The 121,896-nt window shown below is 44.2% G+C and overlaps 1 protein-coding gene across 2 annotated transcripts; it reads right to left on the bottom strand.

Moving 5' to 3' along the window:
- Positions 1-2,027: 2,027 nt before the first annotated feature.
- On the bottom strand, positions 2,028-65,286 carry TTC25 (tetratricopeptide repeat domain 25). 2 transcript variants are annotated; one of them, XR_003943996.1, is made up of 13 exons: positions 65,008-65,286; positions 53,346-53,477; positions 52,060-52,213; positions 50,405-50,466; positions 46,044-46,209; positions 44,235-44,459; positions 42,601-42,808; positions 30,627-30,713; positions 27,818-28,014; positions 20,561-20,661; positions 6,048-6,150; positions 2,601-3,019; positions 2,028-2,570 (listed from the first exon to the last, which is right to left on the bottom strand). XR_003943996.1 is itself a non-coding variant. In XM_030221119.1 (12 exons), the coding sequence occupies exons 1-12, from the start codon at positions 65,125-65,127 to the stop codon at positions 2,955-2,957; spliced, it is 1,620 nt and encodes a 539-aa protein (XP_030076979.1). In that variant the 5' UTR covers positions 65,128-65,286; the 3' UTR covers positions 2,028-2,954. The 2 variants fall into 2 exon arrangements, 1 of the variants encoding a protein (XP_030076979.1); XM_030221119.1 differs by having other exon boundaries at positions 2,028-3,019.
- Between the last annotated feature and the right edge of the window lie 56,610 nt (positions 65,287-121,896).

Genomic DNA, 121,896 nt, shown 5'->3' with positions numbered 1-121,896 from the left:
AACGCCACTGCCTAACACCATTATTTCCTTTCAGTCTTCAAAGGGCCACCTAACTGCAGGATTTGTACTGGGGAGGGGGCAGGGAATGGGTTACTTTTGCATATGCAAGTAATCCACAAGGGTGGAAAGAACAGCAGAATCCCATGGAACAAACAGAACAAAAATCAGGAGTGGGAAACGGATAGCAGCACTTCAGAATCAGACCATGGAACACCAGAAATGGAATATAAAACTTTTATTGATGACTCTTAATGCTGACTCGACACGGCACCGCGTTTCGGCTCAATTGTTCCTGCCTCAGGAGTCTCTTGATAATATATGATGTAAATATAAACAATCACTATTAAGTCAGACATAAAAGACTGTATCGCAAAAAAAAGGGGTCTTAAAAAAGACTGTTTTAAAGTTCCAGAAATGTCAAAATTGTGCAGTCAGGTTTGTCAGCAACACAAGGTTTTGAGCAAGCTGACAACGTACGGGTTTGAGATTTCTGGAACTTTAATACGGTTTTTTAAAGACCTCCTCTTTTTTTGTAATGCAATCTTTTATGACTGACTTAATAGTGATTGTTTATACTTTCATTATACATTATGAAGAGACTCCTGAGGTAGGCACGTTTGAGCCGAAACGTGCTGCCGTGTTAAGTCAACATTGAGTCATCAATAAAAGTGTTGTATTCCATCATTGGTGTTCCACGGTCTGATTCTGAAGTGTATCAGTTTCCCACTCCTGTTTTTTGTTTTTAGTTTTGCACATTCCATGATAGTAAAGAACCTCATTCTTAAACCAGGGTATGGAGAGTATGATCTCAATCTCTCAAATTTACTACTACTGCTTGCAGTAGTATCTGCATTGTACCAAGAGACCTTCCACCTGGAGTTCGCAGGATGTAAAATGTATATGGTGCAAAATAGAGGCAAAGTTACCCAAGCAGTGATCAGCTCAATGGCCTAGTGTAAAGAACCAGGGGCAGCAGAAGGATACCAGAAGAAACCAAAACACTAGTATGGTGGACAAAGAAATTTATTGGACAGACATTTAGACATTGTACCCCTGATGCAGATGTTTGCTGAAACATGTCAGCATCAGGTATGTCCCAACTGACTTCTCTTGGCCCACCATACTGGTGTTTGGTTTTCTTCTGGTATCCTTCTGCTGCCCCTGGTTTTTCATCACTGTAAAATGTATAGATAACCTATCAAAATGTGCCTGGAAGTTGCTTTTAATTGACCTATGGCACCCAATATTCCAAGAAATATGTCTGTATCTTTCCATTGTGTTTTCTTGGTCTTTGACTGCATTTCTCGATACCTGAGGATCTTATCTTGTAGAGTTTGGGGGGTAGGGTTGTGAAGTGTGGTAGGGGGTTATTCCTATGGGATTTGTACTCCTTTTGGCAATGGGGGGGGGGGGGGGGGGGTTCTGCAGGGTCTGTACTTTAATGTGCCTTGACTTCCAATCAGCTGTCACCTTTGTTACCTTTGACTTTTGTGAACAGTAAGGGGGAGGAGGAAATAAAGCCCAAAATATCAGAAACCAAAAGACCCAGAAAAGGTCTGAATTATAGGGGATTTGTTTCGGCTAGGGAATTATCTATTTTAAATCCAGCCCTTCCACGTATAGCACTGCCAGTGGGGGGGGGGGGGGGGGGGGGTGCTGTTTCACTATCACATTTTCAATAGTAAGGGACAGCCAAGCTCTGCAGGATTCCAGCGAACCTACACAATATTGAAGCACCTCTTCCCACCCCCCACCCCCACCCACTGGCACCAATGCAGTTGGAGGATTCCCACTCAGTTTCGATAGAACAGTACATATGAGGCCATCTAGGCTTTCATTTCAATCCCCACACCAGGTTCCCTCCCTAATTTTTCCAATTTCTTATTGTCAAGGATCTTCATTTCCATTTCTCCAGAGTACATTTCAGTGTGTATTAAGAAAACTTCAGAAATGGGAAAGAATCGCTGTAAGAAACAATGCCTCATTGTTTTTTGGGTAAATATCAGGGTTTATTTTGGTGGACAGATAAAAAGCCACCCAGCCTCTCGACCTGTCAAGGGAGAGAAAATGAGGACTGAGAATCACAGAGGGGGTGTGTAGGTGGACAGCTGAGGGGTAGAGAGAAAACCAGGCCAACTACAAATTCTGTGGGATTAAAGTAAAATACTATGTGTAGAATGTTACAAACTGAGGGTGAATAGTCAGCAAAAAGTCTATCATCGTTCTTGTAAAACCAGGCATTTTTTTCCCCTCCAGTAAAATCAGTTTAAAGTGAAAATGTAGGGCCCGTCAATTCACATTACCAAATCCATTCCAACAGTTTAACTGTAGTGTTTATGGGGCAGAGTCTGTGAGAGATTCTGACTTCAGAAACATAGCGGGAAATGTTCAAGAAGGACTGCACAGAGTACCCAATATCCCCCCTTCCCAGTCTGCCCCAAAGAAAACATTTTGATACTGTTTTATCTCTGGAGTTATATGGGAAAGAGCCTTACTGCCAAACAAGAACATTCTTGTGGTGTGCCATCTGTATGAAGGGCTTGCTACCTTTCATGGTGATCCTTCCGGAACTGTCTTGGTGATTGTAAGTGTTCTGATACCTGTCCTTTGCCTTTTTCCCCCCTCCCCCCTCCTTTAGCAACCAGGTTCCAGGTGATGTCTGTGTGGAAGTTTGTAGCTAGCGAAGACCAAACAGCGTGTGCAATGGTTACCAATATCTGAGCCATTTGCTTAAGGGTGCCTGGGCAATGAATGGAGAACTGAATCGGCAAGCGCACGTCCAGGTTCTGCCACGTGAAGTAAATCTGCCGACTGCAAAGGCTTTGTGGGAGATTTAATAGAAACATTGCCTAGTTGCCAATTAAACCAGCTTGTACCCAGGAAATCCTAACTCTAAGGGTGTGTTTGATGTGAAGCTATGCCAAAGGCTGAAATGACATATCCAAGGTTTTGGGTTACTCTTCTTCCTTATTTGATTCTGCATATGACTGGATGCTTGGGTCGGCCTGGTCTTCTTCATCTGCAAAACAAGCAAAAGAACAGTAGAAGGGGAAGAGTTAACAGACAAGAAACCCATGATCACTGGCACTGTAAATAGCTGAGGGAGAACTGATCAGTGGTCAAGGAAACTGGAAAGCAGCATCGCCCTTTACTGTACTCAGAAAAGCTGGCAAGTCCCCAGGATCCCTCTCCAGCTCTGCTCAGTTGATGGGGAAAAGACACCTGTTCAGTTAGCTAAACAGCTGTGTTGCAGGCTGAAGCTTTCCTGGCTTTACCCCATTTCATTCATAGGCTTGTGGTTCCACCACACCTAGCAGTGTGATAGCAATTCAGGTTCTAGCAGCTGCCTGGGATCATATCTTCCTTAGGGCCTCCAGTCATCGGGTCGGACAATCTGCCAGGGGAGTTGCTGCCTAGCTGCCATTGGTGGACCATCCTACACAGGGCGATTTACCAACCCAAAAAGGGCAGGGCCGGCGGAACGCGGTAAGCAGGGTATGCATGGTAGGGGGCGCCAACATTCAAGGGGTGCCAGACACTGCCATGCTTACCCATGCGCTACGCTCCACTGGCCACTGCCGCTGCACACTACAGCCCTCCCAATACCTACCTCGATCCTTGACGGCCGCCCTGGTGTAGTGGCCTCTGCGGCTGCAGGGGCAGGAAAGAATCCCACTCTTTCCCACCCTCTGCCTCTACTCCGTTCCTGCTTTGCTCTTCTGTGCCACGGGTGACGACGCTGTATTTTTAAAATGGCTGCAGAGGCTTCCAGCGGCAGTCTCGCACAACTGCCGCCGAAGTCTCGGCAGCCATTTTGAAAATATGGTGGTGCCACCTGCAGCACAGAAGAGCAAAGCAGGGACGGAGTAGAGGCAGAGGGCAGGAAAGAGTGGGATTCTTTCCTGCCGCACAGAAGAGCACAGAAGAGCAAAGCAGCAAAGCAAAGTCTGATGTAAGTAACCTACGTAGGTTACTTATGTCAGATGAGGGCGGGCCAGGAGCAAAGGAAGGGACCGTCCTTCTTTGTTTATTTTGTACAGCGCTGCGTAACCCTAGTAGTGCTCTAGAAATGTTAAGTAGTAGTAGTAGTAAGTCCGAAGAGGCGTTCAGCTGTTGTTGCCGGTGCAGCGCCTTCACTCGGAGGTGAGAGGCGCTGCGAGGGCCCTGTGGCAGACGGAGGGGGGCAGGTGGAGCGGCGGCGGCGACGACCTCAGGGGGGGTGGCAGGGGTGGGGCCACAGGGGCGGAGGATGGCGGGGAAGCTGTCATTTCAAGGAAGGGAGGAGGAAGGGAGGGAGGGGGGCCGGAGCTGCATAAAAGTTCTGATTTCAATGCAGGGGGGAGCGGCGGCGACCTCGGGCTGGGGGGGGCAAGGCTGTCAATAAAGGACGTGTTTGGTTTTTTTTTTAAACGTCTTTGGCATGCGCAGAGCAGCCAGCATAATGCTTGGCTGCTCTGCGCATGCTCTACTGGCCGATTATTCGACGGTTTTACGAAGTGTTAGAGAATGCAAGTGAGCTGCAACGAGCAGCCCATTTGCATTCCCTTTCCTTCATGCATAGCTGTTCCCTACCGATTCGCTATGGAATTCGGTAGGGAAAGGCTCTAACGATGAATTTAGTGCATCCCCCCCTCAGTGGCTAAAGTGTGTACATAGTTTTTACAAGATATGCACTTTCAACTCCAGGAAAAAGAAACAGGAGGAGGATGGGGGCAAAGCATGCGAGAAGATGTGTTCATTTTTCTTCCTACTGATAGGGCTACCTGTTTCTTCTGTTCTTAGCTCCCCTCTCATGAAAGCAGTGCACTGGCACTGAAGCAAATTACCAACTCCGCTGTTTTCCCGCACAATTGGGCTGCTTTAATAAGCTGCATGTGGGTGCTTTTGAACAGTGTGGCGACTTTTTGGCCTGTTTCCGTCTCCATCTCCTATTAGTCAAATTTGGTGTTGGAATGAGGCTTGGTGCATCTCAAGCCTCATTCTGGCTCCAAATTTGACCAATAGGAGGGTGAGGTAGGTGATGAGGTCATCAGCTGATGACTCATCATCAGCCCTGCGAGAGACAGCAGCACCGGCGAGCAGTGACCATATGGGATTGGAGCAGGAGAAGAGCAATGAGCAAGCATAGCTTGTCGCAGCAGTGACCACGGTGAAGTTCCAGTGAGTAAGAGAAGAGCCTCAAAGAGCATAAGAGTGAGAGAGCCTTCAAATGAGAATGATGCACTTCCTATTACAGTTCACCCAAGGGTATGTGCCCTAGATGAATCATCAGCCTTATGCCCCCACCTCATGCTGTTCATAGTCCAGTATCTATCTTTCCCTTTCCTAATCCCCAACATGTCTCCAGCATTCCTCTCCGATGTTCTTCCCTTCCCCTTAAGTGTCCAGCATCCCCCCTTCTCCCCCATAATCGGTCAACTCTTCTCCCCAGGTGTCCAGCATCTCCCCTCTGTTCCCTTGCCCCTGCTAGCACTGCTGACAAAACTCTGTCACAACCCTACCTGAACCGAAACTGGAATGGAGCTTACATATTAAGAGAAAGGAAACTGCAGCGGTGGACCTTTGACCGTCCGCATGTGCGTGGGTTCAAGGCTTGCTGCACTCTGCCTCCTCCAGCATCCTGTTGGAAGGGGCAGGATTTGGCAGGCCTCAAGCACATGTAGATGGTCAAAGTCCAATTGCTAACAACAACTTTAAAAGGCTGATTTTCCAGCTGTGCTGACACTGCTCTCCCCCTCCCCCCTTCAAAGCCTACCACCCTAGGTGGAAGCCTAGTCTGCCTAGGGGTAGGGCTGGCCCTGCTTCTAACAAGTGAGACTTGGCATCTCTTGTTGCTCTTGAATTACTCTCATTCCCCCCTTCCCCCTTCCAATTAGCATGACAGCACTCATTTCTAACACCTCTTACAGCAGTGATGAGAAGGTATTCTGGTGACATTCCATTTATCCAGTGTGTTTGGGGGCGGGGAAAGGTCTTTGCTAAACCAATCACTTTGTCAGGTGTTGAGCGTTTGCTCTTTACGCCTCCAGGCCAGTGTGGATACCTACAGTGCCCTTCCTCTTCTGTTTCCAGCTCATTGTCATCATGCAAAGATGGTTCCTGTTCTGCTTTTAGCTGTTGAATGATTCCTCTGTTAGCATCTTCCAGGGCCTGAGGATAATAATAAAAAACTGTGAGACCTCCACGGTTATATTGTTACAACATTTTGTTCCCCCACACAGAAGTCAAGGACAACTGGCAAACTGAGGCTTCTGGTGCGGTGCCCACCCAATTCAGAATTGCTAGTCTTAGATACAACTCTGCAAAAATGCATGAAAGGGGCAGGCTTGAATAATCTCAGGTTTGTCCCCTGCTGAGAAAAGACTATTTTTTAAGGCAGGGGCATAGCCAGACACACAGTTTTGTGCGGGTCTGAGCCCAAAGCGAGCGGGTACGAGAACCCCACCCCCTGTCCAGCATCTCTCCCTCCTTTCCACCCCCCCAGGTGATTGGGGGTCTCAATCCCCACCCCGCTACCTTTTAAGTCCTTTAGTTCCTTACTGGCAGTGAGCAGTGACTCATATCTGCTGCTTGCATCAGCCCTGAGACTTCCCCCTGATACAACTGGTGTCAGAAACAGGAAGTTGCATCAGAGGAAAGGCGTGGGGCTAGCGCGAGCAGCGGGTATGAGTCACTAATCGCTGCTGGCGAAGAACTGAAGGATTTAAAAGGTAGCAGTGGGTTGGGGGAGAGGATGTAAGATACCCCTGATCACCTGGGGAGAAGGGGAGGGAGAAATGCCAGGAGTCTTCAGCTGGTGGGGTTTGAGGATTGAAGAAATAGCAGCATGGTTATGGATCAAGGGATGTTGTTAAAGGTGAAGGCCGACCAAACTAACAGACATGACTGTACTTAGAATGGTATGTTCACATGAGTTCAGGAAACAGAACATGAGGTAATAGATAAAGTAGCAGGGAGTTTTTGGCTGAAGAACATAAGAGAGAAAGATGATAAGCGAAAAGAATGAAGTAATGTAGGCTTTGTGTAGAAACAGTATATAAGTAGCAGCATGATTAGTAAATGTTTGAGACAGTCTCAGCCAATACTTTTGTATAGCAGAACTGTACTCCTATGAGAAAATGTATTTTAATTCTGTATACTCTATTGGTAAGTTAATAAATTACTTTTCACATACGTGGCCTGGTCTTTTATCATTCCAATCTTTTCTCGAGGTATGTATGATTATTGGGATGGTGGTAAAAAGTCCTAAATGGACCTAAAACTCCTAAATGGAGTGGAGGAGTGGCCTAGTGGTTAGAGCACCAGTCTTGCAATCCAGAGGTGGTCGGTTCAAATCCCACTGCTGCTCCTTGTGATCTTGGGCAAGTCACTTAACCCTCCATTGCCTCGGGTACAAACTTAGATTGTCAGCCCTCCTGGGACAGAGAAATATCCAGAGAGTACTACTGAAAAAGGTGGGAGCAAAATCCAAATGAGATTCTGTTGCTACTATTTGAGATTCTACATGGAATGTTGCTATTCCACTAGCAACATTCCATGTAGAAGCCTGCCCTTGCAGATCAGCCGCACAGGCTTCTGTTTCTGTGAGTCTGACGTCCTGCACTTAGGGCAGGCCTCTACATGGAATGTTGCTAGTGGAGGAGTAGCCTAGTTAGTGCAGTGGAACATTGAACGTTGCTACTATTTGAGATTCTACATGGAATGTTGCTAGTGGAGGAGTGGCCTAGTGGTTAGAACACTGGTCTTGCAATCCAGAGGTGGCCAGTTCAAATCCCACTGCTGCTCCTTGTGATCTTGGGCAAGTCACTTAACCCTCCATTGCCTCAGGTACAAACTTAGATTGTGAGCCCTCCTGGGACAGAGAAATATCCAGAGTACCTGAACATAACTCACCTTGAGCTATTACTGAAAAAGGTGTGAGCAAAATCTAATTAAATAAATCTTAATTACAGGATCCCTGCCAACCACACCACAGTTGTGCCACTGCTAGGTGGGCCTGAGTTTAGCCCCATCCATGGCTACGCCACTATTTTAAGGGTGGCTTTAGTCTATTCTAGATTTATTCCACTAATGAGATTAATTTAAAACAAACATGCAACAGCATTCTCAGGCAGGGATGACAGACACTTTTATTAAATTACTGGTAGTTCATGGTCAGAGCTGTGAGGTTTTTGGGCTGCTGCAGTCCCTTTCTCTAACACAAACACCAATCAACAGTTAAATGTTTGGAAAAATTGGAAATCTGGGTATTAGGCATGAAATTTCCATGAATTCTGTATCTCCAATTCCCATCTGTTTTGGGGCATAGGTTGTATGTGAGGAAAAGTGAGAACTAAACTGGGTTCCTTGCCCCACTAGAGCCGCTGTTGTGAAAAAGGAAGTGTTATTGGAGGGGAACACAGTTCTGGATTTATCAAAATCTTTGTGGAACCTAGAAACTGACAGTAGACAAAGACCCTGAAGTCTGTCTAACCCAGCCAGTCTCATTCCTGATGCAGTGCATAGAACCCAGTGGAACTTCTGTGACACTGCTTATTACACAATGAGTCTTGGGACTGCCAGCTGCCCTGGGGAGAAAGAAGGCAAGGGAGGAAGTGACCAGCAGTAGGTTAGAAGTCAATTGCTCACTGTCTTACAAACCCAGCAAAGCTCTACCTCAATCTCATCTTTCACACCTGCTTGACTGGGAAGGGGGGCACCTTTGCCCACTATCCACAGTATTGTTAATAAGTATAGCCTTGGCCTCATTTGCCCCAAAGACTGGTTTTGTCCTTCTTCTCTAGAAAGGTCAGAGGTCCTAGAAAAGGCACCCGATAACAAAACAACCTGAGGGAGCTTCATTAAAAAGTCAAAACACACTTCACTCCAGCACATCAACCAGCTAATTCCTGACATATTCTGCAGATAGATGGTTTGTGGGGATTTCTTTTCGCTATGGTTCATTGGTTTCAGTAGAAGGTTTAAATACCACTAAGCATTTTTGTAGTACTACTAAATATACACAGCACTGTACAGAGAGAGAGAGAGAGAGAGAGAGATCTTGCATTGTAAAGCCTTATCATCTAGTTAAGATAGATACAGAGACAAGAGAAATTATTACTTTGTGAGCCCCACGACCCATCTGTATCTCTTTTGTCTAAATTAATTTACCAGTAAAGTGTGTTCTCTGTAGCCAAGCAAGGGGGATATAAGCACACTATGGGGCAATTCTATAACTAGGCACCTCCACTGAGGTGCCCCAAACATGCATGGTAAGAGCTTATTCTAAAATGGTGCCCAGATCCATTATAGAATACTAGTGTTGGGGTCATGTGATAACCAGCATGCGAGCATGACCTGTTCTGCTGAAGCTCCTTACCCTTTCCCTGCTAATTTGCTATTTTAAAGTATCCAATCATCAATTTTTTTTAACCTGTACTGAGTAGAAAGTGCATCAGAGGGTACAGGGCAAAGGTTGGAGCTGTTTCTTGGAGGCACGGAGGGTTTATTTTGTATTATTTTATTCTCCCTATTGTATGTTCTAGTTCTCTTCTAATCTGGTGTGAATACTTATCTTTCCTGTCATTATTGGAGTTCCTTTCTTTTCTTAACAAATTTTAGATTATACACTGCTCTGTTCTGCCTCTGCAGCTACAGTGGTCTAGAAAATTTTAATAATAATAATATGTCAAGTAAGTCAAGGAAAGGCTTGTGTTGCCAAGACGATGATGGTGGCAGACAAAGGACAACTGGTACTCCAGACTGCCCCAATTTGACTGCCCCTATCGGACCGACCGTTCACTTGTCTATTAGATTGTAAGCTCTTTGAGCAGGGACTGTCTCTCTATGTTAAATTGTACAGCACTGTTTAACCCTAGTAGCGCTCTAGAAATGTTAAGTAGTAGTAGTAGTAGTAGTACTCATAATGTCGGAGGAGATGGCTCATCATCTTACCCAGTGTGTGAAAGCAATTTTAGAGGACAAAATGTCTCAACTCTAGTACACATTGCATGAGATGAAAGAAACAATGACGGTGCAGGCAGGCAGAATTAGTGAAGCTGACAGGCAGGCAGAATTAGTGAAGTGAAGCTGAACACCGACTTACTGCTCAGTAAATGGAACTGAGCAGCCTAAGTGAGCAGATGCAAACATTGAGAGCACATCATACCAAGCTGGAAGAAAGACTGAATGAACAACAAGATTGTAGCTGTAGGAATAATATACGGCTGGTGGGTCTCTCAGAAGATATTGTAGATAAAGATCTACTTTCCATATGTGATAAAGAGCTTCCAAGCAGCCTCGGTCTGTCAGCTAGCAGATCTCATTATCAGGTGGAGTGCACACATCGCCTTGGCCTGAGAGCTCAAGAGAATGGAAGGCTCAGAGTGGAAGCTAGAAGAATGGTCTAAGGTTTGGCAATTAAAATTCAATGCGAAGAAATGCAAAGTGATGCACTTAGGAAGTAGAAATTCATGGGAGACGTATGTGTTAGGCGGGGAGAGTCTGATAGGTACGGACGGAGAGAGGGATCTTGGGGTGATAGTATCTGAGGATTTGAAGGCGAAGAAACAGTGTGACAAGGCGGTGGCCGTAGCTAGAAGGTTGTTAGGCTGTATAAAGAGAGGTGTGACCAGCAGAAGAAAGGGGGTGTTGATGCCCCTGTATAAGTCGTTGGTGAGGCCCCACCTGGAGTATTGTGTTCAGTTTTGGAGGCCGTATCTTGTTAAGGATGTAAAAAGAATTGAAGCGGTGCAAAGAAAAGCTACGAGAATGGTATGGGATTTGCGTTACAAGATGTATGAGGAGAGACTTGCTGAACTAAACATGTATACTCTGGAGGAAAGGAGAAACAGGGGTGATATGATACAGATGTTCAAATATTTGAAAGGTATTAATCCGCAAACGAACCTTTTCCGGAGATGGGAAGGTGGTAGAACGAGAGGACATGAAATGAGATTGAAGGGGGGCAGACTCAAGAAAAATGTCAGGAAGTATTTTTTCACGGAGAGAGTAGTGGATGCTTGGAATGCCCTCCCGCGGGAGGTGGTGGAAATGAAAACGGTAACGGAATTCAAACATGCGTGGGATAAGCATAAAGGAATCCTTTGCCGAAGGAATGGATCCTCAGGAGCTTAGTCAAGATCGGGAGGCGGGGCTGGTGGTTGGGAGGCAGGGATAGGGCTGGGCAAACTTATACGGTCTGTACCAGAGCTGGTGGTGGGAAGCGGGACTGGTGGTTGGGAGGCGGGGATAGTGCTGGACAGACTTGTACGGTCTGTGCCAGAGCCGGTGGTTGGGAGGCAGGGCTGGTGGTGGGGAGGTGAGGATAGTGCTGGGCAGACTTATACGGTCTGTGCCTGTGCCAGAGCCGGTGGTTGGGAGGTGGGGCTGGTGGTTGGGAGGCGGGGATAGTGCGGGGCAGACTTATACGGTCTGTGCCCTGAAGAGCACAGGTACAAATCAAAGTAGGGTATACACAAAAAGCAGCAAATATGAGTTATCTTGTTGGGCAGACTGGATGGACCGTGCAGGTCTTTTTCTGCCGTCATCTACTATGTTACTATGTTACTATGATAGCGTGTTTTATTAACTACGTGGACAAAGCCCTTGTCTTGCGTGCATATCAGGCAGTGCAACAGATAGAGCTCGTAGGTCACAAAATTATGATATTTGAGGACTTTTCAGATCAAGTATCAGCACGCTGATGAGTTGTGGTACCATATTGCTTGCAACTGGTGAATCGAGGTATCTGTTTTGTATGCAGCCTGAGTCAAGACATTCCATAATGGCTCGGTGAAGCAATATGATTCAGTACAAGCATTGAAGGACTTCATACAGTCTCTTGGGGATGGTAATGTGCAGCCGAATCCTGGGCAGTGAATGTTTTCAAAGTGAGAGTTTTGCTTTAGCCCTCTGGTCACCTTGGATTGTTGTCTACAGTCTTGCTACATAGGACATGCCTGGAAGGCTCAATGGACTACAGTTAGTGTTTTCTAGTGAACCAGCCCACTTTCCTGCTACAGGGGCCATTCTACCACTTTGTCTATAAGAGGGTGGCTATCACATAGCAATTAGTGCCTCGTTTTTCTTCTATATCAACTGATAAGGGGCATTCCAACCTCTTGTGGTAAGGACCACATATTGGACACGATCACAACAGTTGATGACTGAAACTGTGAATGCAATGTAGTTCATCTTGGGGTTGATGCATGTCTTTATGAGTGTAGGTGAGATTTGTTACCATAAATGTTTGGGAGTATTCCTCAAACTGCTCTCACCTGCGGTGCTCCCGCCCTCTACATGGACCTGGGTCATAGAATGACCAGGGCGGCTGAAAGCTCCACAGCTGGAAGATGAGCTATTGCATGTGAGATTATGTACATCTTGGACCAGATGCCTTACAGTGTTGCTGTAAGGCAGTTTTTGTGTCCCTCTGTATCTCTGGGGCTGCAGGGCATATTGCCAATTGGATTTCAGAGCTTTATATATTGTGTTTCACTGATGGACATGATCAATGAAACATATGTGTTTGATGCAATTCTCCTCATTGCGTTACTATGTCTGCTGATGAGAAATGTATTATCTTCTTTTCCTTATCAGTCTTAGTCGATATCATTATGCATGCTACTTTTATGCGCATATGAAGAGCGTGCTTGTCAACATTATTGATGGTTGTATGGTTTGCTATTGTAATGGTGGTTGGGGGAGTTATGTGGTAATCAGTGATGTATATATGGTGAGGGGGTTTTCTATTAGTGGGGTGGTTCTGCTATGAATGGATATTGTGTGTGTGTAAAAGGGGGTTAAGAGGAGAATACATGAAGGTTGGGGATGGGTAGGTGGGGACTTTATTCTGGCAAGGGATTGATGATAGTTTTTTGGGAATGGATATTCAGGGGGCTATTTATATGGCAGTGTGGGGGACAGGTTGGCAAAGGACAAGGTTGGGGATGAGGCTGGGGCCCTACATCCTCTATTACAATTGATAGGTGGGTGCAGGCGGAGGAGTCTTCTTAGGGTCTATGGGTTAAAATATAATACTATCTTTGAATGTCAATGGTATCATTCACTGATTAAGAGTACAAAAATCCTCAATTATCTTAAGCAGAGGAAAACTGATATAGCACTGCTACAAGAAGCTCACCTATCTGAAGTGGAACATCTGAAACTGTGTAGGAACTGGGTAGGGGACGTAATAGCTTCCATATTTTAATGGCCATCAACCAGCAGTGGCTATCTTAATTGGGAAGGGGTTAGAATGGAAATTATATAGAGCGATAAAAGATCCCCAGGATAGAACGGTGGTGGCTTTGGGGAAGGTCTTGGGTACAACATATCTCTTTTGTAGTTTATATGCCCCTAATGTATACAATCACAAGTTTTTTTTCTCAAGTTGTGGTCACAGTAGTCCAATATCAGGAATATCAGCCGATTATAGGTGGGAATTTTAACATCACTGTGGATCAGCTGATTGAAGCCTCCAAGAGCCTCTATGTCAGATCATGAGCACAAGGGAGTTAATTTTGTGATAAAACATCTAGGTTTGATAGATGCTTGGAGGTCCCTCCATCAAACATGATTTTACTTATTTTTCCCATGTACACCAAGGATATATGAGATTAGATTATATGTTGCTTCCACTGCAGTGTTTCTCAAATGTACACCAAGTGGATATTGAGCCCTTAGTGGTGTCCGATCATGCGGCAGTGGAGGTTGCATTGTAACTTTTGAATAAGTGGCATACAGAATTTGGAAATGTAATCCTCTATTATATCAGAATCCCTAATTTTGGGCTGTTTTGTGGAAGGAGTGGCAAGACGTCATGGCCTTAAACGATAAAATGCCTATTAGTATGACTACACTTTGGGAGACAGCTAAGTCAGTGTTACAGGGCCATATATTAGTCATGACTGTAAAACATGAGATAGGGAATTACTAGGATTAATAAACCAACTTAAAATTGCTCAGCGCAGACATGAGGTATCCCTGTCTTGAGTGGACAGGGAAGAGTATACAAGAATTAGGACCCAACTGGATCAGTTATTGGCTCAGTGAGCTGCCTCTAATATCTTACTGTATAAATACAAACTCCACAGATGGGATCATAAATCAGGTAAATTGGTGAACCTGGTTCACCTTAGTCAACATAACTAACAATAACAAAGGCAGGAATTAAGAGATCATCAGGGTATAATGCAAGCTTTATTGAATTATTATAAACAACTGTATGCTAGAGCACCAATGGATGAAGCGGCTTCACTGACCGAGGCAGAAAGAAGGTTTTTGGGTGCACTCATTATGGTGGGAAACATCAGGGAAGGAAAGGGAAGGGGAATGGGACTTGTTTTTTGCAACTACATTCAAAGCGGTACCAGGGGCAATGGAGGATTAAGTAACTTGCTTAGAGTCACAAGGAGCTACAGTGGGAATCAAAAGCAGTTCCTCAAGATCAAAGTCTGCTGCACTAACCACTAGGCTACTATTGGCGAAAGCATCCAGGCCTGATGAATACGGGGCCGAATTGTATAAAATGCTGGCAGATTTGGTGTCCCCAGTGTTGCAGAGGGTGTACCATGAACAGCTCCATTTGGAGGAGCTGGGAAGTTACCAAAATAGAGCTCATATGCTCTTATTTCCAAAACCTGGGAAAGACTTGGAATGGGTGAAGTCCTATTGCCCTCTCTCTCTCTAATTAATCAAGATTTTAAGTTGTTAACAAAAATTTTGCCAAAGTGGTTGAACTGGTTTTTGCCTCACCTGATACAAAACCTGTTTGGTTAGAGTGTATCGGGGAGGTACACTTCAGTGAACATCATCCGGGCCATATTGGCTCTTTGTACCTTTGGATCTGGGAAAGCTGCATTGCTGAGTTTAGACATAGAAAAAGGCCTTTGACAGGGTCGATTGGTGTTATTTGCATTAGTGTTTGGAGAGATACAAGATGGGACCTTCATTCTGTGCCTGGATTCGAATCTTATATGACCAACCGGAGGCACAGTTGTTGATCAATGGGACATTGACAGAGGCTTTTCTACTACAACGGGGGGGGGGGGGGGGGGGGGGGGGGACACAGCAGGGGTGTCCCTTGTCTCCCCTGCTGTTTATCTTAATGCTGTAACCTGATGGTCTCATGAACATTGTAGACATCTCTTCGCAGATGAAATGCTGCTTTTCTTGGGACGACCAGACTTGGATATAGAAAATGCTATTGACTTAATAACCTTGTTTGGTAGTTTTTTGGGATTAAAGATAAATTATGATAAGTCTGTGCTCCTGAGTGGGAAGGGACTAAGACGGGCCCTACTTTCAGTAAATATTCGTATAGCCTTAGGCAGCATAAAGCATTTTTAAGTATACAACTGGCACTGCATCTATGACTAACATATCAGCTTAATGTACATAAGAAGTTGGAGATGGTCAAAACACTGTGATAGATGGAAAGATCTTCCTCTTTCTTTGATGGGTAGGTGTACCCTTTTTTATTTTTAATTATTCAGTTTTTATTGAAAACTCATGAAGGAATAATCATACAAATATAGAATCTAAAACTTACATAACATCAAGCATGTCAAATACATCCAATCCAACACAAGTTCACGTTGTTTTTATGTATTAGTACTCATTCCCACCACCCCCTGTCCTCCACACCCTTTCAACCTCCTCCCCCCTCCCACACTGAGTGACAGAAAACCCAAAAAGAGAACAGTGATAAATAATTCAGCATCCTTTTTAGAGGCATGATTAGGATACATGAGCCACCTGTATATAATACCCTGAGCACCTCCATATGTACTTTCAAGCCACAATCACAGAAATACTTGCATTCCCAAAAGGGTGATATTATGTCCTGAGATATTAACATTTAGCAGAAGTACTAAAATTTTATAATGGCACCTCAGCCCATTTAGTATCAAATAGATCCCTCTGACCTGTGAGAGCAGCAGTTATCTTTTCATGGTTTCTAATTTCCAGACATATCTGGCGCCACCTAGTGACCACAAGCCCTTCTGCATCTCTCCACACTTACAAATGTCATTCTGACAGCCAATAATCAGGATGCCACGTTTTTCATTAGGAGAACCCAAGAGCCCACATGGTGGCAAACCTAATAAACATATCACTGAATTTAGTGGCCATACAATACCACTCCACTCTCTCATATTTCTCCAGACCTGAGTCAAAAAAATTTGACTTTTAGGACATTTGGCAAACAACCTCATGAAAGACTCCAGAGGAAACTGGAGAGCCATGGGATAGGAGGTAGTGTCCTATTGTGGTTTAAAAACGGGTTAAAAGATAGAAAACAGAGAGTAGAGTTAAATGATCAGTATTCTCAATGGAGAAGGGTAGATAGTGGGGCTCCTCGGGGGTCTGTGCTGGGACCGCTGCTTTTTAACATATTTATACAATGACCTAGAGATGGGAGTAACTAGTGAGGTAATTACATTTGCTGACGACACAAAGTTACTCAAAGTTGTTAAATCGCAAGAAAATTGGGCATCCAAAAGGCAGATGACGTTTAGTGTGAGCAAGTGCAAAGTGATGCATGTGGGAAAGAGGAACCCAAACTATAGCTAAGTAATACAATAATACATTATTAATTTTTTTTTTTTGGGGGGGGGGGTTGCCGGGTTCTTGAAGCCTGGATTGGCCACTGTCGGAGACAGGATGCTGGGCTTGATGGACCCTTGGTCTTTTCCCAGTATGGCAGTGCTTATGTACTAATGTACTTATGACCAGGAAAGGGTTCTAGGCGTCATCGTTGATGATACATTGAAACCCTCTGCTCAGTGTGCGGCAGTGGCTAAGAAAGCAAATAGCATGTTAGGTATTGTTAGGAAAGGAATGGAAAACAAAATAAAGAGGACGTTATAATGCCTTTCTATCGCTCCATAGTGCGACTGCACCTCGAATACTGTTTGCAATTCTGGTGACAGCATCTCAAAAAAGATATAATGGAATTAGAAAAGGTACAGAGAAGGGCGACGAAAATGATAAAGGGGATGGGACGACTTCCCTATGAGAAAAGGCTAAAGTGGCTAGGGCTCTTCAGTTTGGAGAAAAAACGGCTGAGGGGAGATATGATAGAGGTCTATAAAATAATGAGTGGAGTGGAACGGGTAGACGTGAATCACTTGTTTACTCTTTCCAAAAATACTAGGACTAGGGGGCACACAATGAAGTTACAAAGTAGTAAATTTAAAACAAATCGGAGAAAATATTTCTTCACTCAACGTGTAATTAAAACTCTGGAATTTGTTGCCAGAGAATGTAGTAAAATCAGCTAGTTTATGGAATCTAAAAAAGGTTTGGATAGCTTCCTAAAAGAAAAGTCCATAAATCATTATTGAAATGGACTTGGGGAAACTCCATTGCTTATTTCTAGGATAAGCAGCATAACATGTATTGTACTGTTTTGGGATCTTGCCAGGTACTTGCAACCTGGATTGGCCACTGTTGGAAACAGGATACTGGGCTTGATGGACCTTTGGTCTGTCCCAGTATGGTAATACTTGTGTACTTATGTTACTATATGTTATTATATTTTAACAATGGCAATTCTGCCTCCCCATATTAACATTAACATTTCCCTTGATTCTAATAGTGCTTTAATAGATTGGTCAAGGGGGAGTAATTTAACTTATAAAGATCTTGCACCTGATCAGAGATGGTGACTCCTAAGTATTGAAATCTTTTTATTGATTTGAAAAGGGAAATTCAAAAACTCCTTTACCAAATTTACATTAAACAGAAAAGCTTCTCTTTTGTCTTTGTTCTGGGGTGCCCTATGTCTCACTCCTCTACCCAGTTGAAAATGATTAGATTTTACTCCATTAACCATGATTTAACTTGAGGGAGTGGCATATAAAGCTTGCATCCACCTTCCAAAATTCCCCCTAATCCCGTTTTTTCCAGAACTCCATCAAACTCTTTCTCCGCGTCAATAGCAACACACTTGGCCTTGATTTTATCTTGTTGAATTTTTGTCTATGAGATTAGCTGCTCTTCAGATATTATCCCCCAACACCCTCCCTTTAACAAAACCTGACTGATCCCACCACACAATTTTTGGGAGCAAGAGCTCCAGTCATGCAGCTAATATTTTAGCAAAAAGTTTCATATCAGTATTTAGCAATGCTATAGGCCTATAACTAGCACATTTGGAGGGGTCTTTTCCTGGTTTTGGAAGGATAACAACTTGTGCCTTATACATACTTCTAGGGTGGGGATCCCCCAGCAAGATTCCATTAAATAAGCAAATTGAAAATGGAACCAAGTTTTCATTCAGTCCCTTATAAAACTTTGCAGGGAATCTGTTTTTTCCAGCTGTTTTCCCTATTTTAAGCTCTTTGATAGCCGCTATTACCTCTTGTATCTCCTGCCACAGAAGAATATAAGAACATAAGAATAGCCATTCTGGGTCAGACCAATGGCCCATCTAGTCCAGGCCAATTCAGGTCACAAGTTACCTCAAAGAATCCCAAATAGTAGCAAGATTCATGCTACTAATCCCAGGGACAAGCAGTGGCTTTCTCCATGTCTATCTCAATAGCAGGCTATGGACTTTTCCTCCAGGAACTTGTCCAAACCTTCTTTAAACCCAGATACACTAACTGTGGTACCATGACCTCCTCCACTCCTGGGGTTGATCTTCTGGAGGAGTATTTCCTTGTCTATTCTTTTCTATTTGGTTGTATGTATTTCTCTTCTTGTTTTTCTACTCTATTTGTTAACTGTAAACTGCTTTGTTGAGTCAGATGACTGCAAGGCCAGTATTATCAAGAAGTGAACTAAACTAAAACAGGTGTAAATGCCCACAGGAACATTTTTAGGATGTACATTCGGGACCGGTGCAACAGAGTAAGTATAGCGGGGGGGGGGGGGGGGGGGGGGGGGGCAGGGGGAGCCGACATTTTCAGGGGCACCAAAGACTGCCGCAAGTATCTCTCTACCATCTCTGTTGCGCTAACCCACTCTGCGTGTGTAACTCGGCTCTTCAGCTTTAAGCCACACGGTGCAGGAATGAATCTCTTTGCAAAACTTGCAAGACCAGAAACTGTGAGACTTGCCCCAGAGTTCCTTTCTGCACTGTGCCGTAGCAGAAGTAGAGCACCAGAAACCCTGGCTCTGTCCTGGAATGCATCCTAAGATATGGAATATATATATATACATAAGTACATAAGCACCGTCATACTGGGAAAAGACCAAGGGTCCATCAAGCCCAGCATCCTGTCTCCAACAGCGGCCAATCCAGGCTTCAAGAACCCGGTACCCCCCCCCCCCCCCAATTTTTTTAAAAATAATGTTCAATGGACTTTTTCCTCAGGAATCTGAGTACTTTGAAGGACTGCCCAAACCATGCCCAGGACTTGCAGCTGCATATACGACACTTTCACCTTTTCTAAAACCTCTGCTTGTTCATACAGGGGCCCTTTTACTAAGCCACATAAGCGTCTCCGTGCGCCCAACGCATGCCAAAATGGAGTTACCGCATGGCTCTTGCAGTGATTTCATTTTTGGCGGGCATCTGATACGGGCGGCCGAAAAATAATTTTTATTTTCTGCCACTTGTATCGGACGCGTGCCAAGTGGCATTTAGCTCACGTAGGTCATTACCGCCCGGTTACCGCGTGAGACTTTACTGCTAGGTCAATGGCTGGTGGTAAGGTCTCAGACCCAAAATGGACGCGCGGCAATTTTCATTTTGCTGCATGTCCATTTTCAGCAAAAATATAAAAAAGGCATTTTTTCACCCAAAACACGCGTCTACAATACCGCAGGACATTTTTCAGCGCACCTTTGTAAAAGGCCCCACAGTGCCTGCAGGCCAATCTCTACTAGACCCACTGCCTAGACATGTAAATGGCACAAAACATACCTTTTATGAAACTGCTTCCCATACGTTAAAATATATAATAGAAATACAGCTAGGTTAAGGGCAATGTGCTGGTTTATCGGAGGCTGGAAGGAGGGGATTGAGTGCTTGTTGGGAATGGGTTGGGATTCCTGGGAAAAGTAGGATCTAAAATATGAATAAATACAATACAATACAACAGAATTTATATTCCACTATATACTAATTAAAGATCAATGTGGATTACAATTTAAATAAAAACTAGGCCATCACTAGGGGTGATACAAAAAAAAAAGCAAAATTATATATAAACCAATTAATAAAATTTAATTTAAAATGGCACAAGTAGGTTTGTGTGGGTGCAGTTGAGGGCTTCTGGGTGATGTCTAGGAGCAGCTTAAGATCCCCAAGTGCAGCTGGGTCTTAGTGTGGGGATGCAGCTAGGGGTCCTGAGTAGTGCATGGATGGAGTTGGGAGGTGGCTGAGTGTAACTGGGGGAGGAGAGCATAGGCACAGCTGGATTCCCTGGCTGCAGCTTAGGGGCCTCTGAGTGAGGGACTTTCCCCTGGTAATGGCCCCTGTGCAAAAGTGGACTGAATGCAGTTCTTCTCATTAAAAGCTTTGCAGTAAAAGCAGAAGTCAGTCTAAAGAAGTGCTTAATTAAGACAATGTGAGAAATCCTATTTGTAACACATCCTTCCTGTCCATCCACCTGGTGTTACTTACATTCATTATGGCTTGTTCCGCTGCCTTGTTGTGCAGGAGTTTTGCTCGTTCGAGGGCTTTCTCAAAGTTTGTGACAGCGGACTGGTAGTTCTGAAGCTTGACTGAAATTAAAAAGAGAGTAAGAGAAAAAATAATCTACAGCTTCCAGGTAACCCGGTTCCTGGAGGGAGCCTGTAATCCAGCCCCGGTTTCCTACCCTGGTGCATTCTGATGTCAAATAAGGAACCTATAGAAGAATGAGACCCACAATGCACTTGGGTACAAATTTTAAACCCAAGAATGGCCTAAACTTTTCCCTCCAAAAACTGGATCATTTTTGTTGAATTGCCTTTAAGTTTTGTTTTTTCATTTTTCTTTTTAACTCTGTAGGTGTCCCATCCACCAACCCAATTTAGAGCCAGGGTAGGATCCCAGGACACGTCAATGGCTAAAACCAAAACCACTCTCAATACACTGCTCAACTCTTTTTCAATTGCTTCAACATTATTTATTTATTTATTGCATTTGTATGATCCCACCTTTTTGCATAACAAGCTTGAATTTTCAACTGAGATCTCAAACCGGGATCCAGGTTTCACTATATTAATGGTTTCATCAGGGGGGTCTTCAAGGCAAAATGGGTCAGGAAAAACCACCCAACTCCATCTTGGTAGATCCCCATTGGGGTGCTTTATATATATATATATATATATATATATATATATATATAATTTTCTTGTGGACACGCTCTCATCACGCCTTGAATCTGCTGAGATACACCGGTTATAAGCTAAATAATTTGGGAAGATCTGCAATTTTGTATCTTTTATTACAAGCCTTTCCAGCTGTTACTATATGAACATTTTCAGCAGTGTGATGATTGAGATAAGGGTGCCATATATGTGTTTAATAAAATCATTTTGGGGCACTGTATTGTTTCTGAGCACTATATGTACATTTTTATATGATTAGTTAGAATCCTAGATTGTTGTCTATTGCTTACTATTGTCTATCCAGGCGATAAATATATTTAAAGATGTACTATCTCCCATATATTTTTCTGTGGTGTGAATCCATCTTGAGTATTGTGTGCAATTGGAACTGGAAAAGGTTCAGAAAATGACAACAAAAACAATAAAGGAGATAGAAATGTTCTCTTTTGAAGAAAGGTTGAACAGGTTAGGATTCTTTAGCTCGGAGAAGAGATGACTGGCAGGAGATGTGAGTAACTCATTTTCAAAGCACTTAGATTTACAAAGTTACTATGAAGAGCATTTTCAAAAATGCTTCTAAATCCAACTGTGGACATTTTGCCGAAAACTTCCAAAAATCAAGTAGTGAAAATTACCATTTTCAAACCAGAAAAAAAAGTCTACCTTTTTTCTTTGAAAATTGCCATTTTCTAGATGTTGTTGTACTTAGTATGTCTATCTTTTTGGACCATTTCCCCCCCCCCCCCCCCCAAAAAAACCAAAAGTTCAAGTGAGAAATACACAAAATGAAGCCACTGGGACATAGGAGGAGCCAGCTTTTCTAGTAGACTGGCCATACAGACATCCCAGCAGAGCAGTGGAGCACCCTAGGGGGCACAGCAGTGGACTTTAGAGACCTGCATGGGAATGGGGTTTGTGGGAATCCCGCGGAACCTGTGGGGTTCCTGAAGGAATGGAAGCAGTTTCTGCGGGGTTCCCGTGGGGATGGAAACAATTCCTGCAGGGTTCCCATGGAAGTGTAAGCTACACTTGCGCCAGCCTCTCATCTACCAAGTACCAAGCTCTTTGAGAGCTGTCTCTTCCTCCCCCTTGCTTTAACAGCACAAATGTGGAAAGTCTTCCATTAAGGAGGTGGTAGAGACACAAATGATGAAGGAATTCAAAAGGCATGGGATAACACAGAAGATCTCTAATTAGAAAATGGAAGTTATAAAAAAACCTAAACTTAAATGGCTGCATGTGTGTGGATGTGTCGAGTGATGCTTAGATGGCGACTCTGGCTGTGATTAACTAGGGCCAATACTAGGCAGACTTGTATGGTCTGTGTCTCATATATGGCAATCTGGTTTAAGATGGGCTGGAAAGGGCTTAGACAGCACTTCAGTGACTGGAACATGAGGACAGTGCTGGACAGACTTTTACGGTCTGTGTCCCACAAATAAGACAAATAGACTGGAGTGGGCTTCGACGGCAGCTCCAGCAGTTGGAAGATAAGGAAGGATAGGGCCAGATAGACTTCTATGGTCTATGTCCCAGAAACACCAAAGAACATAATTAAGTATATAATATCACACTCATTGATTTAATCATAAATAGATAATAAGTGTAACTACTGGGCAGACATCAGCTCTGACACAAGCACGAGCATCAGATGTCACCTGACTACTGGCGCGTGCATGTGGCGACATCTCAGCACACAGTGCCAGTGAATCAGAGACAAATCTTACATGTGTGCACAAGATGTTCCAAGTTCCAACTTCCATTCCTTCCTTGCCTGCAGTGCTGTGGCTCAAATCCAGAGAGAGACTGAGAGAGCTGACCAGAATGGGTTTTGCGGGGATGGGTGGGGATGGATTAAATTCTTGCGGAGATGGGTGGGGATGGATTTTGACGGGTTAAATTCTAGCGGGAATGGGTGGGGATGGGTAAGATTCCAGTGGGGGGCGGGTGGGGATGGGTAAGATTTCTGTCCCCGTGCAACTCTCTAGTGGACTTCACATAAAAGGTCCTAAGTACACATCTTACCATTACTCCCTTATATTGTATGGTGAGACCGTCAAAACCCACAAAAAACTACTGTACCCAAGTATACACCACTACGATAGTCCTTATAAGTGCATGTATCACCTATATGTGGGTACAGTAGGTTTTGGGAGGTTTTGGTGGGTCTGGGTCTGGGTCACCTTCTCTACAATGCACTGCACCGACCACTAGGCTATTCCAGGAACCTGGTTGCTGCTCTAATAGGACTGGTCAAACATCTGAAGCTGTCATAGAAGCTGCTATGTACTGTTTCATTTATATCTTTGCAGGGTGGAAGGGGATCAGTGACCACTGAAGGAGTAAAAGGGTGTCATTCCTTTATTCCTGCAGTGGTCATCTAGTCATTTAGAGCACTTTTTTGTGGCTTATTCGTTAATAAAACAGGTCTAGACCAAAACGCCCAACTTATAGCCCTGGATGTTTTTGTTTTGTTCCATTATGGCAGAAAAACGTCAAAGTGTTAGGAACACCCAGATCCCACCCTTAACATGCCCCTGACACCCCCCCACCCCCCCTTGTGATTTGAACGCACTTCTGACGGACTTCATAGAAAAATGCCTAAAAACTGGTTTTGAAAATACCAATTAGGATGTTATTGTGAAAAACAAAGATCTAAATGCAGATTTATGCCACTTTTTGGACGTTTTTCTCTTTTGAAAATGAGCCCCTATGTAACTTTGTAAGTCTAAGTGCTTTGAAAATATACCTCTACGTATAATAGAGACCTGTCAAATCATGAGTTGGGTGGAATGAGCAAATAGTGGAACTTTGGTTTTCCTTTCAAAAAGTACTAAGACAAGAAAATACTTCATGAAACAAATCAGAGAAAGTTTTTTTTTTCCACTCAATGTAAAATTAAGCTGTGGAATGTATTGCCAGAAAACAGGGCCGGTCTTAGCAATTGCGGGGCCCTGTGCAGACCAGCTCAATGGGCCCCCCCCCTCCGGTGCCTGCCTCGGCCCCCCCACCTGCCCTTGCTCCCCCCGACCTGCACCCATACCCCCCCCCCCCGCCTGCGCCCACCATCATAAACCATAATTTACCAGAGCTTAAAAGGAGTTTAGAGCTCTCAGAACCCCACCTCACCCCATACCTTGATGTACATCCACCACGTTTCAGTAGCGAGTGGCAGACAGCAGCAGCAATTTGTATATCCCATTAGCTGCCGAGGAGGTTCTGGGCTCGGCAGCTGAAGGGATATGAAAATCACTGCCTGATGCTCTCTACTGAAATGTGGATGCACATTAAGGTACAGAGCAGGGAGGTGTTCTTAAACAGGAGGACAGATGTGCCAGAGATGCGGGGCCCCTAGAAGCGTAGGGCCCTGTGTGACCCCCCCGTGGCCCCTGCCTAAGACTGGCCCAATTCTTCTCTAGAGTCAGCAGTGGTCCCAGAGGATTGGAGAAGGGCAGATGTGGTTCCTCTCCACAAAAGCAGAAGCAAGGATGAGGTTGGGAACTACAGGCCAATTATTCTTACCTCTGTGGTAAGTAAATTAATGGAAACACTTCTAAAACAGAGAAAAGTGAAGTTTCTGGAATCCAATGGATTGTAGGATTCAAGGCAGTATGGTTTCACAAGAGGCAGGTCTTGTCAGACAAATCTTGTTAATTTATTTGATCGAGTGGCCAAAGAGTTGGATTGAGGGAGAGCACTAGATGTAGTGTACTTAGATTTCAGCAAAGCCTTTGGCACAGTTCCACATAGAATACATGACTTATAAATAAACTTGAGCCCCCTTGATATGGGCCCTAAAGTGACTAACTGGGTTGAGTTGAAGGTAGGGTTACCATATGTCCGGATTTACCCGGACATGTCCTCTTTTTGAGGACATGTCCGGGCAACCGGCCGGGTTTTGCCAATCTGCCCATTTGTCCGGATTTCTGGACAAACGAGCAGGCTGGTGGGCGGACAAACAGGCAGATTGCTAGCCTCCCCTCCCCTTACTTACTACTGCCCTGGTGGTCTAGTGACCTCTTCCGCATTCGGGGCAGGAAAGAGCCCCCTCTTTCCTGCCCGGAGCACTGCCCTGCATGCATCCTTCCTGTTGCTGATCTCGGCGTCGATTCAAAATGGCTGCCGAGAGTTGAAGTGACCTCGCGAGACTGCAACTCTTGGCGGCCATTTTGAATCAGCGCCGAGATCAGCAACAGGAAGGATGCATGCAGGGCAGCGCTCTGGGCAGGAAAGAGGGGGCTCTTTCCTGCCCTGAAGAGGTCACTAGACCACCAGGGCAGTAATAAGGTAAGGGGAGGGGGGTGATGGGGTGTGTGACAGGGGGGAGGGGAAAATGTGACGGGGCAGAGCGAGGGCGTGAAAGGGGTGGGTGGGTGTGAAAGGGGGCGGGTGGGGTGTGTGGTGGGGGTGGCGCATGTGTCCTCCTTTTTGGGGGACAAAATATGGTAACCCTAGTTGAAGGTGACTGAGGGTACTTGTAATTGAAGCTCACTCAGAAAAAGGATGGTGCCAGTGGTGTGCCGCAAGATTCAGTTTCTGGTCCGATTCTTTTAAACATTTTTGTAAGCAGTATTGCTGAAGGGCTGCCTGGTAAGATTGTGGATGATACCAAAATCTGCAATACAGTAGACACCCCTGATGGTGTGGATAACATGAGGAAGGTCTTAGCACAGCTTGAAGAATGGTCCAGAATTTGACAGCTAAGTTGTAATGCTAAAAAATGCAGGGTCATGCATTTGGGCTGCAAAAACCCAAGGGAGTGGTACAGCTTAGGGGGTGAAGTACTTTTGTGCATGAAAGTGGAGGGGGACTTGGGTGTGATCGTACATAATGATCTTAAAGTAGTCAAGGAAAAGGCGATGGTACAAGCTAGAAGGAATTTTGGGTGCATAAGGAGAGGAATAGCCAGCAGGAAAAAGGAGGTGATAATGCCTCTGTTTAAATGTGGTGAAACCTCATTTAGAATACTATGTACAATTCTGGAGACCTCACCTTCAAAAAGATATAAACAGGAGGGAGTTAGTGTAGAGGGCAGCTACTAAAATGGACAGTGATATTCATCATAAAGTGTATGGGAACAGACTCAGGAAAAGCTTAAGGAAATACTTCTTCACAGAAAGGGTGGTGGATGTGTGGAACGGCCTTCTAGTGGAGGTGGTGGAGATGAAGACTATCTGATTTCAAGAAAGCTTGAGACAAGTACATAGGATCTCTAAGGGAAAGGAAGGGATAGAAGATGGCATTTATAGGCAGACTGGATAACCATAAGGTCTTTGTCTGCCTTCATTTTTTTATGTTTCAGTTGTGTGGTCAACTTTAAGGGTGAGGCATTTTGTGAGATGACAGGACAGTTGCCAGGTTTTAGGATTTGAGGTGGGTCATTTTGCAGGGAGGTAGTTTTTGAAAATGGGGCAGTTTGCAGGGTGGTAGGGCAGTTGTCTGAGGGTATTTTTTTAGGGATGGGTGGTTTACACATTTTAGGTTAGAAGAAGTAGGGAAGTACAATTTGGTTGAAGAGGTAGAGAATTACATTATAGGTGAAATGTAGGGGGAAATACGTACAAAAGAATTAGTTTTTCGAAGAGTTTTGAGCAAGTCATATCTGAAGTTGTGGAGGGTCAGTTAGAGGGTTTGTTTTTGTTGTGTGTGGGTAGGAACTTGGTGGGGCAGTTGTGGATATAGGTTTTGGGAGGAAAGACTATTTGGGAGCGGTGAGAAAGATGCTGGGAGGTAATTTGGGGGTTGGGGCAGTTTGGGGGGCTCAGTGAGGAAGTTTGACAGGAGGAATTCCCTAACTGCTATATTTTACTATAGAAAGAATGTAAAGGGTTTAGACAAGTTCCTTTTGGAAAAGTCCATAAGCCATTATTAAGGTAGACTTGAAGAAATCCACCGCTTAGCCAGCGATGTACCAAGGGTGGGGTGGTGGGGACAGTCAGCCCTGGGTGCATGCTGCAGGGGGGTGTAGGGAGCAGCCGCATGGCTGTCGGCTCCACCAGTTCCCTCTGATGTTACTTCCTGTTCCGTGGGACTTCTTGAGTTCTCCACGTATGTGGATTCTCTTTGGACTTCCTGTTGGAAACGGGATACTGGGCTTGATGGATCTCCGGTCGGACCTAGTTTGGAACACATTTCCAATTTTGGAATTTCTCACACCATGCTCAGCTCTCGTATATACTCTGATCATCCACTGAAGCCTCCTTGGAGCAATCAGGACAGGACAGCAGTACCAAATAAACTGTCTAACACAAACAATTCTGTCTAACACTAAGGACTGGCATCTGCTCTGTTTCTTCTCGGGCACTGCACAACAACCTTGCATGGCTAGGAGCAGAGGTGTAGCCACGGATGGGCCTGGGTGGGCTGTGGCCCCACCACTTTAAAGTCAGGCTCCACCCTTTCATCATCAGCAGCACAGGCCAATGAGGAAAGCACTGGAGGCTGTGTCAACATTTACACTAGCTACTGCCCACCCATGTTAACCTCAGGACCCACCAAAAAATCAGTCTTGACTATGCCACTGGCTAGTAGGTGCAGCAGAGCAACAGCACTTAGATATCGCTACCTTCCGACTGGGCCACCAGCACGCTGGCGTTCAGCTGCCACTCCACGTCGCCTGCCTCCTCAGCTGCTGCCTGGGACTTCTCTCCATAGTCCAGGGCCTCTCCTAAGTTGTGAAGCTCAAGGTAGCAGCGACCGATCTCATGGAAGAGCCATGTCTTCTCCAGACTGGACCTCGTTAGGGAGATCTTCGTCACCCACCTTCAAAGGAAACCAGAAAATGCAAAGAAATACACAGCTAAGTGCTTTTCAGGTCTAGTTCCCTGAGCTTCAAAACAGGTTGCTGGATATTCACAATGAAAGTGCATGACATACACTGGCACACATTTGGTCTAGAACCAGGTTGGTCTGGTCAATCAGAGCAATCTGATTCTGCCAACCCTCTGGTTGTCAAATCTTGTTAATGTTGCTTGAATAGCATTTCTTTCACAAAGGAGCTGGCAGGGTGGATAGGAGATAAGGGAAGTGGAAAAACTGTGGACTAAATAGAAAAGGGCTTTGAAAGATCTTTAAATAAATTAAAACAAGAAGAAAAGGAAACCAAAGTGGTTTTCCAAAGAAATTGCTGCAAAAATAAAGACAAAAAGGTAGAGTTTACAAAGTAGAGAAGATCAGAAGAAGAACTACTTAGAAAAGAATACCAGACAAAGCTGAAAGAGAGAAATCGGGATGGCAAAAGCACAAGCAGAAGAAAAATAGCTAAAATGTAAAAGCAAGGTGACAAGACTTTTTTTTTCAGGTATATTGGGCTGAAGAGGAAGGCCAGAGGTGGGACTGCAAGATTCAAAGATTCTGAGAAACGATGTGTAGAGAATGATGAGGAAAGAGTCAAAATGCTAAACAAATACTTCTGTTTGGTGTTCACAGAAGAAAATCCTGGAGAAGAGCCACAAACGATTGACAAATGCACATGTGGGAATGGATTAGATACCACACGATTCTTAGAAGAAAGTATATATGATCAACTTACAAAACTAAAAGTAGATAAAGCTATAGTGTCAGATGGGATATATCTTAGAATACCGAGAGAGCTCTGAGTAGTTCTGGTGGGTCCTCTAAAGGATGTATTTAACAGATCATTAGAGATGGGAGAGGTTCCACAGGACTGGAGAAGGGCTGATGTGGTCCCTCTTCATAAAAGTGGTAACAAGAAAGAGATGGGAAGCCTCACCTCAGTGGTGGGAAAAGTCATGGAGATGCTCCTGAAGGAAAGAAAAGTGACCTTTCTGGAATCCAATGGATTGCAAGATCTGAGGCAATATGGTTTTACCAAAGGAAGATTGTGCCAAACACATCTGATTGATTTCTTTGACTGAGTGACTAGAGAACTAGATCAAAGGCAAGCATTGGGTGTGATCCACTTAAGATTTCAGCAAAAGCCTTTGAAACTGTTCCTTATAAGAGGCTTATAAGTAAACTGAGTACAACTGGGGATAATTCAGAAATTGGTTGACCAATAGATGATAGAGGGCAGGGATAAATAGAATTCACTCAGAAGAAAGAAAGGTGAGTAGTGTTGTGCTGCAGGACTCAGTCCTGGGACCAATTCTATTCAATGCCTTTGTGAGCAATATTGCTTAAGGGTTAGGAGGAAAAATTTGCCTTTTTCCAGATGATACAAAAATTTGCAACACAGTAGACACTCCAGAGGGAGTAGACAACATGAAAACCGATCTACAAAAATTAGAAGCATGGGCTAAAAGCTTGGCAGTTAAGCTTGAATGCAGAAATGCAGAGTGATCATTTGAGGTGCAGAAATCCAAGGGAGCTGTATACAACAGGAGGAGAGAGGCTAATGTGCATGGACCAGGAAAAGGATTACGGGGTGAAAGTGTCCGAGGATCTCAACCTGTCTTTATTGTGACACACCTGACAGAAACATTCATGTATGTGACACATTGAACACTAAAACTCATAGCTGAACAAAGCACCTACATATTTCATTGTTTAAAAGTGAGTTTAGTATGCATTTGCCTATCCCATATCAAAAAGCTGTATGCAATGCATCAGTCCCAGATTTTTCACTTACCATACAACAAATATCGGTATATCTTCAAATTCTAGTGTCACCTCAGTAATGGCAACACAAAGTCCCTCCTCTGCTAGATACTGTGAAGCAACACATAGTAAACAGAACCTATGGGCAGTAGACCTGCAACATTTTGAGTTGGGGCTGGAGAGAATTTCAAGAACCTGAGTCTCAAGATTGCTGGTCTTCCCAGCTTGCAGGCACTGATGATTGTAAAGGGCACACAGGCTTGCTGTCTACATCAAATTGTTTGTGACACAACTCCCATCTCAAAACACTGGTTGAGAACCACTGCCCTAGAGGAGAGCAGAAATAAGGGTGATACGATACACATGTGTATATACTTGAAAGGTATTAATGAGCAAACAAATCTTTTTCAGAGATGAGGAAGCTGTAGGACATGAAATGAAGCTGCAAAGAGGTAAGTTAAAAGCAACATCAGGAAATACTTTTTCGTGGAAAGAGTGGTGGATGCCTGGAATGCTCTTCTGTGGGAGGTGGTGGGGAGAAAAACAGTGACAGAGTTCAAAAAGGAGGGGGGTAAGCACAGAGAATCTCTATACAGCAAGAGGATAAGCTCAAGTAAATCAAAAGACTTTCATACTTAAAAAAAGACAGAGGGGTGTAACTTGCATGGAGTGGCAGGTGCAATCCTAAAAAAAGGCATAGAGATGGTAATCTGCATGTTTGGCACAGAGTGGCAGATACAGCTGTATCTACCTTACTGGGCAGACACTAGATGGACCATGTCTGTTACTAGACCAGTATGTATTTGTCTACTTACACATCAATGGCTTTCTGAAATTCCCCGATTCTAGCGTAGACCCGGCCAATGTTGTCCATTGCTCGTGATTTGGCATCTAGCAGGTTACTGTTGGGAAAAAAAGTTCCCAGTTTACAGGGTCTGTTTCGATTGAAAGATTCACAGAAATTGTTATATTGGCCCTGTGTGATTTAGCAAGACTATGGCCTTATGCCCCATGTTACCATAACAGCTTATTTATTTATTTTAAAAATTTTATATCCCGCCTAGCACTAGGCAGCTTGCAATATAAAAAACATACATAAAATATTTAAAAATGCATAACATTCTAGATACAACTAATACATCAAATCATGTACAAAACTATATCAAAACATTGATATGTGTAAGTTCTTGTCTGATTGTGTTAGGTCTTTCCTGTCAATTTTATGAAGTTCCTTTAATTTCCTTGTATAATTATTATTTCATTGTAAACCACTGTGTTCTGAGAAAGCCTAGTGGTATATCAAATGTTAATAATAAATATAAGCATTTCACAGCAGAGGTTCAGTCGGGTATTTTTTCTGGGTTTTTCTGTGTCACTGTTCAAGGGGGATGAATGAGAGTGAGGCAGACCTCTCACAGATTATCCTTTTATAGGAAAATATATTCAGGGCATCACCGTCATGTGCTGTGAGGATGCTGTGCAGCTCAGGGGGAGAGAAGACATCTTGACTGGTAAGTTGAACACTGTTAGCAATACTTGGGGATGATATTTGGTTATAACCAAGACTCCATCATGTTTGGCTGTCTATACAGTTGGCATGGTGGAGACTTGACAACAAGTGTTTAAGCAAGGGTGGCTGGCCCTGCACAGAATGGTGGGAGCGGCTCTGCCCACCTTGTTGGGCAGGCTGGATGGATCGTGCAGGTCTTTATCTGTCGTCATTTACTGTGTTTCTGGACAAAATGGTCCCTCAGACAAGGGTTAGTTTTGGCACCCTCATTCTTTTTAGTGCTTACAGATTGATTCAAATGGGTGGGATAATGCCACTGCTCCTCTTGTTCCAGCTTGCTACCCACCCTTTGTGATAGTCCTAGGTAAATTCTTCACCCTCATTTTATACTTTTGCATACACATTTTCATTGACTAACATGTAAAATTGCATGTGCAGATTATAGAATAGTGCCAGTTTTGTGCATATGTGAATTGGCAAATTAGCCAGTAATTGGCACTACTAACGATCACTGATAACTGGAGTTAATTGCCACTAATTAGCACTACCACCTACGTCCATGAAGAAGATCCTCTCCTGTGCTGTGTCAAATAGAATGCCCAGATACTCCAGTATCTGCAATGGAATTAGTCTGCTCTTCTTGAAATTGATCACCCAACCAAACAACTGCAGAAGATGGACAACTTTGTCCATCACCGCCATGCAGTCCAAATATGACAACACACGACTGAGCCAGTTGTTGAGATATGGGTGAACTCTGATTTCCTGGCACTGAAGGAAGGCCACCACCACCTCCATAGCCTTCGTAAATGTTCTTGGAGCCATGGCGAGACTGAAGGACAAAGTCCTGAGCTGGAAGTGAAGGCCCAGTACCACAAAATGTAGAAACCTCTGATGCGGCGGCCATATGGGTATATGCAAGTACACCCTCTTGAGATCGAGGGCAGTGAGAAATTGTCCCATTTGAACCAAGGCTATGACTGTTCTTAGTGTCTCCATGCAAAAGGGGCACTCGGAGGCAGCAGTTTAGACCTTTGAGAGCTAAAACCGGATGAAAGATGCCTTCCTTCTTTGGGACAATGAAGTAGATAGAGTATCTGCCTTGTCTCTGTTCGGCTTGAGGAACTGGAATGATGGCACGGAGCACCAGCAAGGAATCTATGGTGGCCTGCACTTTGACTGCCTTGGTCCCCTTTCCACAAAGAGACTGCAAGAAAAGGAGTGACTGGGCAGGAGAACTCCAACTTGTAACCTTCTGTAAGAATATCCAGAATCCATTGGTCTGACATGATTTTGGCCCACTTCTCCCGAAACTCCTGACGACATCCTCCCACCAGAGGAAGAGAAGAATGGACCAGCCTCTCATCATTGAAAAGCTCGGGAGGCATTGGGCACTCTAGCTGTCTGAGAGGAGGACTTCCTGTCCACATGAAAGGAAATTTGGCGTGACTAAAAGCGGAACTTCTGACCACATTGCTGATGACCAGACCACTAGCGTTTGCTGTCTCGAAATCAAGATCAAGAGCCCTCTGAAGACAGACAACCAGAGGCTTTTGGCTTATTCTCTATCAACTGCTGTGGCTTAGTTGCCCCAGTTCTGTCACCAAGTTATTGAGATCTTCTCCAAATAACCACTTACCCCGAAAGGGTATCATGTCCCCTACCTCAACGCAAGCAGCGTCCTCATGTACACGTGAACGGCACAACCCTGAGCCATGTGTGTGTCGTTCTTCTCTGGCTGCAGGCTCCTTGATTGCTTTGCTTCCATGCACCTGGGTCTGCTCTCTCTCTGCCTGGCTTCCCTTGCTTCTCTCCTATTGGTTTTCCGGTTCCTCCTTCCCCTGCTCTTCTCCTATGGCTGTGCTCCTTCTCCTGCCTGTCCCCGCTGATGTCAGACGCCAGCACTTTATCAGCTGAGCTCTTCCTGGACTCCATGCTTCGGCTTCTACTTTGGTAGGTGTTACTTGCTCAGTAGTTTGCTTTTTCTCTACTTTGTCCCTTGTTGCTGACTTTACCTGTATCTGGATTACTCTCTTGCCTGCTGCTTGCCTATTGACTTTACCTGTGCCTGGATTACTCTCTTGCCTGCTGCCTGCCTACTGACTTTGCCTGTGCCTGGATTACTCTCTTGACCGGCAGCCTGCCTACTGACTTTGCCTGTACCTGGATTACTCTCTTGACCGGCTGCCTGCCTATTGACTTTACCTGTGCCTGGATTACTCTCTTGCCGCTGCCTGGCTACTGACTTTGCCTGTACCTGGATTACTCTCTTGACCTGCTGCCTGCCTGGCCGATACGTTCACCACCCTGCTTCCAGCTCCATCTCGTAAGTCCTGCAGGCCGCCCGCACCTAGGGGCTCAACCTCTGGGGAACGGCGGTCAGCGCAGATGAAACCCGGGGTTGTATGGCTGCCAAGCAGAACCTGGTCTGAGTACCGGGCTCAGCAGCGCTCTACTTGGTACAAGAACTCACAAGTCTGACAAAGGGCAGTTTATCGTGACTTTGACACTGCATCCGCTGCCCAATGCTGCAACCAGAGTTGCCGATGTGCCACGACAGCCAAAGACATACTGAGGGCCGTAACCCGTAACATGTGTCATGGATTCTGGGGCAACTGAACAAAGCAGAGGCAAGACAGAAACTGGATTCAGCAGGGCCGTGCCTAGGGTCTCTGGCGCCCCCCTGCAGACTATCAGTTGGCGCCCCTACCCCCCGTGAAAATGATCACGCCCCCCCCCCCCCCCGGTGAAAATGATCGCTCACCACTTGCCACACTGACAGGAATTGTCAGCAATATTCTTAGAAACAAATTGCTATACATTGCAAAATAAGATAGCAGATGTAAATTCTCAAAGTGGACATATTCCAAACGCTAGACAAAAATTTAACTGAACCCCCAAGATGCCAGACTCTGCATACAATGCAACACCACAGAAACAGAAAATGTCCCCTAGTACTGTGCAAAATATAAAGACTGCAGATGTAAATTTGAAAAAAACTAACAAGAACCAATCACCACTTTACAAATTAACAAATAGAAATAAAACAAATATAGAAAATAAAATAATACCATTTTATTGGACTAATACATTTAGCTTTCAGAGGCCAAAACATCCTTCCTCAGGTCAATACAGTATAGTGCTGTTACAGTATCCTATCCTGACCTGAGGAAGGGGGTTTTATTCTCCGAAAGTTAGTCAAAATGTATTAAAATTAGTCCAATAAAAAGATTACCTATTATAAACATTTATTAACACAGCTACAATACTACTATATCCTAAAGCAAAAAAATAAAAGTAAATATTTTATTTACAGTTTGTTGTCTCTGGTTTCTGCTTTCCTCATCTTCTTTTCACTGTCTTCCTTCCTTCCATCCAGCATCTGTCTTTGTTCTCTCTCTGCCATCCAGTGTCTGCCCTCTCTGCTGTCCCCTTCATCCAATGTCTGCCCTCTCTCCCTGCCCCTTCCATCTACATCTGCCCTCTATCTCAGCACCTTCCATCCACCATCTGCCCCTGTCTGCCCTCTCTCTCCCCCTTCCATTCACTGTCTGCCCTTTCTATCGCTTCCATCCACTGTCTGCCCTTTCTCTCTGTCCGCTCAATCCACCATTTGCCCTCCCTCTCCCATCCATCTAAGGTCTGCCCTCCCTCTGACTCCCCCTTCCATCTAGGATCTGTCCCCTCTCTCTGCCCCTTTTTTTCAGCCCCCAGTTCCAGCCCCACTATCCCACCAGTCCCCAGTTTCAGCCCTAGCCCTTTTCTCCCACCAGTCTTGAGCTTCGGCCCCCAGCCACTTCTCCCTGTCCCCTTTTCAGCCCCCAGTTTCAAACCCAGCCCTTTTCTCTCACTAGTCCCAAGCTTCAGCCCCAGCCACTTCTCCCTGTCTTCTTTTCAGCCCCCAGTCCCCACAGTTTCAGCTCTTGTCCCTTTTCAGCCCCCAGTCCCAGTACTAGCCCCCTTATCCCACCTACCCTCCTTTTCAGCCCCCAGTTCCAGCTCCAGCTCCCTTCATCCACATGCCTTGCATTAGGGCCTCCCCTTTCAGCCCCAGACCCCATCTGGGCTCCCCTCCCCATCCCCTTCTCCCATCTGGGCACCCCATCCCCTTCTCCCATCTGGGCACCCCAACCCCTTCTCCCATCTGGGCTCCCCACCCCATCCCCTTCTGTCATCTGGGCACCCCACCCCATCCCCTTCTGCCATCTGGGCTCCCCTCCCCTTCTGTCATCTGGGCACCCCACCCAATCCCCTTCTGTCATCTGGGATCCCCACCCCATCCCCTTCTGCCATCTGGGCTCCCCTCCCCTTCTGTCATCTGGGCACCCCACCCAATCCCCTTCTGTCATCTGGGCTCCCCACCCCATCCCCTTCTGCCATCTGGGCTCCCCTCCCCTTCTGTCATCTGGGCACCCCATCCCCTTCTGCCATCTGGGCTCCCCACCCCATCCCCTTCTGCCATCTGGGCTCCCCTCCCCTTCTGTCATCTGGGCACCCCACCCAATCCCCTTCTGTCATCTGGGCTCCCCTCCCTATCCCCTTTTCCCATCTGGGCTCCCCACCCCATCCCCTTCTCCCATCTGGGCTCCCCTCCCCATCTGCCATCTGGGCACTCCTGATCCGACCCCACTACCAGCTCTGTCCAGATGACAGCGGGTGGGGGGGGGGGGGTGCTCCGCTCCCGCTGCTCCCACCCTACCTTCTTTTAAAAAAGAAATCAGTAAAGCGGCGTGGCAGGCAGCACAGCTTCGCGTCTGCCCTGCTTGTAAAACAAGTAGATCTCCTTGTCGGGCCTTCGCTCACTGGGTCCCGCCCTCCTCTGAGGTAACTTCCTATTTCCTCGAGGGCGGGACCCAGTGAGCGAAGGCCCGACAAGGAGATCTACTTGTTTTACAAGCAGGGCAGACGCGAAGCTGTGCTGCCTGCCACGCCGCTTTACTGATTTCTTTTTTAAAAGAAGGTAGGGTGGGAGCCGCGGGAGCGGCGCACCCCCCACCCGCTGACACCCGGGGCGCATCGCCCCACCGCGCTCTTGGTTCCCTCAGTGTCCGCCTTCTTCTGACGTCAGAAGAAGGCGGGACACTGAGGGAACCAATGAGTGCAAGGGAAGGGAGACGTCGGCAGCGCTTTCACCGACGCTGCTGCAGCGGCTGCGACCGAGGTAATTTAAAGTCCTCGGGGGCGCGGGGCGAGGGTAAGCACCGCGGTGGTGCCCTCCAGAGGTGGGCACCCCCCTGCGGCGCTTACCTCGCTTACCGCATCGGCACGGCCCTGGGATTCAGACAAGACAAGGAAGCAAAGCAAAGAGCTAGAACAGAACACAGACAGAAACACTGCCAGACATAGGACAAGACTACAACTGGGATCAGACATGGCAAGACAAGGCACAAAACACGGCAAATAAAGCAGTGCAAACTAAAGACAACGCAGGAACAGAGCTTGGATGTAGCAGGAACCAGGAATGGAGCTTGGCTATAGCAGGAACCAGGAACGAAAGATAGAACACTCATATGGGCCACAAGGCTGAATCCAAGTGTAACAGAGTCCAAGTGCATGGGCCGCATGGCCGAATTGGAACCCAAACAAACAGGAAGAAAGGGGAAAGGAACAGAACAAGATCCCCTAACAAAATACTAAAAAGGCAACACATGCTGTGCAGAACACAACCACAAACAAAAGGTCAAAAGACACTTACACACGGGCACAAACAGTACCTGAAGGATAAAAGGCAAACCCACACAAAGAGAAAGCTCACACTGTGTCAGTAAGCACAGTCAAACAAAAGAGCAGCTCACACAGGCTCAAACAAGTAAAGGGATAAAGGGTAACCACACAGAAAGACAACTCAGAGCTGTGATAGAAAGCACAGCTAAATGGAAGAGCAGCTCACACAGACTCAAACAACAGATTCAGCAATTAAAGGGTTAAAGGGAAACCACACAGAGTAGAGAGCTGCACGGCTTCCGTCCCCGCGGGAATCCCGCGGAACCCGCAGGAATCCCGCGGAACCCGCAGGATTCCCGCAGGGACGGAGGCAGTTCCTGCGGGGTTCCCGCGGGGATGGAAGCAGTTCTACGGGGTTCCCGCGGGGACGGAGGCAGTTCCTGCGGGGTTCCCGCGGGGATGGAACCAGTTCTGTGGGCTTCCCGTGGAAGTGTAAGCTGCACCTGCACCAGCCTCTCATCTACCGAATACCAATTTATTTGAGTGCTGTCTCCTCCTCCTCCTCCTCTTCTTCCTTGCTTTAACAGCATAAATGTGGAAAGTCTTCCATTAAGGAGGTGGTAGAGTCACAAATGATGACGGAATTCAAAAAGGCGTGGGATGAACACAGAGGATCTCTAATTAGAAAATGGAAGTTATATAAAAGCTAACCTTAAATGGCTGCATGTGTGTGGATGTGTCAAGTGACGCTTAGATGGCGACTCTGGCTGTGATGAACTAGGGCTGATACCTGGCAGACTTGTATGGTCTGTGTCTCATACATGGCAATCTGGTGTAGGATGGGCTGGAAAGGGCTTAGACAGCAACTTCAGTGGCTGGAACATGAGGACAGTGCTGGACAGACTTTTACGGTCTGTGTCCCACAAATGAGAACATGAATAGGCTGGAGAGGGCTTCGATGGCAACTCCAGCAGTTGGAACATAAGGATGGGGCCAGATAGACTTCTGTGGTCTTTGTTCCAGAAACACGAAAGAAAGACCATAATCAAGTATATAATATCGCACTCATTGATTTAATGATGAATTGATCATGAGTGTGACTATTGGGCAGAGTGGATGGACCGTTCAGGTCTATTTGCTGTCACTTACTATGTTACTATTAATCCTCTTTGCTCCCAGGCTGGTGCACAGACCTCAGCTCTGACACAGGCACGAGAATCAGATGTCACCTGACCTACTGGCGCGTGCATGTGGCGACCTCTCAGCACACACTGCCAGTGAATCAGAGACAAATCTTACATGTGCACACCAGAGTGTTCCACGTTTCAGCTTCCATTCCTTCCTTGCCTACAGTGCTGTGGCTCAAATCCAGAGAGAGACTGAGGGAGCTGACTGGAACTTTCTTTTATGTACTATTAAATTCTTACGGGGATGGGTGGGGATGGGTTAAATTCTTACGGGGACGGGTGGGGACGGGTTGGGTGGTTTAAATTTTTGCGGGGATGGGCGGGGACGGGTAAGATTCCAGTGGGGATGGGTGGGGACGGGTAAGATTCCAGCAGGGACGGGCGGGGATGGGTAAGATTTCTGTCCCCGTGCAACTCTCTAACACAGAGAGACAGCTCAGGGCTATGCTAGAAAGCACAGCTAAACAGAAGAGCAGCTCACACAGACTCAAACAACAGATTCAGCAAGTAAAGGGATAAAGGGAAACCACAAGGAGAGATAGCTCAGGGCTGTTCTAGAAAGCACAGCAAAATGGAAGAGCAACTCACACAGACTCAAAAATCAGATTTAGCAAGTAAAGTGTTAAAGGGAACCCACTGTCACGGTTGTGGCCATGCCCTTATGTTCAGACCTACTGTTTCTCCTTATCTAGCTCTGTGACCTCTCCAGTCTGCTTCATTTCCTATTGTTGTTCTACCTGTAAGCCAAGCCTCGCTTTGGTCTCCCTGCTTCTGCTTCATTTCCTGTTGTTGTTCTTCCCGTTAGCCAAGCCTTGCTTTGGTCTCCCTGCTTCTGCTTCATTTCCTACTTGTGACATCATCAGCCTACTCCTTTATAAGGACCCAAGGAGCTTTCCTACATTGCCTTTGCAAGAGGTCTCTTAATCTTGTGCTACCTGTTTAGAGCATTTCCCTGCCTGGCTTGGTTCCTGAGAGGCTTGCTCCCGAAGGTCTGTGCTGTGTTTCTCTGAGTCTTGTGTTTCAATGCTTTCCTTTGTTTCTGTGAGTTTGCTTTTGAATCTTGCTTCCTGAAAGCCTGTCTGTAGAGCCACACCCTGCCCTTGGTGTCTGTATCTGTTTGATTCTACCCTTGGCTCCTGCTTTTAGTCTAGCCCTGCTTTTGACTCTTGCTATAGTTAAGCTCTGTGTTTAGTTACCACTGTCCTGCCTTGTTGAGTCTGTTAGTTTATCTTAGTCCAGTCTGTTCTGATTCCTGCCTGTGCCAGCCCAGGTGATTTGTCTGCCAAAGTTCCGGCTTTGGTTCAAGGGCTCACCATTCCTGACAGTTGTGACACCCACACAGAAGTAAAGCTTCAGGAACAAAGCTAGGCAGGAATCAAGCCAAGCAGGAATTGGATCCAAACAGGGAACACAAAGACAAGGTTAAGAGACCTGTTGCAAAGGCAAAGCATGAAAGTTCCAAGGTGCATTATAAAGGACTTTGGTGATGATGTCACGACTAGGAATGAGGCTTGGATGCAGGAACACCAGAGCGAGGCTTGGATAACAGGGAAACAGGCAGCAGAAGCAGCCATGCAGGAAAAAGGCAGTCCAGAGATGTCACAGAGCCAGATTACTGGAAAAAAAGTGAATCTGGATGTGGGGCACGGCCATAGCTGTGATAGTGCCAATCAAGTAGGCCAACCCTGCTTCCAGCTGGGTGTTACGGCGCCTGTCTTGTGTTGCCAACTGCTGATGCCACTTCACGCATATTCTTGCACCGAATGAGCTGCACACTTTTGCTTGAAGGCCCAAAGAGGCCACTTCAAAGGCTTGTTTTAGCAAGCCTTCTAGCTTCTTATCCCGTAGGTCTTTCAGGGCAATTCCCCCCTCCACCGGCAAGGTGGTCTTCTTAGTCATCGTCTTAACCAGGGAGCCCACCCTGGGAAGCTGCAATTTATCTCTCTTCTCTGGAACTAACGGGTAGAGGCGAGTCATGGCTCTTCCCTCTCTCAGCCCCACGCCCGGTGGCAACCCATTCTGTTGTAATCAGGAAAGGCCTTAGAAGGACCTGTAAGCCCCCTCATGATCGATGAAGATGGAACTCCTGACGCTGAAGCAGAAGGCTCCTCAATGGAAAGCATCACCAGTGCCTCAGAAATAAGAGTACCAAGCTCCTCTTTATGAAACAACCTCAGAACTTTTAAATCCTCCTTCTCCTCCTCCTCAGTATAGAGCTCTCTCTCCTCTAACAGCTCCTAGGATGGCTCCTCTGAGGTCACATCAGATCAGGAGGGAGAAGCAGAAATAGACTCATCTGCCCACTCCTGGAGGTCTAAATGATATCTCTTAGGAGCTGGAGGGGCAGCAGGGTGTGAAACTGAAGCACCTTGTAGCAACTCTGACTATCCCTGCTTCAGTAAATAGGCCTGGTGTAAGAGCAATAGAAACTCCAGAGAAAACAAAGATCTCAATTCAGTTGAATGCTCTGTTGGGCCATGAAGCTATAAAATGATGGCTGTGCTCTGTATGTAATCAGCCATAGGCTGCTCCTCATTGCCAGTCAGCCCTGACAAAAAGGTGCCCAATCCCACACTCTCCTGCATCAAACTGCGCACCGACCCTGCTGGAGAGCCCTAAGACCCCAGCATATGCCGATGCTTCACTGAATCCAAAGATGTGCTGCTGCTGCCCACCGGTTCCTCCAAGGCCCGTGAAACTCCCAGCTTGCACGCGTTGTAACACCCTGACGCCAGCTGGTGGGTCCCACAGCAGGAACACCGTTTAACTGCCAGTGCATGGTCGCCGAGAGGGGGGGGGGGGGGGCAAAATTCCCCGGGCCCGGGCCTCCAAGGGGGGCGGCAGCGGCGGGGGGAGGTGGAGGCGGGGCAGTGGGGGTCAGAGGCGGGGCGACCTTGCCCCGGGCCCGCCCTTGCCCTGGGCCCGGTCTAGTCTCTCGGTGGCCCTGCCTCCGTGGGAGTTGCTATTCACCCTGTCACCAGCGCAGCACATCATGTCCCAAGCGGTGAGTCAGGATCCCTCCCCTGCACCAAGTAGAACTTGCAGCCCTTCAAGCGGTTCTGAATCAAACTTTATACAGACTTACTACTGGCAGCTGCTCCCCCCAAGCTCACAGTCTTACTACAGATGAGAAAGGCTCAGGACTGATACTCTGTCCCATATTCTTCAGCAAACCTTTTTCTTTCTCCTTTTTTTTTTTTTTAAGATTATTGTGCTGGAAAAGGAGAGCTCCACAGGAAACAGGGGAGAGGTGATGGGAGGGAAGAAGTAAATTCACAGTGTACCACAGACAGGGATCTGAAGACCTACAGATATGACTCTGCAGACTCAAGACACCTGCAAAGCTGAACTGGGGACCAGTTGACCAACTGGATCAGGAGCAAATCACCCAGAACTACAGGCTGAAAAGTCTGTCCATCCACCAGCTGGAGATATAAAACTGAAAACTGAGCTGAGACATATCTCTCTTTGCATCTAGTCCAGCTCCTCAGCAGTGCCGTAGCGAGGGTGCCTGACACCTGGGGCGGGTCGCCGCTGCGCACCCCCCCGGGTGCAGGGCACAGCGCCCCCCCTCCGGAGCGCCCCCCTCCCCGAAACGCACCCTACCTTTCAGCGGGGGGGGGGGGGGGGGGCAGGCGGGAAGGCCGATCCGCCCCCAGTGCACGTCACTGGGAGCTGCATCAGCTCTGCTGCTTCCCTGCTTTCTCTGCCCCGGAACAGGAAGTAACCTGTTCCGGGGCAGAAAGAGCAGGGAACCAGCGAGCCGACACCCCCCCCAGCGCATGCACCCGGGGCGGACCGCCCCACCGCCCCCCCCCCCCTTCCTATGCCACTGCTCCTCAGTATTTTCTATCCCTGCCTGCAGGTTGATGGACACAACTATCCCACAGGTCCTGGAATAGTGGGAAGATATGTAATGGAAGTTCTGTTACTGCACCTATTCCCAGAATAAGGTCAGCCTTCCTCCTTCATCCTTTCATTGTTTGGTGTCAGTGAACCTGTATTTCCTCCTCTCAGGACCCAGTTTCCCTGTGGCCATCTCCTGAGTCCTCCAGTCCAAGAGGTGGCAGGTTCTGTATCCCTATGCCCATCCTCTGAACCCTAGAGTCCAAGTGTTGACAGGCTCTGTATCCCTATGCCCATCCTCTGAACCCTAGATTCCAAGAGGTGGCAGGTTCTGTATCCCTGTGCACATTCCCTGTATCCCCTAGTACTAGAGGGGATAAGCTCTGTTACTGCACCCATTTCCAGAATGAGGTCAGTCTTGTCCCTTCGGCCTTTCTGTTGCTCGTTTGGTGTCAGCAAACCTGTGTTCCCTCCTCTCAAGATCCAGTTCAACCCTCTGCATCTGTGTGTGCGTATGAAGGAAGCGAATGTGCTGCCAGTGATGCCCCCGAGTAAACATGCAAGCCAAAGGGACGTACTCACTGTTTCTCTGCAATCTCGAGGTCTTTCTTCTGGCTCTGCAGGGCTGCCTCCATCTGCCCCATCTCGATCTGAGCATTCCCGATGCAGCTGTGCAGGTTCCCGATCAGTTCATGCCGGTTGGGCACGTCCTCATCTGTCCACTGCTCCACCCGCTTCAGCACATGCTGGGCCTTCTTGCAGCTTCCCTCGGGGTTGCTGTGGGTCAGCACTGCAAAAGAACACAAAGCGAGAGGTCCAAGAGGGCCCCATTAGTGCTGGTGGAGTGCTGAATATGCACAGAAGCATCTGCCTCCGTTTAGTTTTTCCAGTCTGACTTAATTCGATTCTTGCTTAACCCCATTGTATATATGGCAATATAATTCTGATGCCCCTAACAACACAGGAGTACGCCATATCCCATTGTACAATGGAGTGAAACCAGGACTGGCTCAGCACGGACTGGGAAACATATTGTGTGACATCACTTCCTGGTGAGGCCAGACTGGTGTTGTACAGAGTTCCAAGTATGACATGCACCAATCGGCCCCATCATTTTCCATCCACAGTGCTCAGGACACATCCCAGCAGCCAGCCATAGAGTGTGACTGTCTGTAGGCTATTTCCTCATCCAGGACTGGATTTATATATTCCTCTCTAATTCTCTACCATCCTAGGAAAATCAGTATGCAAAATCCTATACTGCAGGGTATATTCTGCCCAAGGGGGCACATTTACAGCCACTCCCCAATCTTCAGTGGACTCTCCCCCTCAGCCTCGCACTCTAGAGGTTTTTCTAAACCAGTCATTTGGGGGCACATCATTTGAACCTATGCCGCTAGTCCTATATGTAATCCAATACCCAGTCTCTCTTGCCCTACTCAGGTATCTGTTCACAGAACTGCCAAGTTACCCATTCCAGGAGGGAGACTTTTTGACCAGTCCTGGTTTTAAACTTACTTCCTTCCCAAAGCAGTGTAGTATTTGTTGTCCATGATGCTATCCATTGAACTGCAGGTCCCATAATGCACCAGGATGAGGTTGGCAGAAATCCAGGACTGGCCAAAAAGTCTCCCTCCTGGAATTGGTAACTTGGCAGCTCTGTACATATGTATATCCTTAATAGCTTTCCCATCAGCACACGTGTGCCTAGCCTTTCTCCATTATCTTCTGCCCCAGTGGCATAGGCCAAACCAAGTTTTTGGTGGGGCCTTAGGTTAACTTGTTTGGGCACAAGGTAGTGCAGATGTTTACATCACTTCCTGTTCTCCTCTAATTGGCCTGGGGAGCTGCCACTGACTGGCAGGGCCTGATTTCAAAGTAGAGAGGCAATGGCCTACCCAGGCCCACCTGTTGCTATGCTCTTGTGCCCTCATATCATCATATCTAGCACTCGGGGGTCACTCAGTCACAGGGGTTTTTCCCCCCTTTTCTGTTAATTAATTTATTTTTTCATCACCATAAGTTCATTGGAACAACCGGGCCTAATCAAGTTCATTTCACATGAGCCTGGGACAGTCAGTGTCAGGTACCCCTAGCTACAGACCTGTTTCATGTCAGCTTCCCACCCAGAGACATGCTCTCTTCTTAGTCTGAACGGTTCATAGGGTGCTCAGTAGAGGAAGCATTGCTTTATACCCATGTAGGCCTACACTTACACATGTCGATCTCCTCCAGGCTCTTCAGGATGTAGCGTGTGGGATCAGAGGGCTTTGTCTTCTTGTTCCTGCTCCACTTCTGTTGCACGAACCTGCGATCCCTCTCCCGTGCGTAAATAGGCTTCTGCTGCCTCCAGAACTCTGTGCGGGTATCCAGATAGGTGATGCCACCTATGATCAAGTCTCGGAGCTTCAGCCCTGTTTTGCTGTTACTGTTCACCAGGTCTGCACAAATACGGATGGTTGCAGTCAGGAGGGAGGGAGAGAGAGAGAGAGAAAGAGAGACAGAGTATCATGACATCAGCAGCAAAAACCCCAAAATGCCCATGAAAGGGCTTAGCAACAGCATTAAAACATCCTATCCCCAGAAATTTTTTAGGGCGTCATAGGTGAGGGCATCGCTCCTTTCTGCTTAAATCTCTTTTGGATACTGCAAAGTGAAACAATCATTGGAAGAGCAAGCTGTGTTTTTTAATGGAACTGGTATCATTAGGTTAATAGCTGACAGCAGCACAGGGTGGTAATTCCTCTCGTTATACAGTAACCAAATGTGCATAGAAGTTAACTTTTAGCCAACAAACACTATAGAGGTCTGAGCAGTCACATATGGACTCAATATTCTGGCATTTGTCACCACTGAGATACTGTAGACATTGGGCTGTTTTATCAAGGATGGTAGAATCCCAGGGAAAGATGAGACCTGGGCTGAGATGCTGTATGGGTGTTCAGCATATAAATCACTTATACAGGCAAAATGATTTTCTACAGTCGAATGTGGTGTGGGTCACTTGGAGATGTTGCAGGCCATCTTTGAACCCTACTGGGGAGGTAGCTGAGAATATGGAGCCCAGGCACCACCCTGACATTTAAGAAGCACATGACAGATAAAATCACAAGTTCAGGGTAGGGAATGGCAGAACACTCTCATTCCATGAGGTCCTTTTACTAAGGCATGCTAATGATTAGTGCAGGCTACATTGCCATGCAGCTCATTATATTCCTACTAGCCGTTAAGCCCGTTAAAACAGGCGAGATTTGTGTTTTGCAAAATGCAATAATTCTCACCTCCATCCATCCATGTCCAGCAAACCTCCTCTCTCCCCTGCCCTGCCCTCCCCCGATCCATGTCCAGCAACCCTGCTCTCTCCCCTACCCTCCCCCACCATGTCCAGCAGCCCTTCTGTATCCCCTGGCCACCCCCACGTCCACCAACCATCCTCTCTCCCCTGCCCTCCCCCCATATCCAGCAACCCTCCTCTCTCCACTGCCCTCCCCCCATGTCCTGCAACCCTGCTCTCTCTCCCCTGCCCTCCCCCCCATGTCCAGCAGCCCTCCTGTCTCCCCTGGCCTCACTCCGTCCACCGACCCTCCTCTCTCCCCTGCCCTCCCCCCATATCCAGCAACCCTCCTCTTTCCCTTGGCCTCCCCCCCTGCTCTCTCCCCTGCCCTCCCCTCATGTCCAGCAACCCTTCTCTCTGTCCTGCTCTCTCCCCATGTCCAGCAACCCTCCTCTCTCCCCCCTGCCCTCCCCCCATGTCCAGCTACCCTCCTCGCTGCCGCTCCCGCCCCCTCCGTATTGGGCCCCCTGCACTAACATGAGAGCGCTTCTCACCTCCGTGTGAAATCGCTGCAGGCAGCAGCAGATCACTCTGCTGCTGCCTGCAGCGCTTCCACACGGAGGTGAGAGGCGCTGTCATGTCAGTGCAGGGGGCCCGATACATTTGAATATTGAGATGGCTGAAGTGGAATGGCAAGATAGTTGTGACAAGTGCCAAAAATATTTCAAGCCAAAGAACGCAGAGTGAAAACCTTCATCCTTGAGCAAAGTTGTCAGGTAAGCCCTGTCCGTGTACAGGCGACCGAGGAGTTTGCGGACTGTTTTCTCGCTTCTTGCCACAGTCTCATCTTTTTCCTTCTGCTGTCTCAGATCCCTCTTGGAAAGCAGGACATGAACTTTCTGCTTGGATTTTTTAGTCTGGCATACAGAAACACAAAGGGCATGGTTAAGAACATCACAGACACATGCAACCCTGTCAGCATGCATGCATCAGCTGGGGTCTATCTAGGCTGCTCATTCAGGGGTCATTTTCTAGTCAGGGTACTAGGTGGGGCAAGTGGCAGCCTCCATCTTCAAGCTGTAATAGGACAAACGGAAGTCAGTTCAAAAAGGTTCCAGGTCAGCGATCTGGCTTAGCCCAGTGCAAAATCACCACTGATTTTGACTATTCAAGGCTTCTGTTGATCTTGGTTTCCTATGATTTCTGCTATGCTGTGTGTGGAGCTATCCTCAAAATTGCACGACTAGAAATGGATGAGGTTATCTTATAAATACATGTTACAATCTTTAATACTCAAAATGAGCAGTTAAAACACCCCAAACCCTAAAGCTCAGTTTTGTCTCTGCCTTTTTCATCTGAACTCTCAATCACTACCTTTTGGTTTTTATAAACAAGCACAAATAACATTTATAAACTGTGACAAATAAGATTACATTACCTTATAACCAGGGTTCTGAACCCAGTCCTCAGGACACAGCCAGACAGTCAGATTTTCAGGATACTCACCATGGATATGCATGAGATAGTTTTGCATACAATTGAGGTACTGCATACACCCTTATCTCATGCAAAGTCATGGGATAGGAGGCCATGTCCTTCTATGGATTAGGAATTGGTTACTGGAGAGAAAACTGAGGGTAGGGTTAAATGGCCATTTTTCTCAATGGAGGAGGGTGAATAGTGGAGTGCCACAGGGATCTATACTGGGACTGGAGCTATTTAACATATTTATAAATGATCTCGAAAACAGAACCATGAGTGAGGTGATTAAATTCGCAGATGACACAAAACTATTTAAAGTTGTAAAAACACATTTGCATTGTGAAAAATTGCAGAAAGACCTTAGGAAACTGGAAAACTGGACATCCAAATGGCAGATGAAATTTACTGTGGACAAATGCAAAGTGATGCACATTGATAAAAATAACCTGAATCATAGTTACCTGATGGTCTACCTTAGGAGGTAGCACTCAAGAAAAAGATTTAGGTGTCATTTCAGACAATATGCTGAAATCTTCTGCCCAGTGTGCAGTGGTGGCCAAAAAAGCCAACAGGATACTAGGAATTATTAGGAAAGGTATGCAAAATAAGACCAAGAATATTATAATGTCTCTGTATCGCTCCATGGTGCAACCTCACCTTGAGTATTACATTCAATTCTGGTCGCCGTATCTCAAAAAAGACATAGCGGAATTAGAAAAGGTTCAAAGAAGAGCGACCAAAATGATAAAGGGATGGATCTCCTCCCCTATGAGGAAAGGCTGAAGAGGTTAGGGCTCTTTAGCTTGGAAAAGATGGCTGAGGGGGGATATGATTGAGGTCTATAAAATCCAGAGTGGTGTAGAATGGGTAACAGTGAATCGATTTTTCACTCTTTCAAAAAGTACAAAGACTAGGGGACACTCAATGAAATTACATGAAAATACTTTTAAAACAAATAGGAATAAATATTTTTTTCAATCAAAGAATAGTTAAGCTCTGGAACTCGCTGCCTGCCAGAGGATTTGGTAACTGCAGTTAACACATCTGGGTTTAAAAAAAGGTTTGGACAAGTTCCTGGAGGAAAAGTCAATAATCTGCTATTGAGATAGACATGGAGGAAGCCACTGATTGCCCTGGGATTGGTAGCATGGAATGTTGCTAATATTTTGGTTTCTGCCAGGTACTTGTGACCTAGATTAGCCACTACTGGAAGTAGGATACTGGGCAAGATGGACCAATGGTCTGACCCAGTATAGCTATTTTTATGTTCTTATGGGTAACTGAAAACCTGGTTGGCTGGGTGAGTTCTGAGGACTGGGTTGAGAACCCTTGCTTTATACAGAGGCGCCACTATTCAACTGCGATATATCCAGTTATAGTTAACTTAAAAACTTATGTGGTTGAGTTCATGCTGTAAAACATACACAGAGTGGAGGAACAGCCTAATGGTTAGAGCACTGGCTGAGAACCAGGGGAGCCCGATTAATGCCACTGCAGCTCCTTATGACCTTGGGTAAGTCACTTATCCCCCTGCTTACAAAGCTACTGGTGCGCTAATGGGCTGTGTCGGCATTGGCGCACGGCTTTGTAAACAGGGAGGTTAACCCTTCATTGCCTCAGGTACAAACTCAGAACAATACCTGAATGTACACTGCTGCAATAGTGTTTGAGCTTGCAGAAACTTTATAAAGTAAAATATTCCACGGGTGAGGAGCCACTTACTGAACCTTTAATACTGTTACCTTTAAGAGGGATGTGGTCTCAAGGGCTCCTTTTCTTGTTTTCTTCCTGGCCTACTTTGTGGATGCTCCTTGGGGAGGGTGGGGTGGGCGAGTAATGTTTTTTGGTTGTTGAGGTTACTAAGTTTTGTCCTTTTATCTTTGCATTTAATAAAAAAATGATTTAAACATAAAAAGTAAAATATACCACCCAATATTTAAAACAATTTAACTAACCAGAAATGGCTCCTGGCCAGTTAAATGGCACTTAACTGCCTATCTGGCAATATTCAATGGGACACAGCCGGTTATCTCCTGCTGAACATTGCCGTTTAGCACTTAACAGATAGCCGGTTATATCACGCAATATAACCGGCTATCCATCAATATTCAGTGTATTGCCAGCCACGTTTGGCAGCCAAATTAGGCCACCAAAATAGCTGGAATATCTTTGCCCAAAAACCGGCCAAAAAACACCCAGATATTCAATGCCGGTCAACGGAAACATCCTGGCATCGAATATTGGGGCTCAGCTCCGACCGCAGTCTGAATATTGGCCCCATAGTGGTTAAACTAAAATTGGTCATCTATATCAGAGGTATTTCAGTGGCTCCTCCAACTCCTGCCAAAGATAACTATTGTTTGGGCGACTTGAGTTAATTGGTTTATTGGGTGGAAATTTTAAAATGTACGATTTGTATAGTTAACTCCTGAAATTGCCCAGACAATTGTTTTGAACATCATCATCTCTGTTTTTGTCCCTGTGTCTTTGTGTTTTAGGGGGAAGGAGTGGGAATGCCTGGGCTTTATAGGCCTGCTGTCCAATGGACTCCATTTTGGATTTTTGGTCCCAGCTTTGCCCCATTGCATGTATGAACTTGTAGTTCACATTTTCAGAAGACAAGTAGGAAGTACAAGGGATTAAAACCAGGATCATGTAGAGCGCACGCGTGTTGGACAGACCTGAAATAAGCCAGAATACTGGGAAGCTGCTTATAAGTGGCAGGATTTAAGTACTAACCATGTCTGCATTACCTTTAAAGCGGTGCACTTCAAACTTTTATCCAATATGACCTCATTTTAACATGTAAAACTTCATGTAACCCCACATGGTGGTGAAAACAAAAAATCAGACACACCTCCGAGTCCCCCCCAAACTTAACCAAAACATGAAGGCAGCAGCAGCAAAGGTGGTGGCAGTATCAGCAGTCAGCACAGGACCCTGTGTGTCAGTGTGCCCTCACAGACCCCAGTACTCTGCACGGGTTTCCAGTCTAACAGGAAGCTGGTGCAGGAGAATGGGGCAGGGCTGGTGAATAGTTCACTGGCTTGCAGGCCACATTCTGACTGCCACTACTGGGCATAGGTTACCATAGAGGTCCAGATGAAAGGAGAGCAGTCCGGTTTCAGTGACTGTATCTACTGGATAATGTGACCCTATGTGGGGACCCAACCACAGTTTGAGAACCACTCCTCCAAAGGGCTTCACAATCCCCAGCAAACATCCACTGTCAAGAAGCTTCTAACCCAGAGGTTCCCAATCCTGGTCCTGGAGGCACCCAAGCCAGTCAGGTTATCCACAATGAATATTTATGATAAGAGATTTTCATGCACTGCCTCGACTACATGCAAATGTCTCTCATGAATATTAATTGTGGCTATCTTGAAAGTCTGACTGGCTGGGGTGCCTCCAGGACCAGGTTTGGGAACCACTATTCTAACCTACCCTTTTTCCAGCCATGCCCAAGCTACCTGTCTCAAGATGCCATAAAAAGAACATCTCTGCCTGGAGTCAAGCAGAATGGGTTTGTTGTATGGACTCAGGATGAGAGAAGGCTTAACAGTGATTCCCCTCTCCCCTCCCCACCCACAGCCCTCATTCCAGTTTTGAGAGTCAACACCATTGCCTCACCTCTTCTTGCCTTTTAAAGTAGGACAAGTCACCTTTGTTCTCCAGCTTCACAGAGGAAGGGCCTGCAGATGTAAAACTGACTCTCGGTTAATATGTCAAGGACGATGACGTAGGAGTTCCCAGCGGGCATCAGAAGGTGACAACGTACTGAAAAGGAGTAAATCAGGGCTACCTTCTTCTGCTCCAACCCATGAGAGGTCCACAGAGCAAGTCCTGGGGAGGGAAGGGAGAGGGGGTGGCAGGTACCATAGTGGAAATGTCTTCAATGCCCCTTCCACAACCCAAGTTTAGATTATGTTTCCTAAGACTAGTATTCTGCTGCTCATCTTTTACCCCTGGATTCAGAATCACCCAGGATATCCTATCCCCATCAGGGAAAACCCATACCTGGTCTCACAACGGGAAAAAAAAAACATTTAATACATCGCTGAACCCTATCTCCACAACATGTGGCTAAAACCGATGTTCCCTCAAGTTGTGTGGGAGTCCTCCAGCCTTATTCCTACCAGTGGGGATGATGCTTCAACATCACGTTTTCAATCACAAATCTCAAAAAAGATATAGCAGAATTAGAAAAGGTTCAAAAAAGAGCGACCAAAATGATAAAGGGGATGGAACTCCTCTCGTATGAGGAAAGGCTAAAGAGGTTAGGGCTCTTCAGCTTGAAAAGAGACGGATGCGAGGAAATATGATTGAGGTCTATATAATCCTGAGTGGTGTAGAACAAGTATAAGTAAATTGAATTTTTACTCGTTCCAAAAGTACAAAGACTAGGGGACACTCAAGGAAGTTACATGGAAATACTTTTAAAACAAACATGAGGAAATATTTTTTCACTTAATGAATAGTTAAGTTCTGGAACTCTTTGCCGGAGGATGTGGTAACGTCAGTTAGCGTATCTGGGTTTAAAAAAGGTTTGGACAAGTTCCTGGAGGAAAAGTCGATGGTCTACTATTGAGACAGACATGGGGAAGCAACCGCTTGCTGTGGGATTTGTAGCATGGAATGTTACCATGATTTGGGTTTCTGCCAGGTACTTGTGACCAGGCTTGGCCACTGTTGGAATCAGGATGCGATGGACCATTGGTCTGATCCAGTATGGCTACTCTTATGTTCTAATAACTAAGGACAGACAGGTCCTTTGGAGTACTGCAGAACCTGCCTGTTCCTTGCTATTAAAAATGTGATGTTGAAACAGCTCCGCTACTGGTAGGAATGTAGGTGGAGGACTCCTGCACAGCTTAGAGGGAACACTGGTTAAAACCCATGTGCTGGGTCTAGAATCCTTATTTTCCAAACTGAAAATGAAATGCTACTTTGGGGGGGGGGGGTCTTAGTCTTCCTCCAGTTCTTCACCAGGATGAATCCCCACCCTCCACACAAGCACATATTATACACAGGATAAGAGGATTTGTTCAGTAAATGTAACAAGCTCAGCTGCTGAGCGCCTTCTGCTGTTTTATACTGACCGTTCGAGCCCCTACATCAAAGCATCGGGTGGCAGGACTGTGCCCATGGGGGCATCTGATGCCCTTGCGCACTCTCTCCTGCATGAGGAACTGATCAACGGACTGCCAGGAGCGGACCTAGGACCGGATGGCATGATCACCTTAACACGTAGTCCACAAATGCCCGTAAGTTCCTTTCCAACTTACTTCCCACTGAGTTGTCAATGGCCTCCTGGGCTTTCTGGATGCCCAACCGGAACTCCTGCAGCTCTGGCCGCTGTCTGTACCCTCGGTGGTAGTAAACGAGAGCAAATTCAAAGTCTCCCATGGCATAGAGGGTTTCTGCTTTTTGGTAGAGTCCCTACAATGAAAAGATAGTGTGATATTGGGGTGTAAAAGGTGGTATATCCTTATTTGTTTATTTATCTGAGATACCATAGACTGCTATTCAAATCAAAAACATCAGAGTGGTTTACAGAGCCAGAAGATTATTATAATAGAGGGACGATATGTGTAGTACCACATAATAAAATCCAGTAAGACTGAAAACGTGTAAGTGTGGAATGAAATAAAACAATAAAAAAATAATAAAACTATAGCTGTTTATTAGAAAGGAACAGAACTAAAAGATCAAATCAGCAAGATGTAAATGAATAAATCTATGACACTTGCCCAAATGTTTCATTAAAAAGCATATCTTCACCCCCATATTAAATGTACGAACTCTCCAATTGAAGTGAGAGGACCAAGAAGCTGAAAACATGAGGCCTGTAATCTTCATTTAGCAACAGAGGGAATATTCAAGCAATTAGGCTGAGAAGAGCTCAAAGATCAAACTGGACAGTAGAGAATTAGAAAACAGGATGGGTAAGATACATTTCAGTAAGCAAACAAACAAACAAACAAACAAACAGCCATAGGACACTGCAGCCAGGTTTTGATGTATCTTTAGGCAGTGGAAACTGGGCAGGCTAATAGGATCAAATGGTCCTTATATGCCAACATTGAGGGGGGAAGTTATTAACGTGGACTATCATTAAGACGGGTTATTTTACTGTTATCCCCAGTTATTAACTAGGTCTCATTGAGTAATGGAGAAGTAGAGGAGTAGCATAATGGTTAGTGCAGCAGGTTTTAATCCTGGTACTCTGGGTTCAATTCCCACTGCAGCTCCTTGTGACCTCAGACAAATTACTAACCCTCCATTGCCTCAGGTAGAAAGAGAAACTACCTGCTTAAATGTTCTCTGCCTTGAACTTGATGGTTAAGTGGATTATGAATGCCAGAATTAAATTAAATTACACCTGTGCTAACCCAGCACAAGTTAGTGGTAAAATAGATAACAGTAGCCCAAGTTGATAACTAAGCCCCTAAATACATTTTGCAAAAAAAGCAATATATTATTTTTCAGTATCCCATCTTGTAGACAACAATGAATGTATTTATTCACAAAGGAGTGAGAGTGAGCAGAAAAATAGGTGGGGCTTAATTACCCGGAAGAATTCCTTGTCCAGCTTTAGAGACGACTCCGCATCCTGCAGGGCCAGTTGCAGCTTCCCGAGCTTCAGGTAACATTTCGATCGGGCCACCAGGCAGTTCTTGTCAGCTGGCTGATGCTGCAGGCTCTGCAGAGGAAGACAAAGAAAAGCTTTTTCCTGATGGGTTGTCTTTACCCTGTCCTGCTCGCTTTTCTAATACTTTGAGAACATGGTGAAATCCAAAAAGAAGAATGGCGATATTCAGCAAGGGACCAGTTCATAAAATAGTGAAACGGCTAATTATCTTCACTAAGGAATCAATATACTTTTATTAAATTTAGATCTGTTTTGGGAAAAATTCTTAGTAGAATAGGGAATTCAGTTCACCCAGGACTTCTTTTACAAAGCCACGCTACTGATTCCTGCTGCAGCAAATGAGAGGAAGCCCATTCAATTTCTATGTGCTTCCTCTCATTTGTCGTGCAGGACTTGCTAGCACAGGGTTGTAAAAGAAGTCCTCAATATCCCCAACTACATCCAGCATTTTTCTATCATTGGCTGCAAAAACACCTCCAAACAATGATCTCTTCATTAAATTTTTATCTTTTTATCATTCATATGTGCAATATATATTCAGCAAGGGGACATGGCTTCAAGTGTAGCAGGTAGTTGTCAATCGGACAGTTCCCCTTCACCGATTCCCACCTGTACAATTCCCTCCTAGGACTCCCCCCCCCCCCCCTGGCTATTTCTTACTGGCATGTAGTATTTGTTGTCTTTTCTTGTGTCAGTGTTCTGTTTTTTTTTTTCTTATACATTATGGAGGTCTTTTATCTTTTTATCTAGAGTGACATGTCTTATATAACCTCCCTATCAACCCACTCATTACTTTACCTCACCCATTTCTATTCTTCTATCACCTTCTCCCACTACTCCAACCAGAGTTACACCTAATCACACTGACCACCCTTCAACATCTTCAGTCCTTCTGTGACTGTTCTCTTGTGCTTGACTGCTTAAATATTTTAAATTTAAATGCTTTACTTTTTGTCTATTAGATTGTAAGCTCTTTGAGCAGGGACTGTCTTTCTTCTGTGTTTGTACAGCGCTGCGTACACTTTGTAGCGCTCTAGAAATGTTAAATAGTAGTAGTAGTAGTAAAAGCTCCCTGTACTTTTTTATGAGGTGATTTGCATGGCCTGGATATATTTGTAATATTTCATGTAAGTTTTTTATATGCATTATATTTTATGCTCTTTATTAATCTGGGTTTTGGTTTATTTTAAATTTTTGGGGGTGTGACGTGTTAATGGTAATGTTTCGGGGGGCATTGCCGCCCCCCCAAATGATCTGGAAGGGGAAAGGGAAGGAGTTAAATTTCAGACTATGATTATTAAGGGTGGGAATCGTCCTCCCTAGAGCGGTGGGAATTGGTTAGGTAGTAATTATCCTTGGTGGCAATTTTCCAGATGGGAATTGGTGAGTGGGAACTGACCTAGAACCGGCTTCAAGATAGCCAGAAAAGTTATGGACTCCTGGGCAAACTCATTCCAATTGAAACTGAACACTGAAAAAACACACTGCCTCATCCTCTCATCACAACACAACAAGTACAAACCTGCAACTATAAGCACCCCAGGACACACACTCCCTACTTCAGATAGCTTAAAAATACTCGGCGTCACACTCGATTGCAACCTTACACTCGAGAACCAAATATATACCGTAATAAAGAAAATGTTCTATGCAATGTGGAAACTCAAACGAATAAAACCTTTCTTCCTGAGGGAAACCTTTTCGAAACCTAATACAATCAATGGTCCTAAGCCATGCAGATTACTATAACGGAATCTACGCGGGATGTAAAGTACAACTCACAAAAAAACTCCAGACCGCCCAAAATACAGCAGCCAGATTGATATATGGTAAAACATGATTCAAAAGTGCTAAACCCCTACAAGAAATTTGCATTGGCTCCCAATCAATGAAACGGATCATCTTCAAAATCTGCACTTTGGTACACAAAATTATCTACGGTGTAGTACCAGGATACATGACAGACCTAATAGATTTACCAACCAGACACAGAATCAGATCATCACGATCATACCTAAACATACATTATCCAAATTGTAAAGGACTAAGATACAAAACAATTTACGCATCCAGCTTCTACATAAGCGCACAACAATGGAACGGACTCCCAAATGCTGTGAAAACAATCCGTGACCACTTAAACTTCAGGAAATCACTCAAAACTCACCTCTTCATGGGAAATCCCCCCCGTAATAGGGGAGGGAATGAATCTTACCTCATTCCTAGAAAGCTCATTAGAAATAGTTACTCAGAGGTTAACTCTGCTTGCCACTTTCGCCTTGGAGCCTGATAGGAATGCCGTACTACGGCTTTCTTGAGACACTTAGAAAATCTGTTTTTGGGCTCAAAGGTCCGTATCTTTCCAGATCTCTCACGGCCTACACAGATGAGACGAAGGGCCTTTTTGGAACTTCGCCCCAGGGTGGTGGCATTGGGAGCAAATTTTGTTTTGCTATTTCCTTGTTTTTGTAATGTGGTGCTTGAGGGTAAACATTTTCAGCTTGTAGATACAAAACAGTTGAAAGAGTTTATTGATGCAAGAGTTGATGTGAATATAGTAAACCTTCCCTAATTTAGCAGGCTGGGGTCTGAACCAGAGGAAACATCTACTGATTATTAATTTTTATATCTTTTTTTAATTTCCTTAATCTTGGAATCAAATTTCTTTAACTTGTGGACAAATGGGCTGTAAAGATATATACTTATCATTTTTGTTTCCTAATGTTAAATAATGCCGATTGCATATTCACTTTATGTGGTGATATATTGGAAAATTTAAATAATAAAAATTAAAAAAAAACTCACCTCTTCAAAAAGGCCTATCCTACCGATCCAACATAAATCCCAGCACCCAGCAACATAGCATAACTAATGATCATACTGGACAATTTATAATCTTCACTTCCTTCGACCCCATGATGCCTGATCCACACCTACCTCATCTGACCACAATATAATTTTGTATCTGCAATCAACCGAATTGGCAAACGCCTCTACGATACTATGTAAGCCACATAGAGCCTGCAAATAGGTGGGAAAATATGGGGTACAAATGTAACAAATAAATATAAATAAATTATCTTCATAATTTTCAATGGATTATCAGCTGTGCTATCCATTTAGTGTTTATTATACGTGGAGGTGTATTTTCAAAGCACTTAGACTTGCAAAGTTACATAGGGGTCCTTTTACTAAGCCATGATAAAAAATGTCCTGTGGCAGTGTAGGCACATGTATTGGGTGCGTGCTGGGCCAGTTTTTACCGTATCTGCAAAAAACGGCTTTTAGTAATGGGATGGGAAAAGGGCATGTGGTAAAACTGAAACCAGTGTGCGTCCAAAACTGGCCACCCATTAACACCACCCATTGATCTAGCAGTAAGGGCTCAAGCGCTACACGCACGATAACCCATTGGTGTACGCCAACTGCTGATTACCACCAGAAACGGAGTGCATGGGAGGAAATAAATAAATAACTCATCCAGGTATTACGGGCATGTGGCAGATTTGAAATTACTGCCAGGGGGGGCGTGGTAGCCTGGCGGTACTCTTATTTTGGTACATGCTGCACGTTCATAGAGCCTAACGTGCCTTTGTAAAAGGGCCCCATAGTAACCTATAGAACTTTGTAAGTCTAAAGTGCTTTGTGCTTTGAATATAAGTGGTCCTAGATTTTATTGGATAAGATTATCTGTTCAATTTAGGTTGATCCTTCTCAAATGGTTAGACCAAAGCTCATAACAGCTTAATATCACCACGATCCAGGGTATCCAACAATCCCTCTCTCTGCTATTCACTATGGCGACAATTCTATAAATTGGTATGGTGGTTAGGTGCCGAAGGCGACATTGAAGAGGTGGGCTTTGAGCAAAGGTTTTGAAGATGGGCAGGGAGGGGGCCTGGCGTATGGGCTCAGGGAGTTTATTCCAGGCATGGGGTGAGGCGAGGCAGAAAGGGCGGAGCCTGGAGTTGGCGGTGGTGGTGAAGGGTACTGAAAGAAGGGATTTGTCTTGAGAGCGGAGGTTATGGGTAGGGACGTAAGGGGAGATGAGGGTAGAGAGGTAAGGAGGGGCTGCAGATCGAGTGCATTTGTAGGGTAATAGGAGAAGCTTGAACTGTATGCGGTACCTAATCGGAAGCCAGTGAAGTGACTTGAGGAGAGGGGTGATATGAGTGTGTCAGTCCAGGCAGAAGATAAGACGTGCAGCAGAGTTCTGAACGGACTGAAGGGGGGATAGATGGCAAAGTGGGAGGCCAGTGAGGAGCAGGTTGCAGTAGTCAAGGCGAGAGGTAATGAGAGAGTGGATGAGAGTTCGGGTGCTGTGCTCAGAGAGGAAAGGGCAAATTTTGCTAATGTTATAGAGGAAGAAGCGACAGGTCTTGGCAATCTGCTGGATATGCGCAGAGAAGGAGAGGGAGAAGTCAAAGATGACTCCGAGGTTGCGGGCGGATGAGACGGGAACGATGAGGGTGTTATCAACTGAGATAGAGAGTGGAGGGAGAGGAGAAGTGGGTTTGGGAGGGAAGACAATAAGCTCGGTCTTGGCCAATGATTAGCACTAATTGGCTCGTTATTCACTTAAAATGTGCTCACAATATTTGGCAAAGTTTATAGAATGAGGGGGTTAGTGACAATTCTATAATGGTTTAAAGGTGCACCTAAGACGTTATAGGATATGCAAAGATGCATTGGTGTGCCAAAAGGGGCCCATTTACTACTCTGCAGTAAAAAAAATGGCCTGCGGTAGTCTAGACGTGTGAATTTGGTGCACACTGGGCCATTTTTTACCATGGCTGGGAAAAAGGGCTTTTTTTTAGTGGAGTGGTAAATGGCCATGCGCTAAAATTAAAAGTAGCATGCGGCTATTCACCGCCTGAGCACTTACCGCCACCCACTGAACTAGCAGTATGGACTGAAACGCTACTCATGCGGTAATCAGTTATCATGCACTAATGTGGTCACGCTGCTGATTGCTGCCAGGAACGCCCCCTTGTGGTAGAAAACAGACAAATATTTTCTACCATGGGAAATAGCATGCGCCAACTTAAAAATTACCGCTGGGTACCTGCGCTAGCCCGGTGGCAGTGTTGATTTGGCACGTGCTACCCGTGTGTTAGACCCTCCGCAGCTTAGTAAAAGGGCCCCAAAGCTGGGATAAGTGGGTGTGTCTAAGTACACAACTGACAGTATTCTATAAGTGGCGCACATCACCTGGCTCGGTGAGAGTACGCTGAGGCGGAGGGGCGCCAAGATCCCATGACGAAACAACAGAAATAAAAAAGAAGTGGGAAATAGACTGGGCTGACCAGAGACAAACGAGGAGACTTCAGTCGATTGTAGACAATTTATTGGTGAAGACTTGACACAGTACCATGTTTTGGCTGGCAGCCTGCATCAGGAGTCTTTAGGATAAAATACATGAGCAACATCAAATCAAATAGTCAATAAAATAAACACAGCTCATTTTCGGAGCCCACATTTTCTTATTTAAAAGTCTTTTTAAAGACCACATTCTTCCATCCTCTTCTGTTTACGTCTATTGACCATTTGATATTGCTCATATATTTTATCCTAACAACTTCTGATGCAGGCTACCAGCCGAAACACGGTACTGTGTCGAGTCTTCACCAATAAATTGTCTACAATCGACTGAAGTCTCCTCGTTTGTCTCTGGTCAGCCCGGTCTATATCTCACTCCTTTTTTTATTTCTGCACATCACCTGGCAACATGCCCATGCTCTGCCCACATGAATGTGCCCTGACAACTACATGCTTACCCCCAGATTATACAAATGGTGCCCACGAGATCCGTGCACAAATAAATTAGTTAATGAGCTGTTAACAATCAATATTTGGTTGTTAAAAACAATCATTAACATTAATTGGCTCTAATTTGGACTTGTGCACCAATCTGGTTGCATGTGGTTCTATAAAGACCAGTGGCCAAATCCTCTCATGCGCAACCCAAAAGGGGGCACAAGTATGGGAGGGGCAGGGCGCGGCAGGGCGTTCCAAAGAATTACACGCAGTGTTATAGAATTTGGGAGTTGCACAACCAAGTTGCACACCAGGGTTACACCAGGTTTTAGTTGGTGTAAGTCCTCACGCCCAAAAGCTGGGCACCGGAATGCACGCTATGCGTTATTCTATAAACAGCGCTCAGCCCAAAGTGCCCTTTATCGAATAGCAATGAGTGCAGATTTTTACCAGTGCCTTTCAGCATCATTTACTGAATCCTGAAACTCAAGCGGATAAAATCTTTCTTCCCTAGAGAAGTATTTCGATATCTAGTTCAATCACTGGTATTACGTCACCTAGACTACTGTAATGGAATAAACGCAGGATGCAAAGAACAACTTGTATAGAAACTTCAGACTGCCCAAAACACAGCAGCAAGACTAATCTTTGGCAAATCCAAACTTGAAAGTTCCAAGCCCCTTCGAGAGAAATTGCACTGGCTCCCATTAAAGGAACGAATTAACTTCAAAATCTGCACCCTAGTCCACAAAATTCTTTATGGAGAAGCTCCAGGATACAAGAACACCCTAATCAATCTTCCAGCCAGGAATACATCAAGCACATCCCATTCATTCCTAAATCTCCATTATCCTACCTGTAATGGCCTCAAATATAAATCCACTTACGCTTCATCCTTTTCCTTTATCGGCACCCAATTATGGAATGCACTGCCAAAAGCTGTCAAAACTACTCAAAACCATCTCAACTTTAGGAAATTACTCAAGACCAGCCTATTCCGGAAGGCCTATCCCCAGGCTCCAACATAAAAACCCAAAGTCCTTCAAAACAGCATATAAATGGACTATTTTGGACTCTCTTACCTTTACCCTTTTTCCTTTATACCCTGTTCTTTCTATCCACTCTGACTACTACAATCTAGTGTAGTTGTATAACTACTGGACTGGCGATAGCCTTTTCGGTCTATTGTAAGCCACATTGAGCCTGCAAACATGTGGGAAAATGTGAGGTATAAATGTGATAAATAAATAAATGATTTAGGTGCACTGTTTATAGAACAGTGCCTAGAACTTATGCACGCAACTGCAAATAATTGGCGTCAATCACATGCATAAACACCCTATTCCATAAAGTAGTGGCTTCTTTTACAAAGCCGCGCTAGCGATTCCCACGCAGCAAATGAGAGGAAGCCCATAGGAATTGAATGGGCTTCCTCTCATTTGCCACACCGAGAATCAGTAGCATGGCTTTGTAAAAGAGGCCCTAGGTGCACTATTCATGCCTAAATGTAGCCACCAGTTTATAGGACCTGCCCTTAGAACTTTTAGCCAGGCATCAATTCAGTGCATAAGTCCTTTGGAATATGAAGCCAAAGGTTTCTTGTACAAAATGCAACAAGAATAATCATATCTGTCCATGTCCAGCTCTTGTGCTCACTGCTTTTTGCCAGCATTTTTTCTTCTATTTTCAGTCTCTGAAATGTCCTTATTTTGCTGCACTCTCCTCTGGTATTTTCAGGCCTTGTGCAACCTACATTTTCCTGGCATCTCCTCTGGTATTTTCAGGCCTTGTGCCACCTACATTTTCCTAGCGTCTCCTCTGGTATTTTCAGGCCTTGTGCCACCTACATTTTCCTAGCGTCTCCTCTGGTATTTTCAGCCTTGTGTCACCTACATTTTCCTAGTGTCTCCTCTGGTATTATCAGCCCTTGCACTCTCTGTATCTTGCTGGAGTTTCTCCTGGTATTTCCCATTCCTGCACCCTCTGTAGGATTCTCCTCTGGTATTTTTAGCCCTTGTGATATCTGTATTTTGACGGTGCCTCCTCTGGCACTGCCAGTCCTTGTGCTTATCTATATTTTCCAGGACTCTGCTCTGGTATGTTTAACCTATGCACTCCAGAGGTGTGGGGGATTTATCTTCCTCTAAGGGAGATTATTTTTGTAGGACTTGGTCTCCGTTTTAGGATTCCCTGACGGCAGTAGCACGCAGCAGAATCTTGAATTGCTAGGCTGTATGGCATGGCAAGGGGGTGGGTTGGGGGTGGGTGGGTGGGAGGGAGTGGGGGGTAGGGTGTTGTTTATTCTATAAAAGGTTGACTGATCATATTAGTGGCATGTAGTTAATAAGACGTTATGCTATAAATGTTGTTAGCACTTCATCATTTGCAACAAGTTTCATGTGGTATTGATGTAAGAACTGTTGGTTATATGTGAACAAAATGTTGTATTTGTTGGTTCTATCGGCCATATGTTACTTTGCAGATAACAATAAAAAGATTGAAACATAACCTATGCACTCTCTCCCCCTCATTCTATACAGTGCGCCTGGCATTTGGTACCAATTGGTCACATAACGTCTGCACTAAAATGGCAGTTACATGACTAAACTGGGGGGAAACAGCAGTTACTAACCTAACTGCACTTAGGAGCTATTTTATAACTTCACACCTAAGTACTCCAGTGTATAACTGCAAGCAGGGCATGGGCATGGGCATGGGCATGTTGAGCCACTACACGGCAACCTGTCAGTGTCAGCTTGGACTAGATTCTATATATGCCACAAAACAAATCAGCATAGAAAAAAATGCACGTAGCAATATTCTATAACCCATGCCTAATGCTAGGTGCGGTTTATAGAATATGCGTGGCGCCCGGACCTGCGACTAAACTTAGGCATGATCATTTACACCAACTAAAACTTGGTGTAAGTGTCTGCACCTAATTGGTGTAGATTGGGCGTATTCTATAACAGTGCGTGTCAGAGGCGTAGCCAGACTTCGGCAGGAGGGGGGTCCAGAGCCTGAGGTGAGGGAGCACATTTTAGCCCCCCCTGGCACTGCCGACCCCCCGCGCCACCAACTTTGACCCCCCCCCCGCCATTGCCGAACCCCCACCACCAACTTTGACCCCCCCCGCCGCCAACCCGCCGCCGCCTACCTTTGCTGGCGGGGGACCCCAACCCCCACCAGCCGAGCCAAGGTCCTCTTCTTCCCAATCCCGCGCAAGGCTTCGTTCTAGTCTGACGTCCTGCATGTGACTAGACTAGAATAGAACGAAGCCTTGCGCAGGATTGGGAAGAAGACCTCGGCTGGCGGGGGTTGGGGTCCCCCGTCAGCAAGGTAGGCGATGGCGGGTTGGCGGCAGGAGGGGGGGTCGAGAGGGTTGTCGACAGAGGGATCCAGGGGCAAATCTACGGAGACCCAGGCCCCCGTGGCTCCATACTGGCTACGCCACTGGTGCGTGTAGTTTCTAGGAATGCCACACCCCCTCATTAGGATTTACGAGCACCAGTTTACAGAATACACTTAAGAGCCCTTTTACTAAACCGCATAGGTGCGTATGTGTGTCCTATGCACGTCAATTTGGAGCTACCACCCAGCTACTGCATGGCCTGGGTGGTAATTTTGCTTTTTTATGAGCATCCACTACGCAAGCCGGAAAAGAATTTTTATTTTTCTGTGCATGGCGGAAACCTGGCAGTAAATCATCATTCTATGTGCGTAGACGATTACTGCATGGTTACCACGTGATACCTTACCGATAAGTCAATCGGCAGTGGTAAAGTCTCAGACGCAAGATGGACACGCGCTAATTTTAATTTTGCCGCACGTCCATTTTCAGCAAAAATTTTATAAAAGCCTTTTTTTTACAGGTGCGCTGAAAAATGGATCCGCGTGCACCCAAAACACGTGCCTACACTAGCGCAGCCCATTTTTCAGCACACCTTAGTAAAAGGAGCCCTTGGAAAGTTGCGCCTGTAAATTCTAATTAGTGCCAATCATTTCTTGTGATTGGCCAATTATCAGCACCGATTGGCTTGCCAAACAATTAAGATGTGCACGCAATTGGCCGCATTGCCAAATTTGCACTTGCAACTTTAGTCACTATATATAGAATCTGGGCCTTGTGTGTAACTCAGGTAGCTACGTGGGGCCTGGGGGGCCTGGGCCCCCGTAGATTTGGCCCTGGCCCCCTGCCAACGACCCTTTTGAACCCCCCTCCCGCCACCAACCCTCCCCCACCGTTGCCGCCCACCCCGCCGCCGCATCAGGTACCTTGTTTGTTGGAGGGGGTCCCCAAACCCCGCCAGCCAAACAGTCTTCTTCAGCGCCGGAGAGAGACTCCGGTGCCTTCAACGAACTTCGTTGTCTGATCAGCTGCTTCTGACGCCTTATTACGTCCTGCACCGTGCATGTAGCCCCGTGCAGGATGTAAGGTGTCAGAAACAGATGATCAGACTGACAACGAACTTTGTTGAATGAAGGCGCCGGAGTCTCTCTCCGGCGCTGAAGAAGACTCTTCGGCTGGCGGGGTTTGGGGACCCCCGCCAGCAAACAAGGTACCTGATGCGGTGGCGGGGAGGGTTGGTGGCGGGAGGGGGGTTCAAGAGGGTCGTCGGCAGGGGGGTCCAAAGTGGCGGCAGTGGTGGCGCGGGTGGGGGGCGGCGGCTAAACAGTGCCCCCCCACCTCGGGCTCTGGCCCCCCTCCCGGCGAGGTCTAGCTACGCCCCTGGTGTAACTGCCAGCATTTAGGTGTAAACATTTACACCAGCCATTGACATGGCGTAAGAGGTCACACCTAGAGTTACATGCGACACTTCAACTTACGCCAGTATTCTAGAATGATATTTATGCGTGTAATTACCATTATAGAGTTTGTGTTTAATGCCTGAACTCTAGCCACCTAACTGTGGGCGACCTTTACAGAATTACCGCCTCTGCTTTTTGCAGGGGTTGCCACTGCCATTTTCAGCCCTTGTCATATGTACATTTCCTGGAGTCTCCTCTGCTATTTTCAGCCCTGGTGCTTTCTGCCTTTTTTTTTCGGGTATTTCTGGGATTTTCAGCTCTTCATAGCCTATGTACTATACCTGAATCTCCCACAGTATCAATATGTGCTCAGTAAAATATCTGAAAATCTCCAGCAGAACCCTAAAACTTCTCAGAATGATATCAGTAGAACCTCCAGAACCAGAACATCAAGAACTGCTGAGCATGGAATCCCTCCAATTGTAGCAGAATTTATGCTCTTTATTTAAAATACCAGTGGTGCTAGAACTTTGTACACAATACTATAGTTCTTCTAGCCAGAAATAGCAGGACAGAAGGCAAATACCTGGCTCTGTTCTCTCTGCCCTGCCCTCTGCGACCCTGAGCACATTACTTAATCTCTCTAAGTGCAAACAAAAGCCCTTTTGACAAAGAGTTTTTTGGACAGCTGCATACACCTAAAAACATTTTTTTTAACTTTATATTATCACTACCATCAAAATCTGAGTCCCTCAGAGTCTGCACAGGAGTATATATTTAGTACATAAGAAGCCATCAAATGTTTGGGATTTTTCTGCACTTTCCTATACTGAGCTCGGAATCCCTTTGGAAAGTATACATACAAAGCTGGGTCCCTGCAGGGCCAGTATTAAGGGCCGTGCAACTGGGCAACCACCCTGGGCCCTCATGCAATAAGAGACCCCATGCCTGCCTGAAGCTGAAGAAGGCACAGCAGGATTTAGGTCCCCCTCCAAAATTTCTGCCCTGGGCCCCGTGTATGTTAACACAAACCCTGAATCCCTGCATCTGACAGAGGATTAGAATTTATACTTACACAGGTGTAACAATCAATGGCTTTCCGATACTCTCCTTTCTGATATAGCTGCTCACCCTCAGCCAGGTAGCCGATATATGTGCCCCGGGGGGCTTGGTCGCCCTCATCATCATATGCCATGTTCAGGTCTGCTGCTTAGGGATGATAATTTGGATTTTTAGTGTACTTTCTTTCCCTTCCTTCCCAGATCTATGGCAGCTCGGTTGACTCTCATCTCCTCTGGGCCTATTCTGTTTGTAGCAGCATGGAAGCTGTCACCTAGCAACTGGGTAACAATGTGCTAGGGTTACCAGGGTCATCGGGGACAGGCTGAGACGGTCCCGGCCTCATTGCATGCATGGATTTGTAGTTCCAATACCACTTGAGCACACAATGAAAAATGTAGGTTTCAAGCAAGATGGAGAGTTGCAAGGGGGAGCAAATTCATGACAGGCTGGGCCTGGTGCCAGCAGATAATCGCACAGCAGGAAACATCATGTTCTGTTGAATGCCTGGTAGTTTGTTTGTGCTGAGTCTGTGCTCTTGCATCAGAAAGAGAGAGACTGGAATGGAAGTTCTTGGAAGGTGGGTTGTCATCTGACAGCAGGGCCTGGGCTTGGGCAGGGGTTGTTAGCCAGGCGGCCATCTTGCAATAGGCAGAAAGCTGCTATGTTTCATCAGCATTCCTGTTAATGGACAGGCAAAAGTTACTTGCTCTAAAGATAAGTAAGTACATACAACTGAAAGAGAGCAGAAAAAGAAACTAAGCATTATATTCCTTGTTTATTTACGTCTAATCTTACATTTAGTTAAATTTAAATCATTGACTAATGGGGTAATTTTTTCCTTAAATTTCAGAACTGTTATATATATATATATATATATATATTCTAAAAGTAAATGGGCTCATATTCAAAACAGAAAAATGTCTAAAAAGTGGCATATTTGGATGTTTTTCTCACAAAACATCTACATCACTATTTTCAAAACCTATTTTTAGACGTTTTTCTTTGAAGTCCGTCAGAAGTGCATCCAAATCTCAAGGGGGCTTATCAGGGATGCGATCAGGATGGGACTTGGTCATTCCTGAGACTTATGACGTTTTTCAGCCATAATGGAAGAAAACAAAAACGTCCAGGTCTAAAACTAAGACGTTTTGATATAGACCTGTTTTTATAACAAATAAGACACAAAAAGGTGCCCTAAATAACCAGATGACCACTGGAGGGAAGCAGGAATGACCTCCCCTTATTCCCCAGTGGACACGAACCTCCTCCCAACCCCCAAAAATGTGATGAAAAATATTTCTTGCCAGATGTTATACTCAGATCCAGTAGAATAGCATACAGGTCCCTGGCGTAGTTTAGTGGTGGGTGCAGTGCACTGCAGACTGGTGGACCCAGGCTTCTACCTCCCCCTACCTGTTACACTTGTGGAGGAAACTGTGAGTCCTCCAAAACTCACCAGAAACCCACTATACCCACATATAGGTGCCCCCTTCACCAGTAAGGGCTATGGTAATGGTGTACAGTTGGGGGCAGTGGGTTTTGGGGGGAGGGGCTCAGCAGACAAGGTAAGGGAGCAATGGTCAGATGTGTACCTGGGAGCATTTTATGAAGTGCACTGCAGTGACCCCTATGGTGCTGTATTGCTTTCCTGGGATGTCAGGGGGACTGGTCTACTAAAAATGCTGGCTCCTCCTACATCTCAATGGCTTGATTTTATGCGTTTTGCACTTGAACGTTTTTCTGTCGAAAATGGACCAAAAAATAAAACACCCAAATCACAAAACCTTCTATTTTCGAAAACAAAAGATAGACGTTTTTCTTTTTTGAAAATGACCTTCTTTGCTACTCAGATTTTGGCCGTTTTTTGCAAAACGTCCAAAGTCGGACTTAGACGTCATATTGAAAATGCCCCTCCACATCACTTAGTAAGGAAAAGGATAATTTGTTCAATAATTTTAATCTTCCTCAGAGTTTTGAATTATTTTATTTTTTTAAAGTTGGCTTGATATAAAAAAAATGTAAGCCACAGTTTGCTATGGCTTGCGGACAAGGACTCACAACTGATGCCTTCATGGATGGGCCTAGAAGTGCCCTTAGACCAGCCTGTACAGCTGCGTTTTTTTGTTAGTTGCTAAGCTTCCATCACTTATGAAGGAGAACAAGATTCTGGCATCAACGATGCTGGCATTGCAGTCTCTGGAAGCAGAGTTGCCGCCTAGGGTACTTATGTACTTATGATTCTTTAATCTGTGGCAGGGCCGCCAAGGGGGGTGGGCCCGCCGAGGGGGGGGGGCAAGGGGACAAAATTCTCCAGGCCTGGGCCTCCAACGGGGTCTCCGGGGTCTCTCTCTCTCTCCTGCTCCTGACAGGACAAGGGTGATCACGTCCCGACAGGAGCAGGAGTGAGAAAACTCCGGTGTTGGGACCCCTTGGAGGCTGGAGAGGACCCAGAGGAGAAGACACAGCAGGACCTCCGGTTTGGCTGGAAGGTCCTGCCTAGACCCTGCCAGCAGAAGAGGTCTTCCTCCAGCGCCGCTCTTCACTCTGCCGCATTGCCTGTCAAACAGCTGCTTTTCCCCTCAGGCCGCGCAGGCTCAGTTTTGAAACCAAGCATGCACGACATGAGAGAAAAAGCAGCCACAGGGCAGGCCATGTGGCAGAGGAAAGAGCAGCGCTGGAGGAAGACCTCTTCTGCTGGTGTGGCCTCGAGATTCCCACCAGCCAAGGTATTTGCATTTGCAGCCGGGGGGGGGGGGGGGGGGGGGCGCAGTGATCCTGGGAGGGCGGCGGTGGTGATCCTGGGGGGGCAGCGTCAGCATTCCTGGCCTGGCTGAGTCTCTCGGTGGCCATGATGTGTGAATGAATATGAAGTCATTAACAATCTCAGGATTGAGTCTAGCTCTCCTGTCTTCCAGTCCTTCCTGCAATAGAAGATGTCTTCTTAGAAGATGTGCTGGTAGCAGGATGTGCAGGATCCCCCATGTACATTTTGCTAGTTGTGGCCAGCATGTTTGCTTGTTTTTCCAAAAAAATCAAAACATCGTTGTCTGCATCACTCAAATATAAATAACAGCCCAGTTCATTAACAGGCTTCAAAGTAGAAAATGACACAGGGACAAAATTTGTCCCCGTCCCTGTGGGCTTTGTCCCCGTCCCTGCCCCGTCCCCGTGGAATCTGTCCCTCCCCCGTCCCTGCAAGCTCTGTCCGCATCCCCATCCCTGTGGTTACTGCGGGTCCCTGTGCCCGTGTCATTCTCTATCCAGAAGTCCATCTCTGCATCAGAGCGGGAAACTGGTGAGTGTATGACCTGCTAAATGGAAGGCATTCTGGACTAGTATGGTTTGTTGTGCTGCTTCTGCATCTATGACACAGTCCATGTTTATCTTAGCACATAGAATCATATGAACACCAATTTGTCTCCAGCGTCTGGGGCCATGTGTATCAGTGTTGATCCTGTGCATCTTCTGTTGGAAATGTACAGCATATGCTTTTCTTTTGTCCCATTGTGCATGCATTTTGAGAGCAGGTGTGGCAGAGAATTTGTGAAGTCTTTCAGCTAGAGACACTCCTAATGTATGCAGGCTTCTTATTTGGGCCTCCAGATGACTTTTTAATTAATACCTAACAAAAGATGAAAGATGGCCGCCGATAAGAGAGTCACGGAGTCACTGCTGCTCCGATGACCCCAATCGATATACGGCCCTAAAAGAACCATTCGACTGTCTGGACAGCGTGAAAGGGGTACCGCTGAGCGTGTAACTCACCGGCTTGCCCCGCTGAATGCCAGCATGAACGAGTGGTGATGAAACCGACCGCGGCTCCCTGCCTGCCTCGTGGCCACGACACGACCCCAACTGGATTAGATCCCAACTGTGCCGAAGTCGAACGACCTCACCAACGAATCGGCCAACGACCCTCACAAAAACCGCCGCAAGGTCGACTCCCCCTCAGTCCAAACTTGCAGCACTGAGTTGATTGTCGGAGCCTTAGCACACATGGGAAATGCGAGAAGTGAGGAAACGCCAGCCACCGACCGCGTGGATTGAAGCAGAGGAAAGAGAAACACCACACACACGGCTATACGCTGGGACGCCAGACTACAGGCCTCCTAGGTGAGCTGATAACAAAGATCAGCTGTTCGGAGCACACCAAGGAACTACATTGGACCTGGAACCTCTGAGTGCCTGCAAATTCAACTTTTGAGTGCCTGCAAACCTAACCGCAGCGTCAGCGATTCAAGGCGGAAACAGACGGCTGATTGGCCCAATTTGAAGATTGGCAGACCCGGCCTGCCTACACCCTCAGACCTCCTCACGGTCTCATACAACAATCTTGAAAACGATCCAGGAGAGGCCAAACAGTGCCTCCGAAGCTCAGGCCAGCGGTGCCTCATGGCTAGACTCCCAGCACAGGGATACCAACGCAGATCCTAGAGCTGACACAGCAAAATCAGAAGCCACGGAGCCCCTACCCCCAAAACCATAGCTCCTGCTCGCCCGACTTTCTGGCTTACACCTTCAGGCAAGACATTGCAACTTTTAACCTCTGTTGATCTTTCTTCTCTATTCCTTCCAAGACAAAGACTGTATATATTATCATATCTTGCAATATAAATGTACTTGTATACCCTGATGCTCCACTATACCGCTAAACATCTCTAATACTATGTACGTAGTTATATATATGATCTAATGCTGTATCGCTAAACACATCTAGTATTATGTACGTAACAATGTATATGAGCTGATGCTGTTTTGCACTACTGAACACTCATATCTGCTATATATGCTGTGGTATACCTATACCTGGACATTATTTTTCAACTTTGACAATTGTGTTAACTAACGCTAGCTACTGTACTATATTGTGTTAACCGACGCTAGCTACTGTACTATATTCTGACCTATCACATATTACATCTAAACAATCCATCACCCTCTTGTTCCCCCCATCTCACACATCCCCTACAATCATAACACTCCACCAACATGCTTCTCCTAAAAATACTCATCCTCATCCACTCCTTCACGTTCATCCATGCAACACTCACCGCTATCTCCTCGGAATTCAACGCTATTCCAGTCCTCCACCACCATAAAAGACCAACCAAGCCAAACACATCCCCACGTACCATCAACAACCAGAGAATCCAACTATCAAGCAGACAGACAACACTTAAAACAAAAACAACCTCATCTAAACCTAAAATATCTACAACAAGACAACTCATCGATATCCACCCTATAATCCTAGATGATGAGCCATATCTAACCACCCGTGTAGGATATATCAACGCAAGATCAGCAGTTAACAAAACTGAAATTATCACAGATTGGATCAAGTCAGACAATCTGGACCTCCTATTCATCAGAGAAACCTGGATCCGGGACTCCAAAGATCCCATCATACCCTCTGTCCTCCTGGCTACAAAATCTTACATTGGCCTAGAAAAGAGAAAATTGGAGGAGGTATAGCATTAATCCTTAGATCCAACTTCTCCTCTGAACCCATCTCAGAAAGCTTTACCCCGCAACTTGAAATTGCCTCAATAAAACTCCACAGCCCCACACTATGCGATCGCCTAACTTGTATTTTATTTTACAGACCCCCTTGTAACTGGATCCACAACCACTCTACCATCATGGACTTTATATCTAACTCATGCATCAACAACCCTAATATAATCTTAATAGGTGACCTAAACCTACATCTAGAGGACTTCAAGTCTGTCAACACCCGAGAATGTATGGATCTTCTTGACCTATGTGACCTTATCCTACCTCCATCACAACCCACTCACATCAAGGGTCACTCGCTAGATGTTATCTCTTATAAATTCTCCACTGACCATAACTTCATTATATCCAATATTAATTGGTCTCCTACACCTTGGTCCGACCATTACAAAGCTTTCCTAACCTTACAATGGCGTAAAAAGGGCCAGTCCAAATCACATGACCCTATAACGATCTTCACCATAGGATGGATTGATAATGATCATTTCTGGCTACATATCTATGCAAATAACTGGTCAACACAACCTAACTCAGATCTCTTCCTTACTATATGGGATAATAGATGCAAAATGATTTTGGATGAAATTGCACCACTACACTCCAAGTCTGTACGTAAACGCAACCCCTCACCATGGTTCAACGATTTACTGAAAAACCTGAAGTCACAAACCAGAAAACTTAAAAAAGCATGGAGCAAATCAAAGGACAGTCTTAACTTTAATGCATGGAAACAACCACAAAGGAACTACAAATATGCCATTAAACGTGCCAAAAGAGACTATTATACACAAAAAATTACCATGACTGATGCAGATATAAAAAAACAATTTCAAATGATAAAAACTCTCCTAAACACAGATCCAGTAACAACTTCACCTTCAAACCGTCCTTCTGCTGACCAATTAGCTAAATACTTCAACGACAAAATCACTGCAGACATCTTTCTTGGCGAACTGGACCCTGGATTTGATGAAGTACTGGCAGACCGATATTGGACCAATTTTACCCTCCTTACCACTAAAGAAGTCACTAAAACCATCTCTAAACTCTCCAGGTCTTATTGCCAACTTGACCCTTGTCCCAACCAGGGGCGTCGCTGCTATGGGGCCACAGGGGCCTGGGCCCCCGTAGATTTGGGCCTGGACACCCCCTACCGGCGACCCTCTCGACCCCCCCCCCCCGCTCGCTTGCCTACCCGCCTGCCATCGCCTACCTGTGCTGGTGGGGACCCCATCCCCCGCCAGCCGAAGTCTTCTTCCTTCTTGTCAGCCAGGTTTCTTCTGAGTCTGATGTCCTGCTGCACGTACAACGTGCAGGACGTCAGACTCAGAAGAAACCTGGCTGAAAGGAAGGAAGAAGACTTCGGCTGGCGGGGGATGGGGTCCCTGCCAGCATAGGTAGGCGATGGCGAGCGGGCGGGTGGGCGGGGGGGGTCGAGAGGGTTATTGAGAGGGTCGGTGGTGGCGGGGGGGGATGTCGTGATGATGATGATGGTGGTAGCAGCGGGGGGCGGGGGTGTCACGATGATGATGGCGGAGGCGGCAGTGGGGGGGTGGCGGTGGCGCCGGGGGGGGGCTAAAATGTACCCCCTCACCTCGGCTCTGGCCCCCCCCTACCACTGAAGGTCAGATACGCCCCTGGTCCCAACTATCTTTTGAAATGTACCCCAACATGTTTTATTTCAGATCTCACCACCCACTTAAACTTCCTACTTCAGCGAGGCTCCTCCCCACCAGACATGACAATATATTACTAACACTTATACCAAAAAACCCCAAAAAGCCTGCAAATGATATTACCAACTACCGTCCAATTACCGCCATCCCTCTAATCACAAAACTGATGGAAAACAGAGTGACCTCGCAACTTAACGAATATATTCAGAAATTCTCCATCCTGCACGAATCGCAGTCGTGCTTTTGTTCGGCCCATAGCACTGAAACGGTTCTTCTTACCTTAATATCCAAATTCAAACAAGAAATAGCAATTGGAAACCGTATCCTTCTCCTACAATTTGACTTATCCAGCGCTTTTGACATGGTTGATCATACCTGACTGAAATAATTCCTATATATTACTTTCTCTGTATTTCCAGCAAGTTGTTTTATCGCTTGTAAAAATTTAAATGGTTATAAATAAAAAATAAAAAAAAGGTATGACAGTTGTCAAAATATTAAATGTACCTGCAAAAAGGAATGACAGCTGTCGCCACATTAAATATGCATGCAATAATAGGGATGACAGCTGTCAACACACTGAATGCAAGTACAAAAAAGGGATGACAGCTTTGAACACTTTGTATGTACTTGCAAAAAAGGAATGACACCTGTCAATGCATTTTATGTACCTATAAAATCAGAGATGACAGAAGTTCGATCCAAGATGGCCGACGAATAGGAAGCAGAGACGCTGGCTCCCTAAAGAACGTTAAGTTTTCTAATATCGCATTCCTTTTGCCTTTGAATCTTTAGTGGAGCATGCCGAAAAGAAAAAGGAAACCCAAGGGACCTCCTCTTCCTAGGGTAGATACCCCTGGACTTCGGCAAACATCTATCTCTTCTTTCTCGGCTTTGACCCCATCGGGCGCTTCCGCTGCCAGTGCGAGGGAGAGCACAGGCTTGGAGAGCGATTAACCCCTCCATTCCCACGACCTACTGGAGCCCTAGTTCCGGAGATTGAAGAAGGAACATCTCCGAAAGCGAGGCAGAACTCTGGAGAAAAATCGATGGCGGGGAAGAAAATGGAGGGTGACCAGCAAATTCGAGCCACTGCGGTTGAACCGGAACAGAAAGACATTTCCTCGGGTACTATACAAGCTGAAACTTTGTATGTGCAGCGCAATTCAACCGCTGATGAGACTGGCCGAAATTTTGCTGGAGGCTATATGGACTGCCCTAGAAATCTTCATAAGGTCTGTGTTTCATTTATTACAGTTTTGTTGAATAACACTACTCAAATAAAAGATATGAAAGTGTTTTGGAAGCATTATTAGTTAAATAAACAATACTGAGGTGGAATTACAAAAACTACGAGGTTCATACTCAAGTAGTGACTGATAAACTTCTGATTAGTAGAAAAATTGAAAATTTAGAAAATACCATGAGGAATCTAAACCTTAGAATTCTAAACTTTCCTATGAGTGATTTGATCTCACCAAGAGAGATGTTCTTCAGATTTTTGAAAGAAGAATTTAAATATTTTGGAGCAGATGCTACCACCTGTTCAAAACCTGTTTATTTACCTGTAAAGCAAGATATTCCACAGGGTTCAGGAAGCTCAAGCTCAATCACAAGAAAATCTAGAAGGTTTGGATTTATCTGCTTTCCTAGAGCAATCTAGTGAAGAAATTAAAAAGAGATCTACACTTCTTGTATCATTTGTTTTCCTACAAGATAAGGAAGTGTTGTTAAACGTCTATTTTCAAAAACCTAAGGTGGACTTTTTAGGAGGAAAAATCTTTATTGTTCCGGATATATCCAAATGGACACAACAGCGGAGGAAAAAATGTTTAGAGCTGAAACAAGAAGTACTCTCTTTGCAGGCTCATTTTCAATTACGGATTCCATGTAAATGCTTAGTAATATTTACAGATAAGAAATATGTTTTTATGATGTTAATCAATTAAGTGATTTCTTGAAGACCAGGAAGGATATAGGACATACCTAAAGCCTTAAAGGGTTAAAGTAAAATGAGAGAGCCTAAGTTTTGTGTTAATGAAATATTTCTTTTGTGATACCAACTCCCATTAGTATTTTTCTTTTTAGGACAACTTGGATCTCTTTAATGTGGACTAAAATAACAGAATGATGTAATTAAAAAAAAATTTTCCGTCTTGAATTGTATTATTTCCTCAAAGATTGTGTATCTCTTTGTATCATATTGGTAAAATATAAATAAATAAATACAAAAATAAATAAAAATCAGAGATGACAGCTGTCATCACATTGCATGTGAATGCAAAGAAGGTAAAAAAAAAGGATGACAGCTGTCAACATATTAAATATACCTGCAAACAATGGATGACAGCTGTCACCACTTTAAATATGCCTGCAATAATGGGGATGACAGCTGTCAACACACTGAAAGCAGCTACAAAAAAGGGATGGCAGCTGTCAACACATTTTTTGTACCTATAAAAACAGAGATGACAGCTGTCATCACATTGCATGTGACAGCAAAGAAAGTCAAAAAAGGGATGACAGCTGTCATCATATTCAATGTACCTGCAAAAACGGGATGACAGCTATCAACACATTGCAAGTGACTGCAAAAAAGGTCACTAAAAAGGGATAACAGATGTCACCATATTAAATGTACATGCAAAAAAAGAGATGACCGCTTTCAACACATTAAATATGCCTGCACAAAAACGATGACAGCTGTTAACACATTTTATGTACCTATAAAAACAGAGATGACAGCTGTCATCACACTGAATGTGATTGCAAAGAAAGCCAAAAAAGGGATGACAGCTGTCAACATATTAAATGTACCTGCAAAAAAGGGATGACAGCTGTCGCCACATAAAATATGCCTGCAATAATAGAGATGACAGCTGTCAACACACTGAATGCACCTACAAAGAAGGGATGACAGCTGTCAACACATTTAATATGCCTGCACAAAAAGGATGACAGCAGTCAACAGATTTTATGTACTTATAAAAACAGAGATGACAGCTGTCATCACATTGCATGTGACTGCAAAGAAGGTCAAAAAGGGACGACAACTGTCAACATATAAATGTACCTGCAAAAAAGAGATGTAGCTGTCAACACATTGCAATGTGACTGCAAAAAAAGCCAAAAAAAACGGATGACAGCTGTCATTAATTTAAATGCACCTACAAAAAAGTGATGACAGCTGTCAACACATTGCATATTGTGATAAACACAGTGACCGCCCTACCCTGAGGAGACTGCCAGAGGGCGCTCTCCACCTGAAAACCTGGGATATGCCCTGTTCTGATCCCTAGGGGGAGCTCCAAATGGGACATCAGGGTAATGACCTGAAGGAGCCAGCAGGGGGAGCTCCAGCCATGGACTGTACATGGGGACCAGGGAGTATGCAGTAGAGGTTCCCTGTTAAGAGAAGGGCACCCAGAATGTTCTGGACTCTTCCAGAACTGGGAGGAGGGGCCCAGAAAGGGTGTGGTGGGCTATTGGCAGCCCTATATAAACCATGCCTCTCTGGAGAGGGGAAGAGAAGGAGATGGGGGACTTGAAACCAGCTATCTGAAGTACCAAGAAGCCCAAAGCCCAGTGGAGGAGATGGGGAGAACCCATACCGACTAAAGCCTGAAGACATCAGGGGAAAAGTTAAGGTACTTACCAGACTTAAGGACTATGTTATTGATGGATTAGTGAATGGTTTGAAATGGACTAACAGCCGTGGGGTGGAGGATAGGACTGTAAGGTCAATGCGAGTGAAGAAGTCCTATCCAGGGGTGGTGGCTGTTTTACACTGAGACCCCTGTCTCTCAAAGTAAAGGGGCTCAGGCAGTGTATTTGCGAGTGAAGGATACTTGGAAGGAAGTTGTGCCCCACAAGACTGAATCCAAGTCCTAATAAAGTGAATTTGCATTTTGATGACTGTCTCATTAGCATATATGTGAAGGCTGGAGAATCCTAGTTGAAGTTCCAGGAGGGCGAAGGGATCAGACGGGTGACCGGGGCACACTGGACTGGACAGGGGAGGATTTCCAGCCGAAGGAAGGCATGCCCGAGCAGTCACCCTGAGTGAGGCAGGAGCCCCAGATATAGAGGTGGGTGCTTGCAAGGGACTGGGAGAAGACCAGCCGGAGTCCTACTCAGGAGCCTGGGGCCAGTGAGGCTGGATAGAGCGCAGGAAGGGCACGTGTCTTTACAGACTGTCTTGAAGCCAAGTGCTAGGGCACCTCAAGAGGGCTTAGTTGAAGAATACCCTGAGGAGGGGAAGATAAAAGAAACCCCTTTTGTTTTGAACTGTTTGTTTCTGTGCTGTGCTTGCTGGAGTTACCCTGAAGGGAGTGAGAAGATAAAGGAAACTCCCTTGGTTTGAACTGGTTGCTTCTGTGCTGTTTTTGTTGGCCTTACCAGGGATTTACCACAAGTTGTTTTGAACTGCTTTGGTTGGAACTGTCTGTGGCTGAGCAGTTTGCCTGGCCAATTGCAATACATAGCTTGGCTTGGGAGCCAAGGGAACTCCGAGGAGACTGGCAAGTGAGACCCTGGCCAGCAGAGGGCTGCATTTTTGAATCACCCAGCGGCTGGGAGCTTCACAATATGACTGCAAAAAAGGTCATAAAAAGGAATAACAGCTGTCACCATATTAAATGTACCTGGAAAAAGAGAAGACAGTAGTCTATATATTAAATATGCCTGCACAAATAAAGGATGACAGCTGTTAACACATTTCATGTACCTATAAAAACAGAGATGACAGCTGTCATCATATTGCGTGTGAGTGCAAAGAAGGTCAAAAAAGGGATGACAGCTATCAACACACTGAATGCAGCTACGAAAAAGGGATGACAGCTGTCAACACATTGTATGTACCTGGAAAAAAGGGATGACAGCTATCAACACATTGCAATGTAACTGCAAAAAAAGCCAAAAAAGGGATGACAGCTATCATCATATTAAATGTACCTGCAAAAACAGGAAGACAGCTGTCAACACATTAAATTTGCCTGCACAAAAGGGATGACAGCTGTCAACACATTGCAAGTGACAGGTCACAAAAAGGGATAACAGCTGTCAACATATTAAATGTACCTGCAAAAAGGGAAGACAGCTGTCAATACATTAAATATGCCAGCAAAAAAGGGATGACAGCTGTCGCCACATTAAATATGCCTGCAATAATAGGGATGACAGCTGTCAACACACTGAATGCACCTACCAAAAAGGGATGACAGCTTTCAACACATTGTATGTACTTGAAAAAAAAAAGAGATGACAGCAGTTAACACATTAAACATGCCTGCACAAAAAGGATGACAGATGTCAACACATTTTATGTACCTATAAAAACAGAGATGACAGCTGTCATCACATTGAATGTGGATGCAAAGAAGGTAAAAAAAGGGATGACAGCTGTCAAAATATTAAATGTATCTGCAAAAAGGGATGACAGCTGTCGCCACATAAAATATGCCTGCAATAATAGGGATGACAGCTGTCAACACACTGAATGCACCTACGAAGAAGGAATGACAGCTGTCAACACATTGTATGTACCTGGAATAAAGGGATGACAGCTGTCAACCCATTTTATGTACCTGTAAAAACAGTGATGACAGCTGTCATCACATTGCATGTGACTGCAAAGAAGGTCATAAAAAGGGATAACAGCTGTCACCATATTAAATGTACCTACAAAAAGGGAAGACAGCTGACAACACATTAAATATGCCTGCACAAAAGGGATGACAGCTGTCAAAAACTTGCTTGTAATTATAAAAAAAGGGAAGAAAGCTGTCAACATAGTAAATGTACCTGCAAAAAAGGGATGACAGCTGTCAACACATTGTATGTACCTATAAAAACAGAGTTGATAGCTGTCAGCACATTGCATGTGACTGCAAAGAAGGTGAAAGGATAACATCTGTCAGCATATTAAATGTAACTGCAAAAAAGGCATGACAGCTATCAACACATTTAATAGGCCTGAACAAAAGGGATGACAGCTCTCAACACATTGCAATGTGACTGTAAAAAAGGTCAAAAAACGGATGACAGCTGTCATCATATTAAATGTACCTGCAAAAACGGGATGACAGCTGTCAACACATTACATTTGCTTGCAGAAAAGGGATGACAGCTGTCAACACATTGTATGTACCTGTAAAAACAGAGATGACATATGATGCCACATTAAATATACCTGCAATATTAGAGATGACAGCTGTCACACTGAATGCACCAAAAAAAAAGGGATGACAGCTGTCAACACATTTTATGTACCTATAAAAACAGAGATGACAGCTGTCAACATATTAAATGTACCTGCAAAAAAAGGGATGACAGCTATCAACACTTTGCAATGTGACTGCAAAGAAGGTAAAAAAAGGGATGACTTTGTATGTACCTATAGAAACAGAGATGACAGCTGTCAACACATGGTATGTTCTGCAATGAAGGTAAAGAAAAAAGAATAGAGCTGCCAACATATTAAATATGCATGAAAAAAAATAAAAGAAAGCTGTCAACATGTGTCTGCAAAAAAAGGTGAAAGGATAACTGCTGTCACCATATTAAATGTACCTGCAGAAAGGGATGACAGCTGTCAACACATTAAATATCACTATAGTAAACTTGGGTTCAAAATAATTTATCTTTTTATATATATATATATGTATGCACTTTAAAAAAATGCTAAAGTGTTTTAAATTGTTTTAAATGTGCTCAGACCATACCGTTTACACCCATTATATCCCCAAGAGGAATTATTAGGAGGTGGAACATCATATGTGCAATGATGGTTCCATTGTGACACCACCACATATTCCTCTTGGGGATATAATGGGTGTAAACGGTATGGTCTGAGCACATTTAAAACAATTTAAAACACTTTAGCATTTTTTTAAAGTGCATACATATATATATATATAAAAAGATAAATTATTCTGAACCCAAGTTTACTATAGTGAGTTTAAGGTTTAACTTGGTTGGTTGGATTTGATCTTCCTGATTTTTTGTAATTTATTAACACATTAAATATGCCTGCACAAAAGGGATGACAGCTGTCATTACATTGCATGTGACTGCAAAGAAGGTCAAAAAAGAGATGACAGCTGTCAACATATTAAATGTACCTGCAAAAAAGGGATGACAGCGATCAACACATTTTATAAACAATGTATGAGAAAAGTGCCGAGAAGCAGTTAAACATGTTTTTTCTCCTTTGTTTGTTTCTATGTTGCAGCAAGGTCCTTGCGAATCTAGTAAATTGTACCTTGAGAACTCGAATTCCGCCAGCAATGAATAATCCTCTAAAAAAGAGCAATGTAATCCTTTAGCATGGTTTGTTTCTATGTTGCTGTCAGCTCACTGAACGCTCAGGGGTTCTGTAGCTCTCTAAGGAGTACCATGGGATTCAATTCATGAATGAACTGCCAAGGAGCAGTTAAACATCTGGAAAAGAGACTTTGATGCAGAATAGCTAGAAAACAGTTATTGAAAACACAGGAGAAGTTGGGTATATGGTGTTTGTTCCTATGTTACAGCCAGCTCCTTGAACATCTAGTAAATTGCAAATCTGCATGGAAGCACCATAGGTTGGCCAATCTGATTTCAGTATACAATGAATAATCCTCGAGAGACGAGAGGAGGACTCGGTAAACATGGTTTGTTTCTTTATGTTGCTGTCAGCTCACTGGACATTCAGTGCTCTGTAGATCTAGTTCATGATTTCTGCTTACAATGTATGAGAAGCAGTTAAACATATTTGGCCTCTCTCCTTTGTTTGTTTCTATGTTGCTGCAAGGTCCTTGAGCATCTGGTGAATTGCACCTTAAGGTTGAGAACTCGAATTCAGCTAGCAATGAATAATCCTTTAGAAAAAAGCAGAGGAGTCGGTCAACATAATTTATTTCTATCTTGCTGCCAGTTCATGGAACATTCAGTGGTGTGTAGATGTGAACGGAGCACCATAGGATTCAATTCATGAAACAACTGCTGAGGTTGGACAATATGATTTCAGCATACAATGAATAATCATTGAGAGAAGAGCGGAGGACTTGGTAAACATGGTTTGTTTCTTTATGTTGCTGTCATCTCACGGAACATTCAGTGCTGTGTAGATCTCTATGGAGCACCATAGGATTCAATTCATGAATGAACTGCAGAGGAATAGTTAAACTTCGGTAAAGGAGACTTGGATGCAGGATAGCTAGAAAACAGTTATGGAACACTCAGGAGAAGTTGGGTACATGGTGTTTGTTACTATGTTACAGCTAGCTCCTTGAACATCTAGTAAATTGCAGATCTGTATAGAAGTACCATAGGTTGGCCAACCCGATTTCAGCATAAAATGAATAATCCTCAAGAGAAGAGGGGAGGACTCGATAAAACATGGTTTGTTTTTTTATGTTGCTTTCATCTCATTGGACATTCAGTGCTGTGTAGATGTGAATGGAGCACCATAGGATTCAATTCGTGAATGAACTGCCGAGGAGCAGTTAAACATCTGGAAAAGAGATTTGGATGCAGGTAACTAGAAAACAGTTATGAAAAGGTCAAGGGAATTTGGGCACATAGTGTTTGTTCCTGTCATGCAGCTAGCTCCTTAACTATCTAGGAAATTGCAGATCTGTATGGAGACACCGAGGTTGGACAATATGATTTCAGCATACAATTAATAATCATTGAGAGAAGAGCGGAGGACTCGGTAAACATGGTTTGTTTCTTTATGTTGCTGTCATCTCACTGGACATTCAGTGCTATGTAGATGTGAATAGAGCACCATAGGATTCAATTCATGAATGAACTGCAGAGGAGCAGTTAAACATCTGGAAAGGAGACTTGTCAGCTTATTTTCGAAAGAGATCGCCAGCCATCTTCCAACACAAATCGGGAGATGGCCGGCCATCTCCTGAAGCCGGCCAAATCTGTATAATCGAAAACCAATTTTGGCCGGCGCTAACTGCTTTCCGTTGCGGAGCCGGCCAAACTTCAAGGGGCATTTCAGCAAGGTACTGAAAGCAGGATGAAGGTTGGATGGGGGCGTGGTTACGAGATGGCCGTCTTCACCCGATAATGGAAAAAAGATGGCCGGCTCTGACAAGCATTTCGCCGGCTGCACTTGGTCCATTTATTTTTACGACCAAGCCTCAAAAAAGTGCCCCAATTGACCAGATGACCACTGAGGGAATCAGGGATCACCTCCCCTTACTTCCCCAGTGGTCAAGAATCCCCTCCCACCCCAAAAAATTTTTTTCACATTTTTTTGCCAGCCTCTATGCCAGTCTGAAATGTCATACTCAGCTCCCTGACAGCAGTGTGCAGGTACCTGGAGCAGTTTTTTGTGGGTGCAGTGCACCTCAGGCAGGTGGATCCAGGCCCATCCCCCCCTACCTGTTACACTTGTGGTGGTAAATGGGAGCCCTCCAACCCCCCCAAAACCCACTGTACCTACATGTAAGTGCCCCCCCTTCACCTCTTAGTGCTATGGTAGTGGTCTAGAGTTGTGGGGAGTGGGTTTTAGGGGGGATTTGGGGGGGGGCTCAGCACCCAAGGTAAGGGAGCTATACACCTGGGACCAATTTTTGAAGTCCACTGCAGTGCCCCCTAGGGTGCCCGTTTGGTGTCCTGGCATGTCAGGGGGACCAGTGCACTACAAATTCTGGCTCCTCCCATGACCAAATACATTGCATTTTGCCGGGTTTGAGATGGCCAGGCCCGGATTCCCTTATGGCCGAAAACCGAAGCCGGCCATCTCTAAACCCGACCATCTCAACATTTGACCTAAATGTTGAGATTTAGCCGGCCACAACCGTATTATCAAAAGAAAAGATGGCCGGCCATCTTTTTCAAAAATATGGTTGGGTCCGCCCCTTTGCGGAGCCGGCCTCGAAGATGGCCAGCCATCTATTTGGCCAGCGTCGTTCGATTATGCCCCTCTTGGATGCAGGAAACTAGAAAACAGTCATGGAAAGGACAGGAGAAGTTGGGCATACGGCGTTTGTTCCTGTGTTGCAGCCAGCTCCTTGAACATCTAGTAAATTGCTAATTTATATAGAGACACCATAGATGGACAACCTGATTTCAGTATTCAATGAAAAATCCTCGAGAGAAGAGCGGAGGACTCGGTATACATGACTAATTTAGTTTAGTTGCTGTCAGCTCGCTGGACATTCAGTGCTCTGTAGATCTAGTTCATGATTTCTGCTTACAATGTATGAGGAAAGTGCCGAGAAGCAGTTTAACATGTTTGGTCTCTCACCTTTGTTTGTTTCTATGTTGCTGCAAGGTCCTTGAGCATCTAGTAAAATGCACCATAAGTTTGAGAACTCGATTTCAGCCCGCAATGAATAATCCTCTAGAAAAGAGCAATGGAGTCTATTAGCATGGTTTGTTTTTATGTTGCTGTCAGTTCACTGAACATTCAGGGGTGCTGTAGCTCTCTATGGAGCACCATGGGATTCAATTCATGAATGAACTGCCGAGGGCAGTTAAACATCTGGAAAAGAGACTTGGGTGCAGGTAACTAGAAAACAGTGATGGAAAGGTCAAGAGAATTTGAGCACATGGCGTTTGTTCCTGTGATGCAGCTAGCTCCTTATCTATCTAGGAAATTGCAAATCTGTATGGAGGCACTGAGGTTGGACAATATGACTTCAGCATACAATGAATAATCATTGAGAGAAGAGAGGCGGACTTGGTAAACATTTCTTTATGTTGCTGTCAGCTCACGGAACATTCAGTGCTGTGTAGATCTCTATGCAGCACCATAGGATTCAATTGATGAATGGAGAGCAGAGGAGTAGTTAAAACTTTTGGAAAGGAGATTTGGATGCAGGATAGCTAGAAAAACAGTTATGGAAAAGGCAGGAGAAGTTGGGCACATGGTGTTTGTTCCTGTGTTGCAGCCAGCTCCTTGAACATCTAGTTATGTTGATATGATAACAAGAAGGTACAAAAAAACCTTTTCAGTTCTTGAATAAAGAACATGTAGTTTCCCCATGACAATTCAGACAGAGGATTCCAGTCTTGCTTTCTGTAAAGCACTAAATTAATACGTCTAGTCTGTCCATTCTCAAATGATTTACAATGCACAAATTTAAAGAAATAAAGTAAATGAAGGTTTCCTTTCACTGCACAGTTGTGAACAAAATTACTGGCATGAAAAAAACACTGCTGTTATCTCTCAAGAATTAGAAAAATGGCACTGCTCCAGCCTAATTTTATTGAAACATACACAACTAGATAATGGATGGAGCACAACCTGCTATATGTATCATTATATAATTAAATGGAAGTGTCTCATACAGTAACTAAAGCACCATTGTAGTGTGCTGTATCAAAGCATACGCTTATGTGACGTTTTTTAATCATAGACAGCCTCCAACCTCTGATAGTGCATAATATTGCTTAATCAGTGCCCTTAAAGTCTTAATGCTTCCTAATATTTAATGTCCAAGTGAAAAAAATCCAATGAAAAAAATTTTTTTTGTTATTTTTTGAGCACTATCGGTATACATAAAGCTTAAAAAATATATAGGCAAGAAAACACACTTATCTTGATATTAGAAGCTCTGTAATCTTGTTGTGGTTTAAACATCCTGCGTTTTCAATTCTTATTAATCATCTTTCTGTTCTAGTCCCGGTATATGCCAAGTCCCAAGGACATTTTGGCCTTACTGACAGAGTCTAAGGCAAAACACACTGGTTAATATACACAGACCAGAAATACATTTAAAAAAAAATTTTTAAACCGTGCTTCAACTCTTGAAAGGAATTGGAATTGCACAGCTTGTCAGTAATTGTAAATTAATTGTAATTTATTAAACCTATCTTTGTAGAACCTCCAATCGCCTCCTATAGAACTGTGTAAGTATTGACATGCAAACTATATTATGGTAGCACTCTGCAAATTTAGGATTTCAGTGTCATGTCCCCCTGGTGGAGCAAATCTAAGTCTATAACTCTACTGACACAATTTCCAAATAATAAAAATAGAAGCCAATTTATTTACAAACAAGTATATAACAAAAGAATTAAAAAAGAGGTAATTAGACTGTAGATGTTATGTACAAATGCTAGGTAAGCTCAAAAGAAAGGTATAGACAAATGTTAAGCGTTGAATACTTACCAGAAACCAATCAGAGTAAACACACTCACTATGGCACAGTAATTAGGCCACATGTCTTATTACCTAAGAGCAATAAAAGAGCTTGCTTATACAATTTGAAGATGAAGCAAGTCGCATTTCCCTCAGGAGCAGCTGTAGGTCAGAAGCTGGTCACAGCTGGCAGTCTCGCTCTGAAGTTCAGTGGAGTTTACCAGGCCACCGCATCCTGGGATAATGCAGACATTAGGGATCTGATCAGAGCCCAAAACCTCCCCTGGACACAGTAGGTGCCTCATTTGTATTATTTGGTAAAAGCACTGTCTCCAAAGACGAGAAAGCTAATTAGTTGTGTCAGGTACGCTATGGTTTTAGAAACCACAAGAGTGTGTGACCAGGAGTATTAGCCCTAAATGAGAAATTATTTTCCCAACTATTGCCCGTTTCTTGCATCACTCAAAAGTGGGTCACAGGTATCTATCTCCCTTTGTAGTGCAGACCTTGGCAAATATTGAGACATGCTGTATTGAAACACATCTGAATTGTGGATGGCTGGAGACTGTTAACCATGCTCTTTATTGTGGTTTTATAAGTAAGGTTTTAGCCCCTACAGAGGGGAAAGAGAGGGATATGCTGGGCTTGGGGTGGGGTGGAGATGTTGTTGGATCCAGGTTTGAAGGGAGAGAAAGAGATGTTGGACCCTGGGGAGGGGGAGGGGGAGGGAGTAGACTGGTTTTTCTGGGGTGGAAAATTGAACTGGGAAATGAGGGGCAGAGATAACGTAGTGCAGGTGAGAGGGTAAAGATGATGGACTAATGGGGAGGGACAAAGATGGTAGATCAGCGGAGGGAGGGGAAAGAGATGTTGGATTCAGGGGTGGAGGGAGGTAAAGGGAGAGAAGGGGAAAGATGAGAAACCCAGGGGTAAATGGAAGGGAGAGAAAGGTGGAGAGTCAGACCCAGGGCAGAGGGAGAAGGGATAGAGAGGGTGTGAGCCAGACCCAGGGATGGAGGTGAGAGATGCTGGCTTCAGAATGGGGTGGGATGGGGGATATGCTGACCTCAGGGGGTTGGGTGGGGGATATGTTGTTAGACCCAGGTATGAAGGGAGGGAGAAAGAGCGAAAGAGATGTTGGACCCAGGGGAGGGGGAGGATAAAGATGTTGAACCCTGTGGAGGGTAACGGACAGAAATTTTGGACTCTCTGGAGAGAAGAAGGGGGGGGGGGGCAAAGATGTTGGGCCTGGGGTGAGGGAGGGGGTAGAGATGTTAGAGCTGAGGCAAGGAGGTGGACCAGGGGCAAAGATGGCAGATCAGAAGGGGAGGGGGCAAAGACATAGTTAATCCAGGGGTGGAGGAAGGGAGAAGAAAGGTGAGAGATTAGGGCCTCAGAGTGGAGAGAGAGAGGGACCCAAGGGCAAAAGGAAGGGAGAGAGAGGAGGAGAGATGGTGGACCAAGGGAAGGGGCAAAAATGGTGGTTTCAGGAGAGAGAGGAGCAAAGATGGTAGACCCAGGGGAGCAGGAAAGAGATGTTGGATCCAGGGTGGAGGGAGGGAGAGAGAAGCTACAAATAATACAGAACACTACAGCAAGACTGATCGTTGGCCTAAACAAATTCAATCGTCTCTTATCTTACCTGAGTAAACTAAACTGGCTTCCCATGCCTGAGCAAATAAAATTTAAATCCAACTGCTTTATCTTTCAGATCCTCTCTGGCACCACTTCTGACCTATTGATTGAAGCTTCTTCACTAAGTCTGGCCCATTCTAAGAGACTGAAAGACCAGCTACTTATCACCTTTCAGCCTTACAAAGGAACCAAGCTCCAAAAACATTTTGACTTGCTCTTCCCAGTAGTCGGCACTTCCCTATGGAACTCCTTACCCACTGGACTTAAACTAGAAAATGATTACCTCAGTTTCAGGAGGAAGTTAATCAATAGAAATAAAATAAAACACTGAAAAGAAAATAAGATTGTCATCTTTATTGGACTAAACAGATCGGAAATGAGCAAATGTTGATAAATAACAGTATATATAAGTGAAAGCATTTTAGTGACAGTCTGACAGGGTGAGGGTGGGGTGGATTGGGTGAGAGCCGGGGCGAGCCAGGTGGATGAGGGACAGGGAGATATACATGTTGATAAGAGGGTGATAAAGCAGTAGAATTTTAAGGTTTAAAATGGGCTAGAAAACCCAGATCTTTGTTAAGACCTGTCTGGTGGGTGTCAAATATTTAATCATCCTGACTTCAAAGGTCTTAAGTTCTTGTATTGTCTTAAAGTTTCCTTTTAGTATCATTGATACAGTGTTCTGGTTTTGTAAAGTGCTGTCCCACAGAGGTGACATCCTGCTTTGCACTGGTATTTTTCATATGATGTCTATGTAAATTAAATATTTTCTTTATCATCTGGCTTGTTTCTCCAATATAGCACCCTTCGTCACACTGTGATATATACCACATCGGAAGATGTGCATGTGAAGGATTCCTTTATGTTGAATATTTTTTCCTTTGTGAATCTCTCTACTCAGGAAGAAGTAAAAAAAATCCATATGTTCCCTAAACTTAATACTTAATCCACTACCACTGCTTCACTCCTTGCATCCTTCAACCTCAGCCCCCACCCCAACCATGTCTCTTCCTCCTTAATCTGGCAGTACTCTATCCCCTTCTTCTTATCTTTCCCCAGTGCCCCGTCCCTTTTTAATGCCTCTCATCCTCTCTCCATTCTTCATTCACACTATATCTCAACCATTCCCCACACTTCATCCCCATTCTCTTACCCTTCATTTCACACCCTCACTCATTCTCCCAACCCATTACCTCATTCATACCCACAGAAAAGACAGATATTAGTTATAATAACATTCCTCTGATTATACCAGACCTCAAAAGTGATCTAAAGAAAAAGTCAAGAGCATAAGTTGAGGATAACATCGCAAAAAGGAGATGCCTTTACGCAAAAGAATTGCAATTACAGAGATGATATGACTTACATTCAGAAACTGGTGTGCTATCTCAAAGAAGTAATTTTGGATGACTATGATAGAGTTGATTATTTCACAGAAAAGAAAGATGTTATTTATGATGAGACACCTGCAACTGCAATTATACCCGGTCAGATTAATGACATGAAAAAAAGTTCCAGAACAAATTCCAAATACTGAAACTAAAGAAATAATCCATCAGTTACAAAAGATCATTCCCGAACAGAGGATTACTTCGGATGATGACCATGTATTTACTATTGGTGAACAACATAAGTTCATCATGACCTTGCACCACGAAGAAGCCTATGCTCAAGAGATACTTAACAAAGAAGATATGTCTTCCATTCAGAAAGAGGAGTGTTATGTCAAAGAAGTAACTTTGGATGACCATGAAAATATTGATATCACAGAAAAGGTAGATGTCAGTTTTGATGAGATTCCTACAATTATACGTCAGAAAAATGACCTAAAAGGAGATCAAGAACAAATTCTTAATACTCAAGCTAAAGAAATAACCTATGATCTAAAACATATCATTCCTGAACAGAGCCCATGATCAAGTATTTTTTGTTGGTCAAGAACATAAGGTGCATATCACATCACACATAGGAGGAATTACAAAGACGATATGACTTACATTCAGAAACAGGAGAGCTGTTTTCAGTGGTGTGCTGGTAAATTTTTAACAACAGGCTCTCTCCCCAGTCCACCTCAGCGCCCCCCCCCCCCCCGTCCACCACTGCACCCCCCCATCCACCTCTGCGCCCCCCACTCACCTCTGTGCCCCCCCAAAATTACAGAGCTGGCTATAGCCGGGGCGGGGGGGGGGGGGGGGGCAATGCATTACTCTCTCCAGGAAAAAAAAAATAAATGATCCCAGGTTCCAATCTAATTCATGTTAAATATGGGATAAAATGCCATAAATAAGTAAATACATATAAACTTTTAACGTTCAGCACCTGATTCTCAAAGTGGACATATTCCAAACACTATAATGAAAATAAAATTATTTTTTTCTACCTTTGTTGTCTGGTGACTTTGTTTCTCTGATCATGCTGGCCCAGTATCTGATTCTGCTGCTCTCTATCTGTTCCCTTGACTCCATTTCCAGGGCTTCCTTTCCATTTATTTCTTTTCTTTCCTCCTTTCTTCTTCATTTCTGGTCCTCCGTAGACTTGACTGTACAGTGGATCCAGCTTCTGCCTATTTTCTCCATCCATGTGCAGTTTCTCTCCTCACTTCCTTTTCCTTCATCTAATCTCCTTCCTCTATCTTCCCTCCATGTCCAGCATTTCTTCTCTCTCCCTTCCCTCTCCTCCATCCATGTCCAGAATTTCTCTTGCCCTCCCCTCCATCCATGTCCTGAAACTCTCCTCTCTCCCCTGCCCCCTACCCATCCATGCCCAGGAATTGTCTTCTCTCCCCTGCCCCCCTCTACCCATCCATGCCCAGCAATTGTCTTCTCTCCCTTGCCCCCCTCTACCCATCCATGCCCAGCAACTCTCCATTCTTCCCTGCCCTCTCCTCCATCCATCCATGTCCAGCAACTCTCCAGTCTCCTCTGCCCTCTCCTCCATCCATCCATATTGTGAAGAGTAAGGGGCTGTCCTGTCCTGGGTAGGCCACTAGGTGGTGCTGTTCCCATAGAAATGGGGGGAAATGTCCAGGATAAGTCATTAGAGGGAGCCAGTAGGGGAATGTCCAGGTCATGTCATTATTGAGGAGTCCACCAGGGGAGCCCTTAAGATAAGGAAGGGGCAGGTGGAGGTTGCTAGGACCAAGGAGAGTCCTGGGTTGGAAACAGGTGTAGGTGGTTATGGGCTGGATCCTGCCTGGAATTAGGGGGAAGAGTCTAAAGGGTGGATAAGCTAATCAACCTCCTTATACCTACCTGAGTTTGTGAAAGGAAGAAGAAGAGAAAGGAGCTGGAGACCTGGCAGCTTGAGGAAGACCCTTGAAGGTACTGGCTGAACTATGTGGACTTTTGATGGACTGTGTGCAGATAGAACTTTGTGTACATAATGCTATTTTATTAAGAGCAAGGAACTAGCAGCCAAGGGGCTGGAGGACAGCACTGTACCCTCAGAGTGAGGGGAGAACATCCTGTTCAGGCCAGGGCGGCTGTTAGCACTGGGCCCAAGTGTCTGTGTGTGAGGGCTCAATGGGAAGATCTGTGGAAGTGTTTAAGCTGGAAGAAGTGGGCCCAGGGGGCTGGAATAAAGAGCTGCCTGATGAATATGCTGTTGTTGTGAACTGTCTAATCTACATCTAATTTGCATATTAATACAAGATAAAGAAACCAGGTTATAGTTCCTGAGGAGTGCAGAGGACAGCACAGGAAGGCCTGAGGAGTGACCCAGGAACCGAGGGTGCACCCCAGAAGGACCGGCAGCAGTTGGAGGGCAGAAGGAACAAGGTCACCCTGAGTGAACAAGGGACCCAGGCACCTGAAGGTTGGTGTGTTCAGGGTGCTGGGAAGACACCGGCCAGAGTCCTGCTCAGGTGCCACAGGCCAGTGAGGCCTTCTGGAAAGCAGGAGGAGAAGCCTCGTCTTTACAATAGCCAGCAAATTTGCCCTCTTCCTCCCTCCCTCCATGTCCAGCAATTCTCCTCTTTCTCCTGCCCTTTCCTCCTGTCCTATCCAGCAATCTTCTCTCTCCTCCTTCCCGCCTCTCTTGTCCAGTGATCGCCCCCTGCACTCCCATCCATGTCCAGTGATTCTCCCTGCCCCCCTCAGCTCCCTGTCAGCCCTCCTCTCTGTTTCTCCCCCCCCCCCCCCCCGTGCGTTTAACCCTTTTACTTTCAGGCGCAGCGATGGCAGTGAAGAGGACAATGCTGGCACTAATGAACTAGTACAATTCTTTCTTATTGGTTTAAAGGGTTTCTCTTGTTCTTCTTTCTCTGGGACAGAGTGGGTCATATCAAAAACTTGACATAGAATTGTTATCCCGAGGATAACTATACTCACGTTTCTCATCCTAGGATTCTTGGTTATGCTGCAACTCCTGTTCTGGTTACCTGTAGGGATGTACTGCTATGGATTTACAGCCTGTCTCACTGACACAGACTACTCAGTAGTTACTGTGGATACTTTTGGATTTGTATTAGGTAAATGAGACCTTTATTAGAGGTGCTAAATTCTACAATGATTAAGATATATAAACATTATTAACATATAAACACAATGATTAGCTCTATAAACAATCATTACATCACCGGTCTCTACATCTAAGCAACGCTAAGAGTTCTTAGACCAGGAAAGGAAGCAATAATACATTATATACATACAACATCACCGGTCCTTACATCATCCAGGCTCTTAACATCAGCTGGGGGGGGCCTGGTTCACAACGAGAGCCAGGAGCTTCTTGGACCTCTGCGCGATACGTCTACCTTTTTATTAGGGGGGCTGCAACAAGCCCCCTTTTTATTAGACTTAGAATTCATGTTCAGAGCTAAGGAAAATTACAGAATGCTTCTCTGTTTAGGTAAACAAGTCATATTGTGGGAACATGGTCACATGTTTTCCAAGTCGAGGTGGCCAGGCTGAACTACGAAAACAAGCACCATCCTTCTCTGTGAAGGAGTAGCCTAGTGGTTAGTGCAGTGGACGTTGATCCTGGGGAACTGAGTTCAAGTCCTGCTGCAGCTCCTTGTGACTCTGGGCAATTCACTTAACCCTCCATTGCCCCTGGTACAAAATAAGTACCCAAATATATGTAAACCGCTTTGAAAGTAGTTGCAAAAACCTCAGAAAGGCAGTATATCAAGCCCCATTTTCTTTCCCCTTCCCCTCTTCACATATCAAATTAATTAGAGCTGTGTCTTCTGCATTCCAACTTATTTTCACACAATCAAAGTTAAACAATCATTTTTAAACAGAATTACTTCTAATCAACAATACAGACCCCAAGTGCACTGGTCGGTCAAGACAGAGTTGAAAAACAATCTTTAAAATTCACTTTTATTACATTCGGTCCTTGATTTTCAACTCTGTCTGAACGACAGTCCATACATAAGTTATTACTTTACATCAGGTAAAACAACCAAAAAAAAACCAAGACAGATTATACAAATGGATAATATACTGAGCACTAATTTCAACAAACATACTAAAATTAATAGGAAGTCAAAATTCAGTATTACAAATCCTTACACACTGCTTAGTTACATTAAACTACACCATTTGCCCATAACAAAAGACGTCAGTGCACAAGGCAATGTTTGAAATTATTAATCAGGTTGTGGAAGGAACCCACTGGTGAAATTCACCTCCACAAGTGTTCAGAGTTAGTCATCTTGAGCCTTATTCCTTTCTATAAGGGCAAATAAATGTTACAACATGCAAGTGTTAAATTATGCTATATTAATTTCTACTTGTAAACTATCTGCGTATAATAAACTATCTGAGTATAATAAAAAAACTTTATCATATTGCAAAGTAATAAGCTGATTAATATCAGTTCTAATACATTTTGTTTTGTCTAAAGTTTCAGCATCAATAGCATTTATGATCTCTACACTTGTTCCAAAAGCTCCTAACAATGTATCATACCAAGTTCATTTTACTCTACAATTAAGGCAATTAAGGTTACTACAGTATTTACCAGTGCTTGTTTTGTAAAAAAAAAAAAAAAAAAGTGCCGGTACTCATTGTGGGCGAAGTCAGCACATATGACTCCACCCCTATTATAGCCACACCCACATTAGCCACACCCCTTATTCCAGCCATAGCGCATATAAACAGACATCATTGAAAATATTATACTAGTACAGGAGAAAAATATAATGTGATTTTTTTTTCATTATAAATAATTTCTGTAAGCTGTTACAGCTCCAGTATACCCAGTGCAAAATAAGACAGCAGATGTAAATTCTCAAATTGGACATATTCTAGACACTAAAATTAAAATAAAAGAATTTTTTCTATCTTTGTTGTCTGGTGACTTTGTTTTTCTGATCATGCTGGCTCAGTATCCGATTATGCTGCTATCTGTCCTCTTAACTCCGTTTCCAGGGCTTCCTTTCCATTTATTTCTTTCCTTTCCTCCTTTCTTCTTCATTTCTGGTCCTCAGCTTCTGCCTATTTTCTTCATCCATGTGCAGTTTTTCTCCTCTCTTCCTTTCCCCTCATCTCATCTCCTTCCTCACTCTTCCCTCCCCTCAATCCATGTCCAGCATTTCTTCTCTCTCCCCTCCTCTCCAGCGACCCTTCTCTCCCCCCTGCCCTGCATGCACCCATACCCAGCAGTGACCCTCCTCTCCCCTGCCCTGCATGCACCCATACCCAGCGACCCTCCTGTCCCCCCTGCCCTCCCCTGCCCTCCAACTATGTCCAGAAACCCCACTCCCCTCCATCCACCCATGTCCAGCAACCCTCCTGTCCCCTCTGCCCTCCACCTATGTCCAGAAACCCCCTTCCCCTTCATCCACCCATGTCCAGCGACCCTCCTGTCCCCCCTGCCCTCCCCTGCCATCCACCTATGTCCAGAAACCCCCCTCCCCTCCATCGACCCATGTCCAGCGACCCTCCTGTCCCCCCTGTCCTCCCCTACCATCCACCTATGTCCAGCAACCCCCGTCCCCCTGCCCTCCACCCCTGTCCATCGACTCTCCTCGTTTCCCTGCTCCTCCTCCCTCCAGCCACCCATATCCATCTGAGCCCCCCTGCCGTCTGAGCCCCCCTCCCCTCCCCAGTCCCCACCTGCCTACCAGCTCCATGCCGTCAGACGACCGTCTTCTGCCATGCGACCCGGCCAGCACCTGACCCAGCATTAAAAAAAAATCTACGAAGCGGTGGCACGGTGCCTCGCATCTGAGAGTAAAAGAAGGAAAATTGCTTCGTCGGCCGGCCTTCCCTCACTGTGTCCCGCCCTTGCGGAAGTTACATCAGAGGGCGGGACACAGTGAGGGAAGGCCGGCCGACGAAGCGATTTTCCTTCTTTTACTCTCAGACGCGAGGCACCGTGCCGCCGCTTCGTAGATTTTTTAAAATGCTGGATCAGGTGCCAGCCGGGTCAGGTGGCAGAAGGGTTGTCTGGCAGCATGGAATACACGGAGGGACCCTGTAGGCTAGCTCAGAGGAGGGAGGGAGGAGAACCAGCTCCAGCACAACGTCAGATCTACAAAAAAGGTGCCGGTACACCGTACCGGCGCGTACCGGCACAAAAAAAGCACTGATATTTGCACAGGTGAACTTCATAGGTGTAGCATTCACACAAGAAAAATATAAACATGTGCTAATAACACATTGATGGTGTAAATGTCAGCCACATTGAGTCTGCAAATAGGTGGGAAAATGTAGGATACAAGTGCAATAAATAAATAAATAAAACAATGTCCGCATTTTTGGGTCAACAATGCTGTATTGTCTGTCTCTAACTTGTGCAAGTCATATTAAACTCATTCGTGTGGCAGGACTTCTTTCCATATTTGAGTGTTGTTGACAGCTGCCACAGGACACATCTAGTTAGCTGAACATGTGTAATTATCTTGTCAGATTTCATGATGATTCCTCCATCTCCCAATCAGCTTGACCTGACTCTCGGCTGTGAGTCATAAATGTCCACTGGGGGTAATAACCATACCCAAAGACACCGTAAGAAGAAGGATTACACTGATTCTTACAAGGATGTATGAATAAAGCATATACAGATCAGTTATTCTCTATAACACTTATTTGCTGGGACATAAGTCCATTCTTGCCCAGATCGGAGGATCAAGACAAGGTTATATTATGACTTAAGGCACATTGTTATACTAATTAGCCTTCAAAATGGGAACCATTATCAATTATCAATTCTAAAATTTTAATAGTGTTGTCTGCAAGGATGTGCAATTACATATCTAGAATAATTATCTACTGCTGTGCACACATATTTACATCCTTGCAAATTGGGTAAAGGTCCTATATAATCCATCTACCAAATTTGTTCAGGTAATTTTCCCCTGTTTAATTACCCCTTAGACATGTGGGGAACAGATCGCCTAGTCTGGTATTAACAGACCAGACATTTAACAATAACAGTTTTAATAACATCCATAATTAAACTAATATCATGATCTGTTGCCCACCTGTAAGTGGCCTTTCTTCTCAGATGTTCACATTTTTGGTGAGCCCATTTCGCCAAACCTGAGCAATTATCTGGCTCTTCCACAGTTTTCCACCTTGAAGTGTATGGTTTTATTTTATTCATCAGCCATTGCGCTGTACAGATGTTCTAGAGTATCACCCTTGCAATGAGCATCTACATAAAAAACAATAACATTAGTATTTTACACAATTCCAAACATCTTTCCACAATTCTCTTTCCTCCAGCAGAACCATCTGTAAACCACCCATGTTGCTGCTCCTCGTTAGTTAATTGATTATAGGCTTTTCCCCCCCTGACTGGGCTCTCCACCCATTCCAAGGGTTGTAACTCAGTTTGTCCTGTTTCTGGAAAGACTGCCACCTTTTTATGCAGTGAGGGAATTCCCCCAATCCCTAATTTTGTACTTTCCTGAATATACCACTTCCATTTAATTATGCTAACTTCTTGTGCATGCCCTATCCAATAAGTTTTTGGGGAGCTATGTAACCATTGCATTATTGGTATTTCAGGTCTCAGGACAACAACATGTCCTATAGTTAACTGCTCGGTATCCACCAGAACCCAGTAACATGCTATTTCTCAAAAGGAGTATTTCTTCTTTTCTAGTTCTAAAAAACCTATGGCTCTAAAACCCCAGTGTTACCCGATTCCTTTGCTTTTGCCAAAGGCTCTAATTAGCATAATTTTTATTCCCTGAGACACTTAATTCTACTTCTAGTTGCACTGGCCACAGATCTGAAACAATCTGTGTTGTCTGCGCAAAAGCCTGTTTGAAAAAGAACCTCTTGCTCTTTTCCTGTCATTCAAGGTCATATTTATTTTTCCCTGATATACACTGCTTGCAAAAGCTGAGTAATTAACAGATTCCTATACCTAAAAGTTTCACTGCATGAAATGGTCCTTGTATCTTATAAGATTTACCTCCTATCCCTTTCCTTTATATGTGCAATTAATAACTCCAAATGAGTCTAAACATAATTTTAAATCATTCTGCGTCACTCTTACAATGGCATGCTCAGTTATTAATTTAACTGCGTAAATCACACATCATTCCAACTGCGTCACCCTTACAACGGCACACTCAATTATCATTTAGTAAAGTATTCTGGCAAGCATCTCATTTTAACTGTAAATCACACACTTGTCATTCCAATTCTGTACTTTTCCTATGCTGTTTATCCCGGCTCTAACGGGTTTTTAGATAAACAATACTGTTACATAGTAACATAGTAAATGACGACAGATAAAGACCTGTATGGTCCATCCATTCTGCCTAACAAGATAGTATGTGATACTGTTCCTTCTCCCTTTCTGTTTTAATATTTTGCCTGCAGCAAACTTACAGCAAAAGGCAATGATTCCTTTAAACCAGAATCCTATTCCTCCCATTATGACCACTCAGTGGCTATAATAACATATAGTACCTCATTCCAGCCTTGGAATTCAACTCTCCCCTGCATTCCTCTTAAAAAGGTGTCATTCTTTGTACGAATCCCACACGCTCGTCGCCAAGATCTACTGCTATGGATTTACAGCCTGTCTCACTGACACAGACTACTCAATAATTACTGTGGATTCTTTTGGATTCTTATAAGGTAAATGAGACCTTTATTAGAGGTGCTAAATTCTACAATGATTAAGATATATACAATGATTAGCTATATAAACACAGTGATTAGCTATATAAACAATCATTACATCACTGGTCTCTACATCTAAGCAATGCTAAGAGTTCTTAGACCAGGACAGGAAGCAATAATACATTATATGCATACAACATCACTGGTCCTTACATCATCCAGGCTCTTAACATGAGCTGGGGGGGGGGGGCGGTTCACAGCGAGAGCCAGGAGCTTCTTGGACCAGAAACAAGTCCTCTGCGCGATATGTCTACCCACAGATGAGCCCCCACTCTGCTGCAACAAGCCCACCTTTTTATTAGGCTTAGAACTCATGTTCAGAGCTAAAGAAAATTATTTATTTATTTGTTGCATTTGTATCCCACATTTTCCCACCTATTTGCAGGCTCAATGTGGCTTACAGTATGCCGTAATGGCGATCGCCATTTCCGGGATGAGAAATTGTATTATATTGAAGTTCATAGCTGAGAGTAAAGTATAGAGTCAGTTAGACAATCAAATATAAAAGTTCATTATGGCGAAATAAAGTGGTGTTGCGTTAATGTTCATTAGTAACAGAGAGATTGATTTTGTCTGGTTTTGGTGGAGTGTCGTTGTTTGCTATTTAGGATGGATTATTGTGGTATGCCTTTTTGAATAGATTGGTTTTCAGTAGTTTTCAGAAAGTTGTTAGGTCGTGCATTGTTTTTATGACCTTTGGTAGTGCATTCCATAATTGTGTGCTTGTGTATGAGAAGCTGGATGCATATGTTGATTTATATTTAAGTCCTTTGCAGCTGGGGTAGTGGAGATTCAAGAATGTGCATGCTGATCTTTTTGAGTTCCTGGTTGGTAAGTCTATAAGGTCTGACATATATGCCGGGGCCTCTCCGTGAATGATTTTATTTATTTATTTATTTATTTATTGCATTTGTATCCCACATTTTCCCACCTCTTTGCAGGCTCAATGTGGCTTACAATACATCATGAATAGTGGAAATACACAAGAAAATAGACATTTAGTATTAAAGAAAGATCTTGGGTAAGATGATAATGAAAAAACATGATATTAGTGTAATAAGCAAATATTGTAAGACAGTTCTGGATTTCTGTGTGGAGTTCACATTTGTTGATCTATGTGGTATGCCTTATTAAAGAGATGGGTCTTCAATAGTTTGCGAAAGTGAGTTAGTTCATAGATCGTTTTTAAGCTGCACGGTAGCGCGTTCCAGAATTGTGTGCTCAAGTAGGAAAAGGTTGACGCATGCATTAGTTTGTATTTTAGACCTTTACAGTTGGGGAAGTGAAGATTAAGGAATGTGTGGGATGATTTTTTAGCATTCCTGGGTGGTAAGTCTATCAGGTCTGACATGTAGGCTGGGGCATCACCGTGAATGATTTTGTGAATTAGGGTACATATTTTGAACGTGATGCGTTCTTTAAGTGGGAGCCAATGCAGCTTTTCTCGTAGGGGCTTAGCACTTTCATATTTTGTTTTGCCGAATATGGGTCTAGCTACAGTGTTTTGAGCTGTCTGAAGTTTCTTGATTATTTGCACTTTGCAGCCAGTGTAGAGTGCATTGCAGTAGTCTAGATGACTGAGTACCATTGATTGAACAGATTGCGGAAGACGATCCTTGGGAAGAAAGGTCTTATTCTTTTTAATTTCCACATTGAATGGAACATCTTCTTGGTTGTGTTTTTCGCGTGGCTTTCAAGTGTTAGGTGTCGGTCAATGGTAACTCCAAGAATTTTTAGGGTGTCCGAAATTGGAAGATTCAGTGTTGGTGTGTTAATGGTGGTGAATTTGTTCGTGTTATGTTGAGAGGTGAGTATTAGGCATTGGGTTTTTTCTGCATTGAGTTTCAGCTGAAATGCATTCGCCCATGAATGCATGATATGTAGGCTTTGGTTGATGTCCTTGGAAATTTCCGTTAAGTCTTGTTTAAATGGGATATAGATCGTTACGTCGTCTGCGTATATGTATGGGTTGAGGTTTTGGTTTTATAGTAGTTGGGCCAAGGGTATCATCATTAAGTTGAATAAAGTCGGTGAGAGGGGGGATCCCTGTGGAACTCCGCATTCAGGTATCCATTTGGCTGATGTAATTGAATTAGATGTCACTTGGTATGATCATGTGGTTAGGAACCCCTTGAACCAGTTGAGAACGTGGCCTCCAATTCCAAAGTACTCGAGGATGTGTAGTAGTATTCCATGATCAACCATGTCGAAGGCGCTAGACATGTCAAATTGTAGAAGTAGTATGTTCTTGCCAGTTGCAATCATTTGTTTGAATTTATTCATTAGAGTAACTAGTACTGTTTTAGTACTGTGGTTAGACCGAAATGCTAACTGGGAGTCATGTAGTATTGAGAATTTGTCTAGATAACTTGTAAGTTGTTTGGTCACCATCCCTTCCGTTGGTTTGGTTATTAAGGGAATGGATGCTACTGGCCTGTAGTTAGTTAGTTCACTAGCACTTTTCTTTGCGTCTTTGGGTATGGGGGTGAGTAGGATGTTTCCTTTCTCCTTCGGGATCCATTTTGTAGCATATAGTTCACGTGATTCATTAGGTCTATTATAAATTGTTGAGGGGCAGATGTCATAAGATTGTTTGGGCATATGTCTAATTTGCAGTGAGATTTGGTGAATCTTTTGAGCGTTTGGGAGATGAGATCCTCCGATAGTATCTCGAAGTTGGTCCAGGTTCTGTCTGCTGGGTATATGCCAGGGTTTGGGTCTAGACAGTCAAGGAGTACAGCGTAATCGACAGTGCTGACAGGTATTTTGAGTCGCAGTTGTACGATTTTCTCATTGAAGTATCTCGCGAGATTGTCTGCTCCTGGTGAATCTTTACTGTTGGTTGTGATTGGTGTGATATCTAGTAGTTTGTTCACGAGTTGGAAGAGTTTATATGTGTCCTCGTAGTTTGGTCCAATTTCAGTTTTGTAATATAGTCTTTTAGTTTGTCTTATGGTATATTTATATTTGCTTTGAAGTTGTTTTCAGGCGCTGTCGTCTTTCTTTTTATTCCATGCATGTTCTAACCTTCTGACTTGTGTTTTGAGTTTTTTCAGTTCTTCATTGAACCATGGTGTTGAGTTTTTTCTGTGTGAGGTTCTGGTTTGGATTGGGGCAATGTTGTCTAATATTGATCTGCATCTATCTATTTTATGGATCAGGATGCAAATTTTGAACACTATTCGTTCTTTTAGTGGGAGCCAGTGTAATTTTTCTCTTAGGGGTTTAGCGCTTTCATATTTCGTTTTTCCAAATATGAGTCTGGCTGCTGTGTTTTGGGCGGTTTGGAGTTTCTTAATGATTTGGTCTTTACTTCCCACTTCTCCAGGGTGATGCTCTCCTTCTAGGAGACCTCCCTCCTCTAAGGCAGCACAGGGGCTGCCAGACTAGGGGTTGGACTTCTCTATGAAGTCCTTGTGGGTCTCCTTTTGAAATATTTTCTCTGATTTGTTTTAAATTTACTACTTTGTAGCTTCATTGCATGCCCCCTAGTCCTAGAATTTTTGGAAAGAGTAAACAAGCGATTCACATCTAACTGTTCCACTCCACTCATTATTTTATAGACCTCTATCATATCTTCCCTCTGCTGTCTATTCTCCAAGGTGAAGAGCCCTAGCTGCTTCAGCCTTTTCTCATAGGAAAGTCGTCTCATCCCCTTTATCATTTTGTCACCCTTCTCTGTACCTTTTCTAATTCCACCACATCTTTTTTGAGATGCAGTGACCAGAACTGCACACAGAACTCAAGGTGTGGTTGCACCATGGAGTGATATAAAGGCATTATAACATCCTCATTTTTGTTTTCCAATCTTTCCCTAATAATACCAAACATTCTATTTGCTTTCTTAGCTGACGCCATACACTGAGCAGAGGGTTTTAACGTATCATCAACTCTGTAAGTCTCTTTCGGTTAGGTAAGACTTTTTGAGCCTTCCTTAGTAGGTGGTTTCTTCTCCAATGAGAACTCAGCAGCTGAGTTTCTTTATCTTTGTGGATCTGAAACTCTTCTCTGGTCTCCTTTTGTTCCTTCAGTCTTGTTCTATTGGTGCTGCCCTCCTTTTCTCCTTGGTAAGATGTGATGATTGCCTGGTTTCCAGTCCATCTTCACCTGTGACCAGTGCAGCAGCTTTATAGACTCTGTTACTAATGTCCACTTCTCTCTCCAGATACAGTGGCTGTGCTAGTCAAAGACCCTCTTTCCTTAGCAGTCGGTAATGATGCAGTGGCTAGGGAAACAAGAGCCAAAGACAAGGAATTTGAAACTGGGCTGGGTTTTTATACCAGTATGGTTTCCCTCCAAGAGGTGTTTCTTTCCCCCTTTGTCAATCACTGGTAGGCAAGCCAGCCCCTTGCTCTAAAAGCTACAGGGTAAATGTCAAGCACAATTCTTAGGTGGAACCATTAGAGATCGCTGTGGTTCCTTATGGCTTCTACAAAGATTCTTTGTTTATGTTTTTATTATGCATCTGATATTGTGATCCACCTAGAATTGTAGGCTAGTGTGGAAGATACATTTTATAAATAAATAAAGGAGAGATTTCTTTGGTTCTTTGGGAACACGGGAAGGAGTGTGCAGCTCCCTTGCTATATATGTGACCTAGGAGGAATTGCCTAGTGGTTAGTGCAGTGGACTTTGATCCTGGAGAACTGGGTTCAAGTCCCCCTACAGCTCCTTGTGACTCTGGGCAAGTCACTTAACCCTTCATTGCTCCAGGTACAAATAAGTACCTGTATATACTATGTAAGCCCCACAGAAAGACAGTACATCAAGTCCCATTCCCTATTTGAGACTCTACATGGAATGTTGCTAGTGGAGGAGCAGCTTAGTAGGGAACCAGGTTCAATTCCCACTGCAGCTCCTTGTGACAATGGGCAAGTCACTTGCCCCAAGTACAAATAAGTACTTGTACATACTATGTAAACCGCTTTGAATGTAGTTGCAAAAAACACAGAAAGGCAGTATATCAAGTCCCATGAACAAGATTACATGCACAATCTCCAAGAGTAGCAACATTATATGTAGAACACAAAGAAGAACAAGATTCCAGAATCGCAAACAGTAAGGAGTGGAGGGTAGCCTAATAGCTAGTGCAGCAGACTTTGATCCTGGGGAACTGGGTTCAAGTCCTACCGTTGCCCCTTGTGACTCTGGGCAAGTCACTTAACCCAGGTATAAATAAGTACCAGTATATATGTAGTTGGGTTTGATTCCCCCTAGGCAAGTCACTTAACCCTCCATTGCCCCAGGTACAAATAAGTACCTGTATATAATATGTAAACCACTTCGAAGGTAGTTGCAAAAAGCTCAGAAAAGTGGTATAATCATGTCCCATTTTCCTTTCCTTATTTGAGATTCTACATGCTAATGGAGGAGTAGCCTATGTTAGTGCAGAGGACTTTGACCCTGGGGAACTGGGTTTGATTTGATTCCTACTGCAACTTCTTGGGCCTCTGGGAAAATCACTTAACACCCCCCACCCAACCAGGTACAATATATACTACATAAACTATTTTGAATGTAGTTGCAAAAAAAAGTCCCATTAACAAGATCCCATGTAGAACTCCATTCCAGAATCCCAAAGAGTAAGCCTACTGGTTAGTGCAGTGGACCTTGATCCTGGGGAAGTGGGTTCAATTCTCACTGCAGCTCCATGTGACTCTGGGCAAGCCACTTAACCCTAAAAAAGTAGCTGTATATACTATGTAAACTGCTTTGAATGCAGTTGCAAAAAAACCACAGGAAGGCAATATATCAAGTCACAATAACAAGAGTGGCAACATTCCACGTAGACCCCCAAGGAACAGCAAGATTCTGGAATCCCAAAGAGTAAGGAGTGGAGGAGTAGCCTAGTGGTTAGTGCAGTGAACTTTGATCCTGGGGAACTGCAAAAAACACGCTTTTTTGGCCGAAAATGTATATGCAGCAAAATAAAAATTGATGCATGTCCATTTTGGGCCTGAGACCTTACCGCCACCCATTGACCTGGCATTAAAGTCTCACGCATTAACCGGGAAATAATGGTCTATGCACGTACAATGCTGATTACCGCTTGGTTAGTGCCACGCTCCAGAAAATTTCCGGTGTGCTTAGTGGACACACCTAATAAATGAAATTACCGCCCGGGCTACGTGGTACTGGGCGGTAGATCAAAACTGACATGCATAGGACACGTGTACATGCCTATGCAGTTTAGTAAAAGAGCCCCTATATTAATATATATTAATATATCTTATCTAATTTATCTAGGAATCTTCATGGTATTGACCCTTCATCTCTATCCTCCTATGTTTCAAACCTCCTCTCGACTGTGGCACCATCCACGTCTGCCAACGAGGCTGTTTCTTCTTACAACAATATTCTATCATCTGCCTTAGACACTCTTGCACCTTTGATGACCCGCCTATAAGGCGTACAAAACCCCAACCTTGGCTGACTTCTAATATCCGCTACCTACGTTCCAGTACCCGCTCCGCCGAACGCCTCTGGCGGAAATCTCGGGCCCTTGCTGATTTCTTACACTTTAAGTTCATACAGACCTCCTTCCAATCTGCTCTTTTACGTGCCAAACAGGATTATTATATCCAACTGACTAATTCTCTTGGCTCTAACCCTCAACTTCTCTTCACCACATTGAACTCTCTCCTCAAGGTGCCCCCTCCCCCAACTCCCCCTTCATTATCTCCTCAGACCCCTGCTGAATTCTTTCACGACAAGGTTCAAAAGATAAACCTTGCATTCTCTACCTCGCCACCTCTCCCTCCACTAGTCCGTTCCCCTCTCCCTCTTTCCCCTCATTCCCTTACCTCCTTTCCTGAAGTTACTATTGAGGAAACTACACTTCTCCTTTCTTCCTCAAAATGTACCACCTGTTCCTCTGATCCCATTCCCACCCACCTTCTTAATGCCATCTTATTCCTTTTATCTGTCACATTCTCAACCTCTCACTTTCCACTGCGACTGTCCCTGCTGCATTTAAACATGCTATGGTCACACCTCTCCTTAAGAAGCCTTCACTCGACCCTACTTGTCCCTCTAATTACCGACCCATCTCCCTCCTTCCTTTTCTCTCCAAATTACTTGAGCATGCTGTTCACTGCCGCTGCCTTGATTTTCTCTCCTCACATGCTATTCTTGACCCACTACAATCTGGTTTTCGCCCTCTCCACTCAACCGAAACTGCGCTTACTAATGTCTCCAATGACCTATTACTGGCTAAATCCAGAGGTCAATATTCCATCCTCATTCTTCTTGATCTTTCCGCTGCTTTTGACACTGTCGATCACAGCATACTTCTCGATACCCTGTCCTCACTTGGATTCCAGGGCTTTGTCCTTTCCTGGTTCTCTTCCTACCTCTCCCTCCGCACCTTTAGTGTTCACTCTGGTGGATCCTCTTCTACTTCTATCCCTCTGCCTGTCGGCGTACCTCAGGGTTCTGTTCTTGGTCCCCTCCTCTTTTCTATCTACACTTCTTCCCTTGGTTCATTAATCTCATCCCATGGCTTTTCCTACCATCTCTATGCTGATGACTCCCAAATCTATCTTTCTACCCCTGATATCTCACCTTGCATCCAAACTAAAGTTTCAGCGTGCTTGTCTGATATTGCTGTCTGGATGTCTCAATGCCACCTGAAATTAAATATGACCAAAACCGAGCTTCTGATTTCCCCCCCAAACCCACCTCCCCGCTCCCCCCGTTTTCTATTTCTGTTGATGGCTCTCTCATTCTCTCTGTCTCCTCAGCTCGAAACCTTGGGGTCATCTTTGACTCTTCTCTCTCCTTCTCTGCTCATATCCAGCAGATCGCCAAGACCTGTCATTTCTTTCTTTACAATATCCGTAAAATCCGCCCCTTTCTTTCTGAGCACTCTACCAAAACCCTCATCCACACCCTTGTCACTTCTCATTTGGACTACTGCAATCTGCTTCTTGCTGGCCTCCCACTTAGTCACCTCTCCCCTCTCCAGTCGGTTCAAATCTCTGCTGCCCATCTCATCTTCCGCCAGGGTCGCTTTAATCATACTACCCCTCTCCTCAAGTCGCTTCACTGGCTCCCTATCCGTTTTTGCATCCTGTTCAAACGCCTTCTACTAACCTATAAATGTACACACTCTGCTGCTCCCCAGTACCTATCCACACTCATCCTTCCCTACACCCCTTCCCGTGCACTCCGTTCCCTGGATAAATCCTTCTTATCTGTTCCCTTCTCCGCTACTGCCAACTCCAGACTTCGCTCCTTCTGTCTTGCTGCGCCCTACGCCTGGAATAGACTTCCTGAGCCCCTACGTCTTGCCCCATCCTTGATCATCTTTAAATCTAGATTGAAAGCCCACCTCTTTAATATTGCTTTTGACTCGTAACCACTTGTATCCACTCGCCTCCACCTACCCTCCTCTCCTCTTTCCTCTACACATTAATTGATTTGTTTGCTTTATTTTTTGTCTACTAGATTGTAAGGTCTTTGAGCAGGCACTGTCTTTCTTCTATGTTTGTACAGTGCTGCGAATACTTTGTAGCGCTATAGAAATGCTAAATAGTAGTAGTAGTAGTAGTAATATGAGTGCAATAACAAGGATGCTTATATATCACAGTAAATTCTATTATAGCATATCTGATGTATTAGTCTATATTGTTCCTCTTGTTTGTATGTGTATTGGAAAATAAAAATGAATAACATTTCTGGAAAACCCCTCCAGCTAACATCAGCATCTCAATAAACATATCTCTAAGCAGCAGGAAAAGCTTGAGTAAAAAGATATGTCCCTGTGCAGAGGGTCCTGTATTGTGCTAAACCTCAGGTACTGCATCTTATTGCATTGCTTCATTAATAGTTACCAACATTCTTTTAAAAAGAACAGTATATCTTCTTTTATGTAATGTCTATTTGCTCAACCAAAAAACATGAGCTTCTAGGGTAATCAAGATTTCTCAAGGCCTGTAATAAATTTTCATGAAAATCTTTACTCTTTTCAAAAATACTAGGCCTAGGGGGCACACATTGAAGCTACAAAGTAGTAAATTGAAAACAAATTGGAGAAAATATTTCTTCACTCAATGTGTAGTGTGATTTATTATTCCCTCCCTCCCTTGTCCCTTGGGAGGGGGGAAACACCTCAGCCTCGTGGGCTGTAAAATAAGAGAGAGAGAAGCAGACTTAGGTAGAGGCGCACCAGCAAAAAATCTTTATTATGGTATATCACTAAGCCAGATACAAAATAAATGTTCTCTCTCTCTGGAGCAGGTTGTCAGTCAGCAGAGCGCATCCTGAATAACAAAAAAATGCTTAGCTAACACTGTCCTGGACATCACATATATACTGTTGCAAGTTACATTTCTCATAAATCCAGTGTATTTTTTCTAGCAAAAAAAGGTGTCGGTACTCAAATGCCAGGCTACCCTTCAAGGGTGGGGTGATCACTGAGGGACCCACCCCACAATAGCCAGGTCCCCTGCAACCAGTCACAGAATCTATGACAAGGCAGAATTGGTGTCTTGGGCCTGAGTTCTTTCATTAAAACTTGGGGACCATGGGTCGATTTTAGCAGACAATTGAAAAGGTGCTGGTACTCAGAACCCCCAAGTACCCCATCAAAAAAAGCCCTGCAGAAATCATGTGATTCCCCTAAACTAGAATCAGAAAGTAGCCTGTACCATATATGGGTATATCAGTCTCTCCTGATGTTGTGGGCACATGCACCCTTAGTGGCCATTGGCTAATCAGTTATCTGTTCTTCATGCACAGCCAGAACAATATCCTTGTGTACTCTCTTTGTCTATCTCCGCAAATGAAACATTCTGGACATGTAAGGCTCACACTGTGTCCCCAGCCTATCAGAAACTGCCAAGGTTACCTTATATGAAAGGCATGAGCTCCTGAGAAAAGCTCTGTATATTGCAAAGATGCTAGCTTGTTAGGCCATCTTGTGAGAACCAAACTGAGGCCTTAGTACAGGCCTTAGCTCTTAGTAATAGGCCTAAGATAGGAAGGAATATACAGTAGTTAAACTCTGGAATTTGTTGCCAGAGAATGTGTTAAATGCAGTTAGCTTAGCAGGGTTTAAAAAAGGGTTGGATAGCGTCCTAAAGGAAAAGTCCATAAGCCATTATTAAAATGGATGGGGAAAATCCACTGTTTATTTCTAGGATAAGCAGCATAAAATGTATTGTACTTGTGAGAAATGTTGCTTTTTCATTTAACATAAAATAGCTTATGACCTGGTAGAAAGGAACTCTTTAGGGATGGACTATACTTCTGTAGGCCCTTTCTAACAGTAATCACCATATTATAGCTTTCTAAAATCATTAACAAAAGGAACTCTGTTAGTTTAAAGTAATGTGCAAAGTGATAAAAGTGCTGAGACAGGGAGAGAGACAGAAGAAAGGAGGGGTAAGAAGCCCAAATTGCTGATACAACAATGTATCTAAGCATGAGACTATGAAGCTGTAAGACTATAGAAGGTGGAATATGCCATGTGCTGAACTATGCAAAGCTCTCACATAAAGGTTTAAAGATACAAAAAAATGCAGACCAAGCAGAACTAACAATGGATAGGGGCTCAGCTGCTAGGGTGATGAAAATATGATAATTAACAATGATTTATTAGGGGTTTGTAAATGTGATCAATATTCAATGAGAAACTTAGGGGCAGATACTTAATGTAACTAAAAAGAAAGGGTATAAAACCTGTAAACATTAAGAAGGGGTGTGCTAATTGCTTCTAGAGGCACCCATCTTTGCAAAGGTGCATTATGAAATAATAAATTAATTAAGATCTGTTTCACCAAATCTGGTTTTATAAGTTCTTTTTGTATAACTTCTCAGGTTATTTGGGGGCTGTTTATAACATACTGTTTTGGGATCTTGTCAGGTACTTGTGACCTGGATTGGCCACTGTTGAAAACAGGATGCTGGGTTTTGTAAATAATTTGTGTGTTCCCACCAATTACTCTGACCTCATACTCCCCAGACTGCTCTTTACACAGTCCAGGAATTAACAAACCCCATAATCAGAAGGACTCGCTGGGATATAAGAAGATTGTTTATTACAATCTCACCAATAGCAGTATAAGCAAATCAGGCATCCATCTCTGGATCACACAGCAGGTACAGTCTGATCTCTCTCTTCAGCTGTCTGGAGCCTTCTAGGGGCCGGTACCCCTCAGACTACCCTCTTTATACTATTTTGGCCCTATTGACTCCAATGGACCCTAGCTTTCTCATCAGAGCTCTTTGGCCCTTATCAGTTGATCAGAATGACTTCACATGTTCTCAGACCTTCCCCTAGCCCCCCCCCCCTTTGGATGTTCTCACCCGGGGTGCAGCTGACCCAGTACTATCTCTACATAACCAAAACATCTTTGTTCATGACGTCTTGTAGGTGCCAGTCTCCTTATTGTTTACAGAGTAGATTCCCCCCCCCCCACCCTCTGTCAGCTCTCAATTACCTCATTTCAGCACTTGCTACAGTGAAATGTTACTGTGTCAAAGGTGATTTCTGATTTTTACAGGCCTAGCCCTTAGCCTGAGCCTGAGCCTGAGCCATTGACCTGCATTTCAAGCAAGTGACAGTATATTTCTACATTCCCCTCTTGCCGGACCTCCAAAGGGCTGGCACACATGACTGCTAGTGTGTGTGGCTGTCCTTTCCAGAGGGTTCTTAGAGTTCTGTGGGGGGATGTGTAGGTTTGAGGTGACAGGGGTGCTCTGGCATGGTGAGGGACTTTAGGCTATAGCAAGAGTCATCAGCATGTGGATACATAATTATATGCGTTGGGATTCCCCTTTTACCATAACCCACCCAAGGGGCCTAAGTACCCTACACCTACCCCTCTGGGGCGGAGTGAAGCTTGGAAAATGAGAAGTCAATTAAGTTTAGGTTTCATACAATGGAACCAATAAATTTGAGTGTATGATGGTAGTCAATTAATATATTATTATTACAAAGCTGATCATTAGTCAAACTTTGATTGTGTAAATATAGCCAAAACTGGTATAAATAGGGCAGTAATATTGCATTGTATCATTTAAAAAGGATTAATAGTGGCCAAATAATGAAGAACTACTGCAAACTCATGAGCATTATAATTACAAGACGGCTGCTTAACTTGCAGTAGTCCTATAATTATGGGCAAGATAATGGCAAAACTCTGGGTGCAATAGATCTAGATCATATATGAAGGCACTGTTGAGTTATAGTGTTTTTGGAAAAATACATAGAAACATAATCTTCTTTTTCCTTTGTACAGAAAATTAAGCAAATCAACACATTTCTCTCTTGATGGTTAAGAAATTATCAACAGTAGAAAACAGTCTGCTTAGTTACTATTTGAGGTCCAGTGATGAAAGGTACAACAGTTTAAAAATAAAAGAAAACCCAATCTAAACCTGTCTATACAAATTGGCAAAATGTAACAAACCAAAAAGAAACTTATAATAGTTCAATTAAACAGCATAAGCAGAATAAATATCTTCCTTAATAAAAGAGGTGTACTTGCGTTACAGGCAATAAAAGTAAAATAAGTAAAATAAACAGCAGTAGTCCTACACAAAATCTATGGTGGAAATGTAGTTTGTCTTGTACTGAGAGTAGTAACAAGGAGGCTTGAGACAGACCTCCGAACATAGAGAATAATGCACCAGACAACAGTATCAACACCTGATTTAGTAGCTAATTTTGTTGGCTAAGGCAAAAAGGTCTTGTAATGCCTTTACAACAGAATAATCAGTGTCAGTATTATTGGGAATGTAAGTACAACAATGATTTCTGGCTTTGAACTTGATCAAGTACCCCTCTTGACACTCCTATAGCATTTATAGTGACAATACAGGTACGGCACCTGTCAATCCGTATGCGGAGTAAAGTTTATAAATTTCAATATATCTATTTCCAATTTTCCGGACGAAAAACCAAGGATGCCACCCACTTTGATCAATGTTATAAGTGGCATACCAAAAATATACAGGTTCTCCAGTAGAGAGTCTGATTATTGGATGTGTACTTCGTTCAATTTTAATTCGTCCACATCCCTGGAAAATTTCAAACATGGACCTATTAGATCCAGTAGTCCATGTATCAAATAAAGGGTAACACAAGATATCAAATCTAGTTAAAGGGTCCCAGTTAGGATCATCATCCATTCCAGGATCCCAATCTAAGGGGTGAGTGGGACAGGCACCGTTCAGAGGCTCATTAGAGTGAGCACCAGCTACTTGATAGCCAGGCAGGTGTAATGCAAGAAGTATGAAATGTAAAGTCAAAGGAAAAAACAAAACAAATGATGATTCGTATTGTCAGGAATAATAGAATTAAATAGAAATAAAAAGACAAATAATGATTAGATACAGGGTTTCAATTAAAACAGGGTAAGTCAAGTGTAGGGATACCTAGGGTGGATTCCTGTGATTATTACTATGTACACTGAAGAAACTTGTGAGTCTTTTCAAATGTATAGTAGATTAGTCACAAAACCAAAATTAGGGATAATATAGTTACAACAAGTCCCAACACTGTTTTCGGAGTTCAGGTAGGTGATTTCTTCCTGTAAGGTAATGTCTGTAGTTGTTAGATGCTTGATCATGGAATGGAAGGTTTTAGTCCATCAGCATGAAGTGGTAGAACCAGGGATTCCGTAGATGGCAGAGGCTGCAGAACCAGTGGTAACTGCTGAGCTGGTGGGGATGGCTGGTTTATTTGTGGTGATGGGTCTGGAATCATCAAGTGGCTTGAAAGGGTTGGGATCAGGAGCCTTATAGATGCAGATATCTTTCAGGTGGACCCAGGAGATGTGGTCTCGTAACTTGACTAATTTGGAAGGGTCCTACGTAAATAAGGATGTAGTACTTCTGGTGAACCAAATCTCCAACTTTGAGAGCTTTTGGATGACCGGTGGCAGGGGCAGGGCTATCATTACCCTCCCCTCTTCTGACTGAGATTGCCTGTGAAATCGAAGACAGAAAAATAATGATATTTGGTAACACATCCTAATATACAGAGTATTGGTCAGGCAAGTGGTTATCAGGATTGACTTTAAGAAGGTGCATATTGCAGCTGAAAAGGAAACAACTTTAAAAAGGCAGATGGGTGGCTGGTAGGAATAACAAGGCCAGAAGAGAGCATTGAGCCAATTTTTAATTCCATGTACTATAAGTTATCTCAATTTAGTTTTTAAAAGTCCAATGTAGTGCTCAATTAGGGCATGGCTAGTAGGTTTGTAAATACAAACAGTGTGGTGTGAAATACCCAATGCAGGAATAAAGGACTTGAGGAACCCATTAAAAATGAGAACCATTGTCTGTAATAATTGTGAAGGGAATTGTAAATATGGGAATAATGTCTCTGATGCAAGGATAAGCTTCTATTCATTGTTAAAATTTTTGTGAAATCATCCACGCAGACAAGCAGGTACCGTTTTACTTTTGACAGGTATCTGCATATCTGTAAAATCAGTGTAGGCCTGGCCCTTGCACAATGGACAAGTGACCAGTTGAGATAGCGGGTCCCCTCTGAGGTGTATACAGAAAACATTGGTAACAATGCTGGACAACCGTCTTATATAAGGCTAGCAGCTGTGGAGTAAAGAGACTGTGTACTGAGAAGCACATAACCGACCATGAGGGTGTGTCCAGACACCATCAGGATTGAGAGAGAGCAGCCTGCTAGTTTCCATTGCTGAAATTGTTACTGAAAACTGTAAGGAAAGGCTGGTGAAGGGGGGTGGGTTAAGGTGGTATGGGTCAGTAGGGGGAGAGGGTGTGTCAGGAGGAGGGGTTATGGAGGGGGAAAAGGGAGGGGGTGTAGAAGGGGGAGAGGAAGGGGGGATGAGGGAAAAAAGGGGGGTAGGAGGGGGAGTGGAAGGGGAGAAGGAGGGGTAGAGGGGGGAAGGGAGGGGTGTAAGGAGGAGAGGAAGGAGGGGCTGAAGGGGGAGAGGGAGGGGTGTAAGGGGGAGAGGAAGGAGGGGCTGAAGGGGAAGAGGGAGGGGTATAAGGGGAAGAGGAAGGAGGGGTGGAGGGGGAAAGGGAGGGGTGGAGGGGTAGTGGGGGGTGGAAGACTCCAACTATTGTGTGTGCAAAGAAATGTGATCTGTTTGAGACCATATACAGAGAAATAGAAACAAACAAAAAAGATATAGGTATGATAGGGACAGGACACGGCTTGTGTAGACAGACAAAAAGCATTATAACTCAAAAAGCTGTAGGTGGCACTGTATATAGAATAGAAGGCCTCACATCATGCTTCAAAAGGAGGCAAACATCAGAATAAATAGAGCACAGAGGATACCAGATACATTACCCCATTCAGAACTCTTCCAACATTCCTCTGGACCTTCAGCACATTCTCTCACCATCGCGACTTGCAGTATTCTTTCTAAAGTTTCTGTTATGTGGCTTTCTAATAATACATCCAAATGGCACATAAACAGCTATGCAAACATCTCTGAAACCTGTCATAATGAAATACCATTTCCGTAAAACCTTTTATAATTACCCCAAAATGAATGGGATTCGCACATCCATTTACCTTCCTCTGCAACTTAAACAAAACTATACTGGAAATTTGCATCATGGTAGTCCCCTCTGGTGGCTAAAAAGAAGAAAGACAGTTTCTAGATTCAGAAAATAATTTTTTTTTAAAGTTGAAAAGTATGTAATCATCTTACCGGAACAAGTGTCCTCTTTATGTAGCTAAAGAGAATACAATTGCCCAATAAGACAGAGAAAGAAAATAACCATTTTACTAAAAAGCACAAAAAAAGTGTCAGAATAAGTAAACACGATTGTAGTGCATATTACATATTCCTCCATTCTATGCATCCGTGAAACAGAAAATATTTGGAGGCCGACGAATCCTGTTCATTTAAAAAAAAAATTGCACAATATATTTAAAAAATGTAGCTAAAAGCAAATCAATTAAATTGTTTTAATTTAGTGGATTTAGGTGTTAGGCAAAAGGCACATAGTCTTTAAGCAGGAAGCCTGATGAACTGGGACCATTTTATTCCTACGTAAATATCAGATAAAGTAACGGCATTAGACCAGGGCATGCTAGCAAAAGGAAACATAATGAGAAGAAAGGAAAAAAAACATACATGGTTAATACAATAATACAAGACAGTGTAGGATGTAACCACTATTTAGAATTAAGTTAAAAGAGACCACTAAAAATTAATTACTAGCACAAGAAGTAAGAATTAACTAAACACACTGAGGATAACTTCTAATCTTTAATCTAATAGCTTAAGTATTATTCTTCACAATAGTACAGATGAGCAAAGTGATTATAAGTAATCTGCTTAGATACGGTCCACGCCTAGTTACGGAGAACGGCGTTGGTCCGGGTTCCACAAGGGGAACGATTGCTGGACAGGGGGATTATTACACAGTGCATGCTTATGAAAGGACTGTGAATTTTTGCGGCATGTGGCGGCAAGTTGACCTAGGCGATGGCAACGGAAGCACATAATATGTGCGTGCTAATCTTGGCTAGCAACTTCTGGTTGCTGCAAGACATTGGGAGCCTGATCTATTTTGTAAAGGGTAGTCATAGTATCAATTTGTGACTGACTTGGATAAGCATTGCCTGAAGGGATAGGGAGTGACAGGGGGTTCACTGATTTGGAGTGCTGATTAAGGGATTCAGAGTTTGGCACTGAAGGGTGAGTCTGGAGCAAGGAGCCTGGTCCAGAGATAGAAGGGAGAGCAGTAGTAGGTACACCTGACAGAGGTACAGATTGATGGATCACAGGGGTAGCAGACCCTGAAGCTTCTGTAGATCTGTCAAGAGTGATGGGATGTGGAGTGGGGAGAGGATTGGTGGGGTTCAGGAGGTGTGGTGGCAAAGATTAAAGGTTAAAGGTTCGTTGGAGAATTCTGACTCATACGGAGACGGAGCTGTAGGTGTGGCTGCATCCACAGAAGGATGTGCCGGGTTTTGGGAAGTATGCAGAGATTTGGGATTACCTTCCTGTGCCCAAATAAGGATGAATTTACCCATTGCATTAAGGTGTTCATCAAAAGGGAAGAACTTTAGAACAGCCTCTAGGGGCATGGCCATGGTCAAAAAAGTGTATGGCACAAAGAGTGGCACAAATGATGTTATGTAATTATGTGCTGAACTATATTCAGGGATACTTCACAAAAGGGAAGGAAACCTGTGAATACGTCTAGGCAAAAAGAAAGGGTTGCCTATGGCAATTTCATAAAGGTACAATTTTAGCTGAACCGAACAAAAACAAAAAAACTTACACAAACAAAAACTTCAATATATCAAGGTACTTAGCAAACCCCGCAGTTCAAACCTGAGTTATTAATTAATGCGTCCATTAACTATAACCTCTCACAGCAGGAGCCATTACAGGACACTAAAGACAAGGTCGCTAAAGGTTACCTGTATCACAAAAACCCTCGGTCCACCTTGAACCGGAAAAAAACCCTCGGCCGACTGTAGACTGGAAAAAAACCCTCGGTCAACTCTAGACTGGACAAAACCCCTCAGTCAGCTGTAGACCGGACAAACCCCTCGCTCAGCTGTAGACTGGACAAACCCTCGGTCAGCTGTAGACTGGACAAAACCCTCAGCCGACCTGCGACCGGAAAAAAGAAAACCCTTGCAGTGTGATCACTTCAAAACCTCTAAAAAACGTAATTGTCAGCTAAAATTATAGTACCTGAATGAGGGCAAACCCAAAAACCAATTGTTGGTATTCACAATGGGGCGTAGGGGCGTAACAGTTCTCTATAATAAGAGGAACAGGTAGACCCCAGGAGAAACCCACAGCTCTGTGCAGGGACAATAAGTTCCCTGAACTAATATGCAGGGTAAATTGTATAAACAATCTTAGTTTGGCAATTTTCCCAGAAGAGATATACTGTAGTGCCAGAACCTGAAAAAGTGAAAGAAAAGAAAAAAAACTACTATAGAGCAAAGGTTTAAAACAAGCAAGGTTAAGACAAGCAAGAGATGTTCCAGTATTTAAAGTTAGATTAGATTGCCTGCTGTTCATGTAACTGAAACAGTCAGAATGAAAAGGAAATTTTTTTTAAAGAAAACAAAGAAGGAGTTTCCCAGCAGATAGATACAGATTATATTGAAATTTAGCTGTGTCAAAGGTGATCTCTGATTTTTACAGGCCTAGCTCTTAGCCTGAGCCTGAGCCATTGACCTGTATTTCATGCAAGTGACAGTATATTTCTACAGTTTGATGGATCTTTGGTCTGTCCCAGTATGGCAACACTTATGTACTTATCAAATATCAGATTTTTTGATGAGGTGCTTCAATAAGAGGCCCCTCCCACACTTGTTTGCTGATGTAATAATGTCTGATGTCAGAATGGGTCTATCAAGCATCACACTATGTATATAATCAGCTGCACCTAAAATAATTTATCATTTTACCAGTGCATTTTGAGAGAGGATGAGGTTGATGCTCTTCCACTGCAACCCCTGAACTTTTTTATTCCAGTGGTTGCAAGAGGTAAGTGTGGAGGGCAGGTTTGGGGGAGGTTGCCCTAGTGTTATGGCTGGTATGTAGATTTCGAATTTTAGGGGTCCTTTTACAAAACCGCACTAGCACGCTAAATATTAGAGTTTGCCCATATGTTTCTCTGGGTGTCGCTAGCATTTAGCACACGCTAATCATTAGCATGCCCTAAAACCACTAGTGCACCTTTGTAAAAGGAGACCCCTAAGTGTTTTTTTCAGAGTTTGGCCCTGTTGCAGATAACCCCCCTCCCAGCCACGCTAGCGGCTGCCAGTGCACTAATGCTGTCACAGCCCATTCACTTTGATTGGGCTGTGTAGGCATTGTAGCGCGGCTTAGTAAACAGCGGGGAAATGCTGTACTGAAAATCACTTTTTTATGAGGAGAAAATTGAGAATTACAAATTATTTAGACCCAGCAGCGTTTAAAGTAGTTGTGCAGTTTTATTCTTGGAGAGTTGGATTATTATTATTATTAGGTTTACACTAATAGTATTTACTTAGGTTGTTCAAAATTGCTATTTTAGAAAATTCAAGCTATTAAAACCACAGCTTGCTCGATTAATATTGAAGGCCCATAAAGCTGGAAGAACAACACCTATATATTAAGAGCACTGCATTAACTTCCTGTAGAAGCCCATATTCAATTTAAATTGTGGACAATCATTTTTAATACATTGTATGGAGATGCTTCACCTTATATGTTAGGGCTCATTGGCTTTCTGTCTTCAATTGTCAGTTAGGGCTAGGAATCCGCTATTGTTACACTTTCCAAGTCTGAAGGATCTTCGTTCCAAGGCCATTTTCTAATCTAGTTTTGCTTATCTGGCTGCACGTGTATGGAATGCTCTTCCTATTCAAATTAGAACACTCGCAAGGTATGATTTATTTAGAAAGCACTCGAAGCATTCTTTTTAAAATATTGTTTTTCTCCAGTGGTTGTCTGGATCTCTTAATATGTTATCTGAACAGAACTTTAATGATTTTGCAGAATATGAGAGAATATTGGTATTGGTGTTCAGGGCTGGTGTTAAACATTCAGGAGCCCAGGGCAGAAACTGAGAAAGAGGCCCAAATGAGCTGGCATTTAGCCTTTGCTTCCTTTGGCTTGAGATAGGCTTAGGTCCCCTATGATATGGATGCCCAAGGCAATTGCCCTGTTTGTCGACCCTGTTGGTGTTGCTTTTAGCAGTTTGTAACATGTATGCCTTTGCTCTTCTCGATATGCTGAAATTATATTTGACTGACACCATTCAAGCAAACAAACACATAACAGGCACAGAGAATTGATCTATTAAGAAGGACTGGTCTTAACAGAGGATCTTCCACTTGGACACAGGAAATAGAGGAAGGCTTGACTTGGTCTAGAGAGTTGGACAAGGAAGGTAAGATGAGGTCTCAATTCAGTGGCACAACCAGGGATCTGCTTGTCTGTATTCGGTTTAATAAGGAAATGAGCTGTTGGTTATATGAGAAGAAGGAAGTTATGCCTTGGCAGTAGCCAGGGTTGGCCGCATCAACAATGGGATGCTGGTTGCTAAGGACAGCTACATCATTGCATGGTCACCATTTTTAAGGTACCAGTGCAGAGGAGAATCCTGCACTGAACCTTGTGTCTTTCTTGTATGTGGGTGTTCATAGAGATTGTTATGAATTTCTGGGTATGAGGGGGTCATTTGCTATCTACATCTTTTATAAATAAAAATAATTTTAAAAAGGGAGCGAAATGTAGCTAGGTTTGGAGGTCTGGTTTTCAAATTAAACACACCACATATATCCAACTTTTAAAGCTGGTTTATTAGTTTGAAAAAAGATAAGATCTAGTTTATATTTAAACTAAATCCAAATCATTTATCTTCAGCTCTCTGGTTCTGATGTGTTCATGAGGACCTGTTGGTGTTTAAGGGGTGATTTTCAAAATCCCCAGGTAATGTGTATCCAAGGCCTGCAAACCCCTTTTCAAAAAGGAACTCCATGCGGACCTTCAGGTTTATTCACTTTCCTTTGACTCTATTTCTTTCATCCTATCCTCTAATTTTCACTTGTCCATTCTGTTTTTGTTACAATGTCGGTGATACTTTATACTTTTCTCCTGCCTTTTCTTGTAGCTGGGTTGACTGCCCAAAATGCTGCTATTCCACATGCTTACCCTTATGATCATGTTTCCCATCTCAGCACCACTGGCTCCCTAGGGAATTTGAGTTGATATACTGCCTTTCTGTGGTTTTTGCAACTACATTCAAAGGGGCTTACATAGTATATACAGGTACTTATTTGTACCTGGGGCAATGGAGGGTTAAGTGACTTGCCCAGAGTCACAAGGAGCTGCAGTAGGAATCAAACCCAGTTCCCCCCTGCACTAACCACTAGGCTACTCCTTAATCTTTGGGATTGGGGTTCTACATGGAATGTTGCTACTCTTTGAGATTGTGCCTGGAATCATGTTAATGGGACTTTTGATAATACTGCCTTTCTGTGATTTTTGCAACTACATTCAAAGGGGCTTACTTAATATATACAGGTACTTATTTGTAGCTGGGGCAATGGAGGGTTAAGTTACTTGCTCAGAGTCACAAGAAGCTGTGGTGGGAATCAAACCTAGATCTCCAGGATCAAAGTCCGCTGTACTAACCATTAGGCTACTCCTCCACTAGCAACATTCTATGTTGAATCTCAAATAGGGAAAGGGAAATTGGACTTGCTATACCATCTTTCTGTGGTTTTTGCAACTACATTCAGATTCTCACTCTGACTTACGCCAGTATTCGATAAAAACACTTATCCACTTAAGTGCCCTTTTACTAAGCTGTGGTAAAAAGTAACATAGTAGATGACAGCAGAAAAAGACCTGCATGGTCCATCCAGTCTGCCCAACAAGATAAACTCATATGTGCATACCTTACCTTGATTTGTACCTGGCTTTTTCAGGGCACAGAACGGTACAAGTCTGCCCAGCAGTATTTCCCGCCTCCCAACCACCAGTCCCGCCTCCCATCACCGTGGATTGTACACTGTTGAAAACAGGATGCTGGGTTTGATGGATCTTCGGTCTGTCCCAGTATGGCAACACTGCAACACTTATGTACTTGTCAAATATCAGATTTTTTGATGAGGTGCTACAATAAGAGGCCCCTCCCACACTTGTTTGCTGATGTAATAATGTCTGATGTCAGAATGGGTCTACCAAGCATCACACTATGTATATAATCAGCTGCACCTAAAATAATTTATCATTTTACCAGTGCATTTTGAGAGAGGATGAGGTTGATGCTCTTCTACTGCAACCCCTGAACTTTTTTATTCCAGTGGTTGCAAGAGGTAAGTGTGGAGGGCAGGTTTGGGGGAGGTTGCCCTAGTGCTATGGCTGGTATGTAGATTTGGAATTTTAGGGGTCCTTTTACAAAACCGCACTAGCACGCTAAATATTAGAGTTGCCCTAAAACCACTAGTGCGCCTTTGTAAAAGGCGACCCCTAAGTGTTTTTTTCAGAGTTTGGCCCTGTTGCAGATAACCCCCCTCCCAGCCATGCTAGTGGCTGCAAGTGCACTAATGCTGTCACAGCCCATTCACTTTGATTGGGCTGTGTAGGCATTGTAGCGCGGCTTAGTAAACAGCGGGGAAATGCTGTAGTGAAAATCACTTTTTTATGAGAAAATTGAGAATTACAAATTATTTAGACCCAGCAGCTTCTAAATTAGTTGTGCAGTTTTATTCTTGGAGTGTTGGATTATTATTATTGTTAGGATTACACTAATAGTATTTACTTAGGTTGTTCAAAATTGCTATTTTAGAAAATTCAAGCTATTAAAAACACAGCTTGCTCGATTAATTTTGAAGGCCCATAAAACTGGAAGAACAACACATATATTAAGAGCACTGCATTAACTTCCTGTAGAAGCCCATATTCAATTTAAATTATGGACAATCATTTTTAATACATTGTATGGAGATGCTTCACCTTATTCTCATCTAGTTTTGCTTATCTGGCTGCACGTGTATGGAATGCTCTTCCTATTCAAATTAGAACACTCGCAAGGTATGATTTATTTAGAAAGAACTCGAAGCATTCTTTTTTAAAATATTGTTTTTCTCCAGTGGTTGTCTGGATCTCTTAATATGTTATCTGAACAGAACTTTAATGATTTTGCAGAATATGAGAGAATATTGGTATTGGTGTTCAGGGCTGGTGTTAAACATTCAGGGGCCCAGGGCAGAAACTGAGAAAGAGGCCCAAATGAGCTGGCATTCAGCCTTTGCTTCCTTTGGCTTGAGATAGGCTTAGGTCCCCTATGATATGGATGCCCAAGGCAATTGCCCTGTTTGTCGACCCTGTTGGTGTTGCTTTTAGCAGTTTGTTACATGTATGCCTTTGCTCTTCTCAATATGCTGAAATTATATTTGACTGACACCATTAAAGCAAACAAACACATAACAGGCACAGAGAATTGATCTATTAAGAAGGACTGGTCTTAACAGAGCATCTTCCACTTGGACACAGGAAATAGAGGAAGGCTTGGCTTGGTCTAGAGAGTTGGACAAGGAAGGTAAGATGAGGTCTCAATTCAGTGGCACAACCATGGATCTGCTTGTCTGTATTCGGTTTAATAAGGAAATGAGCTGTTGGTTATATGAGAAGGAAGTTATACCTTGGCAGTAGCCAGGGTTGGCCGCATCAACAATGGGATGCTGGTTGCTAAGGACAGCTACATCATTGCATGGTCACCATCTCTAAGGTACCAGTGCAGAGGAGAATCCTGCACTGAACCTTGTGTCTTTCTTGTATGTGGGTGTTCATAGAGATTGTTATGAATTTCTGGGTATGAGGGGGTCATTTGCTATCTACATCTTTTATAAATAAAAATAATTTTAAAAAGGGAGACAAATGTAGCTAGGTTTGGAGGTCTGGTTTTCAAATTAAACACACCACATATCCAACTTTTAAAGCTGGTTTAATAGTTTGAAAAAAGATAAGATCTAGTTTATATTTAAACTAAATCCAAATCATTTACCTTCAGCTCTCTGGTTCTGATGTGTTCATGAGGACCTGTTGGTGTTTAAGGGGTGATTTTCAAAATCCCCAGGTAATGTGTATCCAAGGCCTGCAAACCCCTTTTCAAAAAGGAACTCCATGCGGACCTTCAGGTTTATTCACTTTCCTTTGTCTCTATTTCTTTCATCCTATCCTCTAATTTTCACTTGTCCATTCTGTTTTTGTTACAATGTCGGTGATACTTTATATTTTTCTCCTGCCTTTTCTTGTAGCTGGGTTGACTGCCCATAGGCATTTGCCTGCTCTCATCTATTGGGAAATTTTCCCCAGGGTCTCAGGGGTTAGCTACTTGGATGACAGTGCCTGTGCCATGATTTTATTCTCACGTCATTACACATCTCACATCTCGACTACTTCAACAATTATCTATATAAGGCTGCCTAACCTTCTCCTTAAAAGATTACACAGTCCAAAAAGCTGCTATTCCACATGCTCACCCTTATGATCATGTTTCCCGTCTAAGCACCACTGGCTCCCTATGGAATTTGAGTTGATATACTGCCTTTCTATGGTTTTTGCAACTACATTCAAAGGGGCTTACATAGTATATACAGGGAAGGCGGTAGAACGAGAGGACATGAAATGAGATTGAAGGGAGGCAGGAAGTATTTTTTCACGGAGAGGGTGGTGGATGCTTGGAATGCCCTCCCGCGGGAGGTGGTGGAAATGAAAACGGTAACGGAATTCAAATGTGCGTGGGATATACATAAAGGAATCCTATGCAGTAGGAATGGATCTTCAGAAGCTTAGCCGAAATTGGGTGGCGGAGCAGGTGGGCGAAGAGAGGTTGGTAGTTGGGAGGCAAGGATAGTGGAGGGCAGACTTATACGGTCTGTGCCAGAGCCGGTGATGGGAGGCGGGAAATACTGCTGGGCAGACTTGTACCTTCTGTGCCCTGAAAAAGGCAGGTACAAATCAAGGTATGAGTTTATCTTGTTGGGCAGACTAGATGGACCATGCAGGTCTTTTTCTGCTGTCATCTACTATGTTACTATGTTACTTATTTGTACCTGGGGCAATGGAGGGTTAAGTGACTTGCCCAAAGTCACAAGGAGCTGCAGTAGGAATCAAACCCAGTTCCCCAGGGTCAAAGTCCCCTGCTCTAACCACTAGGCTATTCCTTAATCTTTGGGACTGGGGTTCTACATGGAATGTTGCTACTCTTTGCCACCAGTATTCGATAAAAACACTTATCCACTTAAGTGCCCTTTTACTTGTTGGATTATTTGTAGTAAATAATTAGCAGATTTTAGTACACACAGCTTCAGCTTTAGAAATGTTAATTTCTTTCTTCATCTCTCTCTCATTCACCCCTGAATAATTCACTGCTGAGTCACTTTAAAGTTGAAGTAACAAAACATCTGTTTACTCACAGTTTGCAGTTAGATTATAATCAGACAGGCTTATATATACATATTACTATACATTTGTCTTATCAGCTCCTTCCATGTGCTTAGATGGTAATGGATGCTCACACCACCATAGATCCTCTCAGGTTAGGAGAGATCATGAGCTCCATGTGCTCCATGTGCTGCATGTGCTGCATCTAACCCCCACAGGAAGTTGCATAGCTATGTGACCTCTCTAAGTAATTCACATCAGAGGTCACAGAGTAATCACAGAGAAATAATAGGTGACAGGCAATGCATGTAAAATACAATTACATTCCAACAAACCCCTTCTCATGCATAACTGTCATGCAATTATTTATTCATACAAAGTCCAAGCTTTATACGCAGATTCACAAAATGTTCTCTGGGTAACGGTTTGGTCATGATGTCAGCTGTCATCTCACTGGTGTGACAATAGTGTAGACTTATGACCCCTTCTTTCGCCAACTCTCGCACGTTGTGGTATTTCGTTGCGATGTGCTTGGTGCGTGACTGAACCTTGTCATTCTGTGACAGTCGGATGCAGCTCTGATTATCTTCCATTATCTGGATTGGTCTCTTTTCAGCTATTCCGAAATCCAGCAAAAGTTTTTCAATCCACATCAGTTCTCTGCACGCTTCCGATACGGCCACGTATTCAGCTTCTGTAGAAGACAAACTCACAATACTTTGTTTATGACTGGCCCATGAAATTTGTACATTTCCATACATAAACACATATCCACTTGTGGATTTATAATCAGAATGATCCCCTGCCCAATCTGAATCACAGTAACATATTAGTTTTGGATTACTATTGGCTGAAATCTTTAATTTACAATCAATGGTACCCTTTAAATACCTTACCATCCTTTTAACTGCAGTCCAATCTGATTTGGTAGGTGAGCTGACCCTTCTGCTCAAAATTCCTACTGCATTTGCTATATCAGCCCTGTATGTGGTAGCTAGATATAAAAGCTTACCTATGGCTGATCTA

The sequence above is a fragment of the Microcaecilia unicolor genome, chromosome 12, assembly GCF_901765095.1.
Source record: "Microcaecilia unicolor chromosome 12, aMicUni1.1, whole genome shotgun sequence".
In the NCBI taxonomy this organism is placed as follows: Eukaryota; Metazoa; Chordata; class Amphibia; order Gymnophiona; family Siphonopidae; genus Microcaecilia; species Microcaecilia unicolor.
The sequence above is the reverse complement of the archived record's forward strand: the minus strand, read 5'-3'. Positions and strand labels throughout refer to the sequence as shown.

Excerpts from the sequence above, each read along its gene's own strand:
- TTC25 (XM_030221119.1), bottom strand. The coding sequence starts at position 65,127 with ATGGCATATGATGATGAGGGCGACCAAGCCCCCCGGGGCACATATATC. Across the intron at positions 52,214-53,345 it reads TGGACAAGGAATTCTTCCGG|GGACTCTACCAAAAAGCAGA; the intron begins GTAATTAAGCCC and ends TTTTCATTGTAG. Across the intron at positions 44,460-46,043 it reads AACTTTGCTCAAGGATGAAG|ACCTGGTGAACAGTAACAGC; the intron begins GTTTTCACTCTG and ends GTATTTGTGCAG.